Source organism: Trachemys scripta, chromosome 12 (genome assembly GCF_013100865.1).
Source record: "Trachemys scripta elegans isolate TJP31775 chromosome 12, CAS_Tse_1.0, whole genome shotgun sequence".
NCBI classification, from domain to species: Eukaryota; Metazoa; Chordata; order Testudines; family Emydidae; genus Trachemys; species Trachemys scripta.
The window spans coordinates 29,522,113-29,633,837 of record NC_048309.1 but is presented as its reverse complement, the minus strand read 5'-3'; the positions used below and the strand labels follow the sequence as shown (position 1 = coordinate 29,633,837).

The 111,725-nt window shown below is 49.4% G+C and overlaps 2 protein-coding genes across 3 annotated transcripts in view; one reads left to right on the top strand and one right to left on the bottom strand.

Annotated features, from left to right (window-relative positions):
• Window positions 1–28,980: 28,980 nt before the first annotated feature.
• On the top strand, window positions 28,981–94,899 carry ACSS2 (acyl-CoA synthetase short chain family member 2). 2 transcript variants are annotated; one of them, XM_034786960.1, is made up of 19 exons: window positions 28,981–29,188; window positions 32,168–32,363; window positions 68,532–68,623; window positions 69,515–69,618; window positions 70,055–70,127; window positions 71,052–71,127; window positions 72,050–72,167; window positions 74,721–74,759; window positions 80,552–80,689; window positions 81,049–81,219; window positions 82,840–82,973; window positions 84,240–84,372; window positions 85,032–85,088; window positions 85,577–85,657; window positions 86,911–87,019; window positions 87,250–87,318; window positions 90,896–91,072; window positions 92,522–92,596; window positions 92,929–94,899. In XM_034786960.1, the coding sequence occupies exons 1-19, from the start codon at window positions 29,065–29,067 to the stop codon at window positions 93,054–93,056; spliced, it is 2,094 nt and encodes a 697-aa protein (XP_034642851.1). In that variant the 5' UTR covers window positions 28,981–29,064; the 3' UTR covers window positions 93,057–94,899. The 2 variants fall into 2 exon arrangements, with proteins under 2 accessions (XP_034642851.1, XP_034642852.1); XM_034786961.1 differs by lacking the exon at window positions 74,721–74,759.
• Window positions 94,900–108,695: 13,796 nt separating this feature from the next.
• The window catches only part of GSS (glutathione synthetase), an 18,911-nt gene continuing 15,881 nt past the window's right edge, over window positions 108,696–111,725 (bottom strand). Inside the window, exons 11-13 of the mRNA XM_034787839.1 lie at window positions 111,476–111,557; window positions 110,512–110,701; window positions 108,696–109,069 (exon numbers count right to left, since the gene is read on the bottom strand). Of these exons, the coding sequence (XP_034643730.1) occupies window positions 108,946–109,069; window positions 110,512–110,701; window positions 111,476–111,557 (396 nt within the window). The 3' untranslated portion in view covers window positions 108,696–108,945. The remainder of the gene's footprint in view (window positions 109,070–110,511; window positions 110,702–111,475; window positions 111,558–111,725) is intronic.

Sequence of the window (111,725 nt, the reverse complement as noted above, 5' to 3'; positions counted from 1 at the left end):
TCTCCATTGCTCCCCTTTCACCCCCCATGTTCCCTATCTTCCACCATCGCTCCCCTTTCACTCCCCCGTGTTCCCTCATCTCCCTCCATCGCTCCCCTTCACTCCCCCTTGCGTTCTCTCATCTGCCATTTGTCCCCCAAACTGTCCCTTGTGCTTTCTCATTTTCTGCCACCTCTCCCACTTGACCCTGACTCATGCTGTTTCATCTCCCTCTCTCACTACCTCACTCCCGACCCTCATGCCTCTCATCTCCCTCTGTAACTCCCCCCTGCCAACCCTCTCTATTTCTGTTTCCCTCTATTGCTCCCCGCAGCCTCTCTTCCTGTGTTCCCCATCTCTCTCCAATCACATCTCAACCCACCCCTGCACTCTCTGCATTATGCCCCTAAGTCCCCTTTTTGTTCCCTCAGCTCCCTCAGTCCATATCCTGAACCCTCTTCAGCTTCCCCATCTCCCTGCATCACTCCCCCGAACACTCAGGCTTCCCCATTTCCCTGCAATGCTCCCATGAAGGCCCTCGAGCTTCTCCTTCCCCCTACAAGTCACCTACTAAATCCTCCATCATGTTTCCCCATTTCCATCCTTTGCTCCTCCAACCCCCACCTCTCACATTTCCCCCCCTCTCTAATTAACCCTCTATCCCCACTCATGCTTCATCTTCCACCATCCCCCCCAATTCCTGTTTCATGCTTCCCCGTCTCCCACCATCCACCCATTCCCGACTTGGGCTTCCCCATCGCACACCCTCACCCCCATTCCCACCTTGTGCTACCCCCTTCTCCACCTTCACCCCCATTCCCACCTTGTGCTATCCCCTTCTCCACCTTTACCCCCATTCCCACCTCGGGCTTCTCCATCACCCACCCTCGTCCCCATTCCCACCTTGTGCTACCCCCTTCTACACCATTGCCCCCATTCCCACCTCATACTTCTCTCTCTCTCACCCTTGCCCCCGTTCCCACCTTGTGCTACCCCCTTCTCCACCCTCGCCTCCATTCCCTCCTCCTGCTTCCCCATCTCCCACCCTCGCCCCCATTCCCACCTCGTACTTCCCCATCTCCCACCATCCCCCCGTTATCGACTCAGGCTTCCCCATCTCCCACCATCAACCTCATTCCCACCTCGTGCTTCCCCATCTCCCACCATTCCCCCATTCCCTTCTCCTGTTTCCCTGTCTCCCATCTTCACCCCATTCCCTCCACCTGCTTCCCCGTCTCCCACCCTCGCCCCCATTCCCTCCTTGTGCTTCCCCGTCTCCCACCCTCACCCCCATTCCCACGTCGTGCATCCCCATCTCCCACTATTGCCTCCAATCCCCCCTTCGGCTTCCCCATCTTTCTCCATCGCTCCTCCTCAAATCCATGTCCTCATGTGGCCTCACCTTGACCCCCCCACCTCCTGCTTCCCCATCTCACTCCACACTCACACTCAACCCCCCCATGTTTCCTCATCTTCTACCATCTCTCTCACTGACTTGCCCCCATGCTTCTCACGTGGTGCCATCTCTCTTGCCTGACTCCCACCATCACTCCCCCTTGATTCCCCTTCATACATTGTCATCTACAATCCTCACACTCCACTGACCCCCTCATGCTTCCTCAGCTTCCAACCCCGTGTTTCCTCATTTCCTGCTTTCTCTCCATTCTGATCTCCCCATGCTTCCTTATTTCTCATCCTCTCTTCTCCCTAACTACCACCCCCATGCATCCCCCTTTCATGGCATCATTCTCACTTGACTCCTCCTCATGCTTCCTCATGACCCCATCTCTCCATCCCACCCCTTCCATGTTGCCTCATGTCCTGCTATCACTCCCCCTTGATTCTACTTTGTGCTTCTTCACCCCTCCAATCATTCTGCTTTTACTCACACCCCTATGCCTCCTCATATACAGCCATTGCTCTCCACTGACAATCCCCATGTCCCTGCATTTCCCATCTTCCCTCCCCTCTAAGCCCCTCCCCATGTTTCGTTATCATCTGTCATCCTTGGCATTCCCTCATGCTTCCTTATCTGCCACGAGCTCTGCCCACACTATCCTTTTTTCCTCTTTCCCTGCCATCTCTTCCTCATGGTGTCTCTCATGCTTCATTTCCTGCCATCTCTCCCACCTGACCCCAGCTGGCTTCCTCATTTCCCACTGTCCCTCCACTCCAAATGCCCCATGTTTATCATCTCCTGCCATCTTTCCCATGATACCCCCACATGCTGCTTCATCCATCACCAACTCTCCCCTTTAATCATTCCCTTGTGCTTCTTCATTGCCCACCTCTCCCCATGCTGCCACCTCTCCCCCAACATTCCCTCATGCTTCTTCAGCTGCCATCAACCCTCCCCTTTATTCATTCCCCTGTGCTTCCTCACCTCCCAGCTGTCCCAATGCTTCCTCATCTGCTGCCATCTCTCCTGCCTTACTCCCCCTCATCTCCCAGCATCACTCTCCACTGACCTTCCCAGTGCTTCCTCATCTCCCAAATTGCTCCTCACAAGACAACACCTCCATGCTTCCTCAGCTCCCCCCATTGCTACCTCTTGGCTTGTCCACCAGGTTGCCTTATAACCCGCTGTCATTCCCCACTCAGTTCCCCACTTCAGGTGTCTCTGATTCCCTCCATCTTTGTCCCCTTGACCTTCCTCATCTCCCACCTACCCCCATGTTTCCTCCAGACCATCTGTCCACCTGATTCTCCTCTTGTGCTTTCTCTTCTTCCACCACCACCACTTCCCAACAGCACCCCTAATGGTTCCACCATCCCTCCCTCATGCTTACCCAGCTCACTCAATCACCTTTGTACTTCCCCATTTCTCTCCATTACTGCTTCTTATGCCGCCTCCATATTTCCTTGTCTCACTCCTCCAGGACACTCATGCATCTGTCTCACTTCATCTGACCCTCCTCCTCACCCACCATTTTGTGCTTCCCCAACTAACTCCAACAGTCTTGTGACTTGCTCTTGTGCATCCTCCTCTCTCCACCTGATCCCCTTGTTTCCTCCTCTCCAACCATCTCTCTACCTGCCTCTGCCCTTCTGTTAACTCTTCTTCCATTTCCCCTCAGAGGCCAGAGCCCAAGTTCTAGGCCAGAGCTTGCATTCAGTGCAGGCTGAATAACCCTTTTGGTGCTGAGGTGCTGCAGTAGTGAGAGGAAGTGCTGGAAGCCCTTTGATCCTGCCTGTGGAGTGAGCATGCTGCCTCTTCCTGCGGGAATCTCAGCAGCATCTCCCTGCCCTCTCCCCCTCAGCCTCTTCTTCTTTCCACTCTGGCCTTGGCTATTCCATTATAAATTACCCTGCCAGCACAGTAATTGTCAGGATCTCTCTCCTTGGTACCATATTCCTTTTCCTCCAAGCTTCCCAAACATCCCTTTTCTTCATGATGCTCCAGATTGGGCTGGGTAAATGCTCTGACTTCCTGTGCTTCTTCCCACTCTGGTGCTCCACTGATGCCTTAGTGTTTCTCCTAGGCCTCTAAGCCCCGCATGCTCTGACACCCAAAAGCACAACCCCCATCCCCTTTCACAGTTCCTGGCGCTCAGTCTGAGCGATGGATGTGAGCTGCACCCCTCACAGAGAGCAGGCTTGGGGGGGGGGGTTTCTCACCCTCATTTAGCCTCCAGGCCTGGTTAGCCAATGAGAAATTATGTTCCAAGAAAACAATCCTCAGCCAAAGCAGCACAGCACAGCAAGCAAGACATCCTGCCAAGGGGACATGACTTTAAATGCGGCGGGGACTCTTCCAAAACAGTACGCGAGCTCAGCATCCGCCCCCAACCTGCTTGCTGGGGCCCCCGCAGCCTTCTGCCCATGGCAATTTATCTGCATGAAAATCTCACCTGGAGAAATATCTCCAAATGTGGGGACACTTCTTGCTGGTTAACGAAATGAGGGCAGGCTCTAGCAGGTAGCAGCTCCTACCTGGGTGCAGGGAGGGATAAAGGGTGGGTGGGTGGTATCCCTTGCACTCCAGCTGTGCTCAGCTGGTGCTCACATCCTTGGGGACAACTGCCAGCTGGCACACATTGGAGCATCCCCCAGGGTGCTCTAACCTGCATCCAGAGCCAGGAGAGGGTCAGGGGGCTGTAACCAGCTTCCTGGTGGCTGCCCCGCTCTGCTGAACCCAGCCGAGAAACTGCCCCAAACGACATAGCTTCTACTGAGAACTTCATTTCCATTCAGCTCGAGCCCCTGGAACACGGGGCGTTCACACCAGTTTCAGTATTCTTTGTGGGCTGCATCACAGCAGCACCCAGTCAGAACTGGGAGCACAATGGGGACGACACAGTCCCTACCCATCGCATTACAACGGGCTTTGCCATGCCTCATACTAGGCCATAGGCCACATGCCGGCTGCTCCTTATGTAGGGGAAGGATATGCTTCCTGTTCTTCCTAGGAAACCCACACTGAGCAAACGCTGGCTGAGGCCATCCCAGGAAGCCAGGCCTGTGCCAAGCACATCTTCGTCACCTGCAGACATGCACACCTGGAGGGAGGCAAAACCTCCTTCCTAGGGGGAAACTGCCTCTTGCCCTGGGGCTGCTTCATCACTCATGCCCGGGGGTTGCTAGATGTTACCTATTAGGCGACAGAAGGGTTGTTTGACAGCAAATTTATGAGGATGACTCCAACACTAGATCCATTGAGGAAAAGAGAAAACCTGTTTGTAACCCTTACCAAATTCCCAGGGAGCTGCCCCTTCTCCCTGCTCAGCGAGGCTGTGGCAGCCGCAGCTGTCTGGTCCCCTTTCCCTGCCATGGGGATGTGTCCAAAGAGATGATCCCTCTGTAAATATTTACTTGGGGGCTGCCGGGCTTTGGCCAGGGGCTTTTCTTGCCATTTGTAAAACGTTCCAGTTGAAATTTTCTCCTTCTGGTTAGTTTCTATGGGGGTTTCTCTACCTGTGTTGTTAGAAAATGAGTTGATTCTAGGCGTCCCACAGTCTCCCTGATCTGGATTTCTTATTCCAAATGTTCAAATTGTTGTATATGGAACTGGGACTTTTTACACTGAATTATTGTAGAAAAGAAAAATCTAAATAAATCTGTTAAAAGAGCCATTAAAAATCTCTTTAAAATCTCTGTCTCCTCATCGTCTTCTTAACATTGTGTCAGAGCAAAACAGCATCTCTAACAAACTCGCTGTTCCCAAGGGCAATGCCGCCTGGCCTGCAGCCCACTGGCTGCCATAAAAGCCCCTTAGGGCACCATAGTATCTGCAGGGTTTAATTTTTCAATTTTTCCACACCCCTTGGGTGTGAAGTAAACTTTTCAAATACGACCTGATCCAGTATTGTCTGCCTGAGTCTGCTGAGAGACGGAAAAATACCTTTGTGAGGTGTGAACAACCCCATTCATCTCACTGGTGTCTTAATTAGGACATCTAACAATGACCCATAAATGTCAGTATCATTGGCTATTTCACTATGGATCAGTTCAGCAGAAACATCCAGCAAATATGGTGGATCGTAAAGAAGGCAGAGCTGAAATCGAGCCTCTTGATTTAAAAATCAGTCTCATGACGTTGGTGGGCCTGCCTCAGGCTACCTGACTGTCTGGGAACAGCAATGCTGCAGCACGCTGGGAGGCAGTGGGCAGGGAAGCTTGCCCTGGTGCTGTCCTTGCCAGGCCTGTCCTGGGGATGGAGAGAGGCCTTGAAGCTCCAGGGCTCCCAGTCTAGCACTAACTTTCACTCCAAGATCCTGGACAAAGAGGTCGGGTCCAGTGGGAAGGGGGTGCCTAGTGCTAGGCAAGGTCTGTGGGGTGGGGCAAAAGACACTCACTGCCCTCCAGCAGCTGTTTGGGCAGCAGAATAGACGGGGGGGGGGGTTAAATGGGGGACAGCCAGCTGCAACATGGTTGGCCGATCCTTTGGTAGGGGCAGCCAAAGGCAGGCGGACGTGATGCTGGCCACATTGCTCCCTTATGTACCACTGGCTGTGAAACTGACCTGCCATAACCAGCTCAGCCTGATGCACTATTGCCTGGGGAGAACTTTGCAGCTCAGATGAGCAGGTGGGTGGAGATTCTCCACCAGGGCTGGCTGGGACGAGATGCAGTCCTGCTCTGAGCACAGGGCCATCCCAGCCAGAGCCTGGGGGCTCTGCCAAGCACTGTCCCATATTAGTTTGTCCCCAGGTCTTTGCTGAGGAAACTCAACACAGCATTTGTGCCCACACACTCTCCCCTGGGGCCTTTCATCTTCCTGGCGCTGTCTCTGTGGAATCATCGAACGGCTATTGGCCCTGTCCCCTAACACTGCACGGTCAAATGAGCTGATTAATAAATCATCACAGAGGGTTTGACGCATGCAGGTTCACAGCGCCCCGGATCTCTGCTATTAGCACCTTTGATCTAAATGGCTCAGGACGGCATCTGCCACCTCTTCCAGCCACCAGGAGCCCAATATTTCTCCCGTGGCTAGTCTGGAAGGAGGGAAGTGGCGGGAGGCAAGTGGGTCAGTGGAATGTGTTTGCCTGAGTTGGAGTCAAGCCAGGACCCCTGGCTCTGCCCTCCTGCTCGATGGAGCCTTGGGAGCATTGATGCACCCCGAGGGGAAGAACGAGAACTGTGTGATGCTTGGCAGCCAGTCCTGCTCTCAGCCACTTGTGGATGCACTGGGGCATCCCCTGAACCTTCCTCAGATCTGCTTGCTCTACCCCAGTATGTCAGAGTCCATACTCGATGGGGACTCAGCCCCAAGGTCTGAGAAAGCGTCTCCTCTGACAGACCCATGAGCAATGACATTGCCCCATAGTGAAACAAATCCAGTGAAATATGATCACTTAGTCTGTGCTCAGAACTCAAATACAATCTTGGCCATGTGGGCCCCACCTAGTCCCCAAATCCCGAGCCATGGGCCCCACCCACTCGGTCCCCAAATCCTGAGCCATGGACCCCCTCCCCCCCCGGCCCCAAATCCTGACCCATGGACCCTACACAGTTCCCAAATCCCGAGCTGTGGACTCCAACTCCCCAGTCCCCAAATCCCGAACTGTGGGCCCCAACCCCACTGGGATGGGGTGCACCAGACACTTTGTGGCCCCAATCTGGAGGCCCTGCAGCCCTACTACACCCCGCGGCAGGAAGGAGCAGTGGAGGTAGTTCATCCAGGCGTTCCTAGAGAGGTCTCTTGGAAGCAGCCAATTGGAGCTCAACAGGCTCAGATAAAAGGAGCTGCAGGGGCTGAGTGGCCCAGTTCCTGGCTGGGAGTGGAGGGGTGAAGAAGGGGCTTGGTTCTGGCCCCAGGCACTTGAGGGGTTGTGTTTACTGGCCCTGGGAGTGAGAGGACCTGAGACTGTAAGTGGAAGGCTAAGGGGTGAAGATAAAGGGGCTGGGTGGGCAGAGGCCCCAGAAGCAGCAGCAGAGGATTGCAGGGAGCAGCATGTAGCTGCTGTTCATAGGGTCCCAGGGCTGCAGCCCAGAGCAATGGCAGGCTGGGCTCCTCCACTGTCCGAGTGGCCTAACCCTGAGAAGGGGACCAGGCATGTTCAGAAGCCCAAGCAAGTGGTGGGATTTAAAGGGCCCAGAGACAGGGCTGAAGACCCTGGGAGGTCAGGCAGTTGGTTGAACCATTTGCTACCCTGGAAGGAGTTCATCCAGTTTTGACTGTGTGACTTGGCGAGAGAGCTGAGCCGCTGGAGGCCTGCCTAATGAGGTCAGCAACCTACAGGGAGCACCAGGAGTGGGGGGAAAAGATCACAGCACCGCACCCAGCTGATAGGAGACACTCACAACAGGTGAGTGTCCCCCTCACGCCCACCCACCCACCAAATCCTGTGCCGTCTCCAAAACAGGGGCTCTAACCACAGTCCCATCGCAAAATGTGAGATCCAAGCCCAGCCCACAACAGGAACCCTAACGTTGGCCCACCCCAAATGAGGGCACTAACCAATCTCTTCTTTAAACCATGGTTTGTAAGTCCAGCCCAGACCAAAACATGGCCTCTGATTCCAGCCCAGACCCTTAGCATATTGTAGGCTCTTACCGTGTTCCATCCCAAACGTGGGCTCTCCTACCTTCCCACCCAAACGTGCTTTGGCCATGTCCCATCTCAGGCCATGTCTAATGCCTGTCCCATCACAGAGCGTGGGCTGTAATCCCAGCCCATCCCAAAGTGGGGGCTCTCACCCTAGTCTGTCTTAAAATAAGGCTCTAACTTCATTCCATTCCAAAACCTGGGCTGAAAGTCCATCCGTCCCATCCCAAACCGTGGCCTCTGCCTCATCCCATCCCACAATGCCCATCCCAAACTACACTATCCAATCCTATAATGCTGGCTTGAATCATATCCCATCCCAAAGTGGGGGCTCTAACCAGTCCAGTCCCGAACAATGGGCTCTTACCCCATCACATCTCAAAAAGTGGCCCATAAGCCACTTCTGATCCCCAACCCTAGATTCTCATCCTATCCAATCAGAAAATGTGGGTGCTAACCATGGATGACTTGTGCCTCCCCATGCTTGAGGGGTGGGAAATGTGACCGCCGGATGTATCTCCCCTTCCCAGTGACACCCTCCCCGCCCTGTGCCCAGCCCAGGGTCACCGCGCTCTTCCCATCCTATGTTACCTGTGGGGGTTGGGGGGAAGCGCTGTCCTTCTCTCCCTGTGCCTCCCCCCCGCACCTTCAGCTGCTCTCCCTGGAAGCTGCATGGGGAGAAGGACGGAGTCGCTTTTGCCTGAGAGAGCCTGGCTGGAAGGCAGCGGTGGCCTGCGCCCTGCCTGGGCTCAGCTGCTGGGGACAGGGACCAAGCGAGCCAGAGCCCCACATCCCCTGTACCGGCACGCTGCCTCCCAGCCAGGCTCTCTCAGGCAGAAGCGGCTCCGTTCCACTCCATGCAGCTGCCAGGGAAAGCGATGAGTCTGCTCCGGGGGGGGGGGGGGGGAGATAGAGGGGAAAATGCACAGGGAGAGAAGGACAGAGCCCCTCTCCCTCCTTGCCCCTGGCAAACCAATCTGGGGGGCACTTGACTCTCCAACCCCTCCCCTCACACACATCGCCTCTAGCTCTAACCTCCCCCACCTCCCAAAAGTTGGGCCAAACCAAGGGCTCTAATCCTGTCCCATAACTAAAATCTGCCCCTGCCCTCTGGGTGGCTGTGATACAAACCACCTGGCATTGGGATGCACGTGGCAGGACGCAAAAGCATCCCCGTCTGCACCATGTCTTCGTTATGAAATCCTGGCTAACGTGAGTCTAAAACCAGCCAATCTTAAGCATCACCGGGAATCCTAAAGGCCTAAACCACTAACTAGTTTCAAGCACAAATTAACTGAATTTTAGTCCAGTTGTCTATGGAGTTGAACAGGCTGCGGAAGACCTGACTTCCTAACATAAAACCAAACGGCGAGCGCTTCCCTAAACAGCAACAGGCTGGAAGGGGCAGAGGGCACAAAGCCTCTTCATGCCGCTGCAGCCTGAAGCCAGGGAATAAAGCTTGTTCTCCTGCCAGCCCTCCTGCGTGTCAGGCTGTTACTGCACCGTCATGCGTCCTGCCCACCAGCAATACCACTGGGACTCCAGGCATGCAGAACGACACCCACCTCATCCTCTGGGCCTAAACAAACCCTGCCTCTTGCCGCGTTTGATGCTCTCGCATGTTCCCTGGACATGCCAAAGCTAATGCCCGCTGTCCCCTTGCCACTTGCACCCCCGTCCCGTGGCCCCCAGGCCCTCGCACACTAAACTTTCTCTGCAATTCTTCTCTCTCCCCTATGCTGGAAGCGACTAGCTAACTTGTCCTGAGCCGGTAAGTATCAATCGGCGCCAGATTGCCACTGATCGAGTGAGCCCTAAGGGGTTAAATGAAGGACATTGTGGGAACCCTGGAGTCCCACCCCTCACCTCCAGGAAGCGCATCTTATGGAAGTGAGGGGGGATAGCCCAGGGATTTCCCCACACTGCAGGCCTCTCTGGGGCCTCAACTCCACGGGGCCTTTGGGCTAAGCGTGACTGTGAGAGCCACATGGTCACCCCTGGTGATGCCTGTGAGACACCGGCTTTTCTTCAGGCTCCTGGACACCCTCCCTACTGAGCTGCCCCATCGCTGGAGGGGGAACAGCTGCCTGGCAGCCCCGACTCAGCCCTGCGCCTGGGAGCCTGGGAGCGATTCACTGCCTGGTTCTGAACATCATAGCGGGTTTGGTTCCTGTCTGGGGGGAAGGCTTGGTCCGGCCCATTTCCTCTGCATAGGTCACCCAGCCGTGCCTGGAAGGAGACAGACACCTGTCCCCAGCATGCGCCTGAGTCAGATCCCAGCCAGGCGCTGCTAGGCGGGCAGTGTCAGGAAGAGGTGGCCACCGCCTGGGGACTGCAGGGTGGAATGGCCGAGGCTGGGCCGGGCCCTGTGGAGGGTAGGAGAGAGCAGCCCCCCACATCAATGGGCTTATCCAGGCAGCTGAGCGGCCGGCTTGCGGCAGCCTTTCCAGAGCCCTAACTCCACAGGGGCCAGCCAGCCTCACTTAGCCGCTCCCGTTTCCGTAGGAGCCACAGGCTCTGTTTCCATGGCGATGGCAGAGAGCCTTGGCCTTCAGAGCAATGTGGACCTGCTACAGGTAAAAGGACCAAGGCAGTAAACAAGCAGCAGGAGGAAAATGAAATCAGGGCAGAGATGAGCAGAGACGCGTATCTGCAGCTTAAGCCGAGAGAGAGACTGAGAGAAATGTCAGCTCAAAACAAAGTGCTAAAAATATGGGCCAGGTTACAGCCCCGACATGCTCTGCCCAAAGCCACACCCTTCTGCCGGCAGGCAGTACTGGCTAGATCACTGCCAGTCACAGGGGTAGGGGCCTGCACTCCTGGGCAGGGCTAGCATGTCCTTTAACAGGGATTTCTGAAACCCCAGGTGCAGAGTCCTTTGTGGGAAATCAGCGTGTCGCCCCGAAATTCCCAAGGAAACTGCTTCACACATGCCCTCTCTGGAACAGCAGAAATCATTAACACCCCCCCACACCACCCCCAATAGCCGCTTCCCTCTGGAGATCTTACAGCGACGGACGGACGTGAGCCCCGCAGCCCACATAGCAGGTGGGCAGGAAACCTCCTCATCTCAATTTTACTGGTGGAGAAAGCTGAGGCGCAAAGAAGTGACAGTTTAAATTTTCAGCAGTACACAGGCATGTCTGCAGATGCCCGGCTTGCACACAAGCTACACCCGAGTCTCACGTGCAGGTCAGGGGTTTGCACACCCACACGCTTGACTTGCACACCCGCAGGCGATGCTCTATGTACACCAGCCAAGCCTGTGCAAAGGCTGGTGTGTGTTTCGAAGATTTGGACCTTGCCGAAACTCACAAAGTGAGTTAGCGTGAGAGTCGAGACGAGAACCAAGGAGTCTTGACTATAGGGCAGGGATTGGCAACCTTTGGCACACGGTCCGCCAGGGTAAGCACCCTGGTGGGCCAGGCCAGTTTGTTTACCTGCCGAGTCCGCAGGTTCGGCTGATTGTAGCTCCCACTGGCTGCAGTTCGCCGCTCCGGGCCAACGGGAGCTGTGGGAAGCGGCAGCCAACACATCCCTTGGCCAGCGCCGCTTCCCGCAGCCCCCATTGGCCTGGAGCGGCAAACCACAGCCAGTGGGAACTGCGATCGGCCGAACCTGCAGACACGGCAGATAAACAAACGGGCCTGGCCCGCCAGAGTGCTTACCCTGGTGGACTGCGTGCCAAAGGTTGCCGATCCCTGCTATAGGGTGACCAGATAGCAAGTGTAAAAAATCGGGACGGGGGTGGGGAGTAATAGGTGCCTATATAAGAAAAAGTCCCCAATATCAGGACTGTCCCTATAAAATCGGGACATCTGGTCACCCTACTTGACTACCAGTCTGCTGCTCTAACCATTGACCACACCTCTGAGGCACCAATCTGCCTATGTTAAGTGGATCAGTAATAACACACTGCCCCCTGGTGTCCAGTTGTGTGTAATCAACTTTCAACGTGAGATGGGTCTGTGGAGCAGCCAGCAATTAATGGGGCTTGTGGATTCGGTTGATAAGCTGATAGATATGCCATTTATACCATCAGCTCTCTGTCACCCAGGGATGATTCAACGTTTTTGGGAGACTGCAGCAGCTGCTGTTTCATTCAGTAGCTGAACCAGGAATCTCCTCACAGAAGGAACCAGACTGCAGTGAAATGCAGGCTTTGGGCTGGGCCAGTGGCCCGTCTCTGATTGCACCCAGCCGCAATAGGGCCTAGCCCTTCCATTCATCCTTTTAGCTAAGCCATCCTCTTAGCTGTGTCTGAGCTAAGCCAATCCTCTGTTTGGTACAGGTTTCCACACTCCCCTGTCTGTCGTGCTACGGTCCCTATCGCTGGGGTCCAGCACTCCTGACAATGCCCTTCTCTGCAACACGTCCAGCTTTCTCTGATTGAGCCGCCTGCCTAACCCACCCCACTCCATCAAAGGAACGCAGGAGAAATGCCACCTTCCAACCAGCCAGTCACAGCCCAACTTGCAGCCTTGCAGGGCCTGAGCAAGCCAGGAAAAGACGAACAAGAATTCCACTTGGCTAGTTGGGTGCCGTTGGCAACTCTTGCAAGTTTATTGTGAAACTCATGCTATTTGGTGTTTCTCTTAACGCCTCAGCTCCTCATCAGGTGATCCTGCTACTCACAGCAATTCAGTGTAAAAAAGAGGAAGTTTCTAGCCCTCATGAAAAGTGACCTCTAAAAGGCTCAGAATCCAGAAGGCATATAAAAAGACCCAAATGTATTCTCTTTAAGCCAGTCTCATGAGTTTTGAATGCTTGGGTTGGCAACGCTACGGGGCTGCTCCATGTGGATGTTTGGGGAGTGAGAACTCCTGGCTCTTAGGGTATTTCTCCACTGCCATTAACTCAGGCTCATTCTCAGCTGTTGCCCCTTGTTCCCCCCCTCCTGGCCACACACAAAGCCCATGCACCAGTGTTTGGTGGTGCTTTACACCTCGGCTAGCTGGCCTGGCTGGGAATACATACTAGAGCATGGGTGCTGCTTTCATGAGGGCTGGAAACTTATCCACTGTGCCATGAGACACAAGCTAAATCACTCAAGTGCTGGTAGTCTGCCAGTGCCTTCCCACAAGTTTCCCCACGTGCCCAGGAGTTTTCCCACAATTCACTGGGAAATACTCCCGGAGTGGCTCAGCTTATGGCAGCGCAAAGAACCATGGGAGCTGCCCCCAGAAGCCCTAGTGAGAGAGACAGGTGAGTGCAGCACCAGTGCGGACACGGTAACTTGGGTAGGGCAAGCTCAGTGTTGCAGGTCTCCAACACCTGGGCTACCTGTGCAGGGAAGACACAGCCTCAGTGGCTGTGAGCACCCTAATGCTCCCCTGCTATTGCAGGGCTCTGGAACCAAAAGTGCTGCAGAGCAGGACACAGAGCAACCTGCTGCTTTGTTTTGGACACAACAACCTTCGCTGACCCTCTGTCTGTCTAGGTCCGTCCATGGCCTGTACGACATGAGCACCTCACACCCGTTCATGGATTTGTCCCTCACAGCACCCTGGGAAGTATCGTCACCATTTTACAGACAGCAAACCCGGGCACAGGGTGGACGGTGACTTGCCCAAACCTACAGAGGAAGTCTGCAGTCAAGTCAGTGAATGTGGGTCTCCAGAGCCCAGTGCAGTGGCCTAACCACCAGAGCACCTTGTCCCCTTCACCCTCAGCCTGTGTGGCTCTTCCTCCCTTCACACTCCTCATCTCCACACCAGGCCTGCTCAGTAACTGTACTGCCATGGCTGGGGCACTGTTGCTGCCAAAAATAAATAGTCAGTCAAGTCGCTGTCTAGGAGGGTGCTTCACAGAGGGTAGAAGCTGAGTTTTACTGTGACTATTTATCATTAGGGATTAGTTGGCAGGTTGCTTCTCCGTCTCTTTAGTTTCTTTCTGACTCATTTTTCCCAGGCTGCTTAATGGGAGTTTTCTTGTCATTTCTGATATTTGGAGAAGTGTCTTTCCTGTGGTTTGAACAATCAAGCTGAAAATGCCTTACAGTGCAGGTTCTCCTATGACACGTGGTTCTTGCTCTCGGTCTAGCTTGTGCTCACTGACTGTGTAGTTGGGAGGGTTTGCCTGGGTTTTGAATCTATCACTACCGTGAGGGTTCTGCTGGGGAATGGTTCTGCTCAGGGCTATTTAGCAAACCAGTTTTGCGGGGGTGTGACGTTCCCCTGGTGTTATCTGGACTGGTGATCTGCTAGGGCACTCCAATCCTCGACTCCGGGAGTCGGCCTTACCCTGCTCTGCTGTTCACGCACAGCCTCTAGCATGTAAGCTGCTCCCAGCTAAGTGAGTGAGCACTTTTGGCCAACCGCTGCTTGGATTGTGTAGTCGAATGACACTAGCCAATATCTCTGGTCCCAGACACAATCCTAGGAACCTTTGTCTTGCAGTGTCCAGTTATGCCCGCTGGACACTGCAAGTTTATATGAGTTCATCAATTTAACAAAGAAATTGATATGTACCAGGCTTGTTATCCCCAGGGGAGTCTCTGACACGCTTCAAACCAAACGCACTGCTTCAGGTAAAATAAACCAACAAATTTATTAACCACAAAGATAGATTTTAAGTGATTATAAGTCAAAACACAACAAGTCAGATTTGGTTAAATGAAATAAAAGCAAAACGCATTCTAAGCTCATCTTAACACTTTCAGTGCCCTTACAAACTTAGATGCTTCTCACCACAGGCTGGCTAGTTGCTCTTCAGCCAGGCTCTCCCTTTCAGTCGCTTGGTGGTGGTGTCTGTAGATGGAGGTGGAAGAGAGAGGAAGAGCATGGCAAATCAAGAAATTTATAATGTTCTTTCTTCCCTCTTAGCTTTGCCTCTCCCCTTTCAGGGTCAGGTGAGTGTTACCTCATCGTAGTCCCAAACTGACCAAGGGAAGGGGGGTGACTCACTTGAGAGTCCAACAGATCCTTTGTTGCTGCCTAGGCCAGTGTCCTTTGTTCCTGTGAGGCTTGTCTGGGTTTGTCCCATCCATGCCCTGATGAGGTGTGAACTGCCCTTCTGTTCCCGGAGAGTTTTGCCTGGGCTTGTTTTAAGCCATGAGGACACATTTTTAGCCTCATAACTACATATATGAAATTACAACCTATAACATTACTATAACAACAATGCTCAGTGCATCATGAGCCTTCCGAAGACACCCGACATGACAAACTTTGCATTGGATACCAGACAATCATATTATAAGGATGAACATGGGGGTGCAGAGTGTTCCCCTGAGGTACAGAGCATCACAGGCCGGGGGGGGGGGGTATTGCTCTGTTTTTCCCAATGTGCTGGCAGAAGACTTCCTGCTGTTTGGTCTAATGCCTTGAATAGAACTGAGTGACCCCTTCATACTGAAGATTATATGCAACATGTTTGCCCCTTTCCCATTTGGGAACTGTCCCTGAACAGACCAGGAACTCCTCCAATGGGTGGATTACCTTCTGGAGGGGACACTGCCGGTGCTGGTTCATTTCTCAGGGAGGGATCTTTTGATTTGGGTTTCATGAGCTGAGCAGTTACCAGTCAGGGTTTGTGCTTCTTTTGTGGGGACAGATCCTGCTCCCCCCTCCCCCCCCAGTGCACAACCTGTGTCAGGAAATGTACAAACCCTGCAGGAGGGGATCAGCGAGGCCCAGGGAGCACAAAGAACTTATGAACTCACTATGCTGCGTTAAAAGATAGCTGCTCCTCTTCCCCTGCCTGGGGAAAGAGGTTTCTCAGGTGGGACTTGCTCCTACAGCTCCCCTGCCACTGTAGTGACAATCCAGTGCTCCCAGAAATACCTGTATACACTCTGATGACATGATGACTAATTTAATGTAAGAATTTGCAGATATAAGTTAGGGGGCAGCTTGTCAACTTATCCCTGAATATATATGGTATTTACGGTTTCTCCCCCCATAAGTGTGAGTGGGGAAAAATCCCCCCCAAAATGGGGAGAAGGGGACAGCAAGGAGCTGTGAGAATTGGGTCGGTGGTTGGAGGCTATAAATAATCCCCGAAGGATGTTTCAAACGGCACCTTTACAGAGTAAGTATATATACGGGTGTGGAACCATACAGCTAGCCAGCAGTACTCCCAGGCAGTGCTCAACCTTCAGCCTGGGCGGGCACCATACACACAGTTTACCCCTGTGGCTGGGCTCTGCCTGCTAGAGAAGTAGACTTTGCTTTTTTTACCCCTTTAGGACAGTTAAATAAAAGAGCTCTCTGGGAATGCACATGAAGGCTGCTCAGTTAAACACGCCGCAGTCAGGAAAGGTGTGGTAAGGCTGATTGCACACAGCAGGCCAAGCCCAAGGGCTCAAACGTTAAGTGTCAGCCCCCCCAAACCATGAAACTGGCTACAAATAAAAATCACAAGATCTTAAAAAATAATAAAGTTTGAGTCTTTGTCACCTGGTTTTTGAGCCATACGGGGTGTCATTTTCTCCACAACCACAAAGGTAGAAACTTACTTTATTTTTAATGAAAGCCAAGAGTTTTATGGAACCACCTGACTCCAGGAGCTGTAAAGAAAAAGACTAAATATTGTGAATCTCATCATAAGCCAGCAAGAGTTGGCAGTACTGTCCGGTGGTGTACAAGGGGGCAGAGTTAAGGTTGCACATTCACACTTTGCTTCCCCCTTCTGAGTGTGCATCCTTAATGCTGCATTCACAGCAGGTTTCACATTTATATATTGTATATGGGGGGCTGGAACAATTTGTATAGTGCGGGTACTGAGAGCCATTGAACCAAACTGTAAACCCTGGATATGATGGAAACCACTGCAAGCCAGGGAGTGCAGCAGCACCCCCTCCCCCCCACACCCCTAGTTCCAGCACCTGTGATTGTGTATATAAAATGAGGCCAGATTTCAAAGGCTCAGCACCCACAAGCATGGCCAGATTTTCAGATGAGCTCAGCTCCCACCATGCCCTTCGACGTGCTGAGCTCTTTTGAAAATTCTGGCTTCAGGCGCGGAAGGCCCAGGCCGTCGTTCTGTCCATTCTGGAGAGCACCACACATGCTGGGCCATTTGTAAAAATAAATCCCTATTACTATTATTTAGGGAGAGACAAATGGGAAGCAGCCCTGGGTGAGCTCCTGAGAGGGGTGCCCTGGAGCTCGCTGTGCTGAGTGCCTGCATGTGTGGCAGGGCACAGATCCTGGCAATAGAGCTGGCTGTGGTGGGGGCTGGCTAAAGCCTTGTGGACAGTGATGGAAGGGTCTACACAGCACATACAGTCAGCGTGAGGAGCAGGTATGTTCCTGCAATGTCAGAAGTTCACCAGCAGAGGGCAGGAGACTCCAATTTTTCTGCTGAAGTGCAGCCGCCCATCCAGGGTCCATGGCACTGAATGCACCAGGTGTGCACAGGTGATCTTATTTGGAGATTGCTTACACCGAATGCTTGCAAGGAGCGAAAAGCTACTGGGACAGACCGGGGCGCTTCTCAGTCCTCAGAGTCCAAGGCTGCAACATGATAGTTTAAGCCAGGTTCAGTCTGAGCCACACTGCAAGGCTGAAACATCCTTTACTTTGTGTGCTACCATGTTATTCCCTATCCCGATACCTTTGCCCAGTGTAGAAGGGACCTAATGTTGCTCACTCTCTTACCTTCCTGCTCCCTTTGTAATCCTCAGGCTGGGTCAATGTGCTCTGCACCCTTTGGGTAGCCAAGGCCCACCGGCCAAATGATCTATCTGCTGTCTCAGTCTCCCAATCCACTGCCCAGTCTGTGCCACTTTCCCAGTGGCTGGCAGGGAAACCCAGGCCCGCCCACTACTCCACGTTCCCGGCCAAGGACCCTATGCCCAGCAACCACAGTCTGCTCAGGCTCCGACCCTGTTGTTGGTATTTCCTTGGACTCTTTCCTACCTCTTTTCCCTACCTTCTGGGTTTACTATGGGAGCTTCCTCTGGGCCCCGTGACTACTACCTGCTCTCGAGTTCTTGCCAGTCTGTAATCCAAGACAGGAGCCCAGGGCTTACTGTCCCCCTAGAACTCCTTCAATTCAATGCTTGTGTTCTCCCCTAGCTGGGCATCATCAGCCATTGGGCTTATCAGGCCTTGGCTCCCCTCCAGGTGCAGCCTAAAGGTTAATTGGCCTATTTTACCTATTCAGGCCTTGGCTGGGGTGGGCACCCCTTCACACCCCCAGACACCCAAGTCATGCTCCAGTCATGCAGTGCAGGCTGGCAGACAATGGTGTATGTACGGATGTTTGCACAATGCTCAACAGTACTGCCAGTAATGTTGTATGGCAGCAAAACACGGGCGCTGACGAAGACAGGGGCACAGCGACTGTCTGTTACGGAGAGGGCGATGGAAAGAAGAATTCTGGTAATTTCAATCCACGATCGAGTCCCCAGTGAAGTGATCAGACAGCAGAGTGGAGTGCAGGACGTCATTGTTGGGAGCAGGCATAATAAAATGCGATGGGCCGGGCATATAGCAAGGCTCCCTGACAATCGATGGACTGCAGCTATCGCCGAGTGGTACCAATGGGAACCGAAACGACCACTCAGCCGAGCTCCAAAGAGATGGGAAGATTTTATCGTGAAAAGACATGGCCGCACATGGAGAAGGAAGGCCAGGATACGAGAAGAATGGAAGACGTGTTGTGATCGGCGCAATCTATACGAGGGCTGAAGGACCGATCCATCAAGGCGATATACTGAAATTCAGGATACATGATTTAATGGGCCCTTCTGGCCTTAAACGCTGTCAAGCTCTGACCCTCCTGTTTCAAAAGCAAAGGTCCCTACCACTCAACCTAGGCAACTCTTCTTTATCTGTAACAGTATAGGGCCTATGACTCACAGGGTATGTCTGCACTGCAGTGTTAACTGAGCCAGGATCTGAGTGGCCACACTGCAAAGGTCAGACTTGAGTGTTCATTTGATGGCATCCACAGGTGCTGCATTCACTCCGAGAGTTGCTAGGACTGCTGGGAGCATATGCCATGGTTCTTTGTGCTGCTCTGATTCTTTCCCAGGGAATTGTGGGAGAACTTGTCTGCCCTTCTAGGCAGATGGTGGGGAGGGAATTGTGGGAAGGCATTTGAGGACTATCAGCACTCCAGTCTGCAGCCTCCCTGTAAAGTGGGTGGGTTACTGGCCTGAGTGTAAGCAGCACTCCTGTTTTCGCCTGTAGCCCCAGACGAGCCAGGCAGCCTGCGTGTAAAGCACCACCACACTTGGGGCAGAAGGTTTGTGTTTGGACAAGAGCTGGGTTAAGGGCAACGCCTGAGTTAACTGTGGAGTGAAGACAAGGGCGCAGCTGAACAATACTGATTCCATCCAGTAGAGGGAACTGTTGTGCACTTGGGTGCATGCATGCACGCACGCGCAGACACACACAGGCACACGCTAGCCAGTTTATGACAGCATTGTCCTTGTTTTACAGGTGTCTCCATCTGACCAGCAGCATTATTCTTTGCCATCTCCCATGCTGGACCAGGACGTTTTGTAATAAGTGAACATTTCTGGAACATACATTATGCAGAATTGCTTCTCTCTGACTCTGTCTTTCCTTTGGCACCCTGTAGTGGGGCAACTCCCCAGGCTGCAGGCCTTGTGCAAGGCCTGAAGAAGGTCTAAAGAAGGTATTGGGGCTGCAGAGGGGCAGCCCGGGGATAAGCAAAGGCAGCAGGTCCTAACCCCCTTGCCGATGATGAGTGGCCATGACAGACTGCAGTTTGCCCCAGTGAGCGGGGGTTAGATGACGACTGGCAGTAGCCACTGAGGCAAGGTGGGTGAGGGGGTTGGGGGGTCCCCTGGGAGGAGAGACCCAGAGCGTGGTGGGGTACTGCTGGGGCAGCACCCCAAGGTAAAGAGCACCGGAGTCCGGGAGGGACACAGGGGCCAGCGGCAGGCGAGACACTGGCCAGTAGGAGGTGCTCTGAGTGCTGGAGAGCTAATTCACAAGACAACCAGCAGGAGGCGCCACGCCGGTGAGTCTTGCTTTGCTACACACCCACTTTTATTTCTGCTCTCTTGGATGGTCTGTCTCTGTTATCTACCAGGCTTGTGAGCTTAATGACTTTACAGAATTCTCCTCTACAGCAGCTGTGGCTGTGAAACATGATAGCCAGGTGAGCTGAATGCTATTCACCAGGACCATTTGGGATCTATCATTGTTACTGAAGAGAACATGGAGACCAGTGAGTGTGGAGACCAAACAGGACTCTCACTCTGCCATGCCTCCCCGAGGTAGAGATACTGCTGCCAGCCTGAGACCCACAGGAAGAAGAATGAGATGAAGCGATGGAGTTGGGGGTGAGGGAGTGACAAAAAGGCACAGCTGGCCCCACAGCTCAGTCAATTGCTCCTGCCTAGTTTGTTTTCCTTGCGTCTCTTTTCTTTTTCTGCCTGTTTTTGCTCCTTAGTGAATTGTTGTCACCATAGTATATAGGAGGGTCAAATACATTGCAGAGGGGAAGGTTACTTGGGCCTTGTCTACATGGGAATAACTACTCTGGTATAATTTATCTATTCTGGAATAACTCCTGTGTGGACACACTATTCTAGAATAAAAGTGATACTCAACAAAGGAGTAATTATTCCAGAATCCTGGGGCCTTTATCACAGAACAAAGGGTCCACACAGGGAACTATTCTGGAATATCTATTGCAGATTAGTTATTCCAGAACAGCTATGCTGATCAATTTCCCCATATAGACAAGCCCTTGCTTCTTGTCAGTAGAATTGACTTAACTCCAACATAAGCCGCGTGCAGAATAAACCAGAAGCTACACACTACATTCTGAGCTGGTTCTCAGATAAAATACAGCATGTCCTTGTGAGTGGTGAGATCTGCTCTCTTGCTGACAGTCCTGCTGAAAGTCCTCATCTCGCACACTTTCTGATATAGCAGGCGTCAGAGGAGGAAACCTGCCAGGGGGGACATTGGCAATGCAAGTGCCTTCTAACTTAACTAACCTTGACAGTGTCCTTTTAGCTGTACTGTCCAAGTGGTAAATTGATACCATCTCTCAGAGACTCAGACCACTTTTCCCATAGCTTCGTGGCAAGGAGTTGTCTGAAGCATTTGCTGTTGTCATTCGGAGTTTCTTCCAGTTCCCTTGTTCTTTTGTTCCTCATCTCTATTCCGTTCTATTTCCTGCTTCTCTTGTAGCCTCCAGTTCAGTGAAATAAATCTCTCCGTCTTGCTTTCAGATGTATTAGTAAAGCCATGCAGATGCCTCTGGTATAGGGTGACCAGATAGCAACTGTGAAAAAACGAGATGGAAGTGGGGGGTAATAGGCACCTATATAAGAAAAAGTCCCCAAAAACGGGACTGTCCCTTTAAAAACAGGACATCTGGTCACCCTACTCTGGTATGTCAGCTCAATCCCTATGAGTGTTTGCTTTGCTTTGGAGAGATGTTCATCAAAGACCACGTCCACCATCCTGTTCTCCCCTGAATGTGACTGCAACCATAAAAACGGGCAAGGGGCTGAACCTAAGGCCAGCCTGCCTGTAACCTCACCATACCCAGTGTCCAGGCTTGGCCCAGGCTTGGCCCAGTCCAGGAGCTGCTGCTGGGACAGTTTGCAGGTGGGGGAGTCTCTCTTATGGAAACACATACAGCATAATCCTCCCAAAGATACAAACCCTTATGCACTGGGCTTCCCATCAAACTCAAGGTTTGCAGGATTGAGGCCTCGCTTGCTGTCTTTTTCTGGTGCTGTTGGCCTCCTCTGTCACTTTCCGAGATGCTCTGCTGCTGCCCTGTAAACTTAGGCCTGGTCTACACTTAAAGCTTATACCAGCTTACCTATGTGAATCAGGGGTGTGAAAAACCACATCCCCCCCCCTCCCAGTGATGCCGCTGTGCTGAGACCACCCCAGTGTAGCCAAGGCTAAGCAGACAGAAGAAAGCTTCTGCCGGCATGTGTATAAGGGCGCCCCTTCGGCCCACGCAGACCGCTAGGAGACTCTGCTTGTGCACTCCATGTGGGGTTCACTTACAGCATTCCCCCATCGCCTTTACAGCATTGGGCAGCACATTATCTACAATGCATAGGATTCCTCAGCCCCTTAGACCACAGAGAGGAGAGGGAAGAACTATGTCTTGGCTTCCATGTGCTCAAGCTCTTTCTCCCTCTTTCCACTTCCTTCCTGTGTCTTCTACTCCCTGAGCTAATGGACTAATTAACCCAATCTAATCTGTCAGCTCGGCACAGTTCAGCCCCTCAGGTTTACTCAGGGTGATTTAATTGGGAATGCAGTGATCAGAGTGCCGGTACAGCTGCTGTTGCCCAGCACTCTCACAGCACAGCGAGTGTCCTTCGGGGAGGTGTGCTCCCAGACCAGCCGAAATCCCTGTCTGGCAGCGCACACTGTGTCTGCCCGAGGGGGTGGTGCCAGCGTGGTTTCCATAGTGACATACCCCCAGACTTGTCAGAAAAATGCCTTCAGTTAAACAATAAGAGCAGAGAGGCGAGCTCACCCAGCCACCCAATGCTCCCCAGGAATGATTCAGCGCTGCGTCTTCCCTCACCCCATTCATCGCAGTGCACTAAGAACTACATAATTTACCTCCCCACTCATAGACTCATAGACTCATAGACTTTAAGGTCAGAAGGGACCATCATGATCATCTGGTTTGACCCCCTGCATGCTACAGGCCACAAAACCGTCCCTACCCCTTCCCTTGACTCTGCTGATGAAGTCCCCAAATCCTGTGTTTTAGTGACTTCAATTGGCAGAGAACCCTCCTGCTAGCGATCCCTTCCCCATGCTGCGGAGGAAGGCGAAAAACCTCCAGAGCCTCAGCCAATCTACCCTGGAGGAAAATTCCTTCCCGACCCCAAATATGGCGATCAGTAAGACCCCGAGCATGTAGGCAAGAGTCTCCAGCCTGACCCCTGTTAGCCATTATACTATTTACCTGCCGTTGCTTGGTATTCCTTGGCTAATATGTTTTACCATTAAACCATTCCCTCCATAAACTTATCTAACTTAATCTTAAAACCAGACACTCATTGCCATGTGGGAAATTCAAAGCTTTCCTGGAACCACTGAACACTCAGCCCAGGTCCACATGCAGTTATTACACCAATTTAACTCCGCTGGTTATGGGTGTAATCCTACCCATGTAGTTATACTGCTACAACCCTTAGTGTAGACACTGTTATACCAGGATACAGTTACTTTAGGGCTTGTCTAGAAGTAAAATGCTAGAGCAGCACAACTGTAACGCTTCAGTGTAGACACTATAAGCTGATGGGCGGGGGGAGGGGAGGGAAGGGCTGTTCTCCTGTCGCTGTAGTTAATAGGGACTTAAATCAGCTTAACTGTATCGCTTAGGGATATGGCTTTTCACACCGCTGAGCAATGTAGCTGGGTTGATCAAATTTTCTAGTGCAGACCAGCCCTTATACATATATAGCACAGTCCCCCCCTGCCCATATGGGAATAAGCTATACCAGTATAAGGGCTGGTCTGCAAAATTTAAAAATTACATTGGCATTGCTAGGTCGTTCAGAGGTGTGAGAAATCCAAACCCTGAGCGATGTCATTGAGCCAACCTAAGCCCTGGTGTAAACAGCACTAGTTGGATGGAAGAATTCTTCCCTCAACCTAGCTATCACCTCTCGGGGAGGTAGATTAACTACAGCGACTGGAGAACCCCTCCAGTCACTGTGTAAGTGTCTACACTGAAGCGCTGCAACGGTGCTGCTGTAGCATTTGAAGTCTAGACACAGCCTAAGCATCTTGATACCAAAAGAAGCCACACCTACCCCAGTACAGTTAAAGTGATACAACTAGCCAGGGCAGCTTCTTTCTGTTTTTTCTTTACAAAACCCAAGGAAATTAAAAGCAACATAACCCCTACAGTCATGTAACATTAAGGTAACATATTTACATAAACTAACAACATTGCATACATACAACACTAAGCTTACATATACATAAACACAGAAAGCAGGGAAACAAAAGTTAAGATTCTCATAGCAACATTAACTCACCCATCTGTATTATTTTTAGTTACAAATGAGGTTATTAGCTGTGTACACAGCATGGGCAGCGTGGGTGACTTAAGGTCACTATGCAAACTTTAACCTGTGCAATCCCTGTTTTTCTGAGGTTAAATTTATAACTGTAATGTTGTATTATCACATCCTTTCCCCATTTCATTATGACTTTAGAGAGGAGTCAGAAGTTAAGGTATTGTCCCAAGGCCGTCCAGTGAGTCAGCAGCGCTCAGCATTTTCTGGCTCCTAGCCCCAGGCTCTATTCACTAGACTTGCAGTTCTCACACTGTGGTATGCAGGTGGCAGTCCCATGGTATGTGAGCTGGCTTACTAAAGTATGGTATCAGAATAGCAATCTACGACACCTACACTAAGTAAAGGTGCCAAAGTAGGGTGCCAAGTACTAAGTTTCAGATGTGGTCTGCTAGGTCTGAAAGTCTGAGTGAGAATCACTCCCCTAGACAATGCTGCCTCTCCACCTTTATTCTCTGATTGAGCTATTGGGCTTGTTGTATTGTTTTCCTCCCTGACACTAGTCTAATTACACTGAACATCTGGCTCCATGGAGAAGTCTTATTTGCTGCCTCTGATGGCAGTTGTGTGGCTGCCTGGGGCTCAGTTGCAGGTTGAGGTCTCAGGGTTCACCAGGGATGCTGGCTGTGCTGACATCTAGCCCTGTTCAGAGATGTCTCATGAGAGCTGAAGCAACAGCTTTGGACATAGGCAGGTTCAATCGGCGTCCCTGCACACAGGGTTGGAGAGACATGCAGGAACACTGAAGGACAATTACTCTGATTGCAATACAGAAAGTGACTGACAAGTGAGGCAACTCCAAGGGGGCTAACATTCTCTTCAGACTGTCAGGCCATACTGGGCAATTCTTGGTTCCAGACAGCTGACTGCCACTGTCTCTGACAAGCTATCCTGTCCTGCTTACCACGAGGAACAGTTGCTAGATAGAAATCATACTGTCATGGGTCTTGGTGGAGAATTTCAGTTTGACAGATGTGCCACGCCAAAGTAAAAGGCAAAATAGAGAGCGAACAGAGGGATATATATCCTGACAGCTCTTCACACTAGCTCTTCTTTCTGTGCTTCCCACCATCTCAGCTGCATACAGAAGAAGGGTTCTGTTGGACAGATCTTGAATTAGATTCACTATCTAGGCAGTTGCAGTTTTAAGGCGCAGTAAATATTCAATGCAGGCACAGCAAATGCCACCCAGTGAAATAACAAGATATGCACTGCCCTGAAACTGACCAGCCAGGACAAAGCAAACTTTTCACAGTGGTGACAGTGAGCAGAAAGAGTGTCCAGCAGTGGGTGGGAGGGCAAAGCTGAGCAGGGGCTGGAGGGACGCATAAGAGTGCAGAGCTTAATGTTTAAGGAGTGAGGGACAAAGCAATGGCACTTGTTAGGGATCTAACTAATCCTTCCCCATGCAAATGCAAAATCCAGCAGAACTAAGTTGCTAACATGAAGTGCTGACATCTCCTTGTGTACAGCAGCATTATTCTGTATGAGGTGACCTGCAGAGGACTTTTAAACGTGGAGATTGTGCCCATTTTTTGCTTCTTTATAAAATGCAAAGAAGACCTGGCAGGTTTAAAAACAAAGTGGGAGTGGGTCTAGTGGGACTGCACCAGCTGAAAGAGCAATCGTGCAGATGTTCACACTAGCTGTTTGATGTCAGGTTCTGCCCTATATCCACACTCAGCACTCTGATGGCTATTGCAGTTGTACTACCCTCCAGTACCTAGCCAAACTGCTCCCTGAAGCAGTGGGATTTTGAAAAGGCTTTCTGGAGACCCAGGGGATTGTAAAAGAAGGAGATAAGCTCCCATAACTCCCTAGGAATTGCAGCCACTTGCAGATAATATTCACTGTACAGGCTGGATGGCCAGATCTCTCTCTTTGTTCAGAGACAGTTTTTTGAATCACAAAGTGTCTCCAGGGACCCAGGGACAGGGTGGGGTGTTCCAGCAAAACACCTGGAGTGCCAAAGACCAAGACCAGCAGTGTAAAGAATGAATGCTACAGCTCAGTGGGAGAGGCCCCATCATCCTGCACCCCAGCATGAGCAGCTGTGTGAGTCCCTTGGCAAACTTTACTGGATGAAATGCCACTTTTGAGTCAGGACCACAACCAGCCTGGTTCTTCTCAAGATCTGGCTGCAGAGCTTCTGAATGAGGAAGGAGAGTTTTCTCTACTTCTGTGAGGATATAACCATGCAGCACCAGGACAGGAGTTCTACTCCCTGTGGAAAAGAGAATGGTGATTTCTCTGTAGGAGCTCTGGAGCCTGGGGTCACTTCTGATCAGTCTGGGAAGCCCGTGGTAGGTGCTGTTGTGGTGGAGGTATGTATGGCAATACATAGAGTGTTGTAGGAACATGTGTCAAGGTTATAAATATGGGGTTTCAACAGTTTTCTGTCCAAACAGTGGTTAATGTGCCCAAATCCTCACTGGTAGACAAGGCTAAAGCATTTGAAATACTCTGGGAGGGATTTCAAAAGTGTCCAGCATTGGCCTAACTCTGTTCCATTTGAAATCAATGGCAAAATACCCATTGACTTGAATGGGACCATAGATAGGTGAAGCTGAACCCAGATACGACAAAGGTGATGCTGGAGGGCATAGGAAAGCATTTTGAAGAGTTTGCAGCAATGGTCAGTCTCCTTTGGTTGAAGATGCTGGTGCACAGCCAGACTTGGTCAATTCAGGATTGCTACTAGATTCCCCACTAATGTTAAGCTCTCACATAGCAGCATCCGTGAGTCGACCCTTTCTACCAGCCCTGTTCAGCTAGGAATCTCTGTCACATCCTGGCAGATGATGATCTGGTTTATTTATATACCTCCAGTCTGAACTATAGCACTACAGAACACTGTACCGTGTCTCCTCATCAACATGGACCACATCACACATCTCACCCATTAGCTGCTCTCTACAATGGCTTCCTCTGGAATATCAAGTTAAGTTCAAGGTCTCAGTCCGTATCTTGCAGGGGCTCCACGCCTGGGCCCAAGATATCTAAAAGATCACATAAAGCTCCAGGATGTGGGCTGTGGTTGACAACATTGCTCCTCAGGCACAATGAAACTTTGTACCACAAAGGTGAAGGATCCAGACTTTGAAACTTTCTAGCTAATGTGATCAGAGCAGCCCTGTTCATAACATTATTGTTTATTATACAGTAGAGGCCCAAAATGAGGATGGGGGACTATTGTGCTAGGCACTGTGCAAATGACAATCTAAACAGACACAACAGACAAACTGTGGGGGTAAACAAAGGCAGAAAGAGGTGAAGTGATTTGCCCTAGGTCAGCGTCAAAGCTGAGAACAGAACCTATGTCTTCTGACACCAAGTGCAGTGCCTGGACCACATTGCCTTTCACATAACAAACATTTGAAAAAGCAATGTTGGTGCTCTCAAATACTGTGCAGTTAAAGGAAATGTTATTCATGGCATGAACTGTTTAAAAGACAAAACCAAGGCAGCAGACGAAACATGAAATGAAAAGGGCCTATTCAGAACCTATATTACTCAAGCCTATCCTAGTGGATGGATTCATGGCACTGGGAAGCTTTTATAGAGAAAGATAAAACTTAACCACTGATGGGCAGGAAATCATAGCCAGCCTCCCTGCTCTTTATGGCTCCTGGGAGATGATACTTCCACAGCCCCAGCCTTCTCCTCTCTCTTGAAGATGTGGTTCAAGCCTCTCACGTGCTTGTGAATTTGATTCTGATCTCACACTCTGTGCATTAGTGTAATGACATTGATTTCAGTGGCTATACATTTCTAGAGTGAGCCCAGAATCCAGTCAAGGGTATTCCAGGACTATCTTGAGCCTGGTTACAAAGCATCTCCCCTCTATTTCCCTTCTATTATTATTTTTGTTTCAGATTTATTACCTTGTTATATGTTCACAATGCAATATAAGACACTTGTATAATAGATTGAATGAAAGATTGACCACATTCATTTCCAGGTTTCCTTTAAGTCAGTCTTCAAATATGCTACACTCATTGCAGGCCACTAATAACAGAAGAGCACCTACATTTGGCATTTTGAAATCATGAAAGGGCATCAGCCTAACGGTTTCTAAGTAATTAAGGACAACTTTGTTAACTCCTGTGCAGTAACTCGGTTGGGGATGAGACCTCCAATTTTGAGAAATTAAAGTCACCAGCTTTGTTTATGGGATTTTAGCCAAGAGGATTGTTGAAGGTGGGTGGTGTCAAGCCCACAAAGAGCAGGTGAAGGTGCTATCAACTAGGAGTATAATAATGTAATGAAAATGGACTTTACCCAAGTAGTTCTCTCTCCCTAGACAGGCAGTGGGATGCCATGGAGGGAGCTTGGAGCTGGGGATCTGGAGCACCTCTCCTCCCAGCCCATCTCTACCATTGACTTCCTGAGCATGTCACTTCAGTTCCCTGCACCTCTGCTCCCTGCCCCTGCAATGGGGATCGTGAAGTTGGTCTGAGTGGCAGGGCTTTGGGGATCAGTTGTTACTGTCTGAGAGCGCTATGATAGGGTGACCAGACAGCAAATGTGAAAAATCGGGACAGAGGGTGGGGGATAATAGGAGCCTATATAAGAAAATGACCCCAAATCGGGACTGTCCCTATAAAATCGGAACATCTGGTCACCCCATATGAGGATTGTGCAGCCAGCCCCCTGATCAATGTGGAGTGTCATTAATAGTTGAAGTGAAGGCAGTGGGGCCCTGCTGGAGGTCGTTGTCCTCAGCAGAGATTGCATGGGGTGCGGGGGAGAGCACACGCACAGCTCCCCCTCTTCGCTAATTGCAGAGGGAGACTGGCCCCTCCTGCTTTGCTCCGCTGTAAACCCTGCTCCTCACCAGTGGTGAGCTAAGTGCTCGGGGGGGCGGGGTGCTCTGGGCAGCGCCCTGAGGGGATGAGTTACTCCCGGGGGTGCGGCAAAGCGCCCCCAGGCGGAGGCTTCCCGGGCCGGGCCCCCCTGGCACGCTGGGCCTGGGGGGGGCGGCTCCAGGGGCGGGCCCTGCTGCACGGGTCCGCCCGCCCGCCTCACTCCCCGGGCGGCTCCGGCGCGGTGCGCGCCCCGCTCAGTGCCCTGCCCGCTGCCCGGCTGGAGGATGGAGCTGCCGGCCGAGTGCGACGGGCTGTTCCGGGCGCCGCAGAGCCTGGTGCTGGAGGCCCACGTGCCCAGCCTGGCCGCCTACCGGGAGCGCTACCGCCGCTCGGTGGAGGAGCCGCACGGTGAGTGCCGGGGCGGGGCCAGGCCTGCCTGGGCACGGAGCCCCGGCCTCGCTGTGCCCGGCCGCTCCCCGGGCTGTGCCGGGACCCCGCTGCCCTGCCGGGCCTGTGCTGGGCGGGAGCCCCAGGGACCGGCCCGAGGCGGGGCAGGAGCCGGGTGCAGCCCTGGTGTGCCAGGGCCCCGCGGGGCAGAGCTGAGCTGGAGCCGCGTCTCCGGCTCCCCGCCCTCGGCTGCGGCCAGCGCCGGGCCTTAGGCGCGGTGTAAAACCAGCGTGCAGCGGCGGTCGCCGGGCTTCGCGCCGACACGAGTGCGGGCAGTTCCGCCGGACCCTCCCGCCTGGCGGGCCGAGCGGGGGGCTGCCCCGGGATGCAGCGGGTGCCCGTCGGGCTGTGCTGCCTGAGCCAGAGCAGAGCCTTTGGTAGGCTTGAGCAGCGCTGCCCCTGGCGCGGGAGCGAAAGCGGCGCGGGGCTCCTGCGATGGTTTTACTTGAATAACTGACAGCCAAGCCCAGCGGGGCTGGGGCTCGGCCCTGGCACACATTAAGCACTGGTCTTACTGTGCTAGTTATGCGCCGTTGTCCCTCAGAGCAGGGCTTCCTGTGTCGGGGCCTTCCGCCCTGTGTTTACCGTGGGGAACCCTTGCTGTAAAGCCAGACGGTGTTTTCTAAAACTGAAACCCGTCCTCTGTTCATTACCTCAAATCCTTCCCCTCTGAGCTTCATACAGCAAGGCACTGCCAGCGTGGGGAGGGAGGAAGGGAACTCTTACCGCCTCTGGAACGCTTTTCAGGCACAGGTCTGGGCTTTACCCAAGCGGGTCAGCACGGTTACCTCTGTTAAATCTAAGGTACAGAAGCTCTTACTTCCCTGGCAGCAGGCACGTTGCTAGCAGTGCTGCTGGGAAGGGAACTTGGGTCTGTGGATGCAGTCCCATGCCTAAGCCACTGCCCTGTGGTGCTACTCAAGGGCTGTCTTATGCAGTGTGAGGAAGCAAAACTGCTTGAGAGTGATCTTGCTGTGACTGGTTGGAAAGGAGAGTATGCCAGAATGCTGGTGACCTCTGCCACCCCCAACCCTGCCTTTCTACCTCTCCCTAAAATGCGCCTTAGCTTTGTGGGTGGGAAAAAATATAATCTTATTAGTATTTCTGCAGTGCCCATTGTGCGCTAGATCTTTTTCAAACAGGAAGGCACAGTTCCTAGTCCAAGTTGTTCACCAGCTGGGCAGATTTATGGTGAATGAGCAACTAATATCCATTTGTGCCTGTGAAACCTTATCTAACAGCTTCAAAGCTTCAGGAAGTGGCAAGATCCCCTACAACACTCTAGAGGGTCCCTCTTCTACAGAGAGATCCCATACAGCACCCTAGAGGGTTCTTCTCCTGGAGGTTTGGGAATGAGAAAAGAGTTGACATAAACTCAGGAAGGATTTTCTGAACCTTAGATGTGGTGTGGACGAAAGCACGGACATTTGTGTCAGATGCTGACAAACAGGCAGTGAGGTGGAAGGTCCGGGGAGGACAAGGAATGAGTCATGGGTGGCTGTGTAGAGGGGGCAGAGTTACACAGGGCTCCGAAGGTGGTAGCAAGCTTGAATTTGATATAGTGAAGGGAGGGATTGAAAGATGAGGGGAGAGGATTATTATGGTAGAAACTGGGCATGGGGGGAATTGTTTTAACAGCAGTATTTTGTATGGTTTGGCAGTGGGGAGGGACAAATAAGGATTTTGAGGAGGTCATTGAGGAGGCATTTGCTAGCGGAAGTAGGCTGGTTGTTTAGGGTGACCAGATGTCCCGATTTTATAGGGACAATCCTGATTTTTGGGGCTTTTTCTTATATAGGCATCTATTACCCCCCACCTCCTGTCCCGATTTTTCACACTTGCTATCTGGTCATCTTATGGCTGTTAGACACCTCCCACTGTCTCTGCATGCCAGCTCTCCTATGGTCTCATAGGCTACACCTCACAGGTATTTCTCTGTTGTTCTCAGAGGTAATGTACTCGGTACATTTCCCAGGGCTGTCATTCTGTTCTGATACTTCCTTATAACTAAATGCAAATTATTCTGCTTGCACAGTATAAGTAGGTATAGAGTTTTTCATCAGAACTGTGCATGTTATGTCAAACATTCTCTTGGGTAAATACCTGTGTGTCTAAACCTGTCAGTGAGGGTGGTGCTGTCCATATCTGAGCTCATATTAACCAGTCCATATTATGGACATACAGTTAGTTTTCGAAAACCACAGGAAATGATGATGTTCCCAGGAATTACTGTACATGATTTGAAGCTCAGAGTGGGATAGTGGAAAAATCTACTTCTTGGAAAAGGGGTGGGGTTTTGTTTTGGAAAGAGTGGGCGTGTTACACAATCTGCATGGTGTGAGGACACAGCTGGAGATGGATCTCTTGAACATTAGAAGAAATTGCCAGGTTGAAATGTAACATACACCTCTATCTCGATATAATGCGACCCGATATAACACAAATTCGGATATAATGCGGTAAAGCAGTGCTCTGGGGGTTGGTGGGGAGGCAGGGCTGCGCACTCTGGTGGATCAAAGCAAGTTCAATATAACATGGTTTCACCTATAACGTGGTAAGATTTTTTTGGCTCCCGATTACAGCGTTATATCGAGGTAGAGGTGTATTATCTCCAAATTGTGGAAGAAGGTAAAATGCTTTTACATACTTGAAGACTAAGTTGGTGGCAATTGCACCACCACGTCTTGTAATCTCAGTTGAACCAGTTTAGTATAAGAGTGAGTATTAGAGGGCGACTTGATGAGGGTGGTAAAGGCTGCTTTTAAAAGAAGCCTTAGCTCATGCAAACTTTCATTGCATAAAGTGTAGCAGGTTTGCAACCTCCACTGAATTTGACCCTATTTCTGTTTCCTATCAAGGACCATTGAATTTTATCTTCAGATATGAAATGTGTCTTGATCCATTTTTGTCACTTAAAGTTTGACTGTGTTACTTTTGCAGAATTTTGGGATGATGTTGCTAAGGAATTTTACTGGAGGAGCCAACACTCTGGGCCCTTTCTGAAGTACAATTTCGATGTGACAAAAGGAAAAATCTTTATTGAATGGATGAAAGGGGCTACAACCAACATCTGCTACAACCTGTTGGATAGAAATGTCAATGAAAAGAAACTTGGGGACAAAATTGCTTTTTACTGGTAATGTTCTGCTTTTATTATAATGTAGAAAGTGTTGCATGTAATCCTGGAGCAGTGGTTCTCAACCTGTGGTCTGTGGACCTCAGGGGGTCTGCAGACTATCTAAGGGGTCCACAAAAGGTGACTATGAAAATAAAGTTTCAGATCCCAGAAAAGGCATTCCGTTTTTCTGATCAATCAAAAGTATGTGAATACCCCTCCCCCTACAGGTCAAAACCCGGAAGTGTTGTCGTTACTTTAGAAGCCCACAGTTTAGCGCCCTTTCTCACGCTGCATCAAGTGCCATGCCAAGCATGTGCAACATTTATAGTTGCATTCTGTTTAGTCAGTTTTCAGTCTAAAACAGCTAAGGTAGGGGTTCGCAGACCACAGGTTGACTTTCCAAAGGGGTCCGCTCCTCCATTTGAAATTTTTTAAGGGTCTGCAAATGAAAACAGGTTGAAAACCATGGTCCTAGAGTAAAGAGTATAACTGATCCTGACTTCTATTAAGGTACATGTTAAAACATAATGACCTGAGAGGTAAATGATGGGGAGACTCCACTCTTTCCATAGTTACGATTAGAGTTAGCTTCCCATTAGAAGCTGGCTGTGAAACCTTCTCTAACTTCTTCAAAACTCCAGGGTGTGTACATGCAAAAACATGAAGTGGCGAGATCCCCTTCAACACATTTTAACCTTCTTTGCTGGCTTGTCAGAATTCCAAAATGGCCTGGCCTAGAATTGAACATGTATTCTAGGAAGCTTACAGTCAGCAGATGCAGACTTTCTAAATAATGTAAAAGCTATGCTGAGAAGATAGTGCATTGCTAGGGGCCTTGTGGTCTAGATGAGTAAGTGCTGGGGTGGTAGGCGGCACCTCCCATGTCTTAGTCCTACCTCAGTCACTGGCTGATAGCACCTACATACCCTTGTGAAGCAGGTAAATGTCACTTTACAGATGAGGAAACTGAGGGTCAGATATTAACTTCTGCAAAGTCACAAAGCAAATCAGTGTCAGAATGAGAGTGAAACCCACCTCCTAGCTCCAGTCTTGTGCTGTTTGGGCAAGACCTCAGGCTCAAGGTGAAAAAGTCTGAATTTTGTGTGGAAAGCAAAGTAATCCATGGATATGTCAGTGCAGTTGAGTCCATGTGTCTTTCGTACATTCTTGTTGAAGCATTGCGTGTTTTGCTCTTAGTCCCAGGTAAAACACTTCATTGAGGAAAAGGCTGAAAGTTTAGGCCAGTAACAGTTCTGAAAACACTTTCTGTAGAGTTATTTACACCTGGAATTCCCATCCTGAACCAAAAAAGCAATTGCTAGAAAACCTGGAGTTTTGATGCTAAGGTGCCATGTTGAAGAATACTCACTATGAGTGACTCCCAAAACCTAGTAGTAGTTAGGCTACCTTACTCATCTTGAAGGGGTCACGTGCTTCTGTATCACTTGAACCAGACTGCATCTGATTACATTGCATGTTCCCATGATTCCTGGTTTCTTTAGGGTCACATGCAGTCCACTGAAAAATATGTACACCTCTACCCTGATATAATGCAACCCGATATAACACGAATTCTGATATAACGCGGTAAAGCAGTGCTCCGGGGGGGTGGAGCTGCGCACTCCAGCAGATCAGACCAAGTTCAATATAATACGGTTTCACCTATAACGTGGTAAGATTTTTTGGCTCCCGAGGACAGCGTTATATCGAGGTAGAGGTGTACTTGGTTATAATATACAAAAGCTGGGTGTGGTCATTCCACACTGCCTTTCAAAGGTACACATGCCTCCAAATACAAAGATATCAGACACTCAGCTCCCCCACCAACAGATATGAACCTTTTAAGCATAGAATCCTCAATTGTGGGGCTTATGTGGTAAGAACCAATGGTAGTGTGGAAGGAAGCTTTACAGCTCTGAAGTGTAGTGCTGTAGTCAAAGTGGTACAACCCTCTAGACTGGATGCATTTATATTCGTATATTGGACCACGTCCACATTTAGGGTTCTTTGCCAGTACAGGTATACTGATCCTAGTGTGGACGTAGCTTGTACTGGTCAAAGGTGTGCTTTTACTGGTATAGGTTATTTCATACACACCCTGAGCAAAACAAGCTATACTGTTAAAAACACAATTCTGTTGGTATAATTATGTCCTCACTAGGGGCTTCTGCTGGCATAGCTGTGTCGATTGGGGAATCACACCTCTTCATGCTAACTGACACAGCTATGCTGGCAGAAGTCTGTAGTGTAGACATGGCCCCAGTAGAAAGGTACCCTAATACTGTTATAACTATTCCTGTATGGGGAGGAGACTGGTATAAGTCATCTTTATACCAATATAACTGTATCCACACAAGAGCTTTAACCAATGTAACTTCAGTAAAAAATCCTCCCACCCTAAGAAATAGTTATACTGGTAAATTTTTATTAGTATAGACAGGCCTACATGTTGGTGAAAAATATTTATTCACATACATACTGAACAAATTCTGCAGCTTTTCTAAATTTAAGATGACTCTTTAAATTCCTTTTGAAAACTTTTGTAAATTCATTCATGTAAAAGTACACACCTTACAAACTGTATGGCAGGTTGGCAATCGGGCCAGGATTTCTATGTGCGTGTGCATGTTTTGTTCATTCAGACTGGGCATTCCGAGTTCATATAAACCTGCATTTAGAAGGTTCTGACAGGCAGTCAGCAGCCTACGGTTTCAACCTTCAGTAATGGTAAGAAAAAGTTGTTTGCCTGAAGTTCTTTGGATTTGATTTGACAGGCTTTGTAAGAGTGTCTGACACACTCAGTGGATGTCAGAGATGTAAATATTGGTTCTGGACATCTTGCAGCACTGAAGTGGTGGTGGTAAAATAAATTTTAGTAGCACACAAGGGTCATACATTAAAATATTGTTGGATAAATCTTCGGCTTGCTTATGAACATTCTAAAGCCAGCATGACCTGCTTGTTCTGAAGCTGGTGTGAAAATGTCTGTAGCTATAAGATGTGCATGCAGTGGTTACTCCTGGGGGGATTCTGCACCAAAACATTAAAAATTCTGTGCACAATATTTTAAAATTCTGCATATTTTATTTGTCAAAATAACACAATATAATCACACCAGTTTCAATTATTTTGGTAATTTATTTCAAAATACCTGTCAGCAAGTATGTTTAACAATAAAGACAACAAAAAAGATTCAAGAAATGATTTTTAACGAATAGATTCTTCACTAAGTTTATTAATACAGAACTGTGAGGAATAATTCATTTTAACTATAGTACAGAAATGTATTTCCCGCACCCTGTAGAAGCAGTATAAAGAATTGGGGTAATGAAGGAGCTGAGGGAGAGGGAAGCAGGGAAGGAACCTGGAGGGTTGTTGGGTGTGGGTGGGAGAAGTATGGAACAGGGTTTTTGTGGGGTTGTTTGGGAGTTGGGGAGCTTCCCCCGTGCAGACCCTAGCTGACCCCTAGCCCCTCCCATTTAGTCGGGCATATCTGCCCCGTTCCCATATGTCCCACCGCCACCCACTCTACTTCCGTCCCCATGTGGCCCTGCTACCCCACTGCCATTCAACCCCCTCCCCAGTATGACCCCCCCACTAGCGGTTCTGAACCCCAATCTATGTGACCTCCCCAGCAGCTCCATGTGCCCCGCTCTGTCTGTCCCCCCGCCCCATCCTCTGCCTCCTCACCTGGCCCTGCGGGCAGAGTGCTGTGAGGAACGCAGCCTCTCCTCCTTCCTCTCCACGGCTAGCTATTATGGCCGGTGAGCTGGTTGCCCTCTGTTCTGGTGCCACAGCAGCACCTGGTAGGTGAAAGGTGTAACTGTAGTGCCTCTCCGGCAGAATGTATTTTGTGAGGAGAAAAAAAAATCTGCAGGGAAATATGAATTCTGTGCATGCGCAGTGGTGCAGAATTCCCCCAGGAGTAAGTGGTACAAGGAACATAAGGCACATGTGGTTATGACCTGAGGAGAATATGGCACAGTAGCTATGGAGTAGGCCTTTAGGAAGTCTGTAAGCAGGGGTTGAGAGTGTCAGAAGAAGAGCATTGTACATTGGAAACATGCACACAACTTAAAGTACTTATACCTCCCCCAGAACTAATTATAACTATTCCCTCCACCCCCACATTAGTGAAAAACACTCAGCCATCTCTGCAATGCAAATGTTGGAGTTTAGATCCAAGTATTTTTGAGCTATGACAGGCCAAAAAGACTGAGAAACTCTTCTGAAAGTCCAGACTGCTCTTCTAGGGCAGGAGTTCCCAAAATGTGGGCCACGGCCCAAAGGTGGGCTGCAACACAGTCCCGCATGGTCCGCCATGGGCGGAGTTGGGGGGCATCGTGGGGCATTGCCCCCCAAACTGTATATGTTGGTGGAGTGGTGGCTGGTGATGGCCCCTGCCCAGGGCCAGAGGAGCCCAGTGCCCCTGGAGGGCGAAATGGAGGCGGAAGGTCAATAGAAGGGGCCGGCTCTGAGAAGTGGTGGCTTCCATGGCGGCTGAAGGAGGCAGGAGGGTTTGTGGCCAGCCCCATTCCCAAGCTGCCGCATCCCGCAATGTGTGGCTGTCGGCCCCCCGGAGTATCAGCCTCACAGTCCCCATAGGGATCGAGGATTGGTGGTGGATGATTGGGACCATCAAGGTAACAGCCGGGCCCGACCTGAGCACCTGCCTCGGCTCAGCACTGGCGGCCCCCAAACCCTTCCCTCGTTCCCGTGCAGGGGGTGTCTGTGAGGTGCACCAGGGTGCTGGGTGGGTGACTGAGGTAGGGCTGCCAGGTGACCAGATCAAGGCACTCAACAGGCTGCTGAGGTGGAGGGTGTTGGCGGGGACTGGCTGTGGCATCTGCCTGCCCCCTTTGCCCTCTCGCTGGCCCCAGTCCCTGCTGACACGAGGGGCCATGCAGGCCCCAGGGTGCCCCTCTCCCTAATGCAGTGGTTCCCAAACTTTAACAACATGTGAACCCCTTTCACTAAAATGTCAAGTCTCGCGAACCCCCTCCTAAAAATGAATATTTCCAGGGATTTTCTCATTACCTGAGTATAAATTATAAAAGCAGTGATCTTGGAAATATAAAATTTGTTTTTATGACATGCTTATTACACACTATTTATTATTATTATTTATCATTACAGTATTCTTATTACATTATGAAAACGGCAACACTCTTCCAAGATCTCACTTTCGTAGCTTGTATCACTTTGAATAAGCCTGTTATAAGACAAGGCTCCTATGTTTCATCAAGGAGTATCAGATGTGAAACAAGCATGAAGGTATTTAAGAAGCCAACTTACAGAGTTCCTCCTACACAAGCATTCAGGTCTTGAGCAGTCCAGGCAAACAACACACGTTACAACAAAGCTTAAACTTGTTCTTCATAATAATTTTAAAAACAATACTAGCTGCCTATTTAATTTTAAAAACAGCAAAAAATATCTACCTCCCTTTCCATTTCTTATAAGGAGTCTTGAAGTTGAAATCTCTTCAGTGTGATAGATATGCTTGCTTTGATCTGCTTAGCTCTTGGAAGTCCAGGGGCTCCGGACTGCTGGCCCCATGGTGCCTGAGGTCCCTAGGGACAGCTCTGTCCGCCATTAGGGAATTTTTTCCTGGAGAACCCCCTGTAACATTTCACGAACCCCCAGGGATTCACGAACCCCAGTTTGGGAACCACTGCCCTAATGGATGCATGTTAATAGGCACCGGGGCCCACTATTGCAGCTGCACAGGTGGGCCTCAGGGAAAAAAGTTTGGGAACCTCTGTTCTAGGGAATCCCTAGATCGGGAAATATCTTGACTAATTTCCCTCAAACTTGCTATCAATCTCCTTTCTTGGGAGGGCTCGTCAGGCTAATTTGCAGGCAGGTGGTTAAATTTTGGCAAAGTTAGGTGGGAGAGAATTCAAGATTATGATGGAATATAGGTCACCAATTATGGGAGAATGACTAGCTCCAGGACATGGTGCAGATAAATATGGTATGTGGTTTTTGTCCTTTCTGGAGAAGAGCAATTGGCAATGATGGGGTGTAATGTAGGGTCTAGTAATAAACACATGGGAACGGAATGCCAAAAGTTAGCTCTTGGGCCTGATTTCCTTCCCACACCTGACTGAGAGTGATGTTACGCTTTGGATGCAGTGGCATTATTCCCAGTTTACACCAGCATGAAAGAGAGGAGAATCATGCCCCATTTCATTAGTCAGAAGTTGCTGGTGGGGTGATATAGCTCTGTTAATTGTCACCGGACCTCCCAGTGGGACCATAGGCTATTGACTAATGTTGAAATTTGTAATAGATGACGATTGTAAAGTCGCCAGAGCTGCTGGGGGTGGGAACTGAAAGCCAGAGCAGAGTTGCAGGCTTGGTAGTATGTCAGGGTCGTAACCGCTGGCAGCAGTGTAACTGTTGCCCACATGGGGTTGCTTTTTCGGCACAAAGGGCAGCAGTTATCTCTCTGATCTCTTGCCTCTGCATGCATGGTGCATATCACTTTTATTCCCTTTAATAGGACTCTCTTTGTTGATAAAAGAACTCCAGCAGGAACAGAGACAGACACCATCTTGAGTAAATGCACGATGTTTTCAGTTTCTGATAATTCCTGAGCATCTCCTGCTGCCTAGGAACATTTGAAAGTACTTTTATTTCCTTTCCCCCGCCACTTGTGATTCCTCTTCCTGTGATTGGTGTTGCTGCCACCGACTAAAAAGCAACAGAAAACCAGGAAATGTGCCCCAAATAACTCATTTGTCTGAAATAAAAGCTCTTTGTCCTAAATGCAGCATTGCAGTTAGTTACCTGGTGCTGAGGCTTCTTTGAGATCACAGGGTTATGTCCTCACTGCCTCAATAGTTTGAGGTGTTAAAAATAAACAAACAAACCAGGCAAGAGAGTTAAAAGGAAAAACTTTGTTACCTAATACTGCCCCAACCTCTAAATCCCAAGGTAGAAATGTGCTCTTCCAGGGATTGCCCACGTCTATTCCACTCTAGGGGTGTGCATACTCAGTGTACCATCTTGAGTGCACTGGCGCACACATGCCTGGAGTGGATTAAATAATGCAGCACATCTTGTAAGAATAACAGTTACAGTGTAGGTAAGTAACTGGGGTTTTTTTAACCTTGGCCTGTGTGTAGGCGAACCTGTAGCATGTAACTTGGCCTCTTGGAGAGAGACAGCCTGCCCCTTGTACAGTTGCAGTGACAACCATTTGGGATTTAGGGACCTGGGGATGTATTCAGGGAGGGGTGGGATTGGAGCTCTAGGGGTGCTGCACATGAGGACCAAGGGGGGCTGGCAGAGCAGTGAGGGGTGCCTAGGATTGGGGTAGCGTTGGCATGCTGCTGGTCAAGTGGGATAGTGGCACAGCTCTGAGAGTTCTATGGCACCTACCGGCTCTGATCATTTTAAGAGCGTCTTGGTTACTTGCTTTCTTGAGCACTAAATATGAATCATCGTTTTTAAAAGGGGGAAGCAGAGACAGTAACAAATTCTGGCAGTTTTACTGCAGCTCTGTTAAAAAAAGAAAAAGAGGATATTACAATTAATGGGCTCGCCCAGTCTGAATATGGGGTAAACATAAAATGCTGTGTTAAGAAGGAGCAAATATTAGGATGAATTGTAGAGGGGAAAGTATCTGGTAGAGTTGCTACAGCTTCAGCTGATAATCAGAGTGTTTGGGCATTTATTCCAAAATTCTTCAAATAAATCTCTCTGAAAGGAAGAAAGCTAAGTGGGTTTAGAAATGCACTGCTGGAAAAACCAGACGGTGTTCTCTGACTGCTGCTAAGTGATGTTAATAGGGACCAGGAGACTGGAGAGATTTGTTATTTAACACAGCCTACCAATGTGGGACAATAGATGACCTGGATGTGGACATATACATGATGGGAGGACTTGGGGTTTTTCTGCACATTATAAAGTTCTCCAGAATCTAAACTTGAATTTAAACCAGTGTTTCTCAAACTGGGGCCGCCGCTTGTGTAGAGAGAGCCCCTGGTGGGCCAGGCCAGTTTGTTTACCTGCCCCGTCTGCAGGTCCGGCCGATCGCGGCTCCCACTGGCTGCGGTTCGCCGCTGCAGGCCAATGGGAGCTGCTGGAAGCGGCGGCCAGTATGTCCCTCGGCCCTCGCAAGCATTGGGTCAGTGTTGCTGTAGCATTGAGGATGGATTTTCAGAAGCATTCCACGTTGGCCTAGCTCAGCTTTCACTGCAGGCTGTTGTAATGCTCCCATTGTCTTCAGTGGGGCAGAGTTAGGCCATTGCTGGGCCCTTTTGAAAATCCCACTCTGTCTCACTTCGGGCAGGTGATGAATGCAGGCTCCTCGACTCTCACCCTCCAGTTTAATAGCTCCCTGATTGATTTATCTTGTGCCCAACGGCTTGGCCTCTCTAAACATGGTTGTCTTGGTGCAGGCACAGCCCAGCTGACCTGCTGCTCTTTAAGAGAAAAAATGCCACTTGGGAATTGGAGAGGGTAACGTTTGTTTACTAAGAGCTCTGTTGAAATAAGTGACATATCTTTCAGCCGACGTTTTACTGCCTATGATGTTCTAATGAGCTCAGCTGCTTTGGCCGACTGGCCAGTACCAAACCATTGTGTATAGCGCTGCTGTTTCACGCACTGTGCTGTTGGTAGCCCCCTACAGTCCAGCCCTGTCAATCATTTCGGTGCTCTCCATCCTTCCAGAAATAACCAGCTAATGCACACACCCAGAGTGGCTGGAATAAAGCTGTAAACAGTAAAATATCTGAATAACCCAGACATTTGCTGCTCTTAAAAATGAGGGTAAAAGTAGTGCTTGTGTTTCCACCAACTAAAATGTGTTGTAGCCTAGTGGTGCAATCTGAGAGCCCCAGACTCCAGGGGATTGCTATGAAACTCAGTGCAGCAGCAGTGCCAGCTTTGTCAGTGCAAGAGTGACATTCATTGAATCTTGCAAGAATACTTCCCTGCTTCACAGAGCTGTGGAGGGTGAACCCATTAGTGAGTGAGAGCTGCTGGATGCTTCGTTGATGGGAGCCCCAGAAGCACCAAGACAGAGCTGGATATTAAAACATGAAGCAGAGAGAAGCCTTTATGTTGTGGATCAAATTTACTGAGCATCTGGGTGGGGATGGTTTCTGCCAGTGACTCTTAATGACTGGCTGTCTTTTGAAGAGGCACAAAATAGGAAATAAGAAAAACCCTTCAAAATTTTCAGTCTATTGAGGGATCGTGGAAGAAAACCTGGAAAAATGACTAAATAGGCTCTGTCCAAGTAAACGGCCAGACAGAGCAAACAGGGCGTGAGAGAGAGTCTACTGAGAATGGGCGCAACCCTGGAGAGTCTCACAACGTATCTCCAGCCCCAAGTCTACTAGTGTGGGGTATCGGGATGGACATATTTATTGCCCAATATGCTCCATAGCTCATTTGTCAAAAGGCCAATTCCTGGGTGTTCTTACTGCAAAATGCTTCTGCACTATACTGAGGTGGAAGCCCTCAGTGCAGGAAACTTCCCAGAACTCAGAACTTTCCTGCCAGCAAGACTTTCCAGGTGCCCTAATATATACTGCCAGCGAAGGAAGTCCACAAGCTGTCTGACCCTAGGGGCAACCACAAATGTTTGTGGAGTGTCCTGGCAAGCATATAAACGCTGACTTGAGTTAAAATCTAGTTAAAACTCATGGGTGTGACTTGCCCAGTGAACCTGTCCTTAAAGTAAGGGAGTAGTGGAAAATTTGTAGTGTGTAACTGAAGTCAGAAGCTGGACTGAGAGAGCTTTAGCTTTGTTGGGACACTGCATTTCAGCTGATTTTGCCCTTGGTCAAAAGGTGCTCTGAGGTGCTTCAGCTCCTGGATGCTGAGTAAAGCCAAACTAGTCTCAGTTTGGGAATGCTGAACTTTTTGTTCTTCTGTTTACCAAAGGTCATTGTGATCCTGGTGAGCGTCTGAGTGTTGTCTCCTAGCTGGTTTATAGAATCATAGAATATTAGAGTTGGAAGAGACCTCAGGAGGTCATCTAGTCCAATCCCCTGCTCAAAGCAGGACCAACACCAACTAAATCACCAAGTAAACGGTTAGCTGAAAGGCTCTCAGCACTACCAGTGGCAAGATTGCATAAGAGCTCTTCCCAAGTGTGTGTGTGTGTGTGAGAGAGAGAGAGAGAGAAATACAGTGGAATGGTTTCCCAGCTCTGTTTGGATGTGGCAAAGGTGGTGAAAAAAGCACAAAGGACTAGAGAAGAGATTGAAGGGAACTTGGTGTTTGTTCTCTTAATGAAATTATACAGGTAGATCCTCCATATGCAGCTGGGTGGTATTAGCGTGCGGGAGCTTATCTTATCGTAACTTAAAGCTAGTGTGATTAAATGAGATTAGCTTTTGATAGGTGTGGCTGCAGCTGAGATGGGGCTAGGCAGAGTCTCTTGGCAGCAGGACCAGGCATAGTAAAATGTTTCCTGATCCCGTTGGCTTGATCTAAGGGGGAATGGTGGCTAGGCCCAGAAAACACAGTTGCCAATGTCTGAAACTTGTTTCCAGGGCCAGTTTTCCAAATCAGGTTGGGGTCTAGTGTCCATCAAACTCCCACCCACCCTAGAGTGAGATGTAGATCTAGGCCTTATTAAAAATACACATTTCTTAATGATCGGAGCTTCAGAATTCCAGCTGTCATTGAAGAAATGGCCTGTGACTCACCCTCAAAATGGCCTGTGTCATAAACTCTCTGCCCCAGCCATCTCATCAGAAATGCAGTAGTCGCAGAGAAGACACTTTGTGACAATGCATAAACACATCAGAGCAGTAAAACCCCATTGTCAGTTTAGCACAGTCTGTATTGGCCCAGTGATAGGAGTGATTCGTTACAATTCTCTTATAACAGACTACTTCCTAAAACCTATAAATCTGTGCTTGACGCATTGTCTCGCTTGCCGCGCCATGCCAGACATTGTTATCCAGACAGCTGACCTACAGGTTTTTTGGTCATTAGGAATTTTTTTTTTCGCTTCTGAAAGCTGAGCGAGAAGCAAAGCGTGAAGTCTGCATGACAGGTGTAGGCTGCTAGGGCGTAGAGAGGTGCCAGGAAGTGCTTCTGTTGTGTTCGTAGCATTGATGGATGAGCATGCTGAACTTGCACATTGGTTACCTCTGTGCTTGTTGCAGTGACTTGTGTGTCTGTCAGATTGAAATGTTCCTGGCTGTGACACTGAGGAATATGTGAAGAGAATAGGCTGGCACCAGAATAGCGAGCTTCTTGCTTTAACAGAAGGCCAAAGCAAGTAGAGGCGTGGGGTGGGCTGAGATGTGACCCAAGGCATCTCAGTATAGAAGTTAACTCCTGACCAGAACACCTGTCCATAAAACTAACTCCAACCTTCTTACAAAGTAGTGACCCTCCCTTGTCCTGTGTGTAAGCCAGGTCACTGAACTGACATCGGCATTGGAGATCTGCAGAGCTTGTCTGCCAAGACTTGAGGCTGGGACTTTTTCTTCTGCAAACAGTTGGTGTCTCAAACATCTAGAATGGTGCAAGGAATCCTTATGCTGTTTTGAAATGTTAGTGGGGCCACCAACTGTAGCCAGCGAAATCCAGAGCCTGGCACTTGGCAGGTGAAGGGAGGGGAATTCCTTAGGGCCAAAACAGACCTGAGCTGCCACAGCAGGGAAGCCTAGTGCAAGAGGGCCTCCGTGTAGAACAAATCAAGGTTCCACTCCTTGTCATAGGATGTAGCCTCTCTGTGAGGCTGGGCTGATTGCAAGACACAGTTGGGAGCCTACATAGGAATGTTTCCTTCCATTGCTCCCCGGTGCCATGTTTGTTTTTCTTGCTCTGTGGTCAGATGTGGCTTGGGATGGTGCTGCCCTCGGACGATGAGAGTCCAGGGCCATGTAGGAGAAGGACCAAAGGGAAAGGGCAGTGACTGCTCAGTTTCTTCTTCTGGTGCATGGTGGCTTGTATACGCATGGAGCTATTCAGGAACAGCCATTCCTGAATAACCCCATGTGTGGATGTGCTTATTCTGGAATAGGTGTTTTGTTCCTGCATAATTTAACCCCACTTGCAAAGGGCATTAAACTAAAGTTACACAGGACCAAAACACTTCTTCCAGAATAAGCATGTCCATGCCTAGAGCTATTCAGGAGTAGCTGGCCCTGAACAGCTCCATGAAGAGACAAACCCCAAAGGCTCACAGTAGAAGAACAGAGCTGAGTCCTCACCTAACAATTCCCTTTTAGCAAAAGACCCCATAGATGATGTTCACCCATGTTCACTTGCAATACTGTTCATGTGGAAACTCCCACGCACAAGGCATAAGCCAACAGCTCAGTTAACTACCTGTGTTAGGGAAGGAGCTTCCGGTTTGGATTATTCCAGAGGTGATTCTTCGGAGTCCTTTTTCATCGCATTGTTGTCATTGGCAGAGATTCAGTTCCAGGCTGCAAAGGAGCATTAGTTTGAGCTGCTGTGGCAGTTCCCATTTCCTAAGTATGATTACCACCTACACATTTTCTTATGCATCTTGTTTGGCATTTGTTCTTGCCCTCTCTGTCCTTGTAGGGTGTGTACAATTTATGGCTCTTGCAAGATTTCTTTCCTGAAATTGCAATGCATTAGCAATGATATATCTCTGGAGACAGTAACTGAGTAAGAAGCCAGACTACTTAACACAATACAGTCAGAAAAATAGATAACCAATACAGTGATTAAATTTGGTGGTCCAGCTTAATTAATGGCAGCTTAGATGAGGAAAAACATTTATCTGTTAGGAGAGACCTTTAAATAATTGTCAGAATGTGACATTGCAGACATTTATATGGAAATAAAACTAGCTTTTTTGTTTTGCTGAATGGATACCCATATCCAGAAACTGCATTTGGTGGTATAAAAAATGTTTAGGGGTGAGCTTTAGATGTGTGGCGTGAAGGGAGTTTCTGTCTTATGGTTATGAAGACCTGACAGAGTGGCACATTCTTTTATGCCTTGGAATCAGTGACTGACTCTTGTAATGCAGACAGAGTCTAACGGTATCTTTGTAACCAGTTAGTGACTTTCTCATCTGACCTGGTTGCAACACACACAGTTGAGTTGTACTCACATGGCAGCTTTTCTGCCTCACAACTATGGCTGTGCATGTTTGTATGGCCAACACTTTCCATGCTGCTTAACCATGTTTGTATTAATGGAGTGCATTCTAGGAGAATCTGGGTAGCTATTCCATACTGCCGTTCCCTCTGGTTGAGAACCACTGCAATAGACTACTGGTTTTCTTGCTTTCACTAGAGTGAAAACAGTAGGGCTTTCTCTAAGTCATAAGAACAGCCAGACTGGGTCAGACCAGTGGTCCATCTAGCCTCGTATCCTGTCTTCTGACACTGGCTGGTGCCAGATGCTTCTAGCAATTGGAGGTTTAGGGATACCCGGAGCATGGGATTGCATCCCTTACCATTGTGGCTAATTGCCGTTGATGGACCTATCCCCCATGAACATAGCTAATTCTTTTTAACCCATTTATCTTTTGGCCTTCACAACATCCCATGGCAATGAGTTCCACAGGTTGACTGTATGTTGTGTGAAGTATTACTTCCTTTTGTTCATTTTTAAATCAGTTGCCTATTAATTTCATTTGGTGAGGCTCATTCTTTTGTTATGTGAAGAGGTAAATAACACTTCCATATTCACTTTCTCCATACCTTTTATGATTTTATAGATCTGTGTCATGTCCCCCTTAGTTGTTACTTTTCTAAGCCAAAAAGTCCCAGTCTTTTTAATCTCTCCTTGTATTAGGTGTATTCCATATACCTAATCATTTTTGTTTCCCTTCTCTGTGGATCTTTTGCAATTCTAATACATCTTTTTGAAAATGGGATGACCAGAACTGCCACAGTAATCAAGGTGTGGGCGTACCATGGATTTATATAGTAGCATTATATTTTTCTGTTTATCATCTAACCCTTTCCTAATGGTTTCTATCGTTGGCTTTTTTGACTGCTGCTGCACGTTGAGTGGATGTTTTCAGAGAACTGTCCACAATGACTCCAGGATGTCTTCCTTGAGTGGTAACAGCTAATTTAGACCCCATCATTTTGTTTGTAGAATTGGGACTATGTTTTCCAATGTGCATTACTTTACACTTAACAACATTGAATTTCATCTGCCATTTTGTCGCCCGGTCACCCAGTTTTGTGAGATCCCTTTGTAACTCTTCGCAGTCAGCTTTGGACTTAACCATCTTGAGTAATTTTGTATCTTCAAATTTTGCCACCTCACTGTTCTCCTATTTTTCTTAATCTAGATCATTTATTAATATGTTGAACAGGACAGGTCCTGCTACAGATTGTTGGGGTACCCTGCTGTTTATCTCTCTCCATTGTGAAAACTGACCATTTATTCCTACTCTTTGTTTCCTGTCTTTTAACCAGTTACTGATCCATGAAAGGACCTTCCCTCTTATCCCATGACTGCTTTACTTTGCTTAAGAGCCTTTGGTGAGGGACCTTGTCAAAGGCTTTCTGAAAGTCCAAATACACTATATCCACTGGATCAGTCTTGTCCACATGTTTATTGACTCCCTCAAAGAATTCTAATACATTGGTGAGGCATTATTTCCCTTTTTACAAAAGCCGTGTTGACGCTTCTCCAATATTCCGTGTTTGTCTGTGTGTATGATAATTTGGTTCTTTACTATAGTTTCAACCAGTCTGCCTGGTACTGAAATTAGGGTTACCAGACTATAAATGCCCAGATCACCTCTGGAGCCTTTTGTAATAAATCCACGTTACATTAACTACTCTCTTCTATCCTCCAGATACAGAGGCTGATTGAAACGATAGGTTACATACCAGTTAGTAGTTCCTTCAGAACCCTTGGGTGAATACCGTTTGGTCCAGGTGACTTATTACTGTTTAATTTATTAGTTTGTTCCAAAACCTCCTCTACTGACACCTGGATCTTGGACAGTTCCTCAGATTTGTCACTTTAAAAAATGCCAGAAGCTTCCCCTTCCACTGAGCAGTAATTGTGAAAGGAGGGCTGAGTGTGAATGATTAGCTTGCTGATGGTTCACTTACTGTTGATGTTTTGTATTTGCGAGGGCGTTTTGGTGCATGAGTGGCTTTGGAGTGCAGTCAACCTGGCAACCACTTCTGGAGACCCTGGTAATTGTCAACACCAAGGGTCTGAAAAACTGGGATGTGCATAATCAGCCAGATCCTGTTCTCGAACACTTCCCTAGCACATTTTCTTGTATGAGGCACTGAAGTGAACTTAAATGCAGATGCACAGAGGTATAGCATCCTTGAAGTTGCTGAAGTAAATATCTGTACTTGCTGTTACATTCACATCTGTCGTATGCAGGAGGACAGGTATTACTTAACTCAGCTGTGCAAATAGGGTGTAAATGTAACCGTGAGAGTAATTAACCAGTGGAACAATTTACCCAGGGTTGTGGTGGATTCTCCATTGTTGGCAAATTTTAAATAAAGATGGGATGTTTTTCTAAAAGAGCTGCTCTAGGAATTATTTAGGGGCAGCTCTCTGGTCTGTGTTATACCGTGCAGACTAGATGATCACAGTGGTCCCTTCTGGCCTTGGAATCTATGAAATAACACAGTCCCCGTCTAAAGGCGCATGGCGGGCCTGTTTTCTTGCTTTAGTTAAACCTTCCCAGACTTAAAATTTCTGTGCTGTTATAATTGGCCCATTGGGGAAATATTTTAGTGGCTTTAGTTTTCGGTAGACAGGTATCCTCAAAACCCCTACTATAACTGGTACCAGTTAGCCTTCTTGTTCATAAGGCGTGTCACGATAGCAACTGAGTGAGGCAGCAAACAGTGGAAATATTCTGGAGTTTACAAAACAAGTCGGTTTGTATCTTGGCAACTCAACCAAACCCTCGTGCTTTGTTTGGTAAGGAGTTGGCTTTGCTTAAGGAGTTAAACCTTTGCTTATTCCATCTGTGTAGTAAGTTTTTCTTGGGAGCTGACTCTGGTTTGGGAGAGCATGTGTGTATGTGTGAGAGAGAGATCTGAAATGAGGTGGAATAGCTGAGTCACTTCTTACAGCCAGGTCCCAGGGAACATGGGGCCAGATTGTGAGATCCTCACGTTTAGTACCTATCTCCAGAAATAGTCTCACTGAATTCAGTGAGACCACTTGTTGAGAAACATTCTACTAATTATGGGTAAGCGTATCAGTATACCTATAATGAATGGGAAGGCTGTGCGTGTTTAAATCCAGATAGGTTCTTGAAACTGAAGAGGTCATTACTAAAAGAAGCATCTCCTGGGATACTGTAGCTTGTCTGCGAGCTACTTTGGTTCCATTGGTAGCCATTTCAGTGCCACTGCTGCTGTTTCTGCAGGAAGACAGAACTGCAGGTGCAAACAGTGCAACCTGTTTTCCATTTTGGAAGAGAATGTGGAGGAACTCTGACAACCGCTAATGTTGCTGAGAGAAATCACTTGCAGACCAGCTGCATATAGAGCTTGAAGAGAGACATGGTCAGGGGAGCTGTGGTAGGTTTAGACCACATGTGGGATGGATATACAGGGGAGTGGAAGAATGTGGTAGCAAAGAAGAGAAGAGGAGCAACTTGTAGCAACAGAGCCATTTGGTTTTGACAACAGTGTTATAGTCTATCCTGGACTAGGAGGGGAGGAGGGATAGCTCAGTGGTTTGAGCATTGGCCTGCTAAACCCAGGGTTGTGAGTTCAATCCTTGAGGGGGCCATTTAGGGATTTGGGGCAAAAATCTATCTGGGGATTGGTCCTGCTTTGAGCAGGGGGTTGGACTAGATGACCTCTGAGGTCCCTTCCAACCCTGATATTCTATGATTCTAAGATACAGAGGAAAATGTCAGTTTGTCAAATCAGCTAATTTAATAAGAGGGTAATGGAGAAGTACTTTTTCTTTCTGGGAGTTTTTAACTTTCTTCTTTGGGTAGGGACAGCAGAAGTGGAAAGATAGAGGGTGAATGAGATTCCTGGCCCACCCACCAACAAGCTCAATCCCCAAGTTACAGACCCCCTGGGCAGAGCAGATGGAAAGCCAGGGATGCAGAATTCCTGTGGAAATTGCAGAAACAATCAGTCTGTAGAAGTCTGTGTTCTCACTAGGAATAAGCACATATCAGTGGGCGACCTAGTTCTGGTTTTCTTGGGCTTAGAGTATTGTAACAGCCAGAGTGTCCATTGATGGCTATACTGGTGTACCCAGTCACTGGGGAAGGCAGGGCTGGGCTCAGCTTCCGAGTATGTTGGTGATGCAGCTAGTAGTTCAGGGAAAGCAGACATTACAACTAAATTGCTTAGAATAACTTCTACCTTTGATGCCACCTTTCTTAGAGCACCAAGTGAGGAGAACCCTGGCCAGAGGGCAAGCCAAATACATCTAACTTGTTTGAGAACTGGAAACCCTCATGAAGGAATTCCTGCTCTCCGCATGACTCTCCTTTCGGAGGTGGTAGTTTGTATACCTGTTGTTTCTGTACACAACTCACTGTTGCTTCCACCTGTAACTTTGCTGGTTGGCTGTAGTGAAATTGTTCATGGAAGATTCTTTTAAAAGTTGAGTGAACGTTCAAAAGAAGAAAATACCAAGTACAGTTTGAACTACAGAATGAGCCAATCTGCACCTTGAAGGCACATGCAGATGTGGGTAACTTTTTCTCTTGCTACCATGGTGTTTTTCCGTGGCAAGATAAATAGACATGAATCTCTCATCTTCTGTCTGCATGGATTTGTGCCAGGCTTTAAGTGATTAAATTCAGTTTCTATGACTGGCTGAAAGCTCGTCTAAATTACTATTTGTCCTCATTATGAAATTAACCTTGGAGAGAAAACAGATACAGATCTCTGAGATGAAATTATTCTGGGCAGACAAGAGAGCCACCAGTAAGATACTAAGATAGGAATGGCGTATGTACCACCATAGCTACTGCATTGTAATCCACTTAAATACTTGCTAATGTCATAGATACACCTGCAAAATGAGCAGTGCATTTTAGAGCAACAGGTTTCTGTTGTGTATTGGAGGAAAAGAAAATATCTTCAGTAAATCTTCAGTGACACAGAGTAATGGATACATCAGGACTTTTGCTTAGCTTCCTCCAAATGCTTCCCTTCCCGTGTTTCGGATTTCTCGATGGGAGAATCTTGTAATTGCTGGTGGCAGTTATGTCTGTAGCATTTTCCTAGCACCAGCAGAATGAAAATGGTTCCATATTATAATACACATCAATTTATTGCTGGGGCTGTCCCAAAAGCCCAGTTATGCAAAATATAAAGCTGTTCTAATGACCCTCATCCTTTGCTGGGCATGGACAAACGACGCATGGGGGAAATGGACCTGGGGAAGTAGATAGGTGAGTATGGGGAGGGTCTGGAGCTTGGAAAGAGAGTGAAAGCATCCAACTGAAGGCTTTCGGAATATATATTAACGTCTCAATCTTGTGCAAGTCATCTGTGTTTGTATACAAAGACTTTAATCCAGGAGCAGATAGTCAACACAGTCATTGATGAACAGGGCTTGAAAAATGCACATTACCCCTCCTAGTCCTAGGAATAAGCCTGCTACTCTGGGCAAAAAATTGCTTGAGCCACCATGTTCCTGACATTTTAACAGTTCTTGCTGCTTGCTGCGTCTGTGTGTAGCATATTGTCAGTTCTGTGTAGGGGATGGTTTCCTGACTATAACTTAACTACCAGGGCTGGTCAAATAGCAGAAAATAAAATTTCATAGGCTAATTTCACCAATACTAGGCTAATCTACTTACGGAATAGTATTTGACTCATTACGGAGCTGGTGAAATGCCCAAAATGTTAGGCAAATCCATCTAGTAGTATATCTGAATCCTGCTCCACTAACCCGCATTACTATATCCCTTGGAGTTGTCAGACCTTCTCTTCTTTTCTTTCCTTCTTTCCGCTCCCCGGGTTTTTGCCTTTCACAGAATACAATACGTCTCTTCCTGAGCTGTCTTCACCCTCTGCTTTTTTCCTTTTTCCTACCTTTTGTTGCATATTTTTCCTTTGTTTTCCCCTAAATCTTTCTGACTACTTTATTTCTGTTCTAACACCAGACCTTTCCAGCCTCCCCCATTCAGGTACCCCACAGATCTTGGAAACTTTACCAGACATGTAATAGCCAGAGGACTAAACCTATTAACCACAGAGGTATGGGCACCTCACCAATCCGGGACAGTGCATCGGTGAGACGGCATCTCCTGACCCCTCTGCCTGTTGAGAAAGGGAAGCCTGCTGGGATTCCTCCAAGGGCGCTGTCCCTGGACCCTGCTCTGGGGACTCCTTCTCTTATGTTATTTTGTTAGTGTTTGATAAACATCAAGTTCTCTTCCTCTGACCTTAACAACACCCTGCCCCCCTTCTTTCCTCCAACCTCCTGGTTTCTGTGCAGGTGCTGAATCTTTGCTACCTCACACCTTCCCCAGTCTCCTGGTGGCTGCAAGGGGGGAAGAAGGGGGCTCTCCCCCCCCCTCACATTTTGGGCTTCACTTTTGAGTTCCCTTCCCCTGAGAATAGTTCCCACCCCTGCCTCTGCAGTTAAGAATGTTTGTAAGCTGTTGAAGAATGAAACTGACCTGATGCATGTCAACTTCAGGGCTGTCTACCTGGATCTGAAAAGCAGCATTGTTAAACTAACAAGACTGACTAGTTTTCACTTGTGCAGCTTGTGGAAGCTCTGGGCAGCAGCAGTGGCACTGGAGCAGTCTGTCTGCAGACTGAACATTACATTGGTTTAACCTTGGTTCATGTTTGAAGGGTTATCTTTGTAACCATAAAGGCCAGAAACTTTTGTACAGAATCTAAGCTTTTATTTTAAAGGGTTGGCACTTGCCTGGGGAAGCTTCCTGTGTGTTCTGGGCAAAAGGTTTTTAAATCCTGCAGGTAAATGGCTCCAAAGCATGAAGAGAACAGAAATAAAATCCTCTCTAGGAGACTCTCAACACTTGTCATTTGTTTACATAATAGAGCTTGACGTCTTGATTAACTTCTAACAGGTTTTATAATTGTGGTGGATAATATCCAGGTTTATTTTTAAGCATTTTTAAGATTTTTATCTATTTTAAATTTTCACTGTGGGGTCAGACAATTATTCAAGGACAGTACGCATTGGGAGTTCAAAAGGTTAAAGCTTTATAAATTGTTAAAACACAAATGGTCAGCATCGCATGTCAAATATACAAAGTAAATATCCTTAAATCAATTAAACATTACTGTTACTATTCCTTTGCTTGTCCATTCATAACAAGCCTAATTCAAAAGTCTTAATCACTGCAGTTTGACTAATCCAAGGAGCATTTTTCTTACATTACAAGTGTCTTGTAAGGTATCAAATGAAAGCTGGTATCACACTGGTAATTAATATCATTGTGAAAACGTGTATATTAACGCTAAATGAAGAATTATGAATAGTTACTGATATACTTTAACATTTGTAACCAAACAAAGGGAGAAACAGGTTTTCTTCCAGACAGGAGGGAAGGTAGTTATCTCCCTGCCTTTAATGTAAATTAAACATTGTGAAATCAACACATGGGAGACAGCGGAGGTAATGTCTGTAGGATGACCAGACAGCAAGTGTGAAAAATCGGGTCGGGGGTGGGGGGTAATAGGAGCCTATATAAGAAAAAGACCCAAAAATCGGGACTGTTCTTATAAAATCGGGACATCTGGTCACCCCAAATGTCTGTGAGTGTCCAGTGATGAGCTGCATAATGCGGAGGAGTGCTCTTCCAAAGGGTTTGGGGATTAGGGTGTATCCAGGGTCTCCTGCGAGGCTAGGAGGGCTGGCAGGATCCTAGGGAGTTTGGCTGGCTGGCTGACAAACTGGGGTTACAGGTAGAGTGCTGCAAATCTGCATATATCCGCGGACCATGTTTGTGGATTGGATGCAGGTACAAATTTTGTATCCATGCAGGGCTCTAGTTACAGGGAGCTGTCATCAGTTTAACACCAACAAATCTGTATTGCTAAGGGAGAAAGGTAACAAGGTCACCTATAGTTCTGGACGGCCCTGAGAAAGCATCACTATTGTAGACCTGCCCTGAAAACAAGCTTTTTGGGAATGAAATACATTGTTTAAAAAAGGCTTAGCATTAAGGTGTTTTCTCTAAACCGCGCTTGCTGGGTATCAACCAATAGGCACAACATACATTCTCTAGACCGGGTGTAGTTACTACTGTAGTTAGCCTAGCAGAGTCGTGTAACCCAAAGTTATGGATGGGGGAGACAGAAGCTTCTCCTGGCCTATATTTATATAGCTGTCAATGCTGAATAACTCTTTATACGATGACCCAACAGTTTGCAAGTGTTTGTATTTGATTTAAACGTTCTTCACCTGAAACTCTGTTTTTTGCTTGGTGAAATACAAAGGTGTAACGAAGCATTTCTGTAAGGGGCGTTAATGGGGCCTTAGAGAAGGTAGGATTAACTGAGCCTCCCTACTCTCCCGTGTGAAACGAAGGCCATGCCAAACACTTGTCTGCTCTGCTTCACTAATGCTTGTGTGCTGGCTGCTAGCTACAGAGGTGTGCGTTGAGTGAATGTGTAGTTAGTAATTGAGCCCCATCCACTGGGGAGAGAATTTCTGTGGTGACTTCATCAATGGTGTCCAGGCAGAGTCTACAGTCCAGCGAAATCTGATACTTGTAGTGAATTTTATTGCATAGCTCCGCAAACAAGATGAAATAATCCCGCCAATCTAGATATTCACTAGACAAATCTATGCATTCTGGAGCAGCGTCCATCTCAAGCTGGGTGAATTCTGGGCTGTCGGAGCAGCACGGAGTGCAGAGCAGTGAGCAGTGTTTGAACTGGAAAGAACAAGTGTGATTTTCTTAAAAGCTCCTGGCAGTTTCTCAAGTTCTGAAAGGCTGTAAGTAATGTAAATGGCCCAGAATTTCCTGCCTTGCTTTAATTAGACTGAATGGCCAAAAGGCATCATATTAATGCAGAGCTGACTCTGTGATGGGGGGGAGGGGGGTGGGGGAGGGGAGCTGCCTGCTTGGTTTTCTGTGCGTGGACAGGTTCTGTTTGCTGCTTATGACTGTAGGTTGCATTTTAACATTAGTAAAGTGTTACTCGTAAAGGCAGTGCCAAGGACCTTTGCACGTGATAGAAATCCTTTTAGGCTTAAAGGGACATGACAAAGACATTTAAAAAAAAATCCTTATCTAGGTTAATCCCATGGGGTTCTGCATGGGTTTGGGCGTGAATCTGTGCAGATCTGATAGCAGAGTAGAGGCTGAAATTTTAAAAATCAAATGTGCTTTCGTCATTTAACAATATCCACAGATAGCTCATCCAGCAAGGTAGTTGCGGCCAGCAGCAGGGACACCAGAAGTCCCGTTAGAATTGCACTTAGTTTTCAGATACATTGTGAAGTTTGTGTGTGAAGCTCTGTTCTTCTCCTTCAGACGATTAGCTTGCTGGGCAGAATGGAATGGGCACTGGGGGTGGGAGGCAGTGTGGCCTAGTGGATAATCCACTGGACTGGGACTCTGGAGATCCAGTTCTAGTCTCAGCTCTGCTACTGTCCTTCTGGGTGACCTTGGGCAAATCATTTCACCCCTGCCTCAGTTTCCCCATTGGTAAACTGGGCCTAATGATATGGACCTCCTTTGTAAAGCACTTTGAGATCTACTGATGAAATGCACTGTGTAAGAGTAGTGTGTTCATACTGGTGTCTCTTATCCTGTTTGTAATAACTTCAATACACTTGGAAATACCATTTTCCTGCCCTGTGTTGGGTAACTCTGGATTCTTGCTACCAGGACCATTAGAAACAGGGAGTGAAACAACACCAACTGGTTTGGTTCACACTTTGTTGATGCACAGCATCAACAGTGGCAGCAGCGCCCAGGCAGAGCAATGTTTGCTGGGTCAGTTTGTGCTTCCTCTGCAACAGCAGGTGCACAGAAGCTGCAATGCCATGTGAGGGTCTGAACTTGTTACAGTTAAGGGTGAGCTGGACCTTTGCCCTTTCTGTCTCTGCAGGCACTTTTCCTTTCCTTCTGTGAGTTCAGTGTTGTGCTTCACCCCACTTCTGGAATGGATTGACCAGGCGACAACCCCCCCTGGTTACCATCTGTATCACCACAGCTGCTAATAGGCGTCTCTTTGGGAGCTTGTGACGGGGATGAAATCTGTGACTCGGGACAGTTGCAGACATGTCTGAGCTAAACGTAGCCTTTCGTTGCCAGGGGAAGTAGGCCCCACTTGACCAGGCCCCCCCAACATTGGGGCTGGGTGAGAGGGTCTACCTGTACAGCTTCTGCTTCTGCCTCTGTCAGCCTGGCCCCCAGTCTGTGTGTTTCTCAGCTCATAGGCAGTCTTCTGTCCTATTCAAAGTCTGCCCTGCAATGCTTGAACCTGGTCAACCTGCAGCTCACAGGTGGGGCCAGCCAGAGCCTTGGTCAAGAGTGTGGTGGGGCTACTGTTGAAGGAGCTGACACCTATGTTGGGGTTAACTGTCTGCTTTCCTGCAACCCTCCGGAGCCCACCAGGACCAAGTTAACTTTTAGTGTTCCATAGAGCCACCACCCACTTAGAATCGAACAAATGGAGGTTCACACACCACTCCAAATAAAAAGAAGAACAGGAGTACTTGTGGCACCTTAGAGACTAACAAATTTATTAGAGCATAAGCTTTCGTGGACTACAGCCCACTTCTTCGGATGCATATAGAATGGAACATATATTGAGGAGATATATATACACACATACAGAGAGCATAAACAGGTGGGAGTTGTCTTACCAACTCTGAGAGGCCAATTAATTAAGAGAAAAAAAAACTTTTGAAGTGATAATCAAGCTAGCCCAGTACAGACAGTTTGATAATAAGTGTGAGAGTACTTACAAGGGGAGATAGAGTCAATGTTTGTAATGGCTCAGCCATTCCCAGTCCTTATTCAAACCGGAGTTGATTGTGTCTAGTTTGCATATCAATTCTAGCTCAGCAGTCTCTCTTTGGAGTCTGTTTTTGAAGTTTTTCTGTTGTAATATAGCCACCCGCAGGTCTGTCACTGAATGACCAGACAGGTTAAAGTGTTCTCCCACTGGTTTTTGAGTATTTTGATTCCTGATGTCAGATTTGTGTCCATTAATTCTTTTGCGTAGAGACTGTCCGGTTTGGCCAATGTACATGGCAGAGGGGCATTGCTGGCACATGATGGCATATATCACAAAACCTGTCACTCCAAATAATAGAGCTCCCACGTTCTTCATGTTTCTTACCCATGGGTAAAGGGGCCTCGTCTGTATTACTGTGCAGCCCATGTTGGTGGGCCAGGACTAGCTCCTCGCTAGGAACCCCAGCACTTTGGGCTGGACTTCTCCTTAGATTGCTGACTCTGAACCTCACTAGTGGCATTCCCCTTCTCTGTTGTTTCTGCCTCTGGCTAGTAAATTTAGTCCCCTTGGGAGTTTTAGCTAAATCGTCCAAGGCCTCTTCCAACAAGCCTACGATGGGCTATGTTATGAGCCTAAACAGTCAGTCATGTTCTCCTAAGCTTGTCATGGAGGTTGAGTGTCAGCCTGAGCAGCACTGAGCTAGCAGGGCCAGCAGGCACAGGGATAAGATACCATACAGAGCTCCAGGTGTTTGCACATAATCTAAATGATATGATCTCTTCAAATGCCTGTCAAGACTAAAACAGCCAACCCAGCCGGTGTCACTGCCCGCCCACATCATCAACCAACCAGTTAGCCGTCCCAACCACCAAACAGAGGAAAATAAAGTACCGCACCACCCCCACTTCCAGGGGATTGATGGGCCTTGCAGCTCATCCAGGTGCTATGTAAGGAGTGTTCTGGACCGGGGGGACAGTCCTATCCAAAGCTGAGGGTCCTTTGCAGAAAACATCCTGCTGCCAGTGCCAGTCCCCTCCCAACCCAGGGGGCTGAAAGCTTGGGTGCCTCAGGAGATCATTTCTCAATGATGTGCTGGCTGTGCCAAGGCCGCCACCTACACAGATGCTTCTTGTGCAACTGCTTCATTTTGGAAGTAGTCTCCGAGGCCTGATCTGCGCGGTGAGACTGCACCGATTGAAGTAAACTGACTTCTGAGGCCAGGTGTGCACACAAACCTGCCCTGTTTAACTAACACGCTGCTTTAGACTGACTTTTAGTTAAACTGCTGCAAGTCTGTGTGCAGAGAATGCCTGACTCTACTTAGTGAAATCCATGCAGAAAGTTTCAGTTGGTTTGAATGCCCACACAAGGGGATTTAGAGCCAGTGTGGTTAAAGCAGTGCTATTCCTGTGTGTAGCCCAGTCTGAGCTTTGCAGGGGTGCTTTCTGCTGCTCTGCTTGCACTAACATTCAAACAGTAAAAGTGTTGCCAAATTAGTCAAAACTTCTAGGAACTACTTCTGTGCCAAACCTCCCGGGCTCCCCTACAAATTGTCATGTTCAAATCCACTTCCGCTCCCCCCAAACAGAAACCTCTGGGTTCATTGTCAAGAGGAAATAAGATATCAGGCTGACTGCTGGGGGTGGGCAGAAACAGGCCTTTTGGGAAGACTCCTAATGAAAAGTACTCCCTTCATTTGTCACTGTAGAAAGCCAGAGCACCTCGGGAGTTTGCTTAAGTAGCTGGTGTGTATTGGGTTGGGGAGAGGCAGGAGATGTGGAACCTCAGCATTAGTAGGTGAGGAAGCGGGAGAATCTCCCCATTAGATCTTGTCCCTAACTAATTTGAGGCCTGTCCTTGAGTGTAGTAGACAGTAATCCGCTACAGTAAGTTTCATTCCTCTGTGCAGTTCATGAGAGAGTTTCTATATCAAATGGAGAGGCTGTCTCCCATGGCGTGTATTAAACACCTAGTTCAATCTGATCTGTTTCTGGTTTCTCTTTGCATGACCTGTAGGGCTTCTGTCTAGGCTTAATGTTTTGTGCCAATCCCCATTTTCTGTGGGACCATTTTTTAGGATTCACTCCACCCACAGAAAAGTCTGTCTTTTCTGCATCAGTACTGAACAATAGGCCAGTGTTTCTCTGTTGCGCTTGCCAGGGCAAATAACCTTCTCCCTTTATCTATTGGTTGTCCATTTCATCATAATCTTAAATGATCCCTATTAATGCATTTTGCAGAGGATTTTAGCTGAATGTTTCAGCCCATCTTCTTAGGTTATGATTAGGAATGTGGGCCCATTAGAGGCACAAGTCTTTCCCAGCCTCTGGCATTACTGTTACATTGGCTGCTTCTGCGTCTCTCGTCCATCTTGGCTGGGGAAATCATGTCTCAAGCAGCTTCATTTGGTATTTCAATTTATTAAATTGTAGCTCTGTACAGTGGGTTGATAAAAGCCTTTCTGATCCCCCTTAGTTGGATAACTATCCCTCAGAGCATTATAGACTGGTTAGGGGTATACCACAAGGGCTACAACCTGGTCTCCAGCAGATGAGCGGTTGATTCCAGCTTCTCCCCTCTGCTTGTGCCTGTGCTCAGGGGAAGGGCTACTGGGAGAGCAGAGGGATGACCGCCTGTACAGCCCCAGGTCCGGGCACTGGCTTGGTCCCTAGGCTACGGGGGGTTTTCCAGTTACCACATTGTGACTTGATTATAGAAGTTCTGTGGTGCCAACCAAACCTTCCTGAAGGTTCCTGTGTCTGCACTGCTGAGTCATGCCGCAGGCCAGGAGCTGGCTTTCTGGCTTCCCATGTGAGCTTTCTGTTGTGCAGTTGTGTACCTCAGACCTCTTTCAGCATTTCCTGTCCAAAGACTGCATACTTCCCTCTTGCATTTATAACTGGGTTACATTTTCCCTCTTGTGCCTTAGGGAGCTCTTCTAGTCAGCTAAAGGGACACTGTCAGCACAGTCAGAAAATGTTTTCTCCCCCCCTATAGGAGTTTGTCTCGGTTTTCTCAGCTAGTTTATGCTGGGCATTTGACAGCATTGAGCATATGGTCAGAGTGTCTGTTTCCCTGCTGAATTGGTCACTTTCTTGTGCTGTCACCCAGTGCAAGGGAGTAAAAAATGTGCTACAAATCGTAGCTTCCTGTGTTATAAAACCCCACTGGTTGGCAGAGGGGCTAGATTTCAATTTAGTGGCGGTGTCGGGCTTTGAGGCTAACTTGTCATTTTACGCCCCTAGCTTTGTTTATCAGCTGTCCAGAATAACAGCCTCCGTGACAGCCCAGAAGAGCATTCAGGCAAGATTTATTTTCGCCTGTTCGATTTGTAATTCCATCCACACAAACAGTGTGTATATCCAACCTTGTCACACAACCTGGGAACAGGACTTCCCTCTCCCTTGTTCCCTGGTAGCTAGAGAACACCTCTTCCAAGGGGTCCTTCCTCCCCTGGGAGCTTTCCTTTACTTCTCCACACCTTCCTGAATTCCCTCCCTCCCTTGTCCCCAGCCACCTATTTAATGGTGTCTCCCTAGGAGTTCACATATGGGCCTTCCTCATGTAGGATGGGGAAGGGGGAGCGGGCAGAAGGCCACAGAGCTGGCACTGGCTGGGCCTCTGCCTCTAGCTCAGCGGTTCTCAACCCGCGGGCTGCATGCAGCCCAATTAGCACACAGCTGCGGCCCAGCTCAGCTGTGTGCTAAAGGCCACGGGGGCTCTGGGTCCTGGCTCCACGGTGGGCACAGGGTCCGGGTTGCCGGCTGCTGCCCAGCCCCACACAACAGGGTCCAGGGTTGCGGTGGGGTCTGGGCTGCCGGCTGCTGCATGGCCCCACATGGCGGGGTCTGGGGTTGAGGTCTCTGCCCCCACGCCTGGCTCTCTGCTCTTGGCCCCTCTCTGTGGAGTGGTCTCTGGCTGGAGAGCGCTGGGCATAGGAGTTTGTGGGGAGGGTTAGGTGGGGGGCACTGTGGTTCTCAACCTGCAGCCCAGGTAACACTTTGTGGCCTACAATGATAAATAGGTTGAGAACTATTGCTCTAGCTGGTGTGTGCCTTCCCCCTCGTACTGTTGGCCAAAGGGAGATGGGGGAGATGCTCTTAAAGGCTCAGTCTGTCTGCTCTACCCTTATGCTGGCTTCCTGCTGGGGTCTGTCTGGGCCCCCAAACATGGCTGTGCCTCAGGTCGTGCTGCACCTCCCTTGGGAGACTGACTGTCACACAGCCTGGCAGATCTCCCTCCAGGAAACGTCCTTTGCTCAGCTTCATCTTGTTACTCCTTATCCTTCCCCCACTCAGTCTGAACAACCCCTCTCTCCTTACACCTGCTTATCGGTGACATCCCCCTCAGACCTGATCCCTGCTGATAAAAGCCATGGCTGCTTGTGGAGTGCAAACACTGGGGTGGGGGATGTGTTTGACCATTGCTCAAGCAGGTTACACAAACAGTAGCTTACAAGGTCATCTAAGGGCTTGTCTACGCTGGCACTTTACAGCGCTGCAACTTTCTCGCTCAGGGGTGTGAATAAATACCCCTCCCCCCCCCCCCCCCCCCCCCCCCCAGTTTTCGGGTTTTTAAGGGGCCTGTGGGGACGTTCCCCCAGCGCTGGGAGCTACGCCCCTCGTAGAAGCTATTCCCAGCGCTATGTCATGACTACACAAGCCAAGTTAAAGCGCTGCCGTAGCAGCACTTTAACATTGCCAGTGAAGACGTGCCCAGGTGCACTGAGATGTTGACATTTATTCCTGTGACTCATTTGGGGGCAGGTTCTTGGCTTCCCCTCTCCTGGTGTGAGCTGCAGGTGCTAGGTGAGGCATTAGTCCCCATGCTCTTCTTCCCACACCACCTTTCCTCACACCCGGAGGCCTCTCCAGACTTCTCACCAGCGCGTTTGTCACCCTGTCAGTTGGTGCAGATGAAGCCAGCCCTCCATGACAGAAGAATGCTGCAGTGAAGATGGCTGTGGAGAAAGGGTTCTGTGCTTGCCCTGTGCTGAAGGGAGAATGGGTGTTGAATGCTAACAGCTTGGCTGGCCTCCGTTGCCCTTTGCCGTATTCAAGAGTTCTGTTAAACTTGATTCCCAATCGAACCTGGGGCTGGGATGCTTCGTTTTTCAAATAACAGAGGTCCTTGGCTCCTCCAGCTCCGGGACTCTGCAGCAGATTAAAAAACCTCAGTTGATCAAACCAGTCCCTGCCCCCATAATGAGATCTCCCAGGCTTCTACGGATCATCTTTTTATAATAGATCCTTCTTTGATCCCTCGCTAAGGGATGGCTTTTCCCCCGCCTCTCCCTGGGGTGGCAGCCATTCCTGTGTACCTCTTGCTCCCAGCTGGGCACATCTCATCTACCGGAGTGGTCCCATACTGCTTTACTGATACCTCAGCCTTTAACTCCTCCTCTATTTCACTCCTCTTGTGGCATACTTCCGGGGGTGCCACAGCTGCTCAGAATCCGGTGGCTGGCTTGCTGAACTGGGTTAGCTGCAGGGAGCACATTGCAAGCATGCTCTGGAGAGCCCACCTCGCCTAAAACAGTGTGCTGAGAAGGAGCTAAGAGCCCTATGGAGTTTGGCACCCACTACCTGAGAGTAATTAATTACTCTCATTACAGTTGGTATGGCAACCCCCCATCTTTTCTTGTGTGTGTGTGTGTGTGTGTGTGTGTTATCTTCCTACTGTATTTTCCACTCCATGCATCCGATGAAGTGGGTTTTAGCCCACGAAAGCTTATGCTCAAATAAATTTGTTAGTCTCTAAGGTGCCACAAGTACTCCTGTTCTTTTTGCTGATACAGACTAACACGGCTGCTACTCTGAAACCGGTTACCCGAGACTTGTCTCCCTTCTAATGCACCAATATGTTATTTGACACCTGTTGATGTGCTTTGGCTAACAGTTCCTGGAAGTGGGTATCTGGGGGCTGCTGGGTGGGGATCTTCAGTAGAAGGCCCTTGACTTTGGAAATCATTTTCCTTTTTGGAAACCTGAGTTCAGAGCATAGTTCAAAGCTGACCTGCTCCCTCCAGCAGCTGCCTGAGCGTCTCCCAGAGCAGTCTTTTGTGTGTTTGTTCCAGCTTAATTAGGGACATGAGTACAGGGCCGGCTCTAGGTTTTTTGCCGCCCCAAGAAAAAAATGTTTGGCTGTCCCCCACCCCAGCCCTGGGCTCCCCCCCCCCCCTGCCGCCCCAGCTCTGGGCCTCCCCCCCCCCCCCTGCCGCCCCAGCCCTGGGCTCTCCCCCCCCCCGCACCACCTGTTGCCCCAGCCCTGGGCTCTTCCCCCTCCACCCGCACCCCCTGCTGCCCCAGCCCTGGGCTCTCCCCTGCCAACTGTACCCTCCTTCCGCCCCAGCCCTGGGTCACTGGTAACTCGCTCCCAGGGCGGGTCATTGAGCAGGAATTTTAGATGTGCACAGAACACAGACAGGATTGGTTCCCATATGGTTACAGAACTCTATTAAAGTGGAACAATTTTCAGCTTGTATGATTGGAGGATATCTGGAAGCATATTATAAGACTGTCCTCCATAAATGAGGAAAAGTTGAGGTGCCTTTATTATTCTTTTGTTCCACTCTTTGTTTCTATGGGGAATTTGCCAATGCAATATCACTGTCTTCCTTTTAAACAAATAAAACTAAAAAAAAAATGGCAATGGCTGTTGAAAATAGCAATTCCAGTCCTAATAACCACTGGGGAGCATTTCTTGCTCAATTTTATCTTACTTTTTCTACAGCAAGTTACAGTGGATCAGTATATTTGATTTGGGAGAAATGAAGTAACAGCTGCCCGAATTGAGCTTGAGCACTCCTGAATGTTGAGGTGTTCAAATCTGGAAGGCAGGTGCTGGATTCCCTTTCTGAATATTGGCTAAATCTGGAAAGGAAAAATCATTTTCTGCTTCCATGGCTCAAACATGGAAATCCTCCTACATGCCCTGGTTCTGTATCTAAAGCTGCCCAGGTCCAGAGCCTCCCCTCCCTTACTTTTCATTTTAAATTCTAGTGGGATCCACGTACCTCCCTTGCTAGGCTTCAGATAGAGGGGGGCACTGTCCATTTAGTCCACCCAATTCTTTCTTTGGGGGCTGCAAGGTGAGATCACAGCAGTATCCCTGATCCAGTCTGGGGATATCTTCAGAAGGGGATAGCTGGGCCAAAGCCTTCTACTCCTTGGGCACACTTGTTCCCTGTTCCTAGGGCCACCCCGCTCTAGCAGTGAGCTCACCATTCACAGCAAGCTGCAGCATGAGGTTTCAGCTACCTCACTCCCTCCACCTCCCTTTCCTGTTGGTAGCGGCCAAGGGAATGCTGGGAAATGTAGTTCTTTCCCTGATCCAGGACTGGCTGTATAGGCAGGGAGCTAACCAAGGAACTACGGCTCCCAGGGCCCCCTGTTGGTTCTCAGCTCCCATGCTGGATCCCTGCCACCCCTGCAAATGGGCTGCCCCAAGCACCTGCTTGCTTTGCTGGTGCCTAGAGCCGCCCCTGCATGAGTATCTTTAGTTTGGTCAGTCACTAACTTTGTAGTGTACAGTCATTGAAGATTAATTCTGCAGGGGCTCTGTAGGCAAAGGGGTGGGTGTGTGTGGGGGGGTGTCTGTCTGTCTGTCTGTCTGTGTCTCTCGCACTGCCTTCTTAGCCAACACACCCAGACTGTACTAGGGACCTCCAGAGCTAAAAGCATGACCTGTTACAGCTTATGCTAAAGAACTGTGCCTCTGTAGCTATGGGCTGTAATGGTTCCTATCCTCTGTGGATCAGGCACAGATGGGGCCCTGTAACACACACCATTGGGTTACATATGCACATGCAGCATGGGAATTCCTAAACCATAGGATTGGAAGCCCAGTGTTACGTAGCTGTGACTTTCTCAAGGGCTTGAAAGTGTTAAATCTTCTTCATGCTGTAATCCATGTGGTGTCATAAAGTTATGAAGTAACAGTTAAATGCCAGGATTCAAACTGTGCTGTGGATTGGTGCCAGGTCCAAATGGCATTTCATAGATGTATTTAATTTAGTAAAGTATTTCAAGGAGCTTTTGTTTCTCCTTTGTAACAATTTTGAAAATTGGTTCTTGACTCATAGTTTTAAAGAAAACACTGTTAGGAAAAATCACACTTCAGCAATTTCTTGCCTGTGCTACTAACACATGAGGCTATTGAACTGTAAGAACTCTTAAATTTACTCTGTCATTTATACAGTCTTATTTTTGAAGTTCACCCAGCCTGAGTAATGAAAATAGCTGGTCAATTTCACTGACTGGTTTTCCCACGCTGTGTTTGTGCAGCCTTTTCTGTAGAGATGGACCCATACCAAATTAACAGTCCTAACATTATGGGGAAGGTATTCTAGATGTTTAAATTTTGCACCTCAAACCCCTCACAAGGCCTGAGGTTCTCATTCTCGAGTCAAGCGAAACCCTATTAAACACTGAGCAGATGAAGCTAATTCTTATCAAAGGATTTAAAAAAAAAATACCCCAAAAATCCCCAAAAGAAGCAGAAGTGCATGTTTAGGCTTTGATCCTGCCCAGTCTTTATTCTTCACCCCCAGTGTTTCACGTATTGTACCATGTGCTCATTAAGAAGACAAATAACTTTAAAATTACAAGTCCAAGTGCTGTGTCTTAGGAAGCCGGAGTGATCCACACACTTAGGAAAATGCTTCTATGTGATCAGTGGCCACTAGCTGCTCTGCTTCTGGGGGACTGGGTGAATTTTCTGTGGGATTAAAAGTGACAATTTGACATACAGGCCCCACGGCAAAGGGAACTTGTACATTCCTTACAGTTGCTTTGTGTGGGGACTGCGTTCTGGTGGGACTCTAATATGTACAGCGAGGCAAGGTATTCTGAGGCAAAAGTGAGGGATTCACCCTGGAAAGCACCTCCTCTTTTTTTTTCTTTTTCTTTTTTTAAATGAGATTACAGGTTAATAAAGGTACTAGTGTTGAAATAAAATACTTAGACTTCTACAAGGCATTTGACTTGCAGTCCTTCGCTGCATAAACGGGGGACTCTCAAGTAGGAGCAGAGAAGTTATTTTACCTCTATTTAGCACTTGTGTGACTGCTACTGTAATCTTGTGTCCCATTGTAGTGTCCACATTTCAAGAAGATGTTGATAAATTGGAGGGGCTTTAGAGAAGAGCCGCAAGAATGAGTAAAGGATTAGAAAGCATAATCTTATGATAGATTCAGAGCTCAGTCTATTTAGCTTGCAAAGTGAAAGTTAACCGGTGACTTGATTACAGTCTGCAAGTACCTGCATGGGGAACAGATATTTAATACTGGGCTCTTCAGTCTAGCAGAGAGAGGTCTGACACAATCCACTGGCTGGAAGTTGAAGCTAGACAAATTCAGCCTGGAAATAGAGTGTAAAATTTTAACAGTGAGGGTAATTATCCCTTGGAACAAGGGTTGCTGTGGATTCTCCATCGTGAAATGGGCTGTTTTTCTAACAGGTCTGCTCTAGGAATGATTGTAGGGAAGGTCTCTGGACTGTGTTGTACAGGAGAGGTCAGGCTAGGTGATCCCAATGGTCCCTTCTGGCCTTGGCATCTCTGGATCGGTTTCCCAATTCTGGCCCTGTAGCTGCCTGCCAGGGTTGCAGTCTCCCCACTGGTCTGACCCTCCGCAGAGCACAGGGTGGGAAGTGTAATCTGTTCTCATTGGCTGCTGCACCAGGGTGTAGTGATCGGCTCATCTTACTCCACCAGACACCACCCTCGCCTGAAACAAATAGGCTCCTTTGGAGTTTGTTGCCAGGGAGGGAGCGTGGAGGGGGCTGCTGATGTAATAATATGTTAATGGCACAGGAATTAAATGCAGCCAAGTAAGACTCGAGGCAGGAAGCCAAGCCATCCTGGAACAACTCCAGTGAGCACTGAAGTTCAGTAACTATTGAGGGAGGATCCTAGGGCTTTACTCGCTTGCTGAGCCTCCCAGCCCCTTGTGGGGCGACTGTTGTACATACTCCCTGATAGGCAGCGTGTGGCACACTTTACCCCAGACAGCTTGGGGCAGGGGAGCAGACACACTGCTCGCTGTGTCCTTGGCTAAAGTAAACCTGCCCCGCTGGCCAGGACAGAATTCTGCTGGCATTGGAGCGTGCTGTGCTGCCTGCCTGAGCACCCAGCTAGCATGCTGCACCTGTGGTCTGGACATGCTCTCTCCTCATGCAACATGCCCCGGTGGGATTCATCTGATGGATGTTTCTGCTAATGCTCTTCTGAGGGCTGTGTCTAGCTTATGCCCTGTTGCTTGAGTGTAGGTGGAAGAAGCAGCTCCCCTTCTCTGTTCCCATTGAGAGAGTCGCATTCAGTAGAGGGCTGAATTCAACTTAGTCACTGAGAAACTCCCTGGCAGATCCAAGAATGGAATTCTGGGGCCAAGTTCTTACCTGGTCTAAGCCAGTGCATCAGCTTTACCCCAACTCTGAAGAGTTCCTCGAGTCTCTCTTGACTCTGAAATCCTGTCTACACAAGGGCCACGCTCAGATTGCCTAGTTCATCTGCACCTGTGTTGGCAATGTTGACAGCTCTACTGCAAGTGGGTTGCCATCTGCTGCCATGGTTAAACCTCCTGTCACCTAACCTCGCTCAAAGTGGATCTGACTACACAAGGGTTCCCAATATTGCTCATGGCGGCAGAGCTGAACTGGTCTTACAATGGTGGGAAGTGTCTGAAAATTGTCTCTAGTGTCGACAGGACCCAAGCCTCCTGCGCTAATCATTAGTTCACTTCCCTCCCTTCATTTTACTCTCTCCTCCTTGCCAGAGGCCATGCTGGCACCTGTGATCAAGACGGAAATCCATTTTCCATTGCCATTGATTGACAGATCCGTTGCCTGTCGCACACCTGTGTGCACATAGGTGTAGTACCTTGGCAGCATGTATGCATATGCACACACCTGTGTAGGTACAGCTGGCCTTTCATGTGTAGATATGGGTGTCCAGGGCGCAGCTTGACTAGGGCTCAGCAGCTACCTTTGTAGGCTGTAGATTTTCAGATGCTTTAAACTGCTGGGTCTGTGCTCCCACGTTAGAATATTTTTTGCTGCACCACGACCGGGCAAGCATTGTGGTTTGGGCAGTGTCTGTCAGAGAGGAGAGTTCCAGGGAGGGCTCTGCTCCCCTGAGCTGGGGATAGCATGCAGGTATGGCTCTGCCTTCTCCCCAGAGGCAGCACTTGTTGTGCTGTCTGGAGCCATGTAGGGTCCATCCTGGATGCAGGTGAGAAGGAACCGGAGACTCGCGATTCTGGAAAGATGACTGAAGCTTGTGTGCTGGCAGGATCTGGTAGAGAACTGCTGGGTGCTGTCCCCTTGGAAGGGGCCCAGGTTGTATAGTCCTTTCCATTGGCGCTAACACCGGTCAGTGGGGTGGGAAGTCTGCTGCCTGGTATTGTTTGCATCCCCCATGTTAACCCTTTGACTAACCATGAGCCGCACCCCGTGCACTTCACTGGGGTGGATGCAGCATGTTATCAAATTAAAAACAAAGCCCGTGGTGTCTTGCTGCCCTGCCCAGTATGGCAGCAAGCACTTCCCCTCTCTCTGAGTGACAGCTCTCGGCTTTCATCCCATCACCATGTCTGGTGCTAATCATGACATGTTCTGAGCCTCTGAATGTGTGCCTTGGCTGCGGCAGGGAGCATTCACGTTAGTCAGTGCAGACCCAGTGGGGACTACAGATGACACTGCAGTGTGGGCGAGCTTTTTAAAAGTCTTTGGGTACTTCTCCGCATTACCCCAGCCATCAGGTAAACGGTACTGGGAAAGAGGGGAGCCTTTCCTGTCCTCCTCTGCTCCTTCATTTTGCATCTGTTGCGCCCTGGGGTTTCCGTCCTGGCTGTGGCCGAGTCACCAGTGGTGGCACTGGCCTGGGTTTCCAGGAATCCATGTGTGCATGTCCAACTAGGGTGGGCCTGTGCAAAATGCAGTGCTGCAGATCTGGGCTTTGTTCTCCAATGCGTGTGTTCATGAAGGGATGCACTGCTTCAGTTTTTGTGGCGGGGTGCCTTTGGCTCTTGCCATCTGTACTGTTTGTGACTCTCCCCACCCTTGGAGACTGGAAATTCAGTGCTGCTCAGTGAATTCTGATTGCTTCCATCCATGCTGCCAATCCTGGAAATGCGTTTCAGCTTGGCTGTGACTCTGGATTAAATCCTACTGCTATTGCGAGTTTGGCCTGAGATGGGAAGGGTAGGCTTTGGCCCTTTCTGCTCAGAAAGGCAGCTCATTAGAGACTATAGGCTGGGCTGAGAGCTGCGCTGAAGCTACACAGCTACTGCTTATCCTTGTAATCCTCTCTGAATGAATCTTGATCTCTGTTTTTGCAGGGAAGGGAATGAACCCGGGGATTCCATGAAGATCTCATACAGCGAGTTGTTGCACAAGGTCTGCCAATTTGCCAATGTTCTCCGGGAACAAGGTACCTGACTTAGCTCACTTTTATGCTGCTCTGAATGTGGGAGGTGGTATTGCCTAGGGGCGAGGGCACCAGACTGTGACCTGGGAGATTTGGATTCCCAGCTCTGCCATGGGCCTGTATTCTGCACACCTGTTTCCACATCTGTAAAATGGGGATAAAGATACTGACCTCTATAAAGTGCTTCGAGAGCTACTGATAAGCACTATACAAGGGCTAGAGATTATTGTTATTAAATCCATTACTGTGTTTAGTTGCGTTATAACTGACACCTTGCTAGGAACTTTCTAGAGGTTTTGATGATAGCACCGGAAGCTGGTTGCATTGGTACCTCTTTAAAGGGGCATTGCATAGAGTGACACCCTGGTGCAGTAACCATTCCAGGTGCCTTACCAGGAACTTCACTGATTACAAAAGCAAAGTGTGTGTGTGCACACTTGTGCATCTGCATCTACATGGCTTGGAAATCGCTGGCATTCATATTGTTGCCATTTCACTATAAAACTTTGTAAGCATTTTTGGTTCTTTGGCTTTATACATCGTGATGACAATGCCAGTCAGTCATTACTGTCCAAGCTAATGTCACTGGAAATCTTCAGTGGGGCCTTGCATCCTTATTAAACACATGAATGCATACAAGGTTAAACATTCAACTCAGTGGCTCCTGTCAGCTGAGCTTTAAACTGAGAGCTTCTTGGCATGAGGCAGTGATGTTGATTAACATTCTGCTAGTTTGGGATTTTATATCCTATTTCCCGTCTCCTGTAGTGGTTGTTTCCTATGCTTTCTCTAGGAGCAGCAGGGCACAGATCTCTGATAGCCTCATGTCATTGAAATCTTAGCTATTCCACCAGCCTGCCCGCATGGGAAATATCTTCTGTTTCTTTTTCACAGGCATAAAGAAAGGAGACAGAGTTTCTATCTACATGCCAATGATTATCGAGCTGGTTGTTGCCATGCTCGCCTGTGCCAGGATTGGAGCGCTTCACTCCATTGTGGTAGGAGCAACTGCTGGGAATTATGCTAAATTCAGAGCCGCTGCTTGGGATATAGATAGTTTTCCTGTGGCAGAGTGACAGAGGGCTGAGAAGAGTTGGTAAGCTGGGCAGTGATTATGAGATGGATGGTGGCTAAAATTAAGGTGCCATTTCCTATCCCACTTGCCCTCGCTAAAAGACTTGAGTTTAAAAGTGGAGCAGCTTTTCGCTTTGCTCTGCAAGCTGTACTGTGGTAGCAGCCTGGAGGGGGCCATCACCTTGCTCTTCTCCAAAGGGAGCCTCAGGTATTTGACTGGCCCATTGGAGTCCAGTGCGCCTCCTGGCCCTCTGGCAGTATCTGTTAGTGCTCTGAGGCTCACTGTTGCCTTTTTGAATTCTGTAATTCCCAGCATTTCCTCATCCTTCGCTGCTGAGAATGATTGTGTTCTTTCGTCAGTTTGCAGGTTTCTCAGCAGACTCCCTTTGCGAACGGATTCTTGATTCCAATTGTTCTCTCCTCATTACAGCAGGTAAAATATTCCCCAATCCCCTCCACCTTGCAGGTATTTCCACAGCTAACGCCCTGGTTACGGACGTTATTTTAAAAACTGGATTAACTATTAATGAAGGAAAAATATATTCCTGCAAATGGGGTATTCTGTTCAGATGGGGTGGAGGAAGGAGTTGCTTCTGAATAGAGTTGCCAGTTCTGGGGTACGTTCCACTGGCACATGTGCTTTGGTAACTGTTTCTCCTTTCCTGATAAACAGCGGAGAGTTAAAAGCAGCCTGTGCACTTTGCTCAATGGCTTGTGTTGCTGCCAACTCTTCATAGCAAGTGTATTTTCAAAAACTAGCTGTGCGTCAGCTTTTCTCTTTGAAATAAATTGGATGCTTCTTGATGCAGTTTCCCAGATGCATCATTTATGTGGTGCCCTCCCACCCCTCCAGTAAACTGCAGCATTTTGAAGAAGTCCAGTAATGTGTTGCTACACATCTTAACTTGTAAAGCAAAATGTCAGTCCATCTGGAGTGCTGTGAGATTTGCATATTAGTCCCCTGTCTTTTGCCCAACCATGGTCTCTGTAACACTGGTTATATTATTAATCAACCAGAGAAATGGGAAAGGCCTATTAGATCGTGCAGTCTGCGTTCTGACAGTGTAGGATTGTTCCCTACAGAACATTCCCAGGTGTTTTGGTCAGCCTAAATGTGAACCTCTCCCAAGGAGGGGATTTTACCACTTCCCTTGGAGGAGTCTTCTGTAGTTCAACTGATCTTGTTAGGCAACCTTTCCTGACACCTGCGCAAATATTCTCTTCCCCATTTTGTTTGGTCTCTTCCAGTCATCCTCCCGGAACCATTCATTCCCCTCCTTAATACCAATGACCTTCAAGTATTTGTAGGCTGTCCTGGCTAGTGGGCTAGTTTAATGATTCACTTACTGTTTTGTAGATGCCTTTTATAGAGGTGATAAGCTGATTAACCTGAAGCAGATCGCAGACGAGGCCCTGCAGAAATGTAAAGACAAGTAAGTTCCTGTTCGCCTGGAATGAGGGGACCTTGGTCAGCTGAGGCATCTTTTTGGTGTAGGCCTAAGCCTACTAATACCTATTTGGAGAGTGATTAAGAGTCTGGAAATAAGCAATCCACTTGTTGGGTCCTAATGTGTGCCCAGATATATACTTAAAAGACACTGCAAAGACACCTTTTTACCTTGAGCTGCTGTTCTAAATGTGCATATTGTACCTGGTGCACCTTATGGGTGTGCAGGCTATTTGGTCTTGTGTGTAACGTGTGCTCAGTAGCCATTGATGGAAGCTGGTCTCACCTGTTGCCCTCTGACTGTTTTTTGTTTGTTTGTTTGTCTGGCAAAAAGCAAATCAAAAACAACAAAAACCCAGACAATTGACTGAAGTTCTTCCTTTCCAGTTGCCTGGGAAAGCTCCTTCCCTGAGCTGCTAGGAAATACGGTCCTGGGATCTGGCAATAACACAGGGAAGGGAGATGAATGGTGGTGGGAGAAGTGATGGAGGTGCAGGTCTCTCCCCAGCAGTGGAGTAATGGTGAATGCTGAGCCGTTTGCTGTGGTAGCCTTGCTGTTCGGTTATGTTTCAGTTAGATGTTGAGGCTGGAAGCTCAGGTGCTCAGTTCGAGGGAGACACGAGGTGAATCCAGTACGACTCCATGCCCTCCCTGCTCTGCCAGTTAGCTCTTTGAGACAGCGGTTGTGGGAGCAAGCAGGCCTGGGTAGCAACACATGCTGTTACTGGTGGAATGATTGCTTTCAGCAGTAACTAATCGCATACAATCAGCATGTTGGCCTCGGAGAGCTGTGCAGCTCCAACATGCTCAGCCAGTGCAGTGAGAGCCTCGTTGTCTCTGCAGCAGCCTGTATAACGGGTCCGTGGCTGTACGGGAGCAGGCTAATGACTCCTCCTTTCCCTTCGCAGAGACTCCCCTTTGAAAAACTGCATTGTGGTCAAGCACTTGGGAAGGGAGGAGGAGCTGGTGTCAGACGGGATATGCAGCAAATCGCCACCTCTGAAGAGGCTGTGCCAGGATGTACAGGTGGGTTCCCGCAGGAAGCTAGGAGGAGGGATTCCCTCGTTGCTCTGGGTGTGCGCCCAACAAATCGATCAGTACAACCACCACTGTGATGCTTCTCTGGGCTTTTGTGTGTGCAGACTCTTCCCTGCTGCTTGTTCCCTCCCCTTTGGATTTATGGTGCAATGTGACCTCTCAAGAACCACCCACCACCCAATGAAATGATTGAGCCCCTCCTGGCATCCTACTGTTTCCTTTAACCCCCCTGGCAGCTCCCCAAAAGGAGTGGCTGGGTACCCACGTTAGTGCAAGATTCCTTGAGCTGAGCAGCCCAGGAGCTAGAACGAGACATGTTCCTCTCTCTGGCAGAGGAATTTTCCTTCTGAACGAAAATAGCCATCTCCCCTCCCAGGCACAATGACACGTCTTCCCAGAAAGTGCCCGTAACCCTGACAGCTGAGTCCGATTCCCAGCCTTGCCTCTATCTCCCTGCTGACAGCGTGGGGAGAGGCGGCTGTATCAGCTGAGCAGTGGCTCGAGCTGTGGGTAAATGGGAGCTTTCACTGAGTGGCCTGGAGGCAAACCAAGCGCACAGTATTGTAGTAACTGACTAGAAAGGTCAAACAGCTGCAGTTGCTGGGCACGTGACATTTGCTTCTTGAGGCAAGGCACAGGGTCTTGTTTTATCAATAAATGTCCAGCTATCTCAGAGGCAACCAGTCTGCAAGGCAGGGCTTTTCCCCATCTGAGAGAAACATATTAAATTATTGTAGGGACCCTAAGGCAAGTGTTCTCTCCGCTTGCAGGTGGAGCTGAAGGCAGCACAGCTTGGCAGGGTGGGAGAGTGGAATTCTCTACATGATTAGCGACTTCCTTGCATTCTAGAAGATAGCTTTTCTCTCTGGGGGAAGGATCAACCATGGGAAGTGTAGGTATGAACTTTGGATAGGTCCCTGGGCATGGCCCTGCACAGACCCAACACTTATGCCCTATGGGATTTCAGTCTGTTTTTAGCACGTTTCCTGAGTGCAGTCTTGTCTGCTTCCTCTGCGCTGGGAGAACTCTGTGAAGTATGGCCTTGCTGGGCCTGAGGGCTTGCTGTGATTCTCCAGCACAGCTGAAGGTGCCTAAGAAGCTTGGAGCCAGATGCCTGGAGAACACTTCAGGCAGGGGTGGAAGCCAGTGAAGTGCAGGAGACTGAAAAAGGAGGGAGATGGTCTGACCATGGTGTCCAAGTACTTGAGGGGGCGTGCAATCATGCTGTTTACATGCACACTTCAAGAGACGTGCTGCCCATCTCTGCCTCCTCTCGCTGAAAGGAGACCACAGCCCAGTTGTGGAGGTGGAATCCCTCCTTGCCAGTTACCCAAGATTGCGAAAGCTCAGGTTAGTGCCCTGAAGCTGCTCCTTCTGCCCCGTTTGCAAGGTGGTATCATAGGTCAATACCTGTGCTTTCCGTCACGTCTATGATAGACGTCCAACAGTCCGAAGTGTGACTGGAATGGGTTGGGAGAGCTGCTATTCTGACATGTCGTCGTGGTAATTGACCACTGTGGAAATAGTGGTAATACATGGCAGGTTTGAGGCTTGCTGAATGGTGTGCTTGCTCCCCCAAGTGTGGAACGCAATATCTCATGCTCCTGAACGCTCCTTGGGCATGTTTTCAAAGTAATAGTCCATATGCACCCTTCAAAAAATGTGTGCACAGCAGATGGGGTATTTGCATGCATGGATGTGCAGGCTCCAGGTTGCATAGGCGTGTTGGTGATCTGTGATGGTAGCACTGTTTTGTAGGGGGCAGCGTATCCCTCTCTTTTTCCTGACAATCTGGCCGTATATGTTGGTCTTTGCTGCAACTTTGGCCTGTTAGCCGTGCTGGGTAGCTCCAAATACAGGGAAAATAGTGGGCACACTTCATTTTAAACAAATAGATTAACTGCAGCCTAGTGATTCTGCTTCCGTTCATCTGATCTGTAGGCTGTAGTCTGTCTTTTCTCTTGGGGTGGTGGCGCCTGCCTTCACACTGGGTACATATTGTCTGGGCCCTGCCTGTCAGGGTGTGTGTGTAACCTAGGGCTGAGTTACTATTTGTCAAGACCCAGAAGGGTGATAGATGCTGTGGGGTGCTGTTCATTACTTAACGCCTCCTCCTGGTAAATCCATTTAAGTGCTCTCTGAAATGCTGATATTTAGTCCTGGGTCCATACCTGTCCCCTTCCACCTGCACTTGCTGCTCCTGCGCTGAACACACCATGTGAGGGTTAAATAGCTGCGTAACTGGTCTGTGTGTTTACTCCCAATGGACTGTGTGCACGCTCGGAGGTGGTGGCCTGCACAGTGTTTAGCAGAAGAGGTGACTCTCTAGGGAGTAGAACTGAAGTGGAAATGAAGGGCAGGCATTCATTCAGAGAGTGCCTCCTGGCTGAGCCTCCGTCACCATGAAAATAGGAATCTATTGCCTGCTGAGCCATCCTGACGCTAGCCCGGAAAACTCCCTGCGTGCACAGAAGTGGACGAAGGCCCAATGTGGATCCTCCATTTCTCAACTCACACACCCTCTTTGTGGATTTTTAACAGGAAAAAGAGACTGAGAGCTCAAAGAGATTCCATCCCAAGGTATTTACATCTAGCAGCAGCTTCCTCCTCTCAGCGCCTTTCCCCTTTGCTTCCCTCTCAGTGCTCCACCTCTCTAACAGCTCTCTCTCTCTCTCTCTGTCTGCACGGCCATGTATATCTTCCTAATCGGGTTACCAGCAGTTGCATGTTAGTGGTAGACTCACTGACCCCCTTGGCCTTAGTCACCCAGGGGGTCTGCAGACCACTCCCCTGGGATGGGATGGGATGGGAATGCTAACCTTGTTGTGTTAACATCTTAGAAATCTTCTGTAGTTGCATGAATGTGCAGAGGCGAAGATGGAGAAACAAATATCAGAGACTCTCGTAATGTGGGTCAGGGTTTGTTTGATGGTAATATCCTTGCCTGTTTTTTTCCCCTTCGTAAACGGCTAGAGCAGAAGTCCTGATGGTGTGGAGAGAGCAGCACAATACACAGCAGGCTCACGGCAGATGTACGAGCCGTGTGTCCAGTATTAGGATGGCATTTAATCTGTTTACCTTTAAAAACGGGTCTTAAAATTAGCCTCTTTTTGTAGTGAAGTTGGCACTAATTGAAGTTAACTTTCCAACTGCTGTTCTGTGTAAGGAGAGCTCTGCTACTAATCCTCACTAAACCCGTTAGTGATGTTCCTTTTCAAATGTCATGTTTTTTCTAACCGCACAGACATTGACACGGGTAAGTAAGAGGTGGTTTTGTGCAGCAGGGAGCCTGCAGCTTTAATGCCTGCCTTCTGTGAAAAAGGAGCTTGCGTGTGGGGCTCCATCTGGATGAAGGGGGCTCTTCAGAAAGCATTCTGCATCATAAAAGAGGTGGCTAGGCAGTGCAGCTGTCCATGGCACAGTGTCGTGCGTGAGACCTTGTTAAGCAGTAGGCTCGTCTGAACAAGCAGGAGCTCGCCCAGCCCAGCCCTCACACCAGCTCCTTGGAATAAAGTCTCTTATCAGTTTATAATAGTGTGTACACTTTGGTGATAAGGTGTTTGCCTTGTGTTACCACCCGTATTAACACAGCAGGGAAATGGGCCTATCTTGCTGTTCACCACTTCTCTCATATACTGGCTGGCCCCAATCAGTGTGTTGACATGGGTAACAGAGGCGGGGCAGGAAGGGGCACAGGGTGGCTCCAGGAGAACTGCAGCAGGATATCCTGTTCCTGCTGGCAAGGTGCTGCTACTCTGGGCGTGGACACTGCACGCCTACTGTTTCCATTAATGGAGGGTTTGCCCAGATCTTAGGCTGGGATGCTTGAGGGAGCCTGAGGGAATTAGGTGCTCAGGTCAATGGGAGTTTGGTGCTGACCTCCCTTAGGCCCTTATGAAAATCCCACCTTTTCGTTTTGAAGATCATCACTGTTGCCCTCTGTTCTCTTGTATCTCGCTAATTCCTGCCGTAGCATTGGGAATGAGCAGAGAACCTGTCCCAAGCTGCAGGACAGAAGCCAAGAGAATTGTATTAGCTAATTTCTAGAGTACATATGAGCAGAGGGTACTCTCGACTTAGTCCGAAGAATAAACAGGAGTTGGCTCAACGATAATTACTGCTTGACCCACGAGTAATACTGAGCACGATCTAATTGAATGCAACGTCCTCAGGGGAGGAATTCTACCAAAAATTAGCACAGTGACATCAACTATAGAGAAGGGATATCGAAAAATAGAGGAAGCGGCTAAAAAAGGCTCTGAAGTCAAAAAGGAGGAAATGTTCTGAAATCTCTCCACTCTACTTTGCAGGATGGTTTTGTAAACCGCCCTGATGGAGCCACGCAGGGTCTGTGTCACCCTGTGGGAGCAGACTGGCCAGGATAGCACAGCGTGGGTAACTAGCAAGGTTCTCCAATAGAAGGGAGTGTGAGCCATGGCATGTCAGAGGGAAGCTGAAGGGCTAGGAGGGCTCGGGAGGAACGGATAGCCGAAGGGATATACACACAAACAAGAAGGAATTCTCTATGTATATTGCAGAAGCAGGAAGCATGGGGAGAGCTGGCGGGTTTGCTGAACTACTAGGGAGTAAAAGCAGCAGTTCAGAAAAGCTAAATGACTATTTGCATGGATATCGTTTCCTGAATGTCAGTGCAGAGGTGTCGGGGAGAGAGCTACGTCAGACCTACTCTTTAGGTTAATAGGAGCCACTGTCAGACTGAGGGGTCAGAGGTGTTGAAGTACATTAGTTACTAAATTGCAACGGGGAGTTCTAAAGGAACTCATGATTTGGCTTACCCACTAGCAGTAATACGCAGTCACTTATTAAAATCAGCTCATCTTCTCAAGAGTAGCAAACGTACCTTGCTTTCAGAAAGGCACTGTGGGTGACTCAGGAAATCAGTTGCGTGAACATTGCTTCAGCATCAAGGAAATCGATCTAAGCAATCATTAAAGTTAGTTATAACGATGCCTAGATTAACATAATAGGGACAAACAAAGTCATGCATCTAATCTACTAGAACATAAGAACAGCCATACTGGGTCAGACCAACGGTCCATTTAGCCCAGTATCCTGTCTTCTGCCAGTGGCTGGGGCCAGGTGTTTCAGAGGGAACAAAGAGAACACAGCAATCATCAAGTGATCCATCCCCTGTCATCCAGTCTTGGCTTCTGGCAGTTAGAAGCTTAGAATTACTCAGAGCATGAGGTTGCATCTCTGACCATCTTGGCCAATAACCATTGATAAACCTATCCTCCATGCACTTATCTAGTTCTTTTTTACCACAATTGTAATTTTGGCCTTCACAACATTCTCTGGCAACTAGTTCCACAGGTTGACGGTGTGTTGTGTGAAGAAGTACTTCCATTTGTTTATTTGTTTTGTTTTTAAACCTGATGCCTATTAATTTCATCAGGTGACCCCAGGTTCTTGTGTTATGTGAAGGGGATAAATGAAATTTCTTTCTTTGCTTTCTCCACCCCATTTGTGATTTGACAGACTTTTATCATATGCCTCCTTAGTTGTCTCAGCCCCCAGAACAGAACTCTGAACATGTCAGCAAAATGGTAGGTAAAGGAGAACCCATTGATACTTATTTGGGCTTCAAAAATGCCTTTGACAAGACTTTCACAAGAGGGCTACTAAGGAAACCAAGTAGTCATGGGCTGAGAGGCAAACTACTGTTATGGATCAGAAACTGGCTGACACAGGAAACAGAGTAGGAATAAATGGGGAGTTTTTAATATTGATAGAAGTTAATAGTGGGTTGCCATCAAGTTCCGTTCTACAAGGGACAATAAAATGGCAAAACTTTCAGATTGTAGTCTTCACTAACTTAAATAACGGTATGTGAAGAACTTCCGAGGGACCTCTGATGATAAAGCTTGGAGTGTGGGCAGAGTACATGATAGCATATTAATGCCACTGAGGATGAGTACAAGATACTGCGGGTTAAAATAATTTGAGTTTCTCCAACACATTGATGGATTCCAAAGACAGAAGCATTTCTGTGTACAGCTCCGTGAAAGCATCTGCTCAAAGGGGAGAGAAATCATAGGTCTTGGGAAATAAATTAATTATTTAAATTGACCTGCTCTCACCCAGAATGCTGGTTTTGCTTCTGATCATCCTGTCTCAAAAAGGATATAGCAGACGGGATGGGGTGGGGGAGATGCAGAGGGGGGCGAGGAAAACTTAGTTCTATACTGGCATATAAAGAGAGTGTGAAAGATTAGGACTATTTAGAGAGGAAATGTGTAAGAAGGGATGTGATAGAGACAATATAGAGAAGGGGGATTGGGCAACAGGGTCTCCCATTCTCATAATAGAGGAACAAGGAATCATTCAATGAATTTTGTAGGCAACAAGTTTAACACTGAAAAAGAAGGAATATTCTTAGTTCATAATTACGTGTGGAACTCTCTGCCACAAGCTACCCTGGAAGACACAGACGTAGCTGAATCCCAACAAAGGATTATGCCGTGTAGTTGTAGCCGTGTCAGTCCCAGGCTATTAGAGACACAAGGTGGATGAGGGAATATCTGTTATTGGTGCAATAAAAGATACTACCTCGCCCATCTGGTCTCTCTAACAAAGGATTCGTAGATGGTGGGTAATGAGGGTCTCTTCAGTTACGTTAGACAAGACCAAACCATAATGGATATAAACCCTCATGCTTCAGGCAAATTAGACCTTAACTCCATTGTAGGAATTGCTATGAAACCCTATGTTCCTACAATGCTGAATCCGCTTCCTCCTCCCACCAGACAGCAGCCCAGCCTTCTTTGCCGTCCCTTGAAGAAGTCCTGTCCCTTCCTCTGGAGAATTGCTGCTGCTGAGAACAGCTGAGAGTAGCCTGCTAGGGAAGGAAGTACTCTGAGCAGACCCGGGGAGTTTGGGCTGTACCTGACTGTAGAGAAAACTCTTGTGTTTAGTTTTGAACTTTGTTAGTAAATCAAACCCTAAGGAGGGCTGTTGTGATTGGACTGGAGAATTCTGTGTGGAGTTTATTTGGGCATCGAAGAAAGGAAACTTGTGCAGGGCTGCACTGAGGGCACTAGGGGGCAATCTCACATCTACAGTTTTGCTTTCATCCCAAGGCAGAATGGGAAAACCTTTGCAGGATGGACCTAGGGTTTCCCTCCCAGCTGTAGTCAGGAGACCAGAGCTGAGTGTGCAAGGTGAAATGGCTGCCGAAGGAGACCCCGGTGCAGCTCGTAGGCCCCATGTCCCAGCGGAGGGAGATAAGTGCTTGTGGCACTGGAGCAGCTGTCCCTGGAATACTGCTTTCAGTTGTGAGCAGCATGTTCCCAGAACTGTATTGACAAACTGGAGGGGGCTCAGAGCCCAGCCAGCCGTGATGGAGGGAGCTGGAGGGATTGACTCTTTAGGGATGGTGGAAAGATAAACGGTGTACAGCTAAACTAAGCGATGGTGATGAGTGAGACATAAGTTTCCATAAAGGCTGTAAGCCCCATCACTTGGGACATCTTAAAACTAGACTGAACAAAGTGCCAAAGAGTGTTGTGTTGAGAACAGCCTGGCGAGGCTCTTGGGAGGTGGGCAAGTCTTTGCCAGGTCGGATTCTATGGCTTGATGGGCAGTGGAAGAACAAAGGGACGTTATGCTTGGCTTTCTAGCTGGCTATTAACCCTGCCCCTTCTCCTGCGTACTGGCCAGCTCCGTGCAGGGCAGTGCAATGCCGCCTCTCCAGTAAGATAGGAGAGCGTGTCAGGTTTGTCCGTGCATAGCTGGGAAGGGATGGCGTTCCTTAGAGGGAAGATATTCAGTTACATGAACAGTAGCTGTCAGGTTAATGGCCACTAGCTCTCCCAGCTTGGCACTGATGGCCAGGAAAGGCTTGAGCCACGTTGCTGCTGTCTCCCACTTGAGGCCTGTGTCCTCTACAGCAGACTGGACCCAAATTCTGCAGCATGGCCCCCTGGTTCTTTGACCAGTTGAGCATCTGTGCAGCTTCCAATAAAGTAAAACCTGGAGGCTTGATGAATACCCATTGGCACAGCATCCCTTGGGCTAAGTATTTTAATACTAACTGCACTGCCAAGTTCTTGTGGTGGGTGGGGGTGCGTCTGTAGTTTCAGGTTCTTTGCAGACTTGAGCTGACGTTTGCTGCACCTGTTACACTCGGGTCGTGTTTTAAAGGTTTTGTTGGTAGCCCTGTGGGTGGGAAACATCCCTGGTTTTAATGGAGGCTATGGTTCTGAAACATGATTTTGCAGGCAGGGGTGTGCTCAAGGGCATGGAACATGCAGCACTGTTCCAAGCTAATTAGTCTTCTGCTACAGCATGTTCTGCTTGCCCGGTCTAGCTGCCTTTGGAGATCATCCCCTCCATCTTTCGCTTTTCTTCAGACTCCATGGAATTCCCATGTTGACCTTTGGTGGCATGAGCTTATGAAGAATGCCAGCAAGGAGTGTGAGCCTGAGTGGTGCGATGCTGAAGATGAGCTGTTCATTCTTTACACCAGTGGATCAACTGGGAAACCCAAGGTATCTTTCACAATGGCTAATTCATACTGCTTCCCTGGCCAGAAACGATGTCTGTAACAGGAACTAGTCCATAGGTCTCAGAGATACCAGTAATAGGGGCTTACCCCTGGGGGAAGTTAGAGATGAACCATGCTCATACTTCAGTTATGGAGCATTCTATGAAGTACTTAGTCTACGGTTCTGTTTTTTCTGCTGCACTTTGCGAGAACTCTGAGCTGGAGAGGTGGTAGCTTTGGGATGGAGCTGTGCTTTTCCAGTTCAGACACTGAAGTCCTGCTCCTGGTGCTGGTCAGCTTGGGAGGGCTGGGGGTGGCTTTGCCTTTGAAGCGTTCCCTGCTGATCATGTGTTCTTGTTGCAGGGCGTCGTGCATACAGTGGGTGGATATATGATTTTTACAGCTGCTACCTTTAAGTATGTGTTTGATCACCATCCTGAGGACATTTACTGGTGCACGGCTGACATCGGATGGATAACTGGCCACTCCTACCTCACTTACGGACCTCTGGCAAATGGGGCAACCAGTGTATTGGTAAGTTCTGTGAGGGCTGGGAGCCGCTCCTGGAAGGTAGAGACCAGCCTGATGCTGAGCAGCCTCCCTTGGTATCTGTCTGTTTCTGTAATGAGCACAAGCCCCTGCCCTTGTGACCCGCTCTTCTCTCTACCTCATTTGAAAAGCAGCCTGGGAGTCAGCGCGCATGCTGTGCGGTAACCAGCGCCTGGGAGGCTGCAATAGCAGAGTGCTGCCCCGTGAGGAGGGCGAGGCACCCGGCACGCAGGCCTCACAGAGTGGAGTTGGAGGGCTCAGCAGAGGAAGCCAGTGCCTGTTGCTCTCGCTGCTTTGTGATAAGGCAGGAAGGGCTTGGTTTGTGAGATTCTTGTGTAAGAAAACAAGTGGTTTTTGTTTGCCCTTAGAAACTAGGGCCTTGTCTGCCCTGGGGGATGCTGCGGGGATGGGAGAGCAAATGAATCAGGGTGTTGGGACAGCGTGAAAGCAGAGCTGCTGTTGGGAGGGGTTTTGTCTTGCCGCTGTGATGCTTTGCTAGCACATTTATCTCCAGTGCCTGAAGGACACTTGAGAGAGAGGTTGGCAGATCCCCAACCCCCCCCCCCCTCAGGAACCCCAGCAAAACCAGGGCAGGGACTTGTCAGACCCCAGACTTCTCACGGGAAAAAGGAGGAGGAAGAAATTTTTTTCTTCCTTTCTGGGGCAATGCCGAGCAGCGTGGCAGTGTCTGCAGGCCATGTGTTACGCCTTCCGGGCCCAGTGCAGTTCTGGAACACGGAAGTTTGCTGCTGTCCTTGTTCCCATAGCCTGTATTAGCTGCGTTCACTGGGATGGTAGGACTGGCTTTCCCTGTCACGTCGACATGAGCCCCCAGCACATCCGCCTGTCTGGGGGGCGAGCTGCAGGACTCACATCCGGGAGGCGCTGTGCTGTGGCTGTTGTGAGAAGGGGCCACGTTGGCAGTCCTCTTGCTGGAGCCAGTCCGCACATGGCCTTCTCCCCCACTTGCCTGGCAGATGTGTCCCTACCTGGCGCTGATAAGCCATGGAGCCCAGAAGCAGCAGGGGGTGGCGCAGAGGGTGCTGTGCCTGCTGGGTGGGAAGCCCTGTCAGCCCTTGTGAGTGTGCAGGGGGAGCTCTTCCTGGAGTGGGGAAAAGTGGGGCGGGGGTTGGGACTGGGGGGAGCAGGGGAGGCATGAAGAGCCAGTCGCCCTTAATCCCCAACCTAAAAGCCATACACCAGCAGTCTCTGGGCCCTCGCCTCTGCAGAGCTGCTGAACCTTGGGAGCCATTGGAGCACTGGCTGGTGGGGGGGCCGGGGTAGCTTAGATCCCTGCCTCTGGCCTGCTCTTGTTCCTTCATGCCCCCAAGCGCGGCTGTGCTCAGCTCAGGAGAGGCTCCCAGCCCGGAGCGTGGAGGAGACCTGGTCCCTGCTTCTCTCGGTGGCACAGAGGCTCTGCTCTGTTCAGGCAGCCCTAGGCCTAATGCCTGGTCTGCCTGGAGCGAGGTCGGCTCCCAGCATCCCCTGGGCCCCACTGTGCTCAGTCTCAGCTGCCTGGGCTCCAGGGCAGAGTGCCAGGCTCTCCCCGGGGCCCGTCACAAAGGCTGGGCAGTGGCTGTGCTGACCGTGGTGTCTTACGCTCAGTTTGAAGGTCTGCCCATCTATCCAGACGTCAGCCGCATGTGGAGCATCATTGACAAGTACCAGGTGACCAAGTTCTACACTGCGCCCACAGCCATCCGACTGCTCATGAAGTACGGCGATGAGCCTGTCAAAAAGTAAGCCCAGCTCCCCAGCGGGGGTGGGACCCCGATAGCTCTGTGGGCACAAGGCAGTAGGACCCCGGAGCACAGGACTGGCTTGGGACTAGTTGCCTGAGAGCTCCCGCCCCTCCCTGAGCAGATGGTTGTGGATCCCCAACAGCAGCTGTCTGGAGCATTTTCTTTAGACGAAGGTTTCTAACCATTGGAGGAGTGATGTTCTCAAACAGCCTGCCAAGGGGAGCCATGGGGGCAAACACCTAACTTGTTTCAAGACTGAGCTTGATAAGTATATGGAGGGGATGCTCTGATGAGACTGCCTGTGATGGCATGTAGCCGATCTGCGACTGCGAGCAGCAAATCTCCCCAATGACCGGTGATGGGACACTAGATGGGGAGGGCTCTGAGTTACTGCAGATGTCTGGCTACTGGGTCTATCTGGTCGCCATATTTGGGGTTGTGAAGGACTTTTCACCAGGTCAGATTGGCAGAGATCCTGGTGGTTTTTCGCCTTCCCCTGCAGCATGGGGCCTAGGTCACTTGCAGGTTTAAACTAATGTAAATGGTGGGTACTCTGTAACTTGAAGTCTTTAAACCATGATTTGAGGATGTCAGTAACTCAGCCAGAGGTTAGGGGTCTGTTACAGGAGTGGGTGGGTGAGGTTCTGTGGCCTGCAATGTGCAGGAGGTCAGACTAGGTGATCATGTCTGGCTCTAAAGCCTGAGTCAATGAGTCTATGCTGTGTCTGGCCTTCACACATGGGGGAACTTTCCCGTTACGATGCTTGTAAGTGGGCACCAGGAATCTGGAGGTTGCGTTTCTGAGCCCTGGGCAGTGGGTTATGGTGAGCCGCTTTATCCCATGTCACTTCTCAGCGCTGCTCCTGGTTGGTCTTAGGCAGAGTCTGAAACACCCACCTCATGTTCTGATGTCAGAGTTCTGGGCTACGGCCAGATTGCATGGCAGAACAACTCCCACCAGCCTTGGAGCAGGATTGCAGGGGTGTGTGCTGGGCACAGCGAGCTCCTGCATTGGGGGTGTTCCATCTCCACCACCAGCCTAATATTCCCAGACACTGTGGAGGGACTGAGAAGGGTGATGGGAACAGTCCTGGAGGAGCTTCTTGAAAACCCAAACTGGATGGTCGCCGAGGTCCCCTGTGCCGAAGTTGGCTATCTGGGTTGGGCAAGCTCACAAACAGGGCTATGAGCCAGTCTCCCTGTGGCCTGGTCCAGGCTAGAGAGCGCGTGCGCATGTGTGAAACCCGCCGCTTCTCACTGCAGGTACAGCAGGAAATCCTTGAAAGTGCTGGGGACGGTCGGGGAGCCCATCAACCCTGAAGCCTGGCTGTGGTACTATCGGGTGGTTGGAGAAGAGAGGTGTCCCATCGTGGATACCTTCTGGCAGACAGAGACTGTGAGTTCCTCCCTGCCAGCTCTCCTCAGACCCCCCTCCAGACCTCTAGGAGAGAGAAGGGAGCCCTGGGAGTTCTGTAACCGCTACGGGTGCCAGGCGCTGCCCACCTTCAGTCCCTGTGAGGTGTCAGGCTGCTCTGCGGGCTTGCTGCAGTGTCGTGTCCACACAGTAGGGTCTAACCTTCCCGGGAGCTCAGGGAGCGTCACAGCCACACATGCTCCCATGGAGGCTAGGGGTGAGTGGGGAGCTTCTTCCTGTTACCCCCTGCCCGGTGCATCTCTGATTACAAGGCAGTACGGGGCCTGCCTCTCAGACTGGGCACTGCCAGGGGCTGGCTGGGGTAGGAGACCGAGCTCTCTGGCCTCCTGCTCCTATTGTGCCCAACTGGCTGCTGCTGTCACTGCTCTCCAGGCTTCCCACCTGCCTCTCCTCAGCCCATACGTCACTGTGCCCCCGCACTCCTCCCTCTGTTTCTTGTCTCCTGCCAAGCTGCCCCCATGCATTACTCCCTGCCACACATCCTGCCTGTGCACCAGTCCCTCCTCCCGCCGTGCCACGAGCTGCTGGCCAGCATCTGAGCACATTCCAGGGTCGGGCAGTGTCCATGTGTGAAGGGTCAGGCAGTGTGAATGGCTGATCTCCGTTGCTTCCTCCCACAGGGTGGCCATGTGCTGACGCCGCTCCCCGCTGCCACACCCATGAAGCCGGGCTCCGCAGTGAGTAGAAACCATTCGAGCGCCCTGTGGCTGGCGTGCTCAGTTCTGTGCTCTCCTGCTGCTGGGATTTTTCCGGGGCAGTGACTCAGGGGTGGGGCCTGGGCTCAGTGACACCTGTAAGGCCCCATTTGCGCCGATAGGGCCCTCCGTGAGCGTAACTACCTGGTTTGCTACGTTGCCCAGCGCAGGCGTGATACTGAACTCCCTAGATAATATGTGGGGGGAACTCTCCCTCCCCAAAGCCTGGGCAGCATGAGCACTGGCTGGAAGGGGTTGAGCCAGGCCTGAGCAGGGGTGAATTCCCTGGGGATGCATGGCCATTATGGAGCCTAGCGAGAGACGTGCTGCTCCACCTGCATGGTTACTGGCAGACACTCAGGGACTGAATCCCTCCCCAAAGCCAGGCTCACTCTGCGCTTCCTTTGTCTGTTTTAAGGAATTTTAATTTGTGCGGTTCAACTTTCTCTTTCCATGAACATCTCCTGCAGACGTTTCCGTTCTTTGGTGTCGTCCCTGCTATCCTGGATGAATCCGGGGAGGAGCTGGAGGGAGAAGCAGAAGGCTACCTGGTAAAGAACAGCTGATCCTGGGCTCAGACCAAGCCCTGTCACAGTTACACCAGGGCCGCGGGGAAGCTGGGGCTCACCGAGTGACTGGCTGGTTCCCACTGGGGAGCAGGAGTCACATGCATGTTGGTTCTAAGCCAGGGGCCTGAACTGGTGTGAGCTTATCCCCTCACAAGCATATCTAGTTACACCTTTCACATCTGTGCTGCAAGACGCTCTTGTGCCATTAGAAATGACGTTGGACTCTAACCGCCAGCGTAGGAGCCCTGTAGATTGTCATCAGAGCTATTGTATAATTGATGAAAGTGTTGCGGAGAGGGGGTTAAAGGCTATTTAGCGAGATCCTCCCCTCTTCAGGAAGTTTGTGGTAGAGTGCACCATCAGGAGCAAGGGGACCTGGGGCTTTCCCAGCTGTCAGCTCTCTGCAGCATGAGCCGATGCTTGGGGTGAAGTCAGTGATTGCAACTGTTTGGGAATCCGGGATGTTGATAGGGCGGCGTCCTACCTCTCTAATATTGGCTGCCCCGTGGGAGATCTTACTTATGTCTGTCACAATGGGGGAGCAGCTCTTCCCTGTACGATTAACTCTTTTACCGAGGGTCATGGTGGATTCTCCATCACTGACAATTTTAACTCCAGGTAGGCTGTTTTTCTAACAGGTATGGCTTGGGAGTTATTGGAGGGCCCGTGTTCTAGAACAGGAGTTTTCAACCTTTTTCTTTCTGAGGCCCCCCCCAACGTGCCACAGCCCACGTGTGCCACAACAACTATTTTTCTGCATATAAAAGCTAGGGCCAGAATTAGGGCCAGCAAGTAGGGCAATTGCATGAGGCCCCATGGGATTCTGGACTTGGAATCTATGGTTTCTCTGCAAGGGGCAAAACACACTTCATACCCTGTAATTAATGGCTATACAATTGTGGGGATGTGAAGGTAGAAGCAGCATGTTGCCCTTTGTGTGTTGGGCGCTGAGAGACTTTGGTTAATACACTGTAGCATCCTGCTCTCGGCAGCTGTGATCAGAGATCGGACACAGGGTAGTATGGGGCTGAGCTAGTGAATAGGCCCAGGAGTAATGCAGGAGACAGACATGGCTATCTGCTGGCTAGACTCCTCTGTCTTTCTCTGGCTGTGTAAGTAAGAGCCCATTAGAGACCATGACCTACAACTTAGGCCAAGAACTCGTGCTGCTGTAAGGCTGTGTACCGGAGGGGCTCCATGATTCTAATGCCACATCTCAATATCCTCTCCCACAGGTATTTAAGCAGCCCTGGCCTGGAATAATGCGCACAGTGTACAGGAACCACCAGCGATTTGAGACCACCTATTTCAAGAAGTTCCCAGGGTACTACGTGACAGGAGATGGTAAGACTTCAGGCAGCAGCCTTGTCCAAGGGAGTGGCAGCTTGTGTGTCCTCCTCAGTGTCCCTGCTTTCTGAGTGGGAGGGTTGGTGACCCGTTCCACTAGCTGGGGATTAGCAGCTCATGGCATGGGAGAGCCCCCGGGATCTCACTGCATTCCATTCCCCGACTCCTTTGTCAGATACATTGAGTTCTGCTGCTGTGTCCTCATGCTGGTGACTGGTTCTTTGTAGGCTGCAAGAGAGATAAGGACGGCTATTACTGGATCACGGGGCGCATCGACGATATGCTGAACGTCTCTGGTGAGAACAAACCTTTTGGCTGTGGTGGAGAGAGGAGGAACGTATTTTAAAGGTGCAGGTTAAAAATTCCAGCTAACCTTTACAAAGCAGTGGGAGAGGGAATCCCCCCTCGCTCCCAGCCCCCGGTAGCAAATTCTGCCTTGCCCAGCATGAGGCACTCCCACACCAGTGGCTGTTTGCACAGCCTCTGGCCACAACTGGATAGTCTCAGTTGAAGCTACTGAGAAGGGAAGCACACAGCCAGTAAACTGTCTGTAGCCAGCCATGCATGGGGATTACTCAAGCACTAGCTGTTGCAGCCTGGCCCATTGTCCCTCTATGCTGTCACCAGCCTGTGAGTGGAGCCACTTGCTGGGCCCCACGTTTCCAAACCAGCTGAGTCTGTCTAGAGACTAGTCACAGTTTCAAGCTCTTGGACCCTACGGCGCACTCTTGTCTGAGGACCTGGGACACCTTCATCCAACCACCCAGATCCGGAATCTCCTGTCGCTTACATGTGCTCCCCTAGAGTTCCATCTAGGCTGTGAGCACGCTGGGCTTCTAGTTTAACTCTTTCATGGACAATGCAGCATAAAAGCAAGGACCAGAGGCTTAGCAAAGGAATTTCTTACCCACAGTGACTTTACTCTTAAGTAGCTCGAGAGCCAAAAATAACGAAAGTCCTGAAACACCCCCTCCACAGTCTGATCTCGCACTCAGGGTGAGGTTTGTCAGAATTTCCAGCTATGTCATGTCCTGTCTGCTCTCTCTCTCCTACCGGACCTTCATACATGTGGCAGCGGTTGGCTCCCCACTCAGAGCATCACCTCTGCTCTTAGAGTTCCTGTCCCTTTTGCAGGTGCTCCACTGGGACGCTCCAGCCCCCTCCCCCAGGCATACTCACCCCACCCTGCAAGTCCCTGTGCAGAAGATCCATTGCTGCGTGGGGAGGGGCTGGTAATTGAGACAGTTGGAGTTAGTGGCCCTCAATTGCCATCTTCTCAGCGATATTCCCTCCAGGAGGCGTCACGCGCCTTTCCTAAACAGGGTGCTGGCTGCAATACAGGACAGTAATAAGCAGGGTCAGACGTGTGTTCAGCCCATGATACAAACCGGAATCGTAACTTGAGAGACTGTCATGCCTGCCGGGTGTCTGGAGGCGTCACTTCCAGGAGCACTTCCACTGAACCCAGCGGGACTGGCCTCGTGGCAGGGCCTTGCCTGCCTGCCTGCCTTTAGAGGAGTGTGAGTACTGCACCAGCAGGGAATGCTCTACGAGCTCGGTGAGGCAAATTATCATGGTTATTGCTCCCTGCTAGTGGATTAAAGGCACCATGTAAATAACATTGTTAATCTGACTTGTAGACATTTGGGGAAGGGGAAGCTCCTGGTGAAATTAGCCCCTGTTCCCGGAGCCAGGGCAGGATGTCCCCAGCTGTTCTCTGGTGCTTTATCTTGTCTCCAGGCATGGCGCCCCCATACTGCCAGGGAGATGATTCCACGGGGCTGGTGATCATGCAGTCTGAAAGGTTCAGCCAATGTCTCTAATTCCTTCCATCCCATTGCTCCTCATTCAGTGTATCAGGCTGAATAACCCCTCCCTTGCTGGCATGCCAAGCCCTCGGATCCTGGTTGCTAGTTCTCTCTCTCTCTCACTCCTCTATCGTTTGGTCGAGCTAGAGACATTCTTCTAAACCTTTCTGAAACACAATCCCACCGCCCCCAGCTCCCTCAGTTTTTTCCCTCATCTCTCATAAGGCAGTTCCCAGTGCTGGTTATCATACTCGGGGTAAGGTCTGAGCAGACCGAGGTGCGTTACTGCTCCATGACATAGCGGGTTGTTACATAGAATCATAGAGTCCATGGCCAGAAGGGCCCATTGTGATCATCCAGTCTGGTCTCCTGCGTAACACAGGCCAGAAACCTGCCCCACAATAATGCCTAGAGCAGAGCTTTTAGAAAAACAGCCCATCTTGATCTGGAATTTGCCAGTGATGGAGAGTCCACCCAGGGCCCTTGGTAAGTTGTTCCATTGGTTAATTCCCCTCCATGTTAAACACTTATGCCTGAATGTGTCTAGCTTCAGCTCCCAGTCATTGGATCCTTTTAGACCTTCCTCTGCTAGACTGAAGAGCCCGTTATTAAATATTGGTTCCCCATGTAAGTACTTGTAGACTGTGATCAAGTCACCCTTTAACCTTCTTTGTTAAGCTAAATCGGTTGAGCTCTTTGAGTCGATCACTATAAAGCAGGTTTTCTAACCCTTTACTCATTCTCATCGCTCCTCTCTAAACCATCTCCAATTTATCATCATCCTTCTTGAATTGTGGACACCAGAACTGGACACAGGATTCCAGCAGCAGTTTGCACCAGTGCCAAATACAGGAGGCAAAATAACCTCTCTACTCCTGCTCGAGTTTCCCCTGTTTGTGCATCCCAGGATTGCATATTTTGGCCACAGCGTCACACTGGAAGCTCATGTACAGCTGATTATCCACCACAGCCCGCAAATCTTTTTCAGAGTCACTGCTTCCCAGAATAGATCCCCCATCCTGTAAATGTGGCCGAAGTTCTTTGCATCTAGATGAATGCATTTACATGAAGCCGTATTTAAACTCACGTTTGCTGGCACCCAGTTTACCAAGCAATCCAGATTACTCTGAATCAGTGACCTGTCCTCTTCATTATTAACCCCTCCTCCAGTTTGTGTGTCATCTGTGAACTTTTTCAGTGACAATTTTGTTTTCTTCCAGATCGTTGATAGACATGTTAAATAGCGTAGGGCCCAGAACAAATCTTAGCAGGATCCCACTAGAAACCCACCCTTTCAATAATGATTACAATGACATTTTCAGACCTATCTGTTAGCCAGCTTTTAATCCATTTAACGTGTGCCAGGTTTATTTTAAATCTTTATAGTTTTTCAATCAAAATGTCGTGCGGTACCAAGTCAGATGCCTTACAGAAGTCTAAGTCTATTACATCAACACTATTATTTTTATCACACAACTTGTCATCTCATTTTTAAAAAAAGATGTCAGGGTACTTTGATAGGATCTATCGGTTAGATAGTAACTGACAGAGGTGGCCTGTTGGTTACCTGCTCCCTCTGCTTTTGGCTGGGGTATGGTAGGAATGCAGCTTTTCCAGTACCATGGGCGTTAGTGTGATACAGTGACAGTTCTGTGACAGCCCATAACTAATGGGTAGCTCTGCTCGGTGTGTCATTAAATGCCAGTGGGATAGCTAGGTGTTATCAGCACCCAGTGGTTGGTGGCAGCTTGCCCAGCCATGGAAGGGCCTGCTCAGAGACACGTGTTCTGGACAGAATGTAGCTTCCTGGGCTTCTCCCTTTGTTCACACAAAGCTCCTGCAGTTTGTCAAGTATCCAGGGGTGGGGCACATGGCACAAGGTCTCCCCAGAACGAGCTGGGGGCTGCCCTAAGGCTCTGAGCAGAATCTCCCAAGAGTCCGTTGTAGTGCATGCAAACAGACCACCCAACCGGAGCTTAGGGGCCCTGTTCGCTCCCAGGACCCTCCTGGAGCAAGGGAGCCAGACGCTGCTGGACTCAGCAGAGCGCTGCCTCTTTCTTTCCAGGCCACCTGCTGAGCACCGCGGAGGTGGAGTCTGCCCTGGTGGAGCACTCCTCCATTTCTGAGGCTGCGGTGGTGAGTCACCCCCACCCAGTGAAAGGCGAGTGCCTCTACTGCTTTGTGACCTTGAGGGATGGCCAAAAATTCACCACGGCCCTGATGGACGAGCTGAGAAAACAAGGTAACAGCGGCAGAGCTGTCGGCGTTTTTCGTGTAGAGTGTGTTGGGGTAGGTGCCCCCTGTCGCCAGAGAAGAGGGAAGGGCTCTGCTGGACGTGGCAAAGGCTCTGCAGGGGCTGACGTGCCTGCTGGGGAGTTAAGCAGCGTGGCTACGCCGAAGGAAGGTGCCTCTCACCTAGAGAACACCAGTGCCCTGCCAGGGCTATGGCCAGCTCCCATCTGAGCCCCTTGTGCCCCTGCAGCCTGGGTAGCAAAGCAACATCAAGGAAAAGGGTCGAGTCCCAGGGCTAGCAGAGGCTAAAATTAGATCTCCGCCCAATGTTGTGGCTACTCATGTGACACCCCCTGGCTCCTGTGAGCTGGCAGGGGCATGAGGCTCCTGCTCTCCTGGACAGCCTCTGCCTCTCCAGCCCCAGGCGTGGGGGCCGTTGTGCTGGCACGCACCCAGACCCCTCGTTCCCCAGCTCCGTTCGCTGAGTGTGCGCTGGAGGCAGGCGTGGGTGCTGCTGCATGCGTGGTTCCTGTAGTTGTGATCTGTGCTGGTGTATGGACCGTATGGGTTGCTGTGCTTGCTGCTGCCTTTTAACTGAAACCAAAATGTTTTGGTCAAAGTCTGTGGACTTGGTTTTCCTAGAAAGGGAGGGAATGTCAGTCCAGGTCTCACGTCCGCCTCAGGGCGTCCCTTCCAAAGCCCATCCATGCTGCTAGCGGATGGGCGTGAAGACAGTGATAGTGACAGTGATGGGCGTGCAGAGGCCCCATGGGAGCCTCTTTGCATTCCTCTCCTGGCTCGTCATTTGCTGCTGTAAACCCACATACGTGGCACCAAGCGGGATGGGAGACTGGAAGAGTTGGTGTAAGCTGGTGGTGAATCCAGCGCGCCGTCCCAGAGCAGTTATAGATGGGTGTGGTGTGATGCGTGTGGGAGTCCAGCTAAACTGACACAACCTCCATTGACATCCGAGATGACTGTGGTGCGTGAACAAAGCAGTAAACAAAATGCATCCAGGTTGCCTGTTGCCCCAGGGGAACCCTGAGGGGGGTCAGTCATCGCTATGTGGAAATGGGCACAAACCCTGGGGAAAGCTGTCTTAATTTCGAGTCCTTAAGTGCTCCCTAGAAGCAATGGAGAGAGACTAGAAATGGTCAAACATCTCTCCTGCAGCTGGAGCATGTGTGTTTTGTGGAGAGCTGCATGCACTCTCCTCCCCTCCAGCCCCAGGTCTCCAGGTGCAGAATCCTGAGCAGTGCGATTGTGCTGCCTAGCCCCATTCTGCAAACACCCACACCTTTGCCAACAGCGGAGAAACCAGAGTCATCGCAGTGCAGCCCTGGTGGGCTCGTTTGTCCCACTTGCTGCTCACTTGGGTTCCAGCTCTCGCTGAGTCACTTTGCCCTAAAAAGCGCGCTGGGAAATCTTAATAATTATACTGAAAATCTCTGTTTTGTAGTCCGAGAAAAAATTGGACCGATAGCAACCCCTGATTACATCCAGCATGCTCCTGGTCTGCCCAAGACCCGCTCAGGTAAGGAGTCCTGGTTCACTCTTCTCAGATACACTGTTTGGGAAGCAAGCAGCAGAGCTCCTGGTGTCTGCAGGCCGGGCAGCCCTGGAGGAAGGGAGTCACCGGAGTGCTCCCAGTGGGGATTAGCAGTCTAGGATAATTATGAAAGATTTTGGTGGGGTCCAGCTGTCCTGAGAATGGTCTTGGATTGCCCAGGTCTCCGCGTGTCTAGACTTGAAGAAAGCTATGACCCAATATGGCTTATTCAGGGGGAGCCTCCTGAAAACCGACTCTAAGTCTTGGTTTGACTCCCTGGACATACAAGCAAATCACCACAGCTCTTTGTTTGACAGGTAAAATTATGAGGCGCGTATTAAGGAAGATTGCAAAGAACGACCGAGATCTGGGAGATACCTCGACTGTGGCAGATCCAGCAGTTATAAACCACCTGTTCAGCAACAGGTGTGAGACTGTGCTGTAGCAGAGCAGCATGCCGTCCTTCAGACTAGAGACGCCGAAGCACCGAGTCCTAGTAAAGCGGGGCCGTCCGGAGGAGTATTGTATTCACTGGGGGAGAGAAGCCATTACCTGTCAAGTTGAATGTGAAATGCCATCAATGAGGAGAAGATGGGCTCTCGAGCTGGTCCTCTCGCTGTGTTGTATCTAGCTGTCTGTGCCTCTGGAGAGGATGTACATGATGATGTTGATTGATACTGCGTATCTGAAATTCCAGCCTCGGTCACTCATTGCAGAATGACTTACATCGTTTTCTTTTCCATCATTTTATTCATGTTTTTTAAATTGACTTTGTGTAATGGGCGGGGCCTGGCATCGTGCCCAGAGTGGGGATTGGTGGTTTGATGGCAAATGGTGTTTTGCTCCCAAACAGTAGTTATGTGCCTTGGGCCCCAACAGATTCCTGGCAACAATCTCTCTAAGTTAATGCAGAACGACTGGAATTGCTCTTAATAAACCAGAGTGTAGTGGGATTCGTCTGTCACTATCCACATTGCAAATAAGCTGCTGCTTCTGTATCCGTCTGTTGGAGGCTGAGGGGAGTTTTAGAAAAAGGATCTGCAACTCTGTAGCTGTGCAAGCTATTTTTAATTTTCTTTCCACCAAATCTGTTTAGTCTGAGCTGTATGTTAGCTGAGATCTCCGGGGCTCGGCAAGGGAGTAGACTGTGGCTGGGGGCTTTGGTGATTAGTGACGTTTTATATAACTCTTTTGGTACCAATATTTTGTTATGTTAACTGCTTGGCACCAGGAGTTGGATTGTCCCAGCACTGGGTCCTCCATGAGCAGTGGATGTACTAGGGAACCGCAGTCAGGAAGGGCTGAGTTCAGTGCCGGGACGTGCCATATTGGCTGTGCTCCATAGTGTGCAATTGCTGTCCAATTGCTGGTTCCAACAGATAACGTCGGTGCCAGTTAATCTCAGTAGGATAGCTCATCCAGTTGCCTTTGAGGGGGGAGTGGGTGCTACACATATCAAAGGAAAGGTTGAGAACTATGCAGAGGTGTCTTCCCTGTTGCCAGGCGAACAGGACCCGTCTCCAGAGGTGCCCCGTCTCACAGTACATGGAAAGGGGCAGGCAGGGCCTTACTATTCCAAAAAGGTGCTTCCTCATCCGAAAAACTAAGTGAAAGGTGTTTAAATCAAGTCTATGCTTTAAATCAGACGTGCTGCTTCATGGTGGGAAAACCCTTGCACGGACTCAGGACCGACAGCCTGAACATACCTGACAATGAAGGTTACGGATGGTGACAGGGTTTCTGCTACGAGTCAGTTTCCATGCTGCTTAACTCCGGCCTTGCCTTGGGGCTGCTCTGCGGAGACACTGCCTTTGTGATGTGTTCGTGTTAGAAATGGCTTCCAGGCTCATTTGATAATTTACACGTTAACATACAGAGAAAGTAGGTTTTCAAATTTGCAACCCTGGCTGTCTTGTGGCTGCCCAAAAAAATGCTGTAATTGTCCATACAACTATTCGGCACTTGAATTGGCCAAAACAAACTCAAAGCTCTGTCCCAAAAGCCAAGTCCTAATGGATAACGTTAGACTTGTCTCATTGCTAACTGTCGCTCATTTCTGCTGTTCTTATGCTACATGTACATGTCTGTGATCTGTAACCTCTGTGTATACGTCTGACCTGTGTACCCAGCAGCAATGGGACTGGGCCATTAACCTGCTACATTCTGTTCATAGGAATAGCTTCAAAACCATATTGTCCTCTTTTATCTTGGTCTGTAATTTTGGTTGGAAAACAGCTAGACTCCTGTTCTAGTTGGAATAAAACTCAAAGAAATAAAAATTAAACCCACTCTGGAGCGCTCACTATTTGCGGGTTGACGGTCTGGGGGTGGTTGGTAAATGAAGATCTTAGTTGCAGTGCCCTCGTGGACTTGGGCTGGCACTTATCACTTCAGATCTGCACCATCACTCACCTGATGCAGAAGGCACCTGGCATTTTGGGGCAGGAGTTTAAATTCTGCAGTCACACTGAGACCTGCACCCAGTAAATCTGAGTGTGCAGTAGATTCAGCTCCGTGTCCTCCTGTTTCTGTGTGACCAGTGTATACTGGCAGGAGGTTTGCAGGCAGGCAGTGACTGGACTTTTTGTCATTGTCCATAAACCATGTTTAGCTGAAAGTGCAGGTTATGGAGATCAAAGCCCAAGATGGGGCCTTGCTGCAGCACATGAGATCACTGATGGGAGAGCTACAGATTTCACATACACGGGGGGGTGGGGGGGAACACTCCAGCTCCCTGCATGGCAGCTTGGAAACGTTTGTCCTCCCTTCACATCTCACTGGATTTCACAGCCCCTCAACCCTCCACTCACCCTGGAGATGCTGTTTTGCTCAGGATTGCAGTGAATCACCAAGCACTTAACTAGGGGTCTCCCTCAAGAACGGCTTCTCCTTGCTGGATGTGCTCATCTCACAGAAGGCTGCCTGTTGGGGCAGTGTGAGCATCAACCCAGCTGTCCTGAGAAGTTATGAAGGGTCCCATAGCCAGACAATCATGACGCTCTCATATGAACTCTCACAGAAAATGATTAAAGACAAAACCACCCTGTCAGCTGTGGGTGAACTCTTCTCCCAGAGCGATCACTCTGGGTCTGACCTCTCAGTCCTCATCCTCCAAGGAAACCTGCACAGCACCTTCAGAAGACAAGCCTGGGAGCTTAAATGCATAACTCTGCTAGACACTAAAAATCATGGACTGAACAGACACTGAATTTATGGTTCATTACAACAAACTAACCCAGTAACAACTGCCCCCTGGCTCCCCCTGCAGCTGCCTCCCCCGCCCCATGGGTGGAGAGATGTTAACAGGCCAGTTCATCTTGAATGGTCCCTTGAAATGTGTATTAACTCCTCATGCTAAACAATCCGTTCCACCTTCTATTTAGCTGTGACACTGAGTACGTTTCCCAGTCCTTCAGAAGAGCTCTGTGGAGCTTGAAAGCTTGTCTCTCTCACCAACAGAAGTTGGTCCAATAAAAGATGTTAATTAATTAACCTCGATCTAATCACATGCTTTCCCCTAGTACTGGACCCACTGCAACATCTTTTACCTTTATAGAGTCATAGGCCATGGCCAGAAGGACCATTGTGATCATCTACTCTGATCTCCTGTATAATAGGCCACAGAACTGCCCCAAAATCATTCCTAGAGCAGATCTTTTAGAAAAACATCAAATTTTGATTTTAAAAATGGTCAGTGGTGGAGAATCCATCAACCCCCTCGGTCAGTTGTTCCAGTGGTTAATTACTCTTACTGTCAAAAATGTACGCCTTATTTCCTGTCTGAGTGTGTCTAGCTTCAACTTCCAGCCACTGGATCATGTTCAGGGGTCGGCAACCTTTCAGCAGTGGTGTGCCGAATCTTCATTTATTCACTCTAAGGTTTCGCGTGCCAGTAATACATTTTAATGTTTTTAGAAGGTCTCTTTCTATAAGTCTATAATATATAACTAAACTATCGTTGTATGTAAAGTAAATAAGGTTTTTAACAGGTTTAAGAAGCTTCATTTAAAATTAAATTAAAATGTGGAGCCCCCCAGACCGGTGGCCAGGACCTGGGCAGTGTGAGTGCCACTGAAAATCAGCTTGCGTGCTGCCTTCGGCACGTGTGCCATAGGTTGCCTACCCCGTGTTAGACCTTTCTCTGCAAGACTGAAGAGCCCATTATCAAATATTTGTTCCCCATGTAGGTACTTTTATACTGTAATCAAGTTACTCCCTAACCTTCTCTTTGTTAGACTTAGAGTCCATTTGTTTATCACTATAAGGCAGGTTTTCTAATCCTTTAATCATTCTTGTGGCTCCTCTCTGAACCCTCATCAGTCGATCAAAATTCTTCATGAATTGTGGGCATTGGAACTGGACGCTATTCCAGCAGCAGTCGCACCAGTGCCAAATACAGAGGTTAAATGAACTTTAGCCCTACTTGAGATTCCCCTGTTTATACATCCCAGGATTATATCAGCTCTTTTGGCCACAGCGTCACACTGTTCACCATGACCCCCGCAAGTCTTTTTCAGAGTCATTGCTTCCCTGTAAGTATGGCCTGCATTCTTGGTTCCTAGATCTATACATTTAAATTTAGCCTTATTAAAAACATATTGTTTGCACCCAGTTTACCAAAGGATCCAGATTGCTCTAAATCAGTGACCTGTCCTCGTCATTATTTACTATTTCCCCCAATTTTTGCATCATTTTCATGTTATGTTTTCTTCCAGGACACTAATAAAAATGTTAACTAGCATAGGACCAAAAACCAATCCTGCAGGACCCCACTAGAAATAAACCTGTTTAATTCCCCATTTACAATTACATTTGAGACCTATCAGTTAGCCAGTTTTTAATTATTTAATGTATGCTGTTAATTTTAATATCATTCTAGTTTTTAATCAAAATGCCATGCAGTACCAAATCAAATGCCTTACAAAAGTCTAAGTATATTCCATCAACCTAATACCTTTGTCAACCAAACTTGTAATCTCATTTAAAAAAAAAAAAGTTAGCTTGATAGGATCCATTTGCCATAAATCTATGTTGATTTGTATTAATTGCATTACCCTCCTTTAACTTGTTATTAATCAAGTGCTGTAACTGACACTCCATTATCCTCCCTGGAATTGATCTCAGGCTCAAGTGCCTATAATTACCCTTGTCATCCAGTTTACCCTTTTTTAAAAATTAGCACATTAGCATTCTTCCAGTCTTATGGAACTTCTCCAGTGCTCCAAGACTTTCTGAAAATCCACATTAATGGTTCATTGAGCTCCTCAGCCAGCGTTTTTAAAATTCTTGGATGCAGATTGTCTGGACTTGCTGATTTAAAAATGTCCAACTGTAGTAGCTTCTGTTTAACATCACCCAGCTAACACACCTCAGATGTAGCCTTGGGCAGATCCCAGGAGGACTTTCCTGTGTCCTCAGTATGTCTCTACACAGACGGGCAGGGCAGCGGGTGAGCTTTCCCAGGGCCTGGCCTATAGAAGTAGGCTTGGATGGAGTTGGGGATGCTGCTGGTGGCCGCAGTGAAGCACCTAGGGCAGCAGTTCGCCAACCTTTTCAGTGCGTGGCTCAAGCCCTATTAGAGTGATCACTTCATGGGTCTGCCTTCCCTCCCATGGCAATAAAATACTTTCCTGTGTCGGCTACAACAACTGCTTCCATGGAGAACCAAAAAGCACGGATGTGTTTAATGTGCATTTATCTTCCTTCAAGTGACTTAGCAGATGGGGATGAGGCAGAGAGTAACTGCCATGTGCCTAGCTAGTTGTCCACTCTGCTTGGGACCCACTAACCTGGGGGAGGAGACGGCAGTATCTGCTGCAGTAAGTAAGGGGGTTGGAGCCTCAGGGAGCAGCCCTCACCAGGCGGGATTGTCTCTACTTCACTGGCTAGGAAGTAACAGCCTCTTCTCTGAGAGAGGCCATCACTGTTACCAGGGCCTTTGTACTTCCAGATTAGGTTATTGCCATGTCAAGCCCATGCGGAAGCTACAGCAGTGCGCTTGCTGCTGGCCTAGTTCAAATGCCGTTGGAGATGCTGGTTTGGGTGGAGCTTGGGTTTGTTCTTTTTCCCAGGCCCTTGATTTCAGTTCCCGGGGGCTGAGGCTGGGGAGAGCCCTCAGGGGAGAGCCCTCAGCAGGGGCATTCACACCCTTCCCTCCTCTCCCCCCCATTGGTCTGGCAAGGCAGAATCTGTTTGACCTGTGGGATAAGGAGGAGGGTGGAGCTGTGGGCATGGGGGGTGTTGGAGTAGTGAGGAAGGCTGAGCAGTGGGGCTTGAAGCAACGCAGGGGAGTGTGGGGTGGAAAGGAGGAAGTCAGAACTGTACTTCATGTGTCTTTAAAAACTGGTCTCACTCCCTCCCTGTAATTCAATCCTCGGCGCCTCCTCCTCCATGGTCTGGGGGACACAAGGCAGCACTGGGCCCTCTCCCCTGCATTGAAAGGTTGTGGGCAGTAACTTCCTGGGTTTTTTCTCAGCCCCCCTATCTTCCACAGCCCAGCCCCTCCTCCTCCCCTGCCCTCTGGTCCTTGGGTAGCAAATACCCCAGCCCCAGCAAATGCTGGCTGTACTTAGCCCCTTCTCTACCCTGCAGGGAGTCGGTGGGGGGGGAGGGCAGAGCTGAAGCCCACTTTCCACTGCACAGCTCTGTGCCCCTGCACTGGGTATGGGGCGTACTGAGAACGTTTGTTTAAAACCAAGGAATGTAGCAGCCACAAGCTTTGCTCCCGCAGTGTTCAGGCTGCCCACAGCTGCTACATGCCTCTCCCCAGTGCAGAGCGGGGCTGAACTTAACTCTGGAAACTAGAGAATGCAGACCTGAGGTGCACCCCCCCCCAATGTCACTTTAACTCTGTCCCTTGCCAGCTGCACTGGGGCCAGAGATAAGGCTGTGAGGGGGGGGCAGGGGGAGGCATTACCCTGTATCCCAGGCTTTTGAAACACAACCAGGCTATTACCCACCTTCAGAGCTGGCTTGCAACACTTCCTGCCTCTGAACTGTGCCAGCTGTGAGACTGTTAACCAGGTTGCACTCCAGCTGTTCCAATTCAGCAGCGGGGAAGGGTGATGAGGACCCCAGGTTCTGTTTGCAGCTGTGGGAGTGTCGTGGGGTCTCAGGGTTAGAATAGGGGCAGTGGGAGTCAAGATTCCTGGCTTCTACTCCCACTGTGTGACCTTGGACAAGTTCTTTCCCCACGTGCCTCACTTCCTCCCTCCGGACAATAGTGGGTGATGAGCCCCCATGGTGGGGTTTGGAAAGAGCTGCACAGTCGTTAGCAAATTATCCCAGCAGCCTTTGTATCTGGCCCAGCCTTCCCACTCAACAAGCCGGGATTCAACGCACAGGCCCTGGGCTATTAGGTGCTCCCAAGTTCCAGGCAGTATGTGACATTGTCAGGAAGGGGTAAGGTTCTGCCCGTTGGGTGGGAACATTTGACACACCATGAGCATACGTAGGGGTGTGACATGGAGCAGGTCTGGATGCCCCATCCAGGAGTATCCCTATGCCAAGGGGCTGAGACCTGACAGAACTCATTGCAGAGTTAGGTCCCAGTCTCTAGCCAAATGCTATAGGGCTAAGCCCTAAGGGAATCCATTGCCCACTGGAACTACTGCAGATGTAGGTCTCAGGCAAGACTCTCCACCTGGAGCCAGGCTCAGACATGCTGTGCTAGTTTCCCATAGGGCCCCAGCACAAATCCAACCAAGAGCGAGGAGAAACCCAGCCAATCTTGGCTGGGGAACTGGGAGCAGCTTCCAGACATCAAAGGAACAGGCCAGATGCAGCAAGGTGGGCTCTGGAGCATGTCACGCACTCACTGGCTCCAACCAGGCCCCAGGTCAGGTGACTGGCTGGCCCCGCCCCCGCCCCAAAGTCCCTGCCCTAACTCCACCCCTCCCTGTCCCTATTGAAACCTTCTTCAAATCCCCACCCCAGCCCCGCCTCCTCTTCCAAGTGCCTCGTTCCCCCTCCTCCACCCTCCCAGCACGTGCTGGTAGGGAGGAGGGAGAAGCAGGATGCGGCGGTGGGCTCAGGGGAGGAGGCGGAGGTGAGTTGGGGCGGGGCAGCGAGCTGCCGGTGGGTGCAGAGCACCCACCAGTTTTTCCCCATGGGTACTCCAGACCCAGAGCACCCACGGAGTTGGCGCCTATGCCTGCACTCACTGGTGGCGGGAAGTGCAGCGACCCAGCCCCAGCCGCACCGCCGGTTAGTGCTGGGGGGCGGTTCCCTCCTGCCCCCCCAAGCCAGCTTCTCCCACGGAGGCCTGGGGTTAGCCCCCGCGGAGGCCTGGGCCTAGGGTGCCCAGATATCAAGCATGAAAAATCGGGATGGGGGTAGGAGGTAATAAAGGCCTATATAAGAAAAAGCCCCAAATATCAGGACTGTCCCCATAAAATCAGGACATCTGGTCATCCTATCTGAGCCCCACACACACCCCTGGGAGGTGGCCTGCGTAGGGCCCCAGAATAGCAAGGGACAGCCCTGCTGCTCTGACCATGGACAGCAGGGGGGCGCTGGGCATGTTGGGGAAGGCACACAGCCACGGCTGGGAGTGGGGAAGGAGCCCCAGAGCCAGGTTGGTTTTATGGGGGGAATGAGAGGACTCAGCACCACAGAGGCTGGCATGAGGGCAGGGAGGGGAAGGAGACCCCCTGAAGGCTGGTGGGGAGAGGGGGCAGCAAGGGGCTGTAGTTAAGGGGCCAAGATGGTGGTAGAGGGCTTATTCCTTCACCCTCCCACTTCTCTGGTCCTTCTCGCATGAACAGAGAGCAACAATACCCGAAGTCCGAAGGTGCAAACAGTTCAATGTTTATTGGGGTGAACTTCCAGCAGCTTAAATCCAAGTTCCTTTTTCCTTATTTTCGAATCCCAACTTACTACCTCTCTAAGAGCCCCAGATTGCCTTATTTCAATATGACTGATCTGGAATGTGTGAGAACATGACTGTTCGCTTTCCAGCTTATGCCTGCTCCCACTGCTTAGCCAAAGGCCTTAGCTTAAGAACAGGGCCTCAGGCTGTCACTGTGAGAGAAGGCCCTCGTACAGGCAGTGATTTTGATTCTTTCTTTTATACCTCTATAACTAGCTAAATGATAAACATATCCCTAAATTCTTAATGTATAGGCCTTTACAGACAGGCCTGACTATCTATATCCTAACCGATGGGGATTGGCCACAGTGGGGCCTGGTGGTCAGGATCAGGGAGATGTTGGTGCCTAACGCTTCCCTGTCATGTCCTTCCTGAGAAGGCCCCAGGAAGCCAGGCAACCCCTAGCCCCATGAGCCTCCCCTGCGTGGTATGGGGCTCCCCATGAGCATGGCAGAGGCAGGGCTTTCACAGCCCCACCAAGGCATCGGGACAGGGTCGGCTCTCCCAAGCACCTGTACTGGCCCAGGTGACTCCCAGCACTGCAGACTGAGCTCATCGCCACGGCCTCTGCACCAGGCCTGGGCCCAGCAGGAGGGACTAGTAGCTACTGGGACCTCTGCACCTGCAGGGAGAGACCATCACCCCTGGGAACTGAGGCACCAGGGGAAGTTGTGATGAACTGACTTCATGTGGGCAGTACCAGCACCTTTTCCCCATGACTTCGCGGGGAGCTGGGATGCCCCATTCCCACCTCCCCATGAGGCCTGCCGGGGCGCTGAAGAACAGTGCAGAAGAAATGATTTTACTAGCCCTCTTTTCCCTGCATCTCGGGGGGGGGGGGGGGGGACGGGACAGGCTCAAGTGTCATCGGCCCAGGCTCCCCTCTGTGCTTCAACTCTCCCGCACCCCCCATGTCCTTTCAGATGGTTCCAGCTAAACAATCGCATGTTATTAAACTATCCAGGCTCCCCACCCCATCGCTATGACGTGCTGGCCTCGCCCCACTCACGGTGGTCTCAGTGGCTCCTGCCTCAGCCTAGAGCGGGGCCCAAACAATGAAGTTCAGCGCCCAATCCACACTCCCATGGCCTTTGGGGCTGCTCAGACCCAGGGTGTGGCACAGGCCCCTCTCTGACCCCCCCTCCCATATTCCCTCCTGCAGCCAGAGGCCAGGCTGGTCTGCTCCCTGGTTCCTCTTCCATGGGGGGTATCAAGGAGGGGAGCAGGGATCTTTTCCAGAGGCCTCTGCCTCTGTGTAACAGTAACTGAGCATAAAGCCCTCTGGGGTGTGGGGATCAATTGCCAACATTTCCATGCAGGGGACTCATGGGAATGCCTCCAGCTCAGGCCTTTCCTTGAGATGTGCCACCCGCTGAGGGCGGGTGGCCACCCGAAGAGCCAGTGATCTAGCAGCTCTTCATAGCCCAGCCTTGGCATTTAGTGTTCCCTAGTGACAGTTTCTCAGCGGGGTAAGAACTAGGGAAGTCCCCGTGAACGTGCAGCGCGAGATACTGGTCTGTACCACAGCAGCAGCCCTGCGGCAGGAGAGAGCCTCGGTTATGAGGAGGAAACACCAGACTTGATTGCAACACGAGGGTCAGACCAATCGCTCAGGAAAGTGTAGTGAAATTATCACGCGGGGCCCTTCAGGTCTAGGAGTCTGTAACTGTTCCCGGCTGCAGCAGGGTGGTTCCAGGCATGGCACCCACACAATAGCATCGGTGATACTCTCCCCTGCCCCCAGCATTGAGTGTTGTCACAGCAATGGGCAGGGGGAAGGGAGCAAAGGAGTTCAGGGGAGGGCTTGAGCCAGTTGGGGGTGGAGGGAGACCTTTTCTAGGGGTGCTGGAGGGGTCTGACATGGAACAGGATGCAGGTGGGGGCAAGTGAAGTGGGGAACAGGCCTCCACTAGCAAATGTGCAGAGCAAATGGGCTGGGCCTGGGCTATTTGTTTATTTAGATTTATGCAAATGCTAAATTAAGGAGGCCGATCCATATGCTCCAGGCACTCCTGTCCTCAGGTACAAATGTACAACAGGACTAGCGAGTGCAGCAGTACAACGTAATGTGCCCAGACAAAAATGACATTAAAATTCCACGAAGGGTGAGAAGTCATTAGTAAGTCAGGGCAATCTGCATGGTAGGAGTGCTGTAATTAGCCCCACACTGAGCATTCTAAACTCAGGAAATTCAGAGCTGAAGTTACACTTCAATAAACCCAAACCGTTAAACACACAGTTAAGCCACCCACAAGTGTAACTCCGCTCTGTAGTAACGCCGGGCAGTAACCATGCAAGTATGGTTAATGCCCTATGGTGTTTGTAGGCACAGCTCAAACGGATTCTTAACAAACCACTGGCTTTATTGAATATTCTCCCTCCATGGTGGCCCTCACTCTAGGGCAGCGCTCAGGCTCTCTGGTGCCTTCCCAGGACATCTCTAGATCCTACCAGGGCTACAGCTCTTATGTTTCATTTTAACTGAATTTCCTGGGAGTGTATAGCCTAGGGATTTATAATGACACCAGCCCTGTAATGTCATTCACCCTAAATAATTGATGTGTACGCTGCACCTACCAACATTTGCTGACCAAAAAAAGTAGATTGATTTGCATAAAATTAAATCTATTTGCATAGCGTGCTTGCTGGGGGCACAGGCTTTTCCCTCGGGCGAAGAGCCATGGGGAGGCTGAGAGGAGAGGAGAAGGACTGGGACAGGGTGGAGAGGACAGGCAGAAACCCCTCCAGAGCCAACACTAGAACCCAAAATTCTTAAATCTCACCATTCCTGTGCTGTCAGCCAATACCTGTGGAACCCACTGGCAAAAGTGTCCCCTCCCCCACAGCGCTGTCCACACACAGGATGACAAGCTACTCTTGCTATCAGCTGCTAGAGGTCTGTGTGGTGGAGCTAAGGTGCCAGCCCTGCTGATGCACCATGGGGGTGTCAACATGGTGGGATTTCTAGGAAATCATACACATAGAAACAATGTTAAACAGAACATTAAGGTGGCACAGGCAAGCACACAAAAGGTAGGAGATGCCAGGATTAAGGCTGCATGTGAGGCGGAGGGGCATGAGGGAAAGGTGGTCTCCTAGTTATAGCACTTGATTACTGACCTGCAGTCTGTATCCCTACCTCTGCCAGAGTTCCCATGTGATGCGAGGCAAGTCATTTAGCAAGCTTTTCACAGATGGTCACTAATGGGGTGTGCCTCATTTTCTGGGTGCCCACCTTGAGACCTGGCACCTGATTTGCAGAAGTGCTGAGCACTGTGTTGCAACTACAGTCACTGGAGTGCTTGAATACATTAAGTGCTATAAAATGCTAAGTACTCTTAAAAATCAGGTCCTAGGCATCTCAAAATGAGCTGGGGATAACCCCCCCCTCCTGTCACCGGCCGGCCTAGGGCTCCTTTCTGCCCCCTAATCCCACCCCGGACCCCAGTGCACCTCCGGCTAGTCCCTGCTTCCCTGTGGGGTCCCGCCTGTCTCCCCGGAGCTGAGCCGCCTGGGACTGGTGCAGAAGCCCGGCCAGTCTCGGTCAGTTTAGGGGGGAGGGAACAGTGGGGAGGGGAGTGGGGGCTTGGCTGGGCCCCTCCAGGCAAGTGGGTCCTAAGGGAGCCCAGCCGGGGCAGGCGCTGGCCTGGCTGATTGTGCCACTCCTGAGGGGCAGGAGCGATTCCACGCCCCAGGACCAGCCCTGGCTGCACTGCTGGCTCAGCCCAGCAGACACAGACACCTCCCAGCAGGGTTGGTGAGTGCGCCCGGGAGGCAGGACATGGGGGAGTGGGTCTCTGGGGGCTCTAGGGGCGGGGAAAATGTGTGTCTTGGGGCACTAGGGAATGGGGGTTCTGTGTGGGGTGCTGGGCAGTTGTGTTGGGGTTGTGGGCCGGGGTGGTGATGTGCAGGGTGCTGTGCATTTGTGGAAGGGGTGCTGGGCATAGCAGGTATGGGGGGGCTCTGGTGATAGGGAGTTGTGGGTGGTAGTGTTCGTGTTGGGCAAGGGGGGCTGTGTGGCACATGCGCCCACCCCCGAGGGGAAGAGGCACGCTGGCTGCAAAGGGCCAGGTGGGCCACTGTGCATTTGGCAACTGCCGGTTTGTAAACAGTGCTCTTGCACTGGGCTGGGAGCAGGTAGGCCCCTGCAGTGCCATGCCCCATTGCCTCTGGCTGGCCTCTCGTTCTGGGGACCGACCTCCCTGCACCATGCTCCATTGCCCCCATGGAGGCCCACAAATATGTTTGGAGCCGGGCCCACAAAAGGTTAATCTGACCCTGTGTGGATACTATAGTGATGAGTACCAACCCTGAGAGGAAATCAATTCTGTATTAGAACAGGGTTTGAAAAGTGTGCAGTAAATAAGGTCTGGGGCTGCTGACTAAACAATAACAACAAACCAACATATCGAACAGCTGCTCACTCAGTGAGTAAGTCCATCCTGTGCACGGAATGAGGAAGGGGCCTGTTGAAAATGTACCATGTGACCATGTAACTAAATTAAATTAATTAAAGACTGTACCCAAATGCATGTGGACCAGGGGGCCAAATTAAGATTTCACAGGCAACCTTAGTCCTGGAATTTCCTAACATTGATGCACTTAACTCAGCAACCTCAGTAGCTTTAGGTAGTTGTTGTGTGCGCAATGTAATCACATAACAGTGACATGGGGCTGCGGGGAAGGGACCAGACTCATCTAGCCACTCTTCTTCTCTACTTAACATCGCAGAGGGATCCGAGAGACTTTTTTTAGCCCTGGGCACTTTATTCTGCTACTATCAATAACCCCTTTCCTAGATTAGTTGGTTTTGCCTGTAACAGTAAAGCCAGGAGCTGGCTGGGTAGGGTGAAATTGCTGGGGGGTGCAAGCAGTAAGCTGAGCAGATAAAGCACCGCCATAGCAGAGCAGCTCTGTAAAAATCACATGGAACGGAGGCTGCAGTTCTGCTTAGCCACTTTTTTCCTGCTCCGTCTGAAGCTAGTGAGTTGATTCCTTTGAGTGAATAGGAACCAATTTGAACTAAACCGCACGCAGGAACTAGGCAGCACCAGAGCAGACCAGGCGTGTCCTGTGTGCCAAAAGGCATAATTACACTCCAGTGCAAACAGCACTGCTGCCTCCCCCAGGCAGGAATTGCTAATTCCTCAGAGGAGAATCAGGAGGCTGTAGTAGAGAGAGCCTGGGGCCTGGTGCAAGGCTTGAACCAAAGTCAGCAAAAAGCAGGCTATGAGCAAAAGTCAGGCCCTGTCATAATGATTCCTTTGCTTCCTGGGGTATTGGATATTGTTTAACCTATGGGGGAATATCTCCCTCCAAGCTAACTAAGGACTGTGCTTTTTGTGTCCAGGGAATCTTTAGCCCACACAGTTTATATTTCAGTCCACCACATTTCCCAGCCCTCCTGCATGGTTCTTTGAATTTATCACCTTCACTGTTTGGTCTGCTAGCCCTAGAGGGTTCAATTTAGCATCTTTGTATGTGCACGCTGTCCCAGCTCTGTGTAGATAGCTAGTACAGGAGACCTCCATAATATTACCCAGAAAGACCAGACTCTTGGGTAGCAAAGGCCCTCAGCCAGGTTTATTGCCCTTAAGACACAGCATTAGCACCCTGGCTCTATGGTTACACGTATGCTAACACGAGTGCCTAGTGACAAGGGCTCAGCTCAGTCAGCAGCAGGATTTTCTATTGCCCCCTCCTATAATTTCTCCTTTTATACATTGATACAAACAAGTTACATATTACACTCCTGCCATGGGTAGTTACCAACTCTACACCTTGTTCGTGCTGGTTTGAATAAGACATCTCCATCTGTCATTCTAGCCTCCAATCTTTGTCCTACCTGGGGTTGGTGTGTTTCTGTACAATCTCCTAGGATTGTGTTTATTCCATAACTGTGTTGTGATGTACCTGTACTAGCCTTCTGGAATGTGTTTACATTAATACCCTGTACCTAAAACTTCTTCAGCATGCCTGTGTTTTAGCAATGCTAGCTGTACTTTTGCCTCGTTCATTTACCAGACAGTGAACGTGCAAGCAAGTATCTGCTCGTTGAGAGAATGACTTTCACTCATAGCTTTTTTTTGGCCGACTTTGGTTTAGGCCTCACACCAGGCCCTGTGCTCCAGGCTCTCTCTCTACTACGGAGGCTAGCAGCATTGGTGGGGGTGGAGTGGGGGGGAAGCCCTTAACTAAATCCATCTACCCTCATTGTTGTTCTCCATCTTCCTTTCCTTTGGCCCAGAAAGCAAATGCCCTCAGAGGTAGCAATTAAATGAGAAGCAGAAAATGTAGAAGGCACCTTTAACCCTCTGGGATCAGGCACTTAAGGAGCCACGGGGTAGCTGTAGTGTCTTGAACAGGGTACATATTGTGACAAAGTTCCTCCTCCATCTTGGTGGGTCCTGTGCTTATTGGCGGATTTTCTTGCCTCAAAGATTCACCATGGGGGTTGGGGAACAGTCCAGAGACCTTCCCCTCTGGGAGAACCCACAGTCCAGGTCAATTGGGGGGGAACCCAAGCCCATCTTCTACTCCGGGTTCCAGCCCAGGGCCCTGTGAACTGCAGCTGTCCATAGTGCCTCCTGTAACAGCTGCATGACAGCTACAACTCCCTGGGCTACTTCCCCATGGCCTCCTCCAAGCACCTTCCTTATTCTCACCACAGGACCTTCCTCCTGGTGTCTGATAACACTTGTGCTCCTCAGTCCTCCAGCCACACACCCTCTCACTCTCAGCTCCTTGTGCCTCTTGCTCCCAGCTCCTCACACTCCCACCACAAACTGAAGTGAGCTCCTTTTTAAAACCCAGGTGCCCTGATTAGCCTGCCTTAATTGATTCTAGAAGCTTCTTAATTGGCTCCAGGTGTCCTAATTAGCCTGCCTGCCTTAAGTGGTTCTAGCAGGTTCCTGATTACTCTAGTACAGCCCCTGCTCTGGTCACTTGGTGAACAGAAAACTACTCATCCAGTGACTAGTATATTTGCCCTCTACCAGACTCCTGTACCCCACTGGTCTGGGTCTGTCACAATATGGAAATCCCAACTCCTAGTTACAAGGAGTTCTGAACAATAAGATAGCCTCATTCCTGAGAAAGCAGCTGCATTCAGGACAATTCACGGTGTTACATTCACATCTGGCTGCCTGGAGCAGAGGAGGTGACGGGTCTGTGGATTAGCTTGTGTGAAGTTATCAATAAAGCAAAAAGATCAGATGAGAACCCAAAGATTTTGAGGGAAGAATTAAAAAAGGAAAGATAAGAAGGGGGAGGGAGGGAGTAGCATAAAAGTATGTGGTACAAGTGTGATTGCACATGCCCTCCTCGTGATCACTGGGCATGGAGAGGGAATGTCCCTGTGGTCCTGATAAATGTCTCTAATCAAGACACTGAAGTAATCAAACCCTAAAGGAAATCACAGCTCTTCTGGCAGCAGTTAGGGCAACAGATGTGGGAGGTATCCTCTTCATATCACATAGGGAGTATCCAGCACAGCCACCCCAGCTGCCACCCCGCCATCTGCATGCTCAACTGCCTTGGTTCGCAAGAGGTGACCAACGTGCTTATTCACCACAATGTCCTTCCCCTGCCTGCAATGAAAGGGTAAAGTGAGCAGCTGGAAAATTTAAAGCTTTATGCAATGTCTGGCATGTCTACTGATCCTAGATCTGGAGAATTCTAGCCTGGTCCCCCTCTGCTACCGCCCTGGGCAATAGGACATGTGTAAAACACTTTGGGCATAATAGTAAGGCTTCTCTTCTGGTGACAACAGATTTGTATTACTGTAGTGCCTAGGAGCTGTAGTCCTGGGCTAGGATTCCACTGGGATAGGCAATGCACAAACAAAAAGATAGACCCTGCCCCAAAAAGATTAGACGTGCGCCTGTTTCAGGAGGAGTACATCTACCTAGGGAACAATGCAATAATAGCACTGTCACATCCATTATTCCTAGTCACAGCCCAAGAAAGAGCTATATTGGCAAATTAAATTCAGGAAATTCATTAGACTTTGTGCCTTCAATGCATGGCAGGGAAATGAGAGGCAACAGGCCTGCCTACCTGCCTGAGATTAGAGCAGGCTGCGAGAGAGGGGAAAGAAAAACATTGTCAAGTTAAAATAGTTTTAAAACTAAGAAGTTTCCTATGGCACTAGCTCCATTTTTCAATTAAAAAAAAAAAAAAAAAAAAAAAAGGTTTCTCCTGCCCCAGGTATGTTGACTATTGTTTGCATTGGGCTTGTACAAAGGCTAGTCAATTTCTCATCAATTGCACTTTAGTTCTTCCTCACTAGCATATGCTGCAGTGTTTGGCTGTAAGTACTGCTGGGGAGAATGTTTGTCTTTAAAGCTGAATATAATGGGTTTCTATTTTGAAATCATGGCAACATTTCTAGGGGCCCTGGAGGGGTTGGTTTATCAATACACAAAAAGAAAAGGAGAGTCAAAGCATCAGCTGACGTAGTATCAAAATACATAGTACAGGGAAAACTGTACTGTAAGCAGTATTGCTCAGCCACATAGTCCCTTCAATGAAAACCTCTGGCCTGGAATGTATTTGAGGCTGCTGCACAACTCAGCACCATACAGCACACAGAGACCCGCCAATATGAATCTTTTTCTCTGTGGCCCCAGGCGTATGAAATTCCTGCAAGGCCTAAGATCCTGAAGATGACACCCTCGGAAATCAAGTTTCTAATTTTTTTTTTTTTTTTTTTTTTTTTTTACACTTCAGGCAGTTTATGTTCCAGTCTGCTGGCATGAATTCTAGTTGTATTTTAAACTGGTATGGTCTGGCACTAGCTGGGAGTGCAAGTGTGCCAATGTTTGGTGTCTGTGTGACACGCACAGAAAGCTGCTGACAGAGGTGATGTTGGAAGACTTGCATTTCTGTTATGAACTCACTTCCGCCCACTTGTCTGGCCTATGCTGCTTCATTGTAATGCCTGCTGCTCAGAACTGTTTTAATTTACCAAAGCTGAGGGGATGGCTGAGACCGGGACACAGCAATATTGCAAAGAAAGCCAACTTCTCACCTGACGTAGACACCAAAGACCCCCAACTCAGAGACACATTCTGATATTTTCAGGGGACTGTGAGCCCTGAGCAAGTAATTCATCGATGTCTGAGGTCTGATCCTATCCATTAGGATATAGGAGGCCCTCTCAGGGCTGTCTTTAATCTTCTCCAGAAGTTGCTTGAGCTCTTCCCCATAGAGATTGTTCCCTGGTAACATACAATTATACATTTCAACAAATCCCCACAGCAGAAGCCATTAGATCCAGTTGCATTAGGTGGCCCTGAAGAAACCCCAAATGGTGCAAATGTGAACACCCACCCATTAAGCAACACGGATGGATGCAATCGCCACCCCCTGGAGACTGCACTGGCTCTCCATGGAATTCTAGATTCAATTCTATGAGCCTAGTTTTCACTAGTCTAGGTCCTGGGATTCCTCAGTGATCACCCACCCCAATAACTGCAGTCAGCAGCACTAGCAATGAGGGGGTCGCACAGGGGCTGGCCCATGGCTGCAGAACAGCCTGGAGGTTTGAAAGACAGGTTAAAAAGACAAATCTCTCTACGTTCAAGGGACAGGAAAGAGAAGGAAAACCAAAGCTGACTAGTCAACATAGGATGTTGGATGCTTGTACTACCTGGGCAGGAATAGAAGGGAGAGGGCATAAGATAAAATAAACTTGCTGGGTGAGATTTTGTGCTGTGCCTCCAAGAGGTGCAACACAACTCTCAGCCCACAGAGGGGGGCTAAGATGGCTTTAAGCCACTTTTGTGTCCTAATGCCACAGCTGGTAAGAGGAAAGCCAAAGTATTACATACACCAAATATGGCGTTATAAGGCACCTTGCCTGTTCCAGGTATCTTATGAGCACTGCAATGAAAATACAAAACAGATATCCTAGAGAAGTGCAAAGGCCTGATCCTCCAGACAGGCTGCTGGGCTCTGTAGCTCACAAATCACACAGCAAGGAAGCTGAATACCTCCGCCTTCCCGCTGCGGCTTTAGCACATATCGTTCTGGATCAGCAATGGCCATTGCAACCATCTTAGCTCCTTCTTCACCCTAGTGGGAAACAGAAATAGCAATAACAAAATCCCAGCAATATTCCTGTCCCTGTTTCTATCTTGAACAAGCAGCCAGTTCTGTTCTATACTCCAAAATTGAGCAGAAATACCACACTCCACACAGCAAGTTCACTGAAGAGGCCGGGGGGGGGGGGGGGGGGGGGGG

Coding starts and splice junctions, on each gene's coding strand:
- ACSS2 (XM_034786960.1), top strand. CDS start 29,065: ATGGAGCTGCCGGCCGAGTGCGACGGGCTGTTCCGGGCGCCGCAGAGC. Junction 72,168..74,720: donor GGCTGTGCCAGGATGTACAG/GTGGGTTCCCGC, acceptor GATTTTTAACAG/GAAAAAGAGACTGAGAGCTC. Junction 87,319..90,895: donor CGATATGCTGAACGTCTCTG/GTGAGAACAAAC, acceptor CTTTCTTTCCAG/GCCACCTGCTGAGCACCGCG.